Consider the following 138,922-nt stretch of genomic DNA (forward strand, 5'->3'; position numbering starts at 1 on the left):
ATAAGCGAATTATGTGTAAAAAAGATATTTTTATCCTTTTTTTTATTACTCTTTCCGTCTCACATTGGATGTTTGGGTTACTGTAAAAACGAGAATTTAAGATAAGTATAATTAGTAGATAATTAAGAATGTATTAGTGAAAATAATTATCCTATAATATAAATAATTATAAATTAAGATTAAAATAACTAATTACTTTAATTAAAATTAAAAAAATAAATTAAAAAGTTTAAAATCAGATTAAAGTGTGTAATCATTTTCAACAAAAGAAAAGTGACATGGAATGTGGAACAGACAGAAACGGCAACATGAACATGGTATGTGAGACGAAGGGAATATTATTTAATAAAGTACTAATATTCTAAAATTTATGTGTAAAAAATAAACGGTTACCTTAAGGTGGACAGAATACTCCATCCGTCCAGTAAAAAAAATATACATATTTTTATTTTAGATTATTTAATTATAAAGTAATCATTTTATTGAATATCCAATTTTTTCTACCAATATCTCTACTTTACCATCACATCATTATTTTTTACACAAAAAAGTAAGAACAAAAATGTCTTTACACTACTTTTAACAGCAATTAAAATACTATTATTTCTTAAACTTCACAATAAAAGTAAATGTTTACTTTGTAGTCGGACAGAAATAGTATGCGATATGTTCCGAATAGTATCCGACTGAACTTAATAACCTACAAACTAAATTAGTATGACAAGTTACACTAGACGAACTATATATAACATACAAGATTTTAAAGCATCGGAAGTAGTATATATTATTATTATTATTATTATTATTATTATTATGATGTAAGGATCATATTCATTAAATTAAAAATTAAGTATATTAATTGTAAATAATTCATAATTGTAAAATAAATAAATTTATTGTGGATAAAAGAAATGTATATTATCTGCTAACTGTAATATTCAATTGATTGAACACATGTTATTTGTAATTCAATAAATTTCTTATATAATAAAATATACTATCCATGCATAGATTAAAATAATCTCAAAAGTTTAAATAAGGTATTTGTAACGGGGAATTTAAATAAAATATAAGAGTATTTTATTATTAGATGGATATCATATTTATTAAATTAAAAAAGTAGATAAATTGGTTATTGACAATTATTTAATAGTTTCTTATGTGATTCAACATATTTATATATTTTTGGAGGTTAAGTTTATTATTATTATTATTATTATTATCAATACAATTTACTTTATCAATCTCGTAAAATTATTCACGTTCCGTCAGCATCTAAGGTCACATTTACATTTGCATTATTGTATTTAACATTAAAAATATTTTTATATTTGTATAATTTTTTGTACAAATATCATTCTATTAGTATTATAAGACACTAATGAAAATATTTTTACAATTTTTTTTTATAGTTTGTACTATGTTTGATATAATAATTAATATTTAAAGATTTATAAGCAAAAAATAAATGGCATCTTTAGAGCATAGCAAATGCATATCATTGAGAAAATAAAAAAAATACAAAAGACAGTTTGAAATGACAATATTTGACAGAATAAGTTAGTAAAAAATAAATTTCATAAAAAATTGAGAATAAATTTGATTGAAGATGAAAATACAAAATTATAATAAAACAAAAAATAAAGACAAAATAGTTAAAAAAAAATAAATTATCTCAAATAAATACTCATACAAGAACAAAATTAGTATATAAATTGAGAAAAAAAAATTCAGTGCATTTTGTATAATAGTATTAAAATAAATTCAATATATATATATGTATTAATTATTATTATTATTATTGATATAAATAAATATTGATATGCTATTTTAAATATATAAGATTATTTTTATTGTAATATAAAAAAAATACTTATTTTTTTCTAATATTTTTTAGATTTTTATTTTTATTTTTTTTATTTTTTTATGAGTATCTAAAATCTTTAAAAAAGAAAAATTCGAAACAAACGTCCCAAACAAACCAAAGCATAATGATCCGACCCATAAACCATGAATTAAATAAATATGGGCTGAATCAAAATACTACCTGGCCCATTACCTTTTCGGTTAGGTCCGGCCCGATCCATTTACGTATCGGGTTGTCTCTTTCATATGGTTTTCGAAATTGGAAGGGGTTAGGGTTTTGCGTTTATGGACGATTCCAGTTAGGGCGTTTTCGATAAATACAGTTGTGAAGTATTTTCGCTGTTCCAATCTCAATTTGGGAGCGTTTTTTGTTGTTTAGAATCATTCATTGGTACCGCCGGCGGCGGCTCTATAGGGACTGCGCCGGAGCCGGTGCTTTTATAGGGAGTAGTTGAGTTCGAGTGGAATTTTGTGTCCAATTAGGCGCGGGGACGATGGCGTATCAAGGAGGGAATATGAAGTCGACGTCGATAAATGGCGTCAAATTGTATACCGTTGCTAGTCAGAACCGTTCTACAGCGACATGGGCTCTTCCTCCTAAGAAACTTAGAGCACTGCGCAAAAATCCAGGTTTGGAAGTGTTTTAATTTAATTTTTTTTTTTTTGTTGGCGAATGATGGGATTTGTGAATGATGTGTTTGTTGATTCTTTTCAGATTATTTGCAGAGGTTGGAATTGATTCAGGATTTGAGGTTAGAAACTGCAACCACAAGGATTAAGGTGACCCCTGATGGGAAGTATGTTATAGCCTCAGGTGATTCAAATAGACTGATATTGTTTTGTGTTCAACAATTTTTGGTTTATTTGTTTTGATAGAAGTGTAATGGTTTGATAATTGTTTGAGTTCAGGAATTTATCCTCCACAAGTTAAAGTATACGAGCTGAGCGAATTGTCACTAAAGTTCGAGAGGCATTTGATTTCAGAAATTGTTAATTTCCAGGTTAATATCTTTTTCAGTCAACAATTCGATGTCTGATGGAATCAAGCAGAAATAGGCTAAAATTAAGCTCTTTTGTATCTTAATTACTGTATTTGTAGTATCGATTCTTTTTACCCCTGCTCGGGCTGAGCACGTTTTATCAGTAACATTTTTGTTTCTCTAACAATAGGTTTTGGATGATGATTATTCGAAGATGGCATTTCTTTGTGCCGATCGGTCTGTTTGTCTTCATGCAAAATATGGGAGTCACTACAGCTTGAGGATCCCAAGGTTTCTCTCTCTATCTCTCTTCGAATCTCCCTGCCCCTCATTTGCAAATAAACATTTATGTATTGCATTTAGAAAGTTTCAGTTATGGAGTTAAAGGGTTTTCTCGGAAGCTACTTTGGGCATATCTTTGTGTTTTCGGGAGATGCCAATTATAATTTTCTTTTACAAAAGTATTATACAATTAATTGGTTGGTATTATAGGGTATGATCGTGAGAATTAAATTTTGTGTTTAAGGTTTTGAGTTGTGTAAGCCTGAATTAAAATTTGAATTAATAATGGGGTTGACGAGTGAATAATTCAGGAATATATATACCTCGTATAAAAGAAAATTGTTTTGAAATAGGTTATGTGTGGTTAATTAGTTAGGTATTTGCTTACGTCTCTGATCTTGGCGGTTGGATGAAATTCGGCAAAGTGAGTTTTTAATTTCTTGCCATCAAGTCGTCACTAATTGATTGACTATGAGTATTGAACATTAATTACTTAAATATATAATTTCGCTGAAATTTTTTGGTGTTGGGTGGTCATGATAACACTTAAGGGTGTGTTTGTTTGGGGATTTGGATTTTGATTTGAGATTTGAATAGTCAAAATATTGAATTTAAATAGTTGTATGATATGATATAAATAGCTATTGATATGATGTTTTGAATGTAAAATTGATTTTAGTGTAATATAAAAAATGAAAAAAAAAAAGGTGTTTGATTTGAATTTTTGGGGAGAAAAAATATGATGAATAGTAAAAATTTGGTAAAGTTTGTCAAAAGAACACACCCTTAATGTGATCTTGTGCACTTCTTTTTAAACAGAATGGGGAGAGATATTGCATATGACAGCTGGTCTTGCGACATAATTTGTGCTGCTTCGTCTCCAGACCTATATAGGATAAATTTGGAGCAGGTTCGTCATACCGTGCTTTGCACTCTCTTTGTTTTCAAATACTGAACTTTTATCGATCAAATGTAAGTTGACAATGCTATTAATGTCTTTGACAGGGACGTTTTCTAGCTTCTCTCAGCACTCAATCACCTGCTCTGAATGTAGTTTCTCGAAGGTATGTAATGCTGGACTTTTATACGGTAGTTAGAGCCGTAAATGAGTCGAACTGATCCGAGCTTGTCATATTTGAGTTCGACTCGTGTTCATTTGTTAAAAGATACGAACTGAAATTTTTGTTTGAACTCGGCTTGTTTAACAATTTTTTGTTCGTGTTCGATTCACTTCGGTTCAGCTCGTTAAGAAATTTTTTATTAAATTTATTTAATTTTGTAAAAAATGTTAATGTAATTAATAATAATTATAATTTTATTAATAAATTTAAATAAAATATAATTAAATATAATATTTATAAAGATATATACTTATTAAATATAAAAATATTAATTTAATTTTTTAATAAATATTGTCAAACATTAGCGAACGAGCTTTTAGCGGACTTAAACGGACCGAACTGAGCTGAGTTCGCGAACTGTTTGTTTGTCTTACAGCTCTAATGGTAGTGTCTTTTTGTTTTATGTAACTAACTATATGACGTGATTGTTTGTGATTCAGCAAAGTCCATGGATTGGTTGCTGGTGGGGGCGAAGATGGAGCTGTGGAATGTTTTGATATGAGAACAAGGTCTTCGGTGGGTAGACTAGATGCTATTGCACCCTCTGGTCATGCTGATGGGGTAACGAGTTTGTTCATTCTCTGGTCGAGCATAAATTTTTTCGTGCAAGTTCTTTAATAGATATGAATTTTTTAATTGTATTGTGTTGATTGTAGGAGGTGACGGCAATTGAGTTTGATGGAGATGGAGGCTATCTCATGGCCGTTGGAAGCAGCAGAGGGAAGGTAAATATAATTTGCTATATCCATGATTGGAGTAAAATTCTTTCCTTTCAACCTTCTTCTGATTTATCACATTCAATGCATTATTGTGTCATATTGGATCGAGGCTTTGTTTTGTAGGATCACTTACAAATAAGTTTAAGGATATAGATTTAATTCCGTTGATCTATTTGACCATGAGGCTGTGGCTGACTTATTAATGAGTGGGGCAGAGTGATTGTGTTTCCGTTAAATAATTAGTAAATGACTTTAACAGCTAAATGAGAATCGGAAGATATGTTTTTTATTTTTTGATAATTATAATAGCAACTCATAAGAAATTGCAGCTATATAGATATTTATTTTGTTAAATATATATAATCTTGATAGATTCTTGTTATTTTTGTGTAAAATCCAACTTAAACTAGCATAACTCAATGTTCGATTATTTGTATTTATGGAATACATATAAATTTATCAATCTTTTAGCAATATACTATTCACCATTCAACATTCAACTATTGACATTTATTCAGTTTTATCAAAGGTCACATGAATGCTTCATCTTTAATGAGAAAGTGGCAAAGATCCAATGCCATGTTAAATATAACCATTGGAATCCATAATTTGAAATTATCGCAATGGATTGCTCTGAGTAACTATTCATTGGAAATTATGTTCATGTTTTGTATCTTTGCCTTTTAGACAATGAGATCTCCACAATCAAATTAATAATTGTATTCATCTGCAGGTTCTAATTTATGATCTCCGTTCCTCTAATCCTTTGCGAGTGAAAGATCACATGTGAGTTTTTTATATTTCCATGTAGTTTAACTATCCAAACAAAGGTTTGCTTTGTGTTTACTGTTTAGGTTATTTTTTGTATGACTCTATGGTTTTTAATTCGGTCCTTTTACCATTCTTTTGCAGGTATGGGAGCCCAATTCTGAACATTAAGTGGCATAAGACACTAAACTCCGAGCAGCCCAAATTAGTCACTACCGATCAACACATTGTTAGGATTTGGGACCCTCAGACGGTTAGAACTTTTTTTTACTTTACTACTGCTGTTTGTGCTTTACCGATCATCTTACTTTTCATTTTATTTTATTACATTTAATTGAATACTATAGAGCTATGCGAAAATTATCATTTTCCAGGATGCCTAATATAGTTTTGGTTACTTTTGATGCAATAATTTTCCAACTGATACATATTACTATCCTAAATAAATTTTATAACTATGTCCTTTCGTATCTGATTGCTTTCTTGTAGTTACAACCACTTATAAGTGGTTGCCTTTGCTGCCTATAGGACGGGGAAACGGCTTAAATTTTTATTTATGAACTTCCTTAGAATGTTTGGATTTTCAGTTCATTGTGTTTCATTCACCTCAGGGGGATGGAATGACTAGCATTGAACCGGCTGCCGGCAAAATTAACGACACGTGCATCTTCAAAGATAGTGGTTTGATTTTGTTGGCGTTGGAGAGCAGCCAAATACCTTCTTATTTCATTCCGGCACTGGGACCTGCCCCAAAGTGGTGTTCTTATTTAGAGAACATGACCGTAAGCTCTTGTTTTTATTTATTTATTATTATTTTATTTAATAATATGCATTGGCACGACAATTAGAAAAAAGGGCCTTGTTAACATTGTACCTGTTTATTTTATGGCTTTGCAGGAAGAGCTGGAGGAGGGTGGACAGACAACTATATACGACGATTACAAGTTCTTGACAAGAGAGGACCTTGCAAGATTGAATTTAACTAATTTAATCGGAACCGATAAGCTGAGGGCCTATATGCACGGTTTCTTTATTGATTACCGATTGTATAAAATGGTAATACTTTAAACCCGATAATGTAGTTTGAAGTGTTTCTGGATATTGTTTTGGACTTAATATGGCAATTTTTCTTCATTTCTGCAGGCTCAAAGTCGGGCTGAACCTTTCGCTTACGAGTCTTATATAGAAAAGCGAAAGCAGGAAAAAATGGAAGCCGAGCGTGCCTCCAGAATTACGGTCAGTGCTGTTTCATTTATTGTGTTCACAAACCATATTGTGTTCGACTGTTCTTTGCAAGGAACTTATGGTTGCTCGGTATTGTTTAAATTTTCTATCTTGTGGTAATGGAAATCGCTGTTTGTCCCTCGACGAAATTATTTGCTGAAGCAGGATGTTGTTTGGTATAAATTTTCCACACTTACCTTTTTGCCGTTGAACTAATGGATTGGATTATTTTGCTTTCTTGCAGATTAAAAGGAAGCTGCCCAAAGTTAATCGGACTTTGGCATCCCGGCTTCTTGAGGAGGAGGAAGAGCAAAATGATAACAAGGGTACAGATGACGGCGCCGAACCTCCGAAAAAGTCTGATGCTAAGAAAACAAAGAAGAAGAAAGCTCTCACTAGTGAAGTACTCAAAGATGATAGATTTACATCCATGTTTGAAAATAAGGTACTCCGAAATAACTTTCTTTGCTGTCGGTATTTATATTTTGAAACTTTGCACTTTCGTATTTGGCTGGAGGCTGGAGCTATTAATGAGTCGAATTGAGTCTGAGTTTTTCATGTTTGAGCTCGATTAGTGTTTGTTTGTTAAGAAATATGAGCGGAAATTTTTATTTAAACTGAGCTATTTAAACTTATTTTTTCTAATAATAATAATTATTATTTATTAATAAATCTATTTAGAAAATTAAAATCAAGTATAATATTATAAAGATATACATGCTTATTAAATATAAAAGAAATTAATATAATTTTTTAACAAGCATTATTGAATGCTAGTGGATAAGCTTGAGCTGATATGTGAACATAACGAGCTAAAATTTATATTTGTGTTCATTTCATTTAGCTTAGTGGACGAGTCTCGTGAGCTGAACTCGTGAATAGTTCGTTTGTTTTATAGCTCTATAATTTACAATTTGTTCTGGGAAATTATGTAGTGTTGTAATGATAAGATTTATGCAAACATATCTGATTTTTTGATTACCTATGTTAACTCAAATAATGGATTTTATTGCGCCCGTCTCTTACAGGACTTTGAGGTTGACGAATTCTCTCAAGAATACCGCGCACTGCACCCTATGGCGAAGAATCCTACTTTGCTCGAGGAACACTTCAAAACCGTCCCGGATGACGACGAGCTTGCTGCTAGCGACTCCGATGGATTTTCGGGAAGCGAACCATCCGACAACGAACACGAGCGAACAAACGACAAATCAAAGAACGCCCGCGCTCCCAGGTGCGTATATCTAATCGACATTTTGCCTCATTTTGACAACTGAAAAAAGGCGATGAATCAATAACAAGAAACTCTTACGTCCCCAGATTTTACGAAGTGAAAGACGATCGCCATGCTGATGCATTCTGGAACAGCAAATCCTTCGCGGAGGAAGAGTCGCTCCCGTTGGGGGAACGAGCTGCTCTGAGGAAATTGCGCGAAAATTCGAAGGATACGGTGAAACACGGGCAGGGCGGGTCTCGGGAAATCTCTTTTAATCCGAAAAGCTTTGCGAAACGCAAGGAGTACGACGATGACGGCAGCGATGGTAATGAACGTTCGGGAAAGAGGAGAGGCGTACAGTCGTTGAAGCTTCCCGGTATTTCGGGTCGAGGGCGAGGGCGAGGAGGTAGACGAGGCGGCTTTCGCGGACGCAGCCGGGGGCGTGGCCGCCGGTAGAAATCCGGTGACCGGAATAGTAATTTGAATGAGGTATTTTGTGAGATGAATTATTTTAGCTTATAGAGAATCTTAATATTGAATAGTAAAAATTTTGAGGAAAAATGTATTAGATGAGATTTTTGTAAAAGAAAATATTTGAGATTATGCTATATTATTATTATTCTAATGTAATATTTTCAAAAATTTATTTTGTAATGAGAATTATTATATTATATTCGTTCGTTTCTAAGGTATTTAACCGTAGTGTTGATTTTTTAATATTAATTATTATATCAAAATATAAGTATAAATTTTAAAAAATTACAGTAGTGTTTTATAATAATAATAGAATAATGATATTTGTAAAAAAAATATATATATAAAGATATTTTTAAGGGCAACTAACACATATCTCCTTAATTCTATATTCATATTCTTATTTACTCTTTATACATTAATTTTATCTTTTTTACTCTCTATTTTAACAAATTTATTTATTTTTTCACTCCCTATTCATGTAAAAACTCTATAGTGTCCTCGTTTAATTTCTTTATTATTTGTCTTCTTTTTTTTCAACTACACTGTAATTTTTATAATTTATTTCTACTTTTTGTTAATTTGAATATAAAATAAAAGATTACAACAACCAAAATAATAATTGACAAAAAATAATAATAATAATAAAATATATAACACAAAAGTACTCATAACTTTTACATTATAATTATATAAAATATTTATAAGAGAAATATTGATTTCAATTAAATATTAGTATGAGTAATATAATAAACAAGTTGAAAATAATGAATTTTTATTTGAAAAATATTTTTTTATTATAAAAATTAATGTATTGTAATAAATTCTGCAAAAATTATTGAGCCATAAGTAAATAGATTCTATGTATAAAAATTTATTTATATAAAATAAATAGATTTGTTCCATAGATTTATTTATCTAAGAGTTTTGAATTATATTTGGTAGATAAAAATATGAATAAAAAATTATTTAGAGGGTAAAATGAGTGAAAATATGTAATAACAATAAACAGAGAGTGATATAGAATAAATAAGGAGCTAAATGAAAAAATTATATAAATAGAAACTGATAAGAAAAATGATTTACAAATTGGATATTTTAGGAGAATTAACCCTATTTTTAATGTGAAGTAAAATAAAGTAAAAGATAAATGTGACCTTATAAGCAACGGAAAGAAAGAATATTTAAAAGAGAATATTTAAATATGATATAGTTATATTTTGTTGTTTTTTAAATGGTAAAGCTTTATACCCTTTCTAGCTTTGATTAGTGTCATACATATTTATAAAGAAAGTAGTACACATGAGATAATATATTTTAATATGATAAATAATATTTCCTCCGTGTACGTAGAAAGTATATATATTTTTATTTTAAAATGTTCAATTAGAAAGTAAACATTTTATTAAATATTTAATTTTTTTTTCACAAATACTCTTACTTTACATTATATCATTACTTTTACACAAAAAATAAGGGCAAAAATATCATTATACTATTTTTAACTACTCACTGTAATTAAAATATTATTATTTCTTAAATACCGCGCTAAAAGTAAATGTATACATTGTAAGTGGATGGAGGGAGTATATATTTTGATAGCATATTATATATTCCATCCGTTCCAATACAATAGTCCTATTTACCATTTTTGTCCGTCCCAAAACAATAGTCTCATTTCCATAAATAATCATATCACTATAAAACTACATTTATTTTTTCATTATTATTACACAATTGCCACTACTTTTTACATTAATACACTCACAAGGGCAAAAAAGTTTTTTACCCGTATTTTTTACCCAATACCAATATAATATCAATATACCTTAAATCTCATGTCAAACCCAGCCTATAGTTCTGGGACAGAGGAAGTAATTAACTATATAGCACAACATGATATATATCTCCCACAGCAAATGCTAATATAATATATAATATAACACATTATATAATTCAACGTAGTATAGTATATTGTGATTTCAGTACAATAAGGATATTATATATAATATACTCTCTCCGTCTTAATACAATAGTCTTGTTTATTATTTTTGTCCGTCCCAAAACAATAGACTTATTTTCATAAATAATCATATCACTATATAACTACTCATACTCTTTCATTATTATTATACAATTGCCACTACTTTTTACACTAATACACTCACAAGGACAAAAATATCTTTTACCTATACTTTCTACCAACTATCAATATAATATCAATATTCTTTAAATCTCGTCACCAACACAACCATGACTATACTTTTGGAACAGAGGGAGTAATACATTATATAATTTGATGTAGTACAATATATTGTGGTTTCAGTACGATAAAGAGATTATACAATATAGCACACTCATACAAAGCATGATTATTTTACTATAATTTTTTTTTTTTTTTAAAAAAAGGCAGTATTTCATTTAAAAAAATTAATAATGAATTGTTGATAAATTATTTAATTATTTTGAAAATACTATTTAAAATATATTAGTTATTTTATTTACATAAAATATGCATACAATCAAGATTAACTTTGAACGAAAAAGAATGTAAATATTTTATTCAATTTTTTACTAAAATATTATAAATTATCCTAAATATTAAAAGTAATGTTTATAATAAAAAAATTTAGACCAAATTGCAAAAAATATCTCACACTTATACCCTATTATCACTTTTATTCTGTATTTATCTCCATGGCAAAATATATCTCATATGTTTACAAAAGTCGTTATTTATGTCATTTTTTCGCGCGTGAAATTTACACCACGCGCCCTTACGCGCGGCCACGCGCGGTCAAATGATAAAAATAACGACTTTTGAAAACATGTGGGATATATTTTGCCAGAGAAATAAATACAGAATAAAAGTGATAACGAGGTATACATGTGGAATATTTTTTGTAATTTTCCCAAAAAATTTACTAGTATATATGGATGAGACAAAAAGCGTGTTTCCACGTGCACAGCTGGACGGAAAACGTGGTTCCCTTTGGAAAGTCGCCACGTCAGCATTATAAATACAAGAATTGCTTAAGCCATTCACGTGTTTTCCTAATCCAAACTTATACGCACACGTCCATATTTTTTATTACAACAATTAATCCTAACCTAATAAATAATTATCATTAATATTATATTTACTGTTTCTAAATTTATTTATTATTATATTATTGATTGACATAAAATAATAATCATATACTTCATACTCCTTCCGTCCACTAAATATAGTTTTAATTGAGTTGGGTATGAGATTTAAGAAATATTGAATATTATATTGGTAGTGGGTAAAAAATATGGATAAAAATTTTTTTTGCCCTTGCGAGTGTATTAGTGTAAAAGGTAGTGACAATTACGTAATAATAATGAAAGAGTAAGGGTAATTATACAGTGATATGGTTATTTATGGAAATAAGACTATTATTTTGGGACGGACAAAATTAGCAAACAGGACTATTGTATCGGGACGGAGGAAGTACTTCATATGTTCCGATGCTTAAAAATAAAATGATATCCTTCCTTAATTTGTAAGATTTTGATTTTAAGTATTGGTTTTGAACCGTAAACTTTTTGAATTGAAATAGTTGTTTGATGTGATATAAATATGTATTGATACGATGTTTTGAATGTAAAAGTTAATTTTAATGTAATATAATAAATAAAAAATAGGTATTTGATTTAATATTTTTAGAGGAAAAAAAATTAAAATAGTAAAATCGAAAATCAAATAGCACAAGTAAACACACATTATAAAAATAATAAGTATGTGTTATACATTAATTTTTTTTGAAAAATTGTTATTATTATTATTTTTAGCAAAAACATAAAATAAAAATTACACATTATATTAAAATATTCAATGTTCCAAAAATAAATAAGTCTATATTTCGATAACGATGGAAGTATATCTTAATATTTATCTTATATAATATATTAATTGTTCTACTTAAAAAAATATGATAGATGTCATCTCCTTTAATAAATAATACTCCCTCCGTCCCATGTAATATAGGTGTATTACTGTAAACACGAGAACTTAGGTAAAGTATAATTAGTAAGTAATTAAGAAGTGTATTAGTAAAAATAATTATAGATTAAAATTAAGATACATAAATAGTTTAATTAAAATTAAGAAAATTATAAAATTTAAAATTTAAAATGCGATTAAAGTGCATAATTATATTTCCAAAAATAGGAAAGACAAATTAAGTGGGACGGACGAAAATAGAAAATATGAACAAATTATGTGGGACGGAAGGAGTAATAATAATTTTAAAAAACACAAAATCCTAATGCACACACATTAGTATAAATACATATATATATATAGAAAGTAGTTCATCCATAGCTTCCCATATTCGAACAATCTCACTCTCACTCAAGAAATTTCTTGATTGGTTGTTTGCTTTATATTTAGTGTTGTAGAGAGAGAGAAGAGAGAGAAAGAGATGTTGGCTACTGCTACAGTATCATCATCAACGACAACAACAACATCATCGTATCCTCAATTTTGGTGGGCTTCGGAGGATCCGATAATCTTCGGACATAATCAGAATCAAAATCAAAATCAAAATCTTACTACAACCGCCAATTTGCAAATGTCTTATTTTGAGACACTACTTACCAGCTCTCCAACCTCTTCACCCTCCTTCGATACTATTAATAATAATAATATTCCCAATAATAATAATAATAATAATAATGAGCCCCTCTTGATGTTTGACGACGATGAGGATGACGAGGAGAATGACGACGAGAAGGCGAAGAAACTCAATCACAACGCTAGCGAGCGTGACCGTCGCCGGAGGATTAATTCTTTGTATTCTTCTCTTAGGTCTCTTCTTCCGCCTCAACATCATTCGGTATATAACTCTATTCTTTTTTCGATAAGTTCTTTTTTTTTTGGACTAGATCCTTTATCATTTTAGAACATAACTAGATTCTGTATCAGATTAGTTCATAACTAAAAGAATTTTGCAGAAATGGTCCTCAAATGTCGGAGATTATATGAATGATACGTGAAAAACATTTGAAAATTATTTTAGGACCATAACTAGACTTTGTATTGAATTAGTTTTATAACTAAAAAGCTTTGGCCGAAAAAATCTTGTCCACATGTCATCTACACAATCTAAGGATCATTTCTCCAATTTTTCTTTTTAGTTATGAAATCAATCCAATACAGAGTCTTAATTATAATTTTAAAATAATAAAGTCACAAGAAAAACTGAAAAAAAAAAAAAAAAATAGATAATACTCATTCCGGAGGGAGTAATATATATATATATATATATTTTTAATAATCATAAAAAATTGTATCATCGTATAATCATAATATTTTATTTATTTTTTCTTTGAAAAAATAACATACTCCTTCCGTCTCAAAAGTATAGTTTTATTGTGTTGGGCACGGAAATTAAGGAATATTAATATTATATCAGTAGTTGGTAAAAAATAAGGATAAATGACTTTTTTGCTCTTGTGAGTATATTAGTGTAAAAAGTAGTGGCAATTATGTAATAATAATGAAAAAGTAGGGATAATTTTATAGTGATATGGTTATTTATGGAAATGAGACTATTGTTTTGGGACGAACAAAAATGATAAACAAAACTATTTTATAGATAATAATCCTCTTGTCCCGTAATACCAATTTTCTTTTTATCATTTTTGTATATTCTATTTAAAAGTATATCTTCTTGTTACAGTAAAAGTAATCTATATATAAATATAAAAAATATTCAATTCATTTGTACTTGTAAAATAAAAAATATTAAAATCATTTTACAAACTTTTACTAATTAATAAAATACTATTTATTTCCCTAAAAAAAAAAATTGAATAGTTTGAGTTGAGACAAGAGACTATGTTAGAACCATATAGATATTCGTGAAACCAAATGATTCTAATTAATTCAGATTCGATTAAGATATTTATTGATTATATTGAACACAGAAAAAACTGAGCATTCCAGCAACAGTATCGAAAGTTCTGAAGTATATTCCAGAGCTGCAAAAACAAGTTGAGAATCTTATTCGACAGAAGGAAACCCTAATTTCAAGAATCTCCGGACATGAGACAAACCCTACTGCTGCAAGAAAAGTCCCAATTCAGCCATCGTCGTCTTCTTCATCGGCAGTGTCTGCAACTCAGATAAACCCTAATGAAATCATCGTGCAGACCTCAATGCCTAAGTCTGAAACAAACCCTTTTTCAGAGACTGTCAAGGGTTTCGAAGACTTAGGGTTTCTTCTCATCAATGCTTCTTCTTTCGAATCTTCTGCCAGCAATAGGGTTTTCTTCAATTTGCATCTTCAGGTATTATTTTTTTATTTTTAGTTTGGACAGTAATTTCAACCTGATATTTTGTGATATGAAATAATAAATTAGGAATGATAATAGAATTGGGGAAACCCGAGACCCAATCAGGATCCAGGGGTTGGGTCCAATTATTCGGAGGCATGGGTCGGGCATTGTGTACCCTAATCGGATCTAGGGTCTAAGATGGATCTGGACCCGACTGGGACCCGTTTAATATATTAATAAGAATATCAATCATATGTATCACAAAGATAATTTTTAACAATATAATTATATAAAAATATTTTTTTGAGTTTGATTTACTTATTTTTTTCCCAACACTTTTGAACAAAATACATAACTTTCAATAATATATGTTGGGTTTGCTCTTGGATTTAGGTCTAATTTTAAGTTAATTTTTTTTAATTATTATAAATATATTTCGGATTTGTTGAGTCCATTGAGTCTGATTGAATATAGTTCGGGTTGGATCCGGGTATAATCGGATCTCGGGTCACATCTCAAGTTTGACTGGACTCGATCCATTGTCATCCCTATAATACGTGGTAAATTATAATAATTGAATAGTAAAGGAAAAGAAATTAAATGAATGAATTTGAAATATTAGTAATTAAAATCTATCATTTGATTATATGAAATATTTGAAATCTCATAATATAACGTGTATTTGAAATATTATAATTGTATTCTTGGTAATTAATTTTCATTAATCCTTTAATTGAAGCCTACTAAAAATTAAAAAGTATTTAAATTATGGTTGGTGGTTTTTTTCTAAAAGAAATTGTTAGTAGAAAATTGCATATGACCTATACATGTATATATATGTAGATGTGATATTTTCCTATAATTAGACCGACTAAGAATCGTCGATGTGATATATATATATATATATTTACTTACCAAACAAATATAATTTTTTCGTTATATGCGTAAAATTTTAATTTTTTTTTTCTTTTGCGATTCGAATTTAACAGGCGCAAGAGAATCAAGTGATCGATGCCGAAATGTTGAAAGAGAAAGTCTTAGCTTTTTCTCACATCATTCAAGTTTAGAATTATTATTCAGCTCGATCGACTACGACGATGAAGAGGCCTCGATCCTTTTTGATAAAAAATCGAGTGTAATTTTTAATGACTTGATCATATAATTCTCCTAGAACATGTTTACTTTTGAGATAAACTATTAATCATGTATTAATAATAATATGATTAATAATTTATCTATAAAGTAAGTAAACAAACCCTTAAGGGCAGTTAAATTTAAATTAAAGACTTTTGGTTACTTTGCTTTTATTTTTTGATTTTTTTACTTTTTAGTTATTCTACTAAAAAATTCTTTTAAAAATTTTTACATTTAATTCCAACTTTGTATGTAAATTATTGTATCAAACACCATTATTATTTATTTCTAAAAATGTACTATATATATATATATAAACAAGATTAATCTGACAGGACAAATTATTGGTACGTTTCTTTTGCAAATTTTCTCCATTTATTATTTGAATTCCGTGTTTCTAAAAAAATATATTTTTTTCTCTCACAAAATATCCCATCAAATATTATTTTTATATCAAACTCAAACCAAATTTTTTTCAAACTAAAACACACACCCTATGAAAGACTTGAAAAACTATCTCAAATTGGCTTTTGTTGTTGCAATCATTATGTAAAATATTCCATGTATATATAAATTCTTGAGTACAAACATCTGATCAAAATAAGATAAATATATATATATTCATCAGTCTGATGCCACTATTTATTTTATTGTTAAATTTATACGCAATCTATTTATAGTAAACAAGTTTATTCATTCACAATTTTATTAACTTTTACTTTAACGAATAATAGTTAATTTGTTACTATATTTTCTATTTATTATACTCCCTCTGTCCTATATTTTCTATTTATTATACTCCCTCTGTCCCACATACCATGTCCATGCCGTTTCTGTCCGTCCCACGTACCATACCATGTCACTTTCCTTTTTTGGAAGATGATTACACACTTTAATCTCATTTTAAACTTTTTAATTTTTTTTTTTTAAATTTTAATTAAACTAATTAGTTATCTTAATCTTAATTTATAATTATTTATATTATCATATAATTATTTTCACTAATACATTCTTAATTATTTACTAATTACATTCCTCCTAAAATATGGTGTCTACAGTGTAGCAAACACGGTATGTGGGACGGATGGAGTATTATTTTTTAAATTAAATTTGGGCCTTTTTGTAGCTCGGCGCATTGGCCCACTAGTCATATTTAGCCCAAGCCATAAGCTACCCAATCCTAAAATATATTTAGCCTGGTCCGTTTTAAATTTGTGTTGAGTAGGTCTGGCCTAATTTTAATGGGCCTGGAAACCTAGGCCTAGGCCCAACTGAGTTTCAAACTACTCCCTCCGTCCCCAGATATCATATCCACGTTGCCGTTTCTGTCCGTCCTCAGATACCATGTCCACGTTGCCGTTTCTGTCCGTCCTCAGATACCATGTCCACGTTGCCGTTTCTGTCCGTCCCCAGATACCATGTCCACGTTGCCGTCTCTGTCCGTCCAACATACCATATCATTTTCTTTTTTTGAAAATGATTACACACTTTAATCTCATTTTAAATTTTTTAATTTTTTTTTTAATTTTAATTAAACTAATTAGTTATCTTAATCTTAATTTATAATTATTTATATTATAGGATAATTATTTTCACTAATACATTCTTAATTATTTACTAATTACGTTCCTCCTAAAATACCGTGTCTACAGTGTAGCAGACACGGTATCTGGAAAGGAGGGAGTACGTTGCACTGGACCAATTAATTAATTAATTTTACTTTAATTTGAATGATATTTTGTAGAATTTGTTTATTAAAAAATAAATTATATTAATTTAAATAAATAAAATTATGATAATATAATATTTTTATTAATGTTAGAATATTGAACATTAAATATATAATTAACCTTTTATTTTATTATACATTTAAGAAAAAAAAATTAAATTTAAATTATTTTAATAAATTACGTTGGGCCGGCACGGCCAATTTGTACAAATTCAGACACGGCCCAAATTTGCAACCGTGCTGGGCTAGCCTAACCTAAAAATATTTCAAATCTAAATTTTAGGTCCAAATTCTTACTTTTTATACTCCCTCCGTCCACAAATTAATATTTTACTTTCCTATTTGGACGTCCAATAACTATTGTCCTTTTTTTTTTTTTTTAAACACAAATTTTACATTTACCATTCATTCATTTATTACTTTCAACCTCTACCATACAATTAAGGACAAATTTGTCAATTCATAACAAAAATACAATCACCTAAAAAATCGTGCAAATATATTTTATGACAATAGAAATTGGACGGAGAGAGTATTATACTCAAATTCGATTTTTCGGATTGTATTTATTTTTTCCCTATTGTAAATATATTTAGTTGTAAAGATTCATTCATAATTGTGTCTCTTTAAAGTTTTTGAGAGATTTCAAGTTGGTTGTGTTTGTCGTTGGCCGGACTTCCATACGTGAAAACACCCGTTCATAAAATATAATACGCTCTTCGTCCGGTAAATTTATATAAGTTTTCTTGGACATTAACATTAAAAAATAATAATATTATAATGTTAAAATATGATATGTAAAACCTAAATTAGGGTACTACAAAAATTTTATTAAAAATAATGAGATAAGTATTAAATAGTAAAAAATTAATTATTATTTGTTAAAATATAAATAATAAAATATTGTTTTGGTTCCGTTCTATTCTAAATTGACATTATGCTTCTAATTTTATTTTCTTCAAAATATTATATAAGGTCTACTCAAAATCTATTCAAAATTTTTAATTTTTATTTATCAACAATAAACAAATATATTTATATATATATATATATTATATATTCAAAAAATTTCATTTATTTATAAAATTTATGTATATTAATTATAAATAAATATTTATACTTTTCTTTATTTATATAATAAAAAATTATTTTTTACAAAATAATATCTATATTATATATATTTTATTAAAATATAGTTATTAAAATAATTAATACATATTTAAGAAAATTAATTATATATATATTACCTCATTAATTACATATTAAGTAAATAAATTACTTCCGACTCAAAAATCCAACTGTTAACCAAATGCATCGAAAATTATGAATAAATAAAATTATTTACTATAAATATAAATTTAGAGGACAACCGGAATATATATATAATTTTAACTAATAAAAAAATATATAAAAAGTCATATCATAATATAATTACATAGTAAATAACTAACAAAATAATAATTTGTGGTGTTGCATAGACCTAAAATAGGCCTAAAACATAATCGAGTGTAACTTAAGGTGCGTTTGTTTTGTGAGATAATTTAAATTCATAAATCCTTTTATTTTAGTATAAAATCTACGTACAACAACTTTTATCGTTAAAAAGTAATAATGACTAATTGAAATTATTTTTGGATTTATCTTAACTTTTAGAAGCAAATGATATATAGTCACCGAATATTACAATTAATATTCCTATCTTTCATTTAAAAATGAAGTATTGTTTTCTCTTAAAAATATTATTATTTTATTAAAAAATTATACTGATTTTTTTTACTATAAAAAAAAATACATCGACACTAAAATTCATGCCAAGAAATATGAGCGCATATTGGAGAAAGACAAAATTTATGCTATAATATTTTTTTAGAAAAAAAAAATGTATATATTACATAGACAAACAAATCTTGTTTAGTGTTTTTGTTCGAAATATATTTTTTTATGCGAAATATAGATAATTGTGTAAGTAATATTTATTATTGAATATTTATTTTTTGTAAAATGGTAGAATATAGTATAGTATATATATTGAGAATCGTATGAAAAAAAATATATATATTGAAAAAAACAAACTCTAATTATTTGTTAAAACAAGAGTAATGAGATTATGAATAAATAAAATTATTTATTATAAATAAATTATATATACATAACGGATAATAAAAACAAAAATGACATAATTATCTCGAATAAAAAAGAATAATAAATAGTGGAAAGACAATTTAGGGCCTCCAAATCACATCATGAAAACTAGTATTATATATCTGTAACAAAAAACACGACATGATCCTTTATTACATTATGCTTGCTTAATTACACACTTACTTATTTTTGGAATGATCGATGTTTTGTTGGCCACAACCAACCAACAATTTTATGTCTCAACCCAAACACACCCTTAAGTGATATAAAGATGATGGGATATCATGATCTACGTACGTATATATGTTTTCGAGAATATTTGGAGTTTCGGATTTTGTGCAGGAATACTGACTCTGTTTACGCGGCGTTTTTGGATGAAATAATTTTTGTGCGTGGTATTAAAAATTGTGTAAAAAAATATAAAATATACTTCGTCAGTCTAAGAGAAAATTTTTCATTTATTTTTTGAATGTTGATATTTGAATATTAATTATTATATCAAACATTGTATAAATTAAGGAAAAATGAAAAAAAAAAAAAGACTTCTGTTAGGGGACGTTTGATTGAATTGCAGAAAGATGAGAGTAAATAATAAATTGAATAGAAAATGAGAATTAATTCTTTTGTCTGGTAAAATAGAGAATTTAGTTGAGAAATGTAAAAAAAAATACAGATATAATAATAAATGATTAACCGGATAATTTTTTTTTTAATGAATAAGAATTCATGAAAAATATTTTTTGTGATTTTTTTTTAAAAAAATTATAATTATATACAATATTTTTTAAGATTATATTTTAGTACAATTTCTTAAAAAAATCGTAAAAATTAAATAGTACAAATAATATCTAAAAATTTTAAAATATATATTGCAACATCATTTCTCTCTATTTCTCTTTATATGTGATAGAAATGAAAAAAGAAAAATGAAATTTATTTTCTCTGACTCAAACAACCAGAAAAAGCTATTTTCATTTCTCTATGCTCATTTTTCCGTACCAACACACCCTTAGTCTCTTATAATATTAATATAATGATCTTTTAAAAAAATTATATAAATATAAATATATTTTTAATATTAAAAAAAATGACCTCAAATGTAAAATAGGAAGTTTCTAATGGATGGAGGTAGTATTATTTTATGTTAAATATTTGATTTTTTGTAACGACTTTTTGTAATGAATATTTTTACTTTTTGACTTTTGTATAAAATATTTTGTATTTTATTATTATTATTTTTGAAAAATTGCAGTTAAAAAATAATATTGAGTTAATAATAAATTAATATTATTTGAAGTGATATTTTCTAAAAAAAAATAGTAATTTAATGTAATATTTGTTTCTTTTGAAAGATTTATTGTAAATAAATAACACCAAAAGTTATTTGAAATTTTATGTAAATAACTTTGTGTTTTTTTTTTTTTTTTTCTAAAGCACGTACCTTTACTATAAATCGAAGATAAGACAACGGGGCTGACGCTAATATTTGATTTGATATTTTAAATAAAATAGATAAATAATGTAAAATCGGATTCATACATAAAAAAGACATAGCCCATATGTATTTTAAAATAATTCGTTATGCAAATTTTCTTGCAAAATGCACCTTAGTATCAATTAGTATTTATACAAATTTCACGTAGCATATATATATATATATATCATTTGTACAATTTCCACTATCAAAATTGAATAATAAATTTTATAATAAAATATAATTAATTTAGTATATGAATATTATATATATATATATGAATAATTACATACATAGCAAGGAAGCTAAATATATTGATGGCCATCATAACTTGTTGGTTGGTTGGCTTCAAGTTCATTGCACTTAATTCATTCACCAAAATTAAAATTATCTCCCCAAATATATAAAAACATATATATATATATATATTATTGGAATTCAATATTGAATTTATTTTATTTTATTTTATTTTATTTTTTAAGGGAGTGGTTAAATATTGATCATGTTATTGAATAGAGTTATAATGTACAATTAGTCAATACTTATTTATAATAAAAAAAACCCAATGATATTACATAACAAAGTTACTTAATTCACATAATTTTTTTTATTTAAATTTGATACAAATTAAAATCCATATGTAAAAAAGCATAATAATAGTGAACATATGTAAATAAAATGATTATGATTACTTATAAAAATATATTGTTTTTTTCATAAAATATTAAATATATACAATTATTCAAATTAAAAATAAAAAATCAAATAAATCAGTTTCTTAGAATACAATTATGGTAATTACTTATAAAAATATATTGTTTTTTTCATAAAATATTAAATATATACAATTATTCAAACTAAAAATCAAAATTATATAAAAACAGATCAAAGTGTATGTTTATAGGAAACAAAAGAAATGTATACCAAAAAATTAGTTTTTAAGTTCCTCTATATGAAATATATGCATATATAATATAAATATATAACGGACTCCATTTATATTGGACTTTGGACGGGCACTTCTTTGTCAACTGTAACTATTAAATAATATTTTGATGGGTGTCTTTTTTTACAAAAATTAAAAAAAAATGCGTTTTTCAAAAAAATTAATATATCATATAATTCATTTTTTTTATATTATCTACGCATATTTCACAAAATATATTAATATTTTGTAAAAAAATAATACTCCCTTCGTCTCATAGTCTTAATTGGGTTGGATACGAAATTTAGGTTGGTAAAATGTTGGATAAAAGACTTTTTTGCTCTTGTGAGTGTATTAATGTAAAAAATAGTGGCAATTGTGTAATAAAAATGAAAAGTAGAAGTAGTTTTATGGTGATATGATTATTTATTGAAATAAGATTATTGTTTTGGGACGGACAAAATGGTAAATAAGACTATTGTATTGAGACGAATGATGTATATCTTTATTGGAAGTCATACGAAATGTATAATATAATTTCGATTTGAAATCACAGCCAAACACACTTTAAAGAAAAATAGTGATAACAAATTGTATTGTTTCCAAAAAAAATAAAAAATAAAAAATTGCAATATTATTATTATTATTATTATTATTATTATTAAATAAATAAATAAATATTTGGCCACATACTATTAGTGATCTGACTTGCAAAAGGTTATGTTGGTGTAGTAATTAATTACGATTTAAAAATTGCAAATCGAATGGATCAAAATTTCCCACGAAATTAAATTTGAATATTCCAACCAACATATAGACCAAAGTTTTAATTGCATTTATGATAAAATTGAAATAAAATTAAAAATCAGGCTATACATTAATTTAAATTTAAAGCGATGCATGAATTAGTGTTATTAATTTTATGTTCATTGTGCATAAAGTACACATTACTGCATCTCTATTTAATATATATATATATATATATAAATATTTAAAATAATTATTACTCCCTCCGTTCCGATTCTCATATCCACCTTTTTATTTATGTCCGTGTAACTTATTTTATTACTTTTTTTTTTTTTTGGAAAAAAATTATACACTTTAATTTTATTTTTTAAAAAATTTAATTTATAATTTTTTTAATTTTAATTATATTACTAAGTTATCTTTATCTTAATTTATAATATTTTTTTATTATATGATAATTATTTTCACTAATATATTTTTAATTATTTACTAATTATACCCCTGCTAAATTTTCGTGTCTACGGTAAACTGGATAAAATATCCGGGACGGAGAGAGTAGTTTTTAGATTAACATAGAAGACTACGTTGATAATATATATATATATATATAAAAGACGAATACTTATAATATGTCTGTGGTTTATAAAATATACATATTCTTCTTTATAATTTAAAAATTCCATAAGATTTTTTTATATTTTCAAAATATTAGTCCCTCCGTTCCAAAACTATAGTCTGGATTGTGTTCGACACGGGATTTAAGAAATATTGATATTGTATTGGTAATGGGTAAAAAGTACGGATAAAAGACTTTTTTGCCCTTGTCAGTGTATTAGTGTAAAAAGTAGTGGCAATTGTGTAATAATAATGAAAAAGTAAGAGTAGTTTTATAGTGGTAAACAAGACTATTGTAGTGGGACGAATGAGTATATAAAATTTTATATAAGAAATTATATGCAATATTTTCTAAAATACAAGAAAAAGTCATGCAATTTTTTTTAAAATAATTGTATAATATTTTTAAAAATACGAAGGGGTCTCGTACAGTTTTTAAATCATAAGAGAATATAGTGCAAACTTTTCAAACCATGCAATTTTTTTCTATGAAAAATTATTAAATTATTAATTTTTTATGAATGAAGAAAAAAAGGTATATATTATATTAATTTGTGTATATTGTATAATATATTTTTTAAAAATAATATTTGTAAAAAATTATACCACTTAAAAACACTAAAGTATGTTTGGTTTATGTTTGCGTTTAATTTTATATTTTCGTTTTTTTATTAATTAATTTTTTATTTAAATAATATTGTGATTTGATATTTTATTAAAAAAATTATATATGCCTGCTGAATAATGATAATTTTAATTTAAAATCAAACCAAATTAACTCCGAAATTACAATTTGTTAGAAATTTTGGGGGAAAATAACGAGATTCTTTTATTAATCATCAAAATAAGAGGTCTATATAAATAGACAATATAAAACATATTCGATAGTTCAAATCTAAGTAATTTAATCTATGAATATGACCAAATCTAAATATAAATTTACTAAATTTAAAATTAAATATCTAAAGTATTTCAACACAATGGATTAAATCGTATATTGAACTATAAACTAAGCCTAAGAAAATATACATATTTATATATTGTAAAATTATGTTATTAAGGGTTTGTTTGTTTCATATTTTGGTTAGAAGGAAATTTTTTTTTTTTTTTTTTTGAGGTATAATAAATTATGTATATATTATAAAAATATAAAAAAATATGTTGAGTATATTTTGTTGTAAGAACACACCATAAGCAGTTGAACTCTCTGAAAGTTATCAAAATTATTAATATTGTGTTTATATATTGCAATTTTTATATCGAATTTATTTTCTTTTGGTTTAATTAGAATTTTTTTGTTAAAATTTTGATTTAAATGGTATTTTAATTTATATTTTATAAAAAAAAATGATACAATATATTTTAATTGAAAACATGTAGTGTAATAAATGATAATAGTATTATTTATTTGAAATAAAAACACACACAAACTCATCATATTATATTATATTTTATCATATCAAATATTTATTTTATATTTTAAAATATTATAAAAATATTTATTTTCTATACAAAATATTATTCAATATTTATTTATCTTGCATGAAATACTCTTTGAAAATAAAAAATAAATTTAAATTTTTTTTCCTTTCATTCCCGTAAAATGTCCACTTTTTATTTTATAATTGTATTATTACCTATAAAATAATAATATATTAAAATGCATATGTAAAAAACAAATAAGTACATATAACTCAGAAAAAACGGATATGCTACTCTCTTCGTCCCATAACAAAGTATTCATTTTTTTATTTTAGTCCGTCCCATAACAAAATATTCATTTTATTTTTTAGTAATTGTACTATCTATACCTAACATTACAAATACCCTTACAACTTATAATATAGTACACAAATGTCATTACCTTTATATCACCCATACTAATAAAGTTATTTTAGTCATTTATACTTTATTTCTACTATATCCCAATATAATGCTAATATTTCCAAAACTACGTGCAAAAAACAAATAGATATTTACTTATGAGATAGAGAGAGTATATTTTATCAAAAATAGCCATTTGATCCAATAAATATATATATATATATAAACCCTAAAACTTTTAAATATATACATGTAAAAAATTATTTAAATATTTATTTCAATTCAAATTTTATAATACTTAGTATTATTTTCAAATTTAAATTTTCAATCAAATACAGTCACCGAAGGTACCTTGAATCTAACCAGTTACTTTCATACCATGTTGTTGTTTTTTAATTTATTAATTAAATAAATAAATAATGATATTAGCTTGCAAATAGGGGAGGGTAATTCGGTAATTTCAGGGCGGTTGGTAGTTACATTGGTCCTGCCCCGGAACACGACCACATAGCGCATCATATATGTTGTGTGCGCGTGTAATAATACCCCATCTTTTTGTCATGACAGATAGAATTTAAGGTTCTGTTTCTTTCTTTCTATTTTTGTCTATATATATAGCAGTGCCATTTGATTTTCGATTTTATTATTTTAATTTTTTTAAAAAAAAATATCAAATCAAATATCTATTTATTTATTTATTATATTATACTAAAATTAAATTTTATATTCAAAATATCACATAAGTACATATTTATATCATATCAAACAACTATTTCAATTTAAAATTATACTATTCAAAATCAAAATCTTACAAGTAAACACAAGTATTTCGGGAGATTTTGATACTTTTTCGAGTCCAATTTATAAGTAAAAAATTATTTTTGGGGTGAATTTTTTTTTTTTTGTTCATTAAATCTATTTTATTACTCTATTTGAAAAATAAAAAATATATATATTTACTTATTATTCTATCTGTTATTCAAATTTATTCTCACTTTTTTTTTTGTTATAGTCCGAACTTATTCTCGTTTTTATTTTTTTAGTAAAAATACCATTTTCCTATTTTTTATTATAAAAGAAAAAAAAATTCTATTTTTATTACTTTTTATAAAGTTTCTGTACAGTCAAATGAACATAATTTTACATGCCGGAGAAGGGAGTACTATTTAATCAATACTTACTACAAATGTCATCTATTTTATTAAATCCATTCTCTTTATTCTTTTTAATTAATAACTAAATTTTTAAAAATATTTTCAACTACTTTTTATACATTTTTTTCAATAAATATATATTTTTTTAATTCTCGTACCGAATTCAAATGAGCTAGATATGACATACGGAGGGAGTAGTAATTAATTAAAAGTAAGATAATTTTATTTTATTTTTTTATTGTTGTATATATATAATGATGTGATAGTAAAATTAAAGTATTTGTAAAAAAAATATATATATAATATTTTTAAAGGATTATTTTGTAATTGAACAATTAAAAATAAAATATATAATTGTGAGCGGTTGAAGAAAGTATTATTCAATTTTTAAAAAATATCTAATCATATATAACGTTGAAAAAATATATATATTTAAATGGAGCTCACAGTTTTGAAAATCTGGAAAATTTTTAAAACACAAAATTTAATTAAAATAAATTTTTAATGCTTTAATAGATACTTATTAAATACTCCCTCCGTTCCAGATATCATGTCACGTTGTCGTTTCTGTCCGTTCCACATATCATGTCATTTTCCTTTTTTGGAAAATGATTACACACTTTAATCTCATTTTAAATTTTTTAATTTTTTTTAAATTTTAATTAAACTAATTATTTATCTTAATCTTAATTTATAATTATTTATATTATAAGATAATTATTTTCACCAATATATTCTTAATTATTTACTAATTACACCCCTCCTAAAATAGCAGACACGGTATCTGGGATGGAGAGAGTATGATATTCTATATTAAAAATATTTAATATTTCTTTCGTCCATCCCAAATATTTACATTTATTTTTAATACATTGTTCAAGAAAGTATTCCTTTCATCCATCATAATTATGTCATATTTTATTTTTTTATCCAAAAAATTTATACATAATTCATTTATAGTAAACTATATTATGCACATACAATTTTATTATCTCTAATTTAACACATCATTTCTTTTTATTATTTTTTAAATATAATTTTTATAATACACTCATTTTACTTTCTACAAAAAAAATTATTTTTATAGGAGTATTAAAATATCAATATTTTTTAACATATGTGCTCAAATAAAATGGCATAATTATCCAAATGGAGAAAGTATTATATTTGAATAATAGTTAGTTGGTATTGTAATATTCTTTCTGTATGTAACTTTTTTTTTTTTTTATCTTTGTATATTAATTTGATATAATAATATTTGATTGAAATAAGTGTTTGTTCAAAAACATTTATAATAGGTAGTAAGGTCATACTAAAAAGTATAATGTATATTTTATATTTGGACAGACGAAAATAAAAAAAATATATTCATTTTGGATGGACAAATAAAATAAAATATTTTCAATGAAATATGAGTTCGGTTTAGATATAATTTTTTGAAATTTTCGAGCTTTAGAAAATTTTAAAATTTATAAAAAAAATAAATAAATAAATTAAATATTTAATGTAATTTTTATAATGGTACATGTATTGATATATATATTTTTTTAAAAATATTACTGTTAGTAAATAAGTATGTATATATATATGTAAAACTTACAAAAATATGTATAAACATAGTATATTTATTAAATTAAAAATTTGAAATAATATCAAAGAAATATTAAATATATTTTTATTAAAATATAAATGGAGTGTTATATAAATTTTCCTAATATTAATTTAAAATCATATTATAAACATTGCACCAAATTTAGCATATTTTTAAAATTACGGAAAACTCTCTTATGATTATATAAACTTTGTGTCTAACCCTTCGATAGTTCTTATTTAATGGTATTTGACCTGACCGCATAATTTACGAGACCATAAACAGGTTTTGTACAATTTAGAAAAAAAAAAATAATAATAATAATAGTAATAATAATAATAACTAATAAAAATATCTACTTCAACTATCCGGAAGTCCCGGGACTTGACAGACAGGGAGTCACGCCGGCAGTGTGACGGATTCGCACCAGGACCCCCAAATATAAAACCAGGACTGGAATGTCATTCAGGATCCTCACTCCCGGGAGCCCCCAATATAAAACAAGGACTGGAATGTTTAAAGCTACCTGAAAAGTCCAAATTGCCCTTACCTTTATATTTACAGGCGTCGTCTCTTCCAATTCACTCACTTTGAACTTCCCGTCGGCACTCTCAGTCTTCGCTTCTTCTCCATTTTCCCATAAACAATTCCGATTCCGTTTCCGATCTATTTCTGCACCGCAAAATACGTATACGCATATATGTGTACATACAGGTAATAGATACAGGCGTTGTGTGTATGTATTTCGGAAGGTATGTAATGCTTCGCGAAAATGGCGACCGGAATTGAGGAAAGGCTGTCGTTCAGAATCGATCGGACCGGCGATCGGAGGCGGAATTCTCCGCCGGAGTTTTTGAAGAGCTTGATGTCCGATTATCTCGGTTTCCGATCGCTGCTGGTGTTTATGGTGTTGTTGACGGTTTCGCTGCTGATTTTGCCGCCATTTCTGCCGCCTCTGCCTCCGCCGCCGCTGCTTCTGCTGCTCGTCCCCGTCGCTATTCTGGCGGTGCTGTTTCTCGTCGCCCTTGCGCCGCCGCAGCTGCCGAACGCCGCCTTCAATTAACGCGCCGGAGTAATTGAATGCGCCGCGGATTAGGTATGGAGAGTGATGAGATTCGATTTACTGTTGATTTATTTTTTTGTAGGCGCAGTTGGTATCGATTTAGAATTAGGTTTCCCAATTTTGAGATTGATTGGAAGTTTTCGTGTTTGAGGCTGTTTGATTGTTTTTTTTTTGGTTAAATTTTTATTTGATTAATGAAAATACGAATAAAGTTATATATTGGTTGTTAGGTTGTTAGTATATTTTTAATATATTGTTATTTGGACTCACTTATACATGCCATTAAAATATAATTTTTATTTTTTGCAAATATTTAAATATGAGTAAAATATTTGGTTGAACTAAGGGGGCGTTTGGTATAGAGAATGGAATTGCAGAGAAATAATAGCAGACAAGAATTGGAGAGAAATGGAATTGAGTAGAGAATGAGAATTAATTCTCTTGTTTGATAAAACAGAGAATTGATTTGAGAAATTTTTAAAAAAAAATGCAGATATATGAATGAACAAACAAAAATAAATGATTAACATAGAGTTTTAATGAATGAGAATTCATATGAAAAATATTATTGGTAAATTTTTTTTTTAAAAAAATTATAAATTATATACGATGTTTTTTAAGATTATATTTTAGTACAATTTCTTAAAATGTAGTAAAAATTAAATACTTTAAAAATAAATTAAGTTTGTTTTTTATAAAATTAAAATAATATAATTTTAAAAAAAATTATAAAAATTAAATAGTACAAAAAATTTTAAAAATTAAAAAATATATATACTGCAACATCATTTCTCTCTATTTCTCTGCATATTGAGAGAAATGAAAACAAAGAAATGAAAATAATTTATTTCTCAAGTTTCATTTCTCTTGACTCAAACAAACAAGAGAATTCTGGCCTTATTTCTCTGTACCAAACACAACCTAAGAGATTAGTATATAAATAAGGCAAAATAGCAAAAAATAAATCCACGTGATTTTACTAATTCGCTAAAATCTATTTGGAGTTTCCAAAACGTAGCACATTCTCCTGCTATTTTTTAATTTGTTTTTCTCTTATTTCTTTCTTCTTCTTTTTTCTTTCTTCTTTTCTTTTTTTTTTCTCCCTAATTTTATTTTCCATCTTCTTCTTTCTCCAAATTCTTTTATTTCTTTTATTCTTTTTTCTCAAATTTTTTTTTATTTCCCAATTATTTTTCACGCTGTAGCAGTTCTTTATTTCATCTTCTTTTTCAATTTTTTTTTTTATTCTTCTTCATCTCTAATTATGAAAAAGAATAAGAAGAGAAAGAAAACGACTTGACAACATTTTTTTTTCTTTTTTTTTTCTCTGATTTTTTTTTTCTGTTGAAACATAATTTGGATTTAGCGGTCTACCCAACCCAAAACCAAAGCAAAATGGCTGTTTTAATTGGCATGGTTTCTTTTGTGCTTATCCTAATTAATAACAAATAGGCTTAGGGTTTAAGGTGTTTTGAGTGCTTGTAAATACACAACTATGGTTCTTAGTCGAATGACATAATTATAAATCTATAGTATAATAAAATCTCTCCAATTTCTGTCTGTGGAAAACCTCTGTGTTCTTTATTTATTTTCTTTTTAATTTTCTCATAACAATTTCTCTTTGTCTTTTTTCTCAATTTTCTTTCTTCTCTATTTTTTCTCTTGAATTGTTGTTTATTCCCCAATTCTTTCTTACGCACACTAAGTTCTTTCTTTCTTTTTAGATTGATTTTTTAATTTTTGCTTTTGGTAAAATAGAAGAAGAAATCGACCGTGTGTAATAACTTATGCATTCTCGTCTCCATCTTCATTTCCGATCGATTAATTGTTTAACGGATTTAAAATGAAAAAAAAAAATTTAATTGGGGTTAAATTCTAAATGTACGCAGAAGGAAGAAGCGGCTGGATATATTTTAGTAATTTTATAAAGAAATATATCAGTTTATGGACCAAAAATATATTTCAGAGGCGTGATATGTAACCGCCATTAAATCCTAACGGATGAGATTTTTTTGCAACATTTGGAAAATTACAAGTAGGTTTTTTGGAATTTTAGAACCGGTTTTCAACAAATTCGAAAAACTATAGGGTTTTTGGCTATTTTGCCTGTAAATAAAGTAAACATTTATTTTTGGCACGATATTTAAAAATAATATTATTTTAATTGTAGTGAGTAGTTAAAAAGAATTTAATAGCATTTTTGCTCTTGTTTTTTTTTTTATGTAAAATTAATGATGTGATGTAAAGCAAATATGTTTTTTTAAAAAAGTAAAGTATTTAATAGAATATTTACTTTGTAATTAGACGTTTTCGTTTTTCTTTTTGTTGTCTTAAAACGTATTATTATCTAATTTAGTAATTGTATTATTTACCATAAGAATGATTTTGTTATTTTTACTACAAATTTATGTAAATAATAATACTAAAAAAATTTACGTATAAAAAATAAATGATATCTTTATAAGGTAATATTAAAATTGAATGGATAAAAAAAGAAGAAGATTATTTTAAAAGATTTATTAAAATATTAATAAAAAGTAATATAATAAAATAATAATAATAAATAAATTATTATTTATTAAAGTGAAAATAATAGTAGTAAAATTATAAGTAAATTTAAATTTAACGAGCGACTTGAGAAAGAAAATATATTTCTTTCATACCAAGCATTTATTAGGTCCGTTTAAATGAAAATAAATAAACAGTCAAAATGTAAGGGTAAATAAATAGTTTTTTGCATTCGGTATAGAAAAATAAGTATTTTATTAAAAAATAAAAAAAATAATTAAAAATATTTCTAAAATTTAATTAATAATTAAAGAAAATAAATAGTGAAGAAATATTAAAATTAGTGATATTTATTGGAATTACATAGGATGTGTTATTTTTTTTTGAAAAAAATTATATTTTTTAAAAAAATATTAATGTATTACATATATTTATTATTTTTATATTATCTATATAAATTTTTATACCAAATCATTTCGCAAAACAAACACATATATAGGGTTTGTTCACTTTGTATTTTTTTTTAATGGATGTGTTTTGGTGTCGGGTATAGAAAATTGTATTGATAATATGAAGAATTATACTGTGTTGAATTGTTGATTTTTGTAAATAAATAAAATATGAAGTGTATACTATTTATATTGTGTTAATGTGTATAGTGTATTTTTTTAATAATATTTATGAAAATTTTCTAGTAAAAAAAATATCATATATTCCCTCCGTTCCATTGAAAGGTTATCATTTTTTATTTTTGTCCGTCCCAAAATAAGGTTACCATTTCCTAATTTAGTAATTGTACTACCTCCCTAACATAATAAATACCCTTTCAACTTACAATATATTACACAAATGTCAATACTTTTATATTACACCATACTAATAGGGGATATTTTTGTCTTTTTACTACAATCCAATATAATATTAATATTAAAAAAATTACGTGCAAAAAACAAACGACACCCTTATAACGGAACGGAGGGAGTAATATAGTTTTTTACTTTGTTATATATAGTAATAAAGTAAAATTTATAGACAAACAAAAAAAATAATTTTGAGAGACAAAAACATACTCCTTCCGTCCCATGTAAACATTGTCATTTTTTATATTCGTCCGTCCCAAAATAAGGTTATCATTTCCTAATTTAGTAATTGTACTATTTATCTAACATAATAAATACCGTCCAACTTATAATATATTACACAAATATCATTACTTATATATTATACTATACTAATAGGGATATTTTTGTCTTTTTTTTACTACAATTTAATATAATACTAATATTAAAAAATTTATGTGCAAAAAGTAAACGCCACTCTTTTACCGGGACGTAAAGGGTATTACTTTTAAAATATTTTGTACTTTTTTAATAACTAACAACAAAAATATTTAACACAATCCAACTTAATTATCCTTTGGAAGAAAATTGTCTTTGTTTATTACTATAAGTTTTAAATATTGATGAAAAGAAATGGTAAATGTTAATATAATATATACTATTCTCTCTATCTCGTATAATTTGTATCTATTTTTTATTTTTGTTTGTTTTCCATAACTTGTTCTTTTTTAAAAAAAAAAATATAATTATGCACTTTAATCACATTTTAAATTTTAAATTTTATAATTTTAATTAAACTATTTACTTATTTTAATCTTAATATATAATTATTTTTACTAAATAATAATTATTTTTACTAATATACTTCTTAAGTATCTATTAATTATATTTTATCTAAATTCTCGTATCTACGGTAATAAGCCCAAAATATCTAGGACAGACGGAGTATTTATTTTAATAATATACTTTCTTTCGTCCCTTAATAATCTATTTATTTTTCTATTTTGGTTCGTCATATAATAAAATATCAATTTGTTTTAGTAACTGTAATATTTATATAACATTACAAATACTCTTTCGATTTCTAATATATTATATAAATTTCGTTACCTCTATATTATATCATACTAATAAGATAGTGTAGTCCTTTATTTTATTTCTAATACATCTCAATATAATACTAATATTTTTAAAATTTCGTGTCAAAAGCAAACAAATAAATAGATATGAGACGGATGAAATATTATATCATTATATGTAGCAAATAATATTATGATTTCAGCAAAATATATTACGATTTCTATATAATAGTAATTTGACCCTATTGCAACTATTAATATACTCCCTCCAGGGATTGACTAATACACTATTCAATTATATTAAATCTGTAAAATACTAATATACTTAAATTTATGTACAAAAGTTAAATGAGTATATTTGATTCAGACGAGGAGTAATATATAACAATAAACATATGCTATTTGGTGCGGATAAAAGACTAATTGTTTTTGTCTGTTTTTAATACTTCATCCGTTCAGGCTAATTATGTCACTTTACTTGGATATAAAGACTAATCATTTAGTAGAGAATAAAATATTATATAATAAAAATATATATTTATTATTACCATAAATTAGTTTTATAAAAAATAAAATTGAAGAGTTTTAAAGATAAATAAAAATATTTATTAATTAAGGAGAAATATAAATAAAAATATTGTAAGTGGATCATAGCGTAAGATGTTAGAAAATTCAATTGAAATGATTTATATTAGTTAAGTGCGCTTAAAATTGATAAATTTACTAAAAAATAGAAATGAGTTATCTTTGTAGGACGAATAAAAATGAAAAATAAGTCAGATGTGACGGAACGGAGAAAATATTTCATAAAAATATATATTATATTAAAAAGAATTGGCTTAAGGTAATATTCTAAAATAAAGTACAAAAAGTTGTATTGAAAATATAAAAAAAGATGAAAAATACTACTTTTAATTAAATATTTAATTTCTATAAAAAGACATAATATATATTATATTGAAAATCGCATAGTAAAATATTGTTTTAAGTCAACAATGCCACATAATAATACATATTATAAAGCACAAATAAATAAACCCATTAAAAAATTAATAATAATAATTTTATTATTACAATATATTACTCCATCCGTCCCAAATATAATATCTGCTACACTGTAGACATAGTGTTTTAGGAGATGTGTAATTAATAGATAATTAAGAATATATTAGTGAAAATAATTATCCTATAATATAAATAATTATAAATTAAGATTAAGATAACTAATTAGTTTAATTATAATTAAAATTAAAAAATTTAAAATGAGATTAAAATGTGTAATCATTTTCAAAAAAAAAAGAAAGTGACATGGTATGTGGGACGGACAGAAACGACAACATGAACATAGTATCTGGAACGAATGGAGTAATTAATTAATTATAATGATTAAGAAACAAATCCAATGTACTCCATATAAATACCATACTGTGGGCTACAGATACATCTGTATTTGGACGAGCGGCGGAAATGGCTTGCCGGCGCTGCGCCGCCGCCGTAATTTTATTAATTTAAAAAATTAAAAAAGAAAAAAATTACTCTGGAGATTTGATTCTTTACCTTCTTTAGTATTCCCAATGAATTTCTTTTACCTAGCTAGGGTATTTTATTGGGAATTTGGATATTGAGTTTAAAATTTGAAAATAAATAATTTTATATTATATAAATAGTATTAATACAATATTTTTTTAAAAAAAAATTAATATAATTTAAAAAATTATAAATTATGAAATTTTGAGGAAAGCGCAGGACAAATTAAACACCGTCCTAATTTTATTTTTTTTAAAAAAATATATTTTTTAAAATTAATTTTGCTGGATATTTTCAATTAAAATATATTATTTATCTAATAAATATTAATTTAATAAAAAATACAAATTAAATATCAATTCCAAATTTAAACCAAACACATTTATCTACCATATATATTAAACCTACACAAACACAACCCCTTATTAAAAGAAAAATAAAAAAAATAAAAACATACACACTTTTTTTTTTTTTACAAAATATAGAAAATAGTATAAAAGTATTTCATTTAAACCACTTTCACAAATTTCTAAATTTTTTTACAATTTCTAATAATTAATTTAAAAATCTTAGGTTTGTTTGGGTTTAAATCCAAAATTAAGTTATTCAGGTTTTATAAATATTATTTAATTTAAAATTCAAATAAAAATCAAACAAAACTTGCATATTATTTCAAATCAAAACAAATATTTTATGAAGTATTATTTTAAATTAAATTTCAAAGTGAAGCCAAACCCTATCTAAAATACTTTGTCCGCCCCGACAATAGATATATATTTTCTTTATACATAAATTAAAGAATAAAAATATGTTAATCAGAGTTGATTAGAGCGGACAAGAATATACATTGTTAAAAGAATTCGATTTGAATCTAGCAGAAAAAAGGAAAATCGTATTCTAAACAACTATTTTTGAGACTTGTCTCAAATGTTAACACGAGTCTTTCCATCGTGTTTTGTCATCACTCACGCGACTTTCAATGGGATAACTCATTTTCAAATTACTTTAGAAGAAGTACGCTTAACTCTAAAGTTCTTTAAAAAAGAATATGTAAGATATAAATAGTCTATTAAATCAATTTAATCTCTATTCAATCTTGGATAGTCTAGCATGGTCTAGCATTGACCCGTCTCCAGTGGTATCACATCCACCCCATTTAAGAATGCAACATCCATCTTGTATATGAAAGATCCATCAACTACTAAGCACAGTCCGATCAACAACTATGGACTATTGCATATTGGCTCTGAAATCAACTTTAATAGTAAAAAAAAAAAAATCTTAAAATTTTTTTTAAAAAAAACTATTTTTTAGTATGTATATTGTTTTTAAGGCTATATGAATGAATATATTTGTAATTTTAGAAGTTAAAAAATTGAGATATTGAAATTCATTCGCAGTTTGGGTGAGCGTAAGTCAAATACTGTTAAATAAGGACCGCCGATGGGGTTTGACGCAGACTTTATGAAACTATGATGACGCAGTTTGCAATTTTAGAAGCACATAAAATTTAGCGCAATTTCGTAAAATAATTTTGTACAATTTAACCTAATTTTAGACATTAATTGACAGTTGGGGTCCACTTGTACTGTTTCTTTAAGTCCGTTTTTCGAATTTTACTATTTAGATTCTGTGTTTCCCGAAAAAAATATATTTTCTCAACTCACAAAATATAATATCAAACATTATTTTCATACCAAACCCAAACCATTTTTTTTTCCAAACTCATCAAAAGAAACACACCCGTAATGAATAGTACTATTCATTTTACATTATTTTTAGTATAAAAATATATTAATATTTTTAAAAATATAATATTTAAATAAAAATTAAATTAATATTTTATTTCAATTAATTTCATAGCAGTCAAGCATTTTATTTGTATGTAAAATGGATAAGCATTTTGACGAATTTGTTATTTGTTATTTATATTTATATTTATATCAAAATTAAAATATTTTGATATCAGTGTAAAAATATTTATATTATAATAAAAAATAATACTCTTATCCCTTAACAAATTATTTATTTTTGTATTTTGGTATATTAATTGTATTATCCACCTAATATTACAAATAATCTTTTAATTTACAAATATATGAGACAAATGTCATTACTTTTCTATCATACAATACCTACTAAAGTTAGTTTAGTCTTTTTACTTTTATTTCTATTATATCTTAATATAATATTAATATTTTTAAAATTTTATGTAAAAAGCAAACAGATTGATAGATATGAGACAGATGAATTTTTTAATAAAAAATAAAAGAGCAATATTTATTAAATTATATGTCAAAAGTAACCATGAAACATTCCTAAATTTACATGGTATTGTTTGAATAATCCTCCATTCGTCCACAAACTAATGTCGTACTTTCTTATTTGGGACGTCTAATAATTATTGTCCTATTTTTTTTTTTAAACACAAATTTTACATTTTTACCCTTCATTCAATTATTACTTTTAATCTCTATCATACAATTAAGGGCAAACTTGTCGATCTATAACAAAAAGATAATCATCTAAAAAACCGTACAAATATACTTTAAGACAATAGAAATTGAAAAAAAAAAGTATAATAATTACAGATATTTTACATCATCAAAAAATAAAAATAAAATAAATCCAAAATGTGGTGTATGAACCTATGTGATTGTTTTGATTATCGTATTGATTGAGTCAAATCAATATTATACTTTAAGTTAATCAACGTATATTTATAAATATGAAATATGCATAAATTTGACGGACAAAGAGAATAATATACTCCCTCCGTCCCATAACAAAATATCTATTTTTTCATTTTAGTCCGTACCATAACAAAGTATCAATTTCTTTTTTTAGTAACTATATTATCTACCTAATATGACAAATACCCTTACAACTTACAATATATTACGCAAATGCTATTACCTTTATATCACACATACTAATAAGGTTATTTTAGTCATTTCTACTTTATTCCTATTAAATCTCAATATAATACTAATATTTCTAAAACTACGTGCAAAAAACAAATGGATATTTAATTTCGGGACTGAGGGAGTATAATACATATTATATTATATAACTATATAACGCAATATTTCCAATTTTAATACAATATCACAATAAGCAGATTGTAATATATAATTCTCACAATACATATTTTTATATAACACAGAATACATTGTATATATTGTAATAAAATATTAATTTAATATGCTAATTTGATCAAATCAATATAATTCTGATTTAACACGCTCCAACCTGTGACCGTACATCCGGATCAGTATAGACGAGGCTGCAAATCCTGTGCTGATTGCTGATTTGATAGGATCAGACCGGCATATATTTATATATATTTCAATATGTATTGTATTATAAAATAACATATATTGAATTATAATATAATATAATATATTATAAATATATTGAGATATGTATATATATAATCTATATTAATCACCTCCATAGTATATGTTAGATTCAGTCAAATCAGTACTATACTTATTTGATCGGATCAACATCTAATTCATGTCTCATAGACAAAGATTTATTTTATTTCATTGGGTAAATTATATAATACCCCCTTGTGTTTTAGTAAAAATGTATAAAACAACATGTGTTTTATTTATTGCGTGAAACCCCTTTTGCACGAAACACCTTTCTTGTCCAAAACTGATGTTTGGTTTTAAATAAATACTTAAATTACGCAAATTTTATACAAATAAAAATATAAAATATCTTAAATAATTTATTTAATAAAATAAATAAATAAATAATTGATTAATCCTTCATTTTATAATTTTTTAAGACAAATTGGTATCTAATTTTTATATAAAAAAAACTATAATATTAAATGATTGATCAACTAATTATTTATTTATTTTATTAAAAAAATTATTTAAAATATTTTATGTTTTTCATTTGTATAAAATTTGTGTAATTTATATATTTATTTAGAACCAAACATCAATTTAAATAAATAGAATGTTTCATGCAAATTTTACGTTAATACAAAAGAAATTTTTACATTTTTACTAAAGAGAGTATTATACTCCATAATTTACCATTAAAATACACATATCATAGACAAAGATTAATTTAATTTAACTTTTATTACCTCGGATCCATCAGATTTCTGCTGTCAGAAAATCCACATCCAAAAATTCCTTAATCAAAACATAATAATAATAATAATAATAATAATAAACATAATAATAATAATAATAATAATAATATAATGATAATAACAATAATCTTCAAGTCCGCCTATGTACAGCTTCAACCCCCACCAAAACATGCACATAACTTCCCTCAGACACACCCTGCCCTAAAAACACACATTCAACCCGAAATCCGACCTGATCCAACATCCGACGGCACATAGTCGAGTGCCGTTGTGTCCCGTCCCGTTCCTACGCCGACTGCAGCGTCGTAACCTGCCCGGCTGCCGTCTGCTCGTAGTCGGCGCACGCCTCCGGAGTATCTTCCTCGCTCGGAGGAACCAACTGCCAGAAAAGCGGCAAGTATTTGTCCCAGTTCGACAAAATCTCCGACCCTTTTCCGCTGCCTGTTTTTTCCTGCGCAACACAACGCCGATTATGAATCGAGCTTTTCCGAATCCGAAAAACGTAATCGAAAACGTAATTCGTGTACTTACGACATGGGCTTCGATCAAGTTCTTCAGCTGCATTTGTCCTACCGGCGCAACCACGCGCTGAATCTTAACAATCTCCTTGTTCACCTTCGTAAAATTTCATCGCAAATTATCAATTAATCGAAATACTAGAGAGAAAACGAAAAAAAATAAAAGTCGCAAACCTTGGGGATGAGAGTATCGTCCTCGTCGAGAATGTACGCCAAGCCACCGGTCATACCAGCGGCGACGTTACGACCGACCCTGATAGACGCAAACACGGCGTGATTCGGGAGTCGATAATCGATAAGATGTTGCGGTGGATTTAATAAGACGAGCTTACTTTCCGATGACGACGACGCAGCCACCGGTCATGTACTCGCAGCAGTGATCGCCGGTGCCTTCGACGACGGCTTCGGCAAGCGAGTTTCTCACGGCGAAGCGCTCCCCGGCTTTCCCTCTCACGAAGATTTGACCGCCCGTCGCTCCGTACAGGCACGTGTTCCCGACAATGGTCGCGTCTTCGGGAGTGAACGCCGGGTTCTCGACTGGGGTCACCACTAGTTCGCCTCCGGCCATACCCTATGACGAGACACACGATATAAAAATCGTATATTTAATCTCGATTCGATCGTCAATTTTATTAAAAAGTAATTGAATTTACGAAGAATTGGATCGACTAACCTTCCCGACATAGTCGTTAGATTCTCCGACCAATCGAATGTTCATCCCCGGAGTCAAGAAACACGCAAATGACTGACCGGCGCTTCCGGTGAATCTGCAAAGCGCGACGAGGGAAACGATAAATCGCTCGATGCGGCCATATCGAAATAAAAACGTCAGTAAATTTCTAGGATGCGTTGTCTTACGTTAAGTTGAGCTGTCCGGCAAATCCGGTGTCGCCGTATCTCTTTGCGATCACACCGGCAATTCGACCGCAAACTGCTCTGTCGACATTGTATATGTTTATGGTTTTGTCGACAACCGTCTCATTCTCGATTGCTTTGGCAATCTGTCCGGAAATTAAACGAGATCGAAAATCACGATAAGTCCGCAAAAGTTTTGAATTTGAACTATCAAGAATTACCTCCGGATCGGCAAGCAATGTGTCGTCGAGAACAGGGCCATTGCTGTGTACTTCCTGGTTCCGAATCACCGTGCTGCTCCATTTCGGGTATCCGGAGTTCTAGAACAGCGAATATTAACGATTTACGGGCATGATAATCATACTCATTTTGAAATCGATTTGAATATATATATATATACAGAATACTTACGGAGAGAATGTAACCAAGGTCGATGTGCTGAGTCTTCACCAGCGAAATATCGCGATGTTTTAGTAGCTCGGTGTGGCCGATTACGTCGTCAAGCTTTTCATAGCCGAGTTGCGCCAACATGCCTCTTACCTAGCAAAAGATTTCCATCTAAGGGTTAGTTGAAACGAAAATTTACGGCGCACAACTATAGGAAGATCGAGGCAAATGCAAAAAAAATGGCGGATACCTCTTCGGCGACATACAAAAAGTAATTGACGAGATCGCCGGGCACGCCGGGGAACCGGGCTCGTAGCTCTTCCCTCTGAAAAAACAATCGATTGTAAGATATTGTCGACATTGCGACAGGGAATTGGAATAGCGGTACAAGAATGTAACCTGACTGGCGACGCCGACGGGACAATTATTCGTGTGGCATATACGAGCCATGACGCACCCGGTGGCGATCATGGCAACGGAACCGAATCCGTATTCGTCGGCACCCATCGCCGCAGCCATGATTACATCGAATCCACTCTTGAAGCCGCCGTCGACTCTGAGAATGACCCTTTCCCGAAGCCCGTTTTCGATGAGCGTCTACACATGATTTCGGGTCTAATCAATCGATACAAACACATCGAACACGAAATTAATCTCATGTCGAACGACGAGAAGCGAACCTGATGCGTTTCCGTAAGCCCGAGCTCCCAAGGACCTCCGGCATGTTTAATTGAACTCACGGGGCTGGCACCGGTTCCACCGTCGTGTCCCGATATCTGTATGATATCGGCATTGCCCTTAGCGACGCCAGACGCCACCGTACCGATGCCCGCTTCCGCAACGAGCTTTACGGATACTTTAGCCTTGGGATTGACCTATTCGACGAAAGTTTCCGTTAATTCATAATTCCGAAAATACGGATATGACAGGCGATTCACCTGGTGAAGGTCGTAAATCAGCTGCGCAAGATCTTCGATCGAATAGATGTCGTGATGCGGAGGTGGAGATATAAGAGGGACGCCGGGCTTCGAGTTTCTTAACCTTGCAATGTACGCGCTAACTTTTTTTCCCGGCAACTGTCCGCCTTCTCCAGGCTTTGCACCTTGAGCGATCTTGATTTCGATTTGATCGGCATTAGCTAAGAATGTCGGGGTGACGCCAAAACGACCCGAAGCTACCTGATCGAGCAAAATCATAACCGTTTACAAAAAATTCGATGAACAGCTAAGAAAAGTGTAACGAAAATGGATTCCGACCTGCTTTATGGCACTCGTAGCCGTGTCGCCGTTTTGAAGGCCTTTAAGATGAGGAAGCGTCGGAGAGTACCCATCGACGACATCGGTAAGTGGATTCCATCGAATTGGATCCTAGGTGAAGGTTAAACAAAAGTATTACATTTCATCACAGCAATGGAAATCATCGATTTTGCTACAAATATATTACCTCGCCACCTTCTCCCGAATTAGACTTCCCGCCCAATCTGTTCATTGCTACGGCAATTGCTTCGTGAGTTTCTCTTGAGATAGCGCCGAGCGACATGCCACCAGTACAGAATCTCTCGACAATCGAAGAGGCAGGTTCAACTCTTCCAACTGGGATCGGAGAACGATCACTCTTCAGCTCAAGAAGATCTCGGAGAACCTGCAGATGGTAAACATGCATAAAAGTCGAAATAACGAACGTATAAAGTAGGCACAGATTAAATTAATTTTTGGTCTTTAAGAAAGATCGGGATTTCCATAAAAGCTACTCACATTCACAGGTCGGTTAGCCAAATGCTGCTGATAGATCGAATATGCACTTTCACTCTTTTGTCGCACGGCTTTGTGCAGCAGTTTTGACATCTCGGGATTGTTTCCATGATATTCACCTTCATAAAAAGCACGATGAAATCTAAAAGGAACCATAAAAACATACTATGCGCTCGAAAGGAAAATGTACCTCCAGGTCTAAATTGAATGAACCCAAAGTTTTCGAGTCTTTTTGCAGTGTCTTCAGAGAAGGCTTTAATCCAAAACGATAACGTCTCCCTTGCCAACTGAAAAATAAATTTATTCATTTTAGAACAGCTCAACAATGAAATCGTCGAGGCAAGTCTATATTACAAATACAGTAGTATAAAAGTTCACAAACAGATCAAACGTCTCTGAGCATGGAAGTCCACAAGAAAAAAGCCGAATGTTGCGCTCTAAATTGGTTACCTCGTCCATGGTCAATCCTCCAATGCTTGACCTACTCCCACAAAATGCAATGTCGACTATATCTTGACCCAGTCCGTAGATTTCGAATATCTGAGCCCCACAGTAACTGAAACAAAAATATGCATCCACTTCTTATCGCTGAGTATAAATGAAATGCATGCAATCGATGAAAACAAATTATTTAAGCTACTGATGAAAATGTTACTCAGAAATGGCAGCCTACCTGGACAGCAAAGAAATGCCCATTTTCGAGAGAATTTTCATAAGGCCAGCTTTAACAGCCTGAAATGAAGATAAATAAAAAATGAAAAAAAACATCGATCTCTTCAACAAACGTTAACAAGAAAAGGAACTAAAAGAACACACCAAGAGACCAACATCCAAAGGAAAAATTATGGTAGGTACTATATCAGCAATCATTGTTTTTTTTGGTAAAATTGTTCAGAACTGCCCCGTGGTTTCGAAATTGAGCGTAAAATCTCTCCATACTTTAAAAATTACATGGCGCCCCCTTGTACTTTAAAAAAATGTTGCATAAAACCCACCGCCATGAAACTTTCATTGTGTAATAAGGAAATGATTTCCTATCTATATTTTCTGCATGATGTTGATGTTTTATGCAACATTTTTGAAAATATAAGGAACGCCATGCAATCTTTTAAAGTAAATAGGGGATTTATGCCGAGTTTCGAAACTACAGGGGGTTTCATACAATGTATTTTAAATTATAGGGGAGAGTCATGCAATTTTTTAAAGTAAATGAGGGATTTACGCTGAGTTTCGAAACCACAAGGGAGTTATGAACAATTTTGCCTTCTTTTTTTTAATCGACATGACATAATATCATCTATAGTTGATCTCCTAGAATATTTGACAACTATTCACTTGATAATATTTGATCATAAAATTTGCCTCATCTCTTAGGTTATTTATTTTGTATAATTGCTCCAAGGAAAACCTCATTATGTAAACAGTTTATTCAATACAGGAAAGTACAGAGATAATAAGAAGACCTTGCAGAAATTCTTCTGAGCTTGTTCGATTGTAACTGTAGGCATTTTTCCACTCCTCATCATGTTCACAGTTTTATTACTCAACCGCCACTGGCGACAAGTCTCCAATGCCAGGTATGGGCATACAGCACTGGAAAGATGAAAATGAAGAGTAATCAGTCGATTCATATCTAAGGTATGCAGATATTACGGCAAATAAAGATGAACTTTCTCATAATGGTTCATCATAAGCTCAAAGCAGGAAATGCTGGTTGTGTGAACACTGTGTTACAGAACACTACTAATAATCACAACCATTCGAAGACTACTGCATTCAACTTAAGACACATAATCGAAAACCTATTTTAATACAATATTAAATGAAAAGTTTATTCAAAATATCACATCCACCACCTAATTTTCATTCAAAATTTTACGGTTTCCAAAACAACCAAAATCCCGTAACACTTCTAAAACACTAAACTGCCCGGGAAAAAGATATATGGGTATGTAATGGTGTCATCTGCAGCAGAAAATTCTGGGATTTAGGAATTTAAGTGAATCTCATAAAGGTATAAATCAAATGAGAGGTAATACAGACCTGGCACCATATCCAATCAAACATGCAAACTGATGAGTACTGAAGCACTGAGCTGTATCAGCTATGATGGAAGCTTGCATCCGGAGCCCATTCTCAATCAGGTGCTGGTGAACGGCACCAACAGCTAGAAGTATTGGAATGGCAGGCCGAGTAGCATCCTAAGGACAGTAAAAGGTTAAAAGGATGGATTTATTTATAATCTTACCATAAGCATAATATAGTAAAGTGACGGTGGAAACCCAAAGAGTTACATGATGAAGAAAATTTATTGCTAACAACGTAAAAAGCAGCTCACATATTCACTGTATAGAATGTGAAAACATGGCACACTGTTATAATCGTAAAAACTATGATAGTGAGGAAAAAATAGTTAAACTAGATGTTAATGAAGCCAAATTTCATTCACTTCAGAAGCTATTCATTTCAGTAATTTGGTAATTCTACATGAAAATAAAAATCTTACCAGCTCGTCAGCTCTGTCGGATAGAATGAGAAGCTGGGAACCATTTCTTACAGCTTCATCAGCGGCTTCACATAGCTTGGATAAGGTTTTCTCCAGAGAACCTTCAACTCCCATCCTGATGTTGAAAAATGTCGGCAAAACTTGGGGCTTCAAGAGTGGATCTTTTGTTAAAGACTCAAGCTCCTCTTCATTCAGCACGGGGTTTGACAAAATAATCTGTTTACACGAATAATGACTTACCACATTCCAAATAATAATTAACAAGATTTTAAAAAGGCCGCCACTCTTTAAATTTTAAAACGATCTCCTAACATAACCTATACCTGAGAGGCATTCTCAGGACCAACTCCTAGAATGTTTCCTCGCTTCCCAAGGTTAACTTCAAGGGACATGACTAAGCCTTCTCGAAGAGGATCAATAGCGGGATTTGTTACCTGGTTTAAACACGGATAAAGAACCATTTGTGATTAATATAAACTTCAAAAAGCCCAAATATTCATACTTTTAAGAGGCATATACCACTCCAAACAAGAGAAACAGAGGAACTAAATGTTACAGTACAATATTTGCTAAATGAAGCAACATGCTCGATATAAGAAGGTATTGGAAACAGGATATCATTACCATGTAGTTGGAGATCAATTATGTGCCACAGCAGATGAATAGTCACACGAATCACTATATCTATCGTAAATATTGGACCAAAAAACTTTCCAGGAAGTTCATGGAATTGGTGCAAACCTGAGCAAATCGTTGCTTGAAATAATCATATAACATATGAGGCCTTGCAGATAATACTGCCAAGGGGATATCGTCTCCCATGCAAAAAGTAGGCTCCTTCCCTTGAGAAGCCATTGATTCAATCACCATTTGAACATCTTCACTTGAATATCCAAATGCCCTATTGTTAAAGGAGCAATAAAATTGATATTCAGATATGGATTTTTTTATTTTATTTTTTGTCCATTCTTTACAATATCTACATGAAATATTGCATAGGCTCAGTTCAACTACAAGGGAAAAGATATGCAGAGGAAATGGGTTGACTATTTAATAATACCCTTTCTCATATACATTGTCCGATTAGTACAAACAACTAATGATACCAATCAACAAGTTGCACGAAAGAAATATATCTATTCTCGAGTATAGCAATAGAAGATTGATGAACATGATGAGCTAAGTTCTATATAAGTAATCCAGCAGTACATACATAAAAATTTCCAAAACACTTACTGTTGACGCTTTAGAATCGTTTCACTGTCCATGATGGTTGCAGACCAAAAGTTTGCAGCCTTTAAAGAGCGGAGATTTTCATTCACCCATTTCCCATAGGGATTTAATAGTGCAACTCGCCTTTTAACTTCAGTATTTTCAAACACCTACGGTATATTAATAAAAATTAGTGACCAGCAAAGAGACATAATTTTCTAAATAGTAATGCATAATTTGATTGCAAATTTCCTGTAAAGCACACATGTGACTTGTAAGTTGCAAAGGGAAACTGAAGCATCTTCCCCACAAGAAAGCTATGTCGTAAAAAGGATATCAAAACAAAAACAACAAAATATCATTGTTCCAGAGCCATGCAGCCCAAGCCATCTAGCTAGGGCACCTCCATAGGTTGAAGCAGAATAATAAGAGGAAGTCGTATAAATGCTAACTTTGTGCAAAAATAATGCCAGATTCCAGCTCAACAAGAGAGAAAGTGAAGTGCTGTTTATTCACCAAACTAGTAGGCAAAAAGGACCCAAAATGGGTTAACTATTTGGTAAATACCAAGTACTCTTTGAAATTAGTCACATTGTAAAAGAGTACACGAAATGCCTCTGTGATATCATACATTGCAAACAACAATTCATGGGAAATTGGGAATATTACAATATGAAGCAAGTTGGTAGGTAGGATGAGGAAGTCGATGATTAATTGTATTATATATCTAATCCAAGTTCTAGAGTTGATTGCTTATTGCCATACTGAGTAGGAATCAATTTCGGTTATGTATCTTTATTTATAAATAGAACTTAGTAGTAATAGGAGCTGAATCATCAAAAAGACTTTGTCACTTCAGCTGTGGCCGGGACAGGAACTATCCATATATGACACAAAGAGATTCCTGAATTTGCTTTTGTTTTTTAAATTTCTTCTACATAAGATTTTTGTATCATAACACAATAATATATCAACCATCATTTTGAAACCATCTACGTCAAAAATCAAAGGAAATACCTGTCCATTAGTTAAGTCAACTGCTATCATCATCCCAGGACCTAACCGCCCTTTCATTATAACTTTCGAGTCATCTGTTGGTAGAACGCCCACCTGAAAAGTTATGAAGGGGCCTTAATCAGTTTGTCATGTACATAGAAAGGTAAGACTATATAGTCTGGTCAACAGAAAAGTACTTTTTGCATCATAAAAATCTTCTAATACACGCTGGGACCATACAACCATGCATTCAGGTACTTATACAACAAATAATACATAAAAAAAAAAAAACAAAAAACAAAAAACGCTGTAGGACATAACTACAAAACTTTACAAAGGATATCAGTCATATAAAAAAAAAGTTACAAATTGATCTGAAAAATCAGAAAAAAAAAATGAAAACCAGAGAATATTTTAGAAGATTAAAGCAAGTGGGTAAACACCACTGGTTTTTCATGAGATATGAAGGCCATATTGCCTTGTTTACAAAGAAAAACAGAAGCTCTTGCTCTAATCAAGTAAAGAGGAAAATATTAGTCCTCGGATCAAAATAACAGTAGAACATCTACTTGATATATTTCAGAAGCATTAAGTATCGAAACAAGAACACTTTGCCATGGAAAAATAGCAGCAGTGCAAATATTGGTTATCATACTACGATTAGATATCAGATGCTTTCAACTTGGCAGTAAAAACACCGGAGCAATTTTCCCCTCAAGTGTGCAAATATAACTAAAATAATAATATAAACTATTAAAAAACAAAAGGAAGCAAACCTCGGAGGCAACATAGACAACATTATCCACTGTCCGCCAATATCTAGCAGGGCGAAGTCCATTTCGGTCAAGACATGCTCCAACTGTTTTCCCATCACTGACATAATGATGTCACAACATAAATAAGAATGTGGAGATTAAATTCGGGCAATTTACCAAACACACAGCCACAAAAACAAAGAAGAAATGAAGCAACCACAAAAGTATGAAGATATTCATAATCTGTAAGGTCTCATAAAAACCTGCTATCATGATAACTAGGCAATATCCACGACAAGCAGAATGGAAACTAATATAGGCCTAACATCATAACATAAAAACATACATTATTGTCGCACAGTAGAAATTTTACCTGAATAACAGTAAAGCAGGTCCATCCCAAGCTTCCATTTGGCCTTTGTAGTAATTATAAAAATCTGCAACCTAAAGCCAGTTCATTGTGAGTCTTATTTAATAGGCATCGTACATGACATAGAACACAAGCGAACTCTGAGTTTGTTGCTTCGATGTGGTAAAATTGAGGCAACAACAGAAACTGGGCAAGCAATCATGGTTGGAAATAAAACTAAATATGCAGTTGGGAGAACTGTAGAACTCTCAGAGAAGCTCTACGATGAAAAAGATAATATACCTCGGGATATTTGATCAATAATGTCGGGTGATTCTTGTACGCCTCTGGGACAAGAAGCATCAAGGCTTCCTCAGGTGTGCGCCCACTTCTTATTAACAACTGCATACATTTATACAAGGCATGGTATAGAGATTATGCATTTAGTTTTATCGTAAGAAAGTAAATAAAATGAAACAAGAACCACAGGCAAGCAATGCAATAATTGTCCCAAAACAGTGACAAAAGCATTTGGCCATACTTCTGCGGCACTATCAAGGTTTGCAGAGTCGGAAGCTTTAGGGTTTCCGAAAGGCCGAAGCTCATTTTCACGACCACGCCAGACGGGAGATTCTAATGAAGTCTCCCGAGACCGCATCCAGTTCAAATTCCCCTGCAAAACAATCTCAACTTCAATACACCACCATCTAAGGTATGCATAACAAAGATCATCAGCACAAAGTTATTACCTGTATTGTATTAATCTCTCCATTATGACCGAGAAACCTCATCGGTTGAGCTAGAGGCCATCTAGGACTAGTATTTGTACTATATCTACGGTGGTATATAGCAAAAGGGGATTTATAAACTTCATTTTGTAGATCATAATAAAACAGACCAAGAACCTCAGACCGAAGCATTCCCTTATAAACAATGGTTTGGTTGGATAACGAGCAAAAGTAGAGATCATTCCCCCATGATTCTGAACTTGCTGCTCTTTCAATCAACTTTCGACAGATGAAAAGTTCTCTTTCAATGTCAGCAATATTTTCTTCTTTTGCAATTTGAACAAAGACTTGCTGTATATTTGGCATAGCTTCTTTTGCATAGTAACCAACCACCGAACTATTTACAGGAACTGATCTCCAGCCAAGCACTTGAAGGCCCTCTCGATTAAATATATCCAAAATAACTGCATGAAGGAGATAATATGTGTTTGTAAATCTGGTTCAGAATACAGTTAGAAAACTCAACAAATACACGACTGTAAAATAAAAGCCTATTACTCAATTTAAAAAATAGAAGTGAAAAGGGATCCCTTGAGTAATTGCACTCATTGTTTTCAAATTCATTTCAAGCATTTAAGAAGTATTTACAACAAAATAAAATTTCAGATACTGTTGAGCTGATCATATATTAGTTCCTCACTCCTACTCGAAAGATCAACAATTGCCAATGTTTTGGCATACGTTTTTCCCATATCAACACTCTTTACGTCTCTAGTGAAAAACTTTTGTATTGATTGGAACAAAGGTGTTTTCTCACATTGGATGCTAATCGACATGAACAAAGTCTAGCTTATTTAAAACTATTCGCAATCGAGCCATCATTCTGTAACTCAATGTTCTGTTATTCAATCAAGAAATCCCTTAAAAATAACTGACCTGCTTGAGCCTGTTTCATCAGGTCCTCATCCTTCGGTAGAAAGATCATTCCAACACCAGTGTGCAACCGATCAAAAGCATTCATCCCCTGTTCGCCCGCCCACTTGTCGAACATATCCCATGGAATTGAAGTCATCACTCCGGAACCATCCCCAGAGTCATTATCAGCTCCACAACCACCACGATGTTCCATGCAACCCAGAGCTGCAAGTGCATCCTTAACAATTCCATGCGATGCTTTGTTGTCCAAATTGGCGATAAATCCAACTCCACAAGCCCCTCTCTCAGATAAAATGTCATCTAAGTGTGCAGCCTGAAATGAAATTTTACAAAAGTCAAACCACATCGTGCAGATGAAGAGTGAAATAGATAGGAAGTCACTTGACATTGAGGAAATAATTATTCTAAGATACAAACAAATTCAATAGCATGCATAATCAAGGTAAATCACCATTAATCTATTCAAGGGGCATCTTGCAAACATAACAGAAAGAAAATAAATCTTCAATATGGGTAACACTAATTCATTATGTAACATGCTACATATGCTAAGAAGTACAAGCTTTCAAAGGGTTAGTTCAATACTGAGAAGAGATAAATCTTCAAGCCTAAATATTCATTTATCCAAAACAGATAATAGAGATATCCCGACTAACTTAATGTGTTCTAACATATATTGGAATATATCAGCATCGGGAGTCAGCTTCTTAAGCCAGTTTGACTCAGACAAACCACTAAAGTCATTTAAACTCATCATCAACAAAAATTCAATCTAGTCTTGAAAATCATATATGCTCCAATCAATCTGTTATCATCTTGTATTTCGTACTCGCATTATTCCCGGGTGCTTAACTTTCTACTACAACATGCTGTCTGACTCCCTAATCCTCTGATGATTCAACCAAGATCTCTCGTCTTGACACTATGATCTAGATAAGTTCCACATGACCAATTGTGTTAGCTCATCTATAGACAATATATGCATCTTCAAACTTATGGTCTCCTCATATTTCAACTCCTTTCCATGAAATTCATCAAAACAACAATCTAAAGAATATGAAGCATGCAACTAATCGGAAAGCCGGGAAGCAAAAGAAAGAATACCAAAGTCAAAGTTTCAGCACTATATCATGTCACAGTCAATCAAGATTCATCAGGTAATGTACAAAGTCATCAACCTGTCGTCGAATCATCTTTAACTATCCAAACCTTGTTCCACAAAAGCGATTGCAGGCATTCAACCTCAAGGGTAAACAACCGAGACAAACAAACAACCTCAAAATTTTCAACAGAAGCATTGATACAGACAAAAATCAAACCATCCCTAACCCCACACACCATGGATAAACAGAGTAAATATACATATATATATATATAACACAATAGCCTCTCCGGAACCCAAACTTCCCCAAAAATCGAAGATAATCAACATCTGAATCCCCAAAAACACCAATTCGATCATCGAATCAAAAACCCACTGCGGAAATTTTCAATAAACATCACCTCTTGCACCGGAGCAGAAAACCGTGGGTCCGACCCACCGGCGGCACGGTGAACCTCAAGAACAGAGTTAATGGAGGAGGCGAAGTTGTTGTTCCTGGCTAGACCAAGAATATGATTCCTCTGAGCGTTCCTCGGACGATGATGGCCCCGAGTTTTCCTGAAATTCTTACTCCGACACAAGCCGACAAAATCAACGAAGACCAAGTCCCGGCGAGAACTCTCGGTGATGCTGGTACCGGCGAAGAGCTTGATGGACTGAGCAATCTGACTGGGCGAGTGCAGAGACATGTTTCAAAAGCAAGAAAAGGGTATGTACATAGAAGAAGAATTCAGGCTGAGCAGTAGAGAGTAGATGATGGTGTAGAATGTGTGGAAGGGTGAAAAGGGAATGGATAGAAGGGGGAAGAAAACGTGGGGAAGGAAGGTGAGTTCGGAAACTGAATTGATATGGAAATGGAATCAATGGCTACTGGAAAAGTGGCCACAGCACTGCCCTGACGCCTCAAATCTGCCGATAACGTTTTGTGGAATTGTGTGTCTGTCTCTGTCTTTCTGTGTCTGTTTCTTTCTTTCTTTGTTTCTTGGTTTTCTGTTGTTGATGTTGTTGTACGGATATCTCTTTCGATGTCTATCACGGTTAGAATTGATTATACATGCATGTATAGATACAGATAGATATAGAGTGAGAGAGGGAGAGAGAGAGTGAGGTTTGACCTTATGGAGAGACCAAAGGTCAATAAGGTGAAGGAATGGAGCGAGCTTGCTCCACGTCATCGATCACACGAGCTTAACTTGATCAAAAGAAACTTGTGTGTTCATACAACACCAACAAAAGAAAATACTCGGTTCCTATTTTCGAGTAGCAGCTTACAATTCTCGCATTATAAAAAAAATAATAATAAAAATAAAAAAAAAAAAAAAAATACTCTCCGTTCTCGTTAGAGTTGTTTTAAACCAATTAACAGCTCGACGAGAGATAAAGAAGTCGAGCTTGAACTCAAAATTTTTATTTGTATTTTTTTCGCAAATAACTCAATTAAGCTTGTTACTAATAATATATTTATATTATTTATATATTAATGTAATATATATTTTTTATATAAAAATTTACGTGTATTAGTTAAATTTAAATATTTTTATTATAAAAAATTATGAATAAAATTAAATATATTTGTTATATATTAAAATATTGTAAAATTTTACTGAGCCTATAACTGGATTTTAACGTTTGGACCCGTGGATAGATCCAAAAAGAAAATAAGCCTTCAAACACCCATAGGAGGAAAAGGTAAGTTAGTCAGTCGCTTGGTTGGTCGGTTGGTCAGTCGGTAGCTTGCCTGGTCGGCTGTCCAATCGGTAGCCTGTGCGGTCGGTTGGTCAGTCAGTAGCCCGTCCAGCTGACTAAGTTTGTCCGTAGTCTGTTTGATCGGCTGATTTGTCCACAGGTTGTCTGGTCGGCTGGTAGCATAAAATGCAACCAAAGAGCGGTTTTCAGACGGTTGCAATCGCAAGGGGGTTTTCGTTAGTTACAACCGACTGTGCACACGATCCGATAACTAACTTAGAGAGCATATAACAAGCAATTCGCGTTCAGCAAAAGACATCTTCAATGAGCATCAATTTCAGTGAAATTCGCTTTGGAGATCATTTTTTTTTTTTTTTAGTATCTTCTACTTTTATTTTTATTGCATTTTGTACAGTATCTAGGGATCTTCGATTTCGGATATTATTGTAGTCAAATTCGAATTTATTTCGGATTTTACTTTTCATTGTTGGTTGAAAACAACATCAACAATATTTAATTTATATATTAAAAAATATATAGAATAGGTACAAAAGTCAAGTCGAGCTCGAGTTCGAGCTTTACTAGCCAAGCTCGAGCTTGAATTTGAATCTAACGAGCCGAGCTCGAGCCATTATTTTGGTTCGAATTCTAAACAAACTAAGTACGTACCGTTAACAAGTTTGAGTTGAGATTGAACAACCGATTATCGATCTCGCTCGGCCTGCTTGACAGCTTTAGTTCTGATATGTTAGATGGTCGGATAGATAGATGAATTAAAGGTTTTGGATTGTATAAAAGTGGGATAAAAAAATAGATAACATACTATTTAAAAGATAAAATATGATATTTAGGGTAATTTAAGAATAAATGACTACCGTGAAAAATCTACAATGAACGATGACGAAGCATGCTGAAAAGACTTAAAAAAATGTTTGACAATTAGCTGTCAAATTATTCAATTAGTTGTTAGTTGTTAAGTGATTCGATCAGTTGGTTTACTAGCTGAATATATTAGTTGTTTGTATTAAAATGTTTTGTAAAATAGTTGTTTGATATTAGTTGTTTATATTTATAATGACAATTAAGAACATTTTGTATTTTTTTAAGAAAATACTCACTCGGTCAAATTTACTCTCACTTTCATTTTTAATTTGGCTGCTAAATTTACTCTATTACTAATTTTAACAAAGTCAACAAATATAATATTTAACTATTATTTTTCATTCAACATTTATTAACAAATATCACTACATTTATTTCATTCTATCTCCTTATTTCTTTAATTTTTAATTAAATTTTCAAGAATATTTTCAACTATTTTTTTACTTTTTTAATAAAATATTCATTTTTCTTAATTTCCGTATCGAATCCAAATATCCTAATTTTTGTGAACGGAGGGAGTAATTAGTTGCGTTTGTTCGGTGCGTAGAATTTTTTAAAATTTTTATTAATTACTTATCGAAAATTATGAAAATTTTATTAAAATATTTATTTTTTGTTAATTTTAAAATATTTTGTAAAAAAATTAATGTATTAAAATTATGTAGATAATATAAAAATAATAAACATGCATAGTGTATATATATATATTTTCTTTTTTGGAGAAATGGGTTGAATATCTTTTGAAAATAAACAAACCTTAACACTTACACAATATACACATCATATATACTTTAACCATTTAAAAAAAATAAAAATTAATAATTCAATACAATATATTATTTTTTATATTACCAACACAATTATTAATATTTAACATAAAAACCATATTCATTCATAAACACTGAAGAAACACACCCAAATATTAAAAACTTTGTATTAATAGAAATAACACATTAAATAATAATTTAATAAATACAGATATAAGTATACATAAAACAAACAATAAATTATTTAAAAAATTGGTTACATTACCTCAATTTATATATACATACATTATTACTTTTCCATAAAAAAAAAAAAAAAAATCTAAAACATTATTGACTTAAAAAACTAAAATAAAAAACAAAAAATTAAACTCCGGAAAATACTGGTCTAACAGAATTATTATAGAAAAATTGTAATTATTGTATAATAAAAAATTTAAATTCACAAACAAACCCAAATCAAATATATTTTTAATTATTAATGTATTTTTATTAATAATTATTATTATTATATTTTAATATTGTATATTACTTAAAAGAGAAACACTCAATACAATATGAAATACAATAATGTATTAGTACGTATATTATATAGTTAGCTGGCCACATCAACTAACTTTAAATAGCTAAATAATGAATTAGGTCAAATTACTTTTCAATAATTTTTAAATGTGCCAAGTGACAATAAAAAAAATTTTATTTGATATATATATTATGTGAAAAAATATATATTTGGTGTACAATAATACTTTTTTAAAAATATTAATATTGAGTTTATTCTTACTATGTTAAATTAAAATCAACAATATTTACTTATCACACTTTTCAATAAAAATATATTATTTTTCTCTCAAGAAAAAATCACGTCAAAATATTATTTAAATAAAAATTCAAATTAATATTTTATTTTAAATCGATTTTAAACCACAACTAAATAAAAATATGTATATAAATATAACCTAAAATATTGAATGTGATAGTTTTGTAAGGGAAATAATAAATTGAAAACTAAAGAAGAAATTTCAAAAATTACAAATTAAATAAAATCTGGACATTTTTTAAATATATGTTTGTTTGGTGAAATGGTTGGAAATTATATTTTTTTTTTCTGTGAAGTATAGAAAATTTGTTATAGAATATAAAAATAATAAATGTATGTAATGTATTATTTTTTTAAAAAAAAGTGTGTGTAAGAAAATTGAAAGAACAAAGTCGTGTCCTTTTATTAGGGTGTATTTGGTTACCTTCTTGAGTTGAAAGTTGAATCGAAAATGATTTATTTAATTTATAACATAATATATGTAATATTTATAAGATTTAAAATATATGTTTATGTTGTGACGGATTAGGGTTAACGATCGAATAACAAACAGAAAATGTAAAGAAGATACAGATTTACGTGGTTCATAAAAAACGAGTTGGCTACCTCCACGGACAGAAACAGAGAACAGATTTTATTTCAGGTTTTCATATATCTAAATTTAGGATATAATATCTAATATTCAAATCATATCTTAGGATATAATACCTAATATCAAAATCATATCTCTAACTTCAAGGCATATCAACAGTTTAATTATTTATACAATGTGAATATCAAATACTCATTCCGTCCCATAAGTAAGTATCCATTTGTTTTTTTCATGTAGTTTTAAAAATATTAGTATTATATTGGGATATAGTAGGAATAAAGTATAAATGACTAAAATAACCTTATTAGTATGTGTGATATAAAAGTAATGACATTTGTGTAATATATTGTAAGTTATAAGGGTATTTGTAATGTTAGGTAATATAGTACAGTTACTAAAAAAAAAAATGGATACTTTGTTATGGGACGGAGGGAGTACAATTTTATATAATACAATTAATTTAAAAAATACAACTATTTATTTATTATTCATATAAATAAGTTTTATAAATAAATGAGGAGTTTTCAATGTATATAAATATATTTATTTATTGAAAAAAAATTATTATTATTTTTTAAAAATAAAATTTAAGTGAATTTTATATGATGGAGTAATTTTTTCTAATAAATAAACCAAACATATTTTGAGGTCTAAAGTATATTCTCTGTGTTTTGATTTAATATATAAATAATAACACTTGTTATTTGATTAGATGTATTAAATTGTAAATAAGAAAAGATAATTCACACTAACACACTTCAAGTGGTCACAAAAAGTTGTGATTGTTATTTTTTACTACTATTATTTTAGTGACTGCCATTTGATATTTTATATGTCCATTCATGACCTCAATAATTTAATTATTGTCTTTGTCACACACACACACACATATATATATATATATAATAAAAATGAATTTGTTTGATTATTGGTTGGTTCAACTATTATACTCCCTCCAACCCAGAGGTAAAATATTTATTTGCTTTTTGCACGTAGTTATAAAAATATTAATATTATATTTAGATATAATAGCAATAAAATAGAAATGACTAAAATAATCTTATTAGTATGTGTGATACAAAAATAATGACGTTTGTGTAATATATTGTAAGTTGTAAGGGTATTTGTAATGTTAGGTAGATAGTACAGTTACTAAAAAATAAAATGAATACTTTTTTATAGGACGGACTAAAATAGAAAAATAAATACCTTGTTATGGGAGTAAGGGAGTATTTAATTCTTTTTATTTCAACTATTTTTTAAATATGAAAATTTTCTTATGAATACATTAAAATATTTATTTTTAAAAGATTAAAAGAGTGTTTGTTTGTGAGATTGTTGGAAAAAAAATTTTTTACATGAGAGTAAAAAATATAAGAATAATGAATATGTGAAGTGTATTATTTTTTTGGAACATCTGTGGAAAAAAAATAAACGAAAGGACAAAGTCTTTAAGCTTTCTTAGAGTACAAATTTTAAACTTTAAAATTATTTTTAATCAAACAAAATAGAGTACTCTTCCCGTTTATTGCGAATGAAAAAATGTACTCTCTCTATTTCTTAACAATCTATCAATTTTTTTTTTTTTTCCGTAAACTGTTTTTTTAATCTCGTAACTGGATCATTTATCATTTTAGTCTTGTAAGTGGAGCATGTCGCAAACTAGTCCCATAAGTGAAAAATTTTCGCTGTTTTAGTCCTCCGGCGCCGGAGACGCCCGCATGGCTCGCCGGAGGTGACGTGTCTCCCAGGTGTCCCGCCAGGTCAGCGACACCCGGCGGACACGTGGATTTATTATTATTATTTTTTTATTTTTTTAAATTTTTTTAATTGGATCAAATAAAAAAATAAATAAATAAATAAAATTTAGAATAAATTAAAAATAAGTTTAAAAAAAAATAAAAAATTCCACGTGTCCGCCAGGTCAGCGACACCTGGTGGACATGTCACATCCGGCGAGCCACGCGGGCATCTCCGGCCCCGGAGGACTAAAACAGCGAAATTTTTTCACTTATGGGACTAGTTTGCGACAGACTCCACCTACGGAACTAAAATGATAAGAGGGTCCAGTTACGAGACTAGTTTACCCATTTTTTTCTTTTTTTTTAGTAATTATATTGTCTACGTAACATTATAAATACCCTTTCAATTTACAATATATTACACAAATGTCATTATCTTGTATCATACAATACTAATAGAATTAATTTAGTCTTTTTATTTTTATTTCTACTACATCCCAATATAATACTAATATTTTTAAAACTCTATACAAAGAGTAAATGGATAAATAAATATGAGACAGAAGGAGTATATTATAATTCAATTTAAGCCCAAAAAATAAAAAATAAAACTCTTCTAAAGTTTTCATGTAATAAGCAAATTTTGCTTATCACAAGATCAATGATGAAGCAATGCCGACATCTTATGTATTCGTCTATCTATTGTGTAAAAAATATTAGTATGTCATAATTTACATATAAAATATAAATAGATACATTGATCAAGGACAAAAAATATTATATTATTTTATAATAAAATAAATGAATATATAAATTACGGTATGAGTTGTTATTATTATTATTTTATCTGTTGAGATTAATTATGCTATTTTATTTGAGTACAGAGATTTTAAAAAATAATTTATTTTGATATAAAAATAGAGCAAGTAAAAATAAAGTGATAGTATTATAGAAAATATATTAAAGCATGATAAATTAGTGATGTGATTAGGGGTGAGCATTCGGATTTTCGGTTTGGGGTTCGGAGTTTGCCAAATTCGAACCGATCCGAAAATCCGAAATTTAAAAAAAAATTAATACGAACCGAACCAAAATAACCGAAATCCGAAAATCTAAAATTCGAACTAAAAAATCCGAACCAAATCGAAAAATCCGAAATTCTAAATATTTTTAATTATTTATTTAATTTGTAAATTTCTTTTATATTTTATTATTATTTTATAATATTAAATATATATAATATATATAAGTAAATATATTCAAATATAATTAATAATTTTGAGTTTTTTTATATTAAAATATAATATTTTCTAATAAAATATTAAATATATATAATAAAAAAAATATATTAAAATGTTATATTTCGGATTAGTTCGGATTTTAAGTATACCTATCCGATTTGATCCGAAAATCCAAAAATTGTCAAAAATTCAATCCGAACCAATCCGAAAAATCCGAACCAAATTTTAAATTTCGGTTTCGTTTGGATCGAATTTTTAGATTTCGAATATTTTGCTAATCCCTAGATGTGATCATTAGAAAAAAATAATAAAAAATTAGTTACACCCTCCGTCCTAATACAGTAGTCTTGTTTACCATTTTTATCGGTTCCAAAACAATAGTCTCATTTTCATAAATAACTATATCACTGTAAAACAACCCTTACTTTTTCATTATTATTACACAATTACCACTAATTTTTACACTAATACACTCACAAGAACAAAAAAATCTTTTACCCATACTTTTTACCCACTATCGATATAATATTAATATTTCTTAAATTCCGTGTCAAACATAACCTAGATTATAATTTTGAGACGGAGAGAATATTATTTATTAAAATAAATATAATAAAATTGTGGGCAATATCTTTTCTACTATAAATAAAGTGTTTATAAGTTTAATAGACAGATAAAAAAAAAATATATATAACATAATTATACTGGAAATAGAATATTCTTTATAACTCATTCTGTTGTACGTATAATATTACACTTTATTTACATCCCACATTTGGTCATTTTCGAGTTTTTTTAAGAATTATATATTATAAAATATTCATTTAAAAATTTATAATTTATATATTTTTTAATTGTAATTATATTAATTAATTGTCTTAATTTTAAATATAAAATTATATGAATTATATTATAATTAATTTTCTTAATATATTTTAAATTATTTATTAACCATATACCTCCTAAATTTTCATATTTACAGTAATCATAACGTTATATCGGAAAAGGAGATTGTATTAATCAAAAAAGAATATCATTTTCCGTTTCCATTTGTCCCAAGATAAGTGTCTATTTTTCTAATTTATTAATTGTATTATCTATATCTAATATAATAAATACATTTATAATTTATATATAAATACAACTACTTTTATACTGTTATATAATATTAATAGAGAGAGTTATTATTATTATTATTATTATTATTTTTACTACATACTAATATAATATTATTAAAAAAACTATTTACAAAATGTAAACAATATTGAAAAACTATTATAAAATAAGGATGTGTTTGTTTGTCAAACTTTTCACCATTTTTATTATTCAATATTTTTTCACCTAGAAAATTAAATCAAATACATATTTTTTATTTTTTATACCCTTTATGACCCTTAACAATCTATCTATTTTTCTATTTTGGTCCGTCCCATAACAAAATATTCATTTTATTTTTTTTAGTAACTGTACTATCTATCTAACATTACAAATATCTTTCCAATTTACAATATATTACACAAATGTCATTACTTTTACATCATACAATACTAATAAGATTAATTTCTAAAACTTCGTGCAAAAAACAAGTTGATAGATAGATATGAGACCAAGGGAATATTATATTAAAAATTAATTTTACATTCAAAATATCACATCAATACTTATTTATATTACATCATACAACTATTTTAATTCAAAATTTTTAGTACTCACTCCGTCCCATTGAAAGATTGTCATTTTCTATTTTGGTCAATTCCAAAACTAGATTATCATTTCCTAATTTAATAATTGTACTACCTACCTAACATAATAAATACTTTTTCAACTTAGACTATATTACACAAATGTCATTACTTTTATATTACACTATACTAATAGGAGTATTTTTTGTCTTTTTACTAAAATCAAATATAATATTAATATTAAAAAATATACGTACAAAAAGTAAATGATAACCTTGCACCGGAATGAAAAGATTATTTAAATCCCAACTCAAAATTCAAATAACCAAAAAAACACGCCCTTAAATGAATTCTATATAAATGATGAGGTGAATATATAATTTAATGCAAATGGAGTGACAGCAACATATGAGATTCACCTCACTTCTGCCCAATGCTTTCGTAAGGCCATTGACTCCACCGGCAGCTGCCGGTTTCTATTATTTATTTACTTATTTTTAATTTAATTATCTTATTTGTTTACGGGCGATAGCCGGTGCTCAGCCGTTTGATCCGGTAATTGAGAATCAGACGTTAGAATATATTTATAGATACTGACATTTGATTTGTACTTTTGCATTAAAGTAGTGTTTAAAATTTTCAGTAGGTCCCGGGAGTTCAGCGCCAGGTTATATAATCCCTTTAATATGGCGGTGTTAATTATGAATCGATCCGTTTGTTTTTTTTTAGTTTGGGACAGGCCCGGGCCTGTCTGAAAATGAAGGCCTAAGAAAGGCCCGATTTCAAATCGGGCCAAGCCAGCCTAATCTTTTAGAAATTTTAGTTATAGTTATATTTTACATAATTGTTTATTGAAAAATAAATTCTCAATTTAAATTACTATTTTATAATTTTTATTTGTTTCATTTCAAAGTATGTTTATTATAAAAAAAATTATATATTAATATCAAAATATCTTTAATTTTTATTTAAATTACAAATATATTATTACATATACAATTATTAAGAACAAAATATCAAAATCTTAATAAAATAATATTATTTCTTAATCTACTACAACCCCAGAAAACCCTGTTGAATTGGGAGGGAGGAAGTACTATTAATCTAAATAAATTTAATTACGGTAAATAATATTTTTTTATTTATAATTATGAATTTAAGTATTACATATGTAAATAAAATTAAATTTTATTATATGTCTACTAAATCTATGTATTTTTATTTATTCATAAAATATATATATTATTTATAACAAGTAATTCTTACCCTTTAATTTATACTCTTCAACCTTTATATTTATTTTTAAAAAAATATCATAACTATTTATACACTTAGTTTATAAATTTTATTTTTTTTACATCATTAGCTCATTCATATATTTTCAAAATATTCATATTTTGTTTTTGATTAGAAAAATAAAAAAATTCATATTTTATCCCGCAAAGAATGATCTGATGGTCGACTCGTAAATGAAAAGTCATTGGCTCAAATCCTCGGAAATTTACCCAAAACGTGGAATCCAAATAAACATATATATTTGGTGGACTAATTTCTTTTTTGTTAAATCAAAACTGGCCCAACATGGCCCAATGGTTTTTCAAATGTGCTAAGGTTGGCCCGGCCCAAAATTCTTGGGTCTAAATTTTAATCCAAATCCTTTTTTATTGTGTTTGGATTATTTTTTTTTTGTCTGTATTTATTTATGCCAACTATACTCTTATCTCAATTTTTTTCGGGTAAATCATATAACATCCCCTTGTATTTTAGCAAAAATGTACAAAATACCCTATGTTTTATTTATTGTGTGAAATCCCTTGTGTTAATGGAAAATTTGCATGAAACACACTCCTTGTAAAAAACTGATGTTTGGTTCGAAATAAAGACCTAAATTATGTAAGTTTTATACAAATAAAAAATGTAAAATATCTTAAATAATTTTTTTGAATAAAATAAATAAATAAATAATTGATCAATCATTTATTTTTATAATTTTTATAAAAATCAGATAACAATGTCTCCAAAAACTATAAAATGAAAGATTAATAAATTATTTATTTATTTATTTAATGCAAAAAAATTATTTAAGATATTTTGCCTTTTTTATTTGTATAAACTTGCGTAATTTAGGTATTTATTTATAACTAAATATCAGTTTTAAACAAAAAGGGTGTTTCGTGCAAACTTTACATTAACAAGGGGGTTTCACGCAATAAATTAATATACAATATGTGATGATAAATTGATCTAAAATAGACTATAAATAGAAATACACTATTTATATGAGAGATACAAAATTTGTCTATTTAAGTGAGACAAAATATGTATATATAAAAAAGAAAACCATTTGTCTAAAATCAATCTAATTATTTTGTTATTTTGATCTGTGTGACGTCCACTACAAAAAAATAATATATTTGTAACGGAATTTCGTCCCTAAAGTTCACGTAGCTAACGTAATTTCGTTCATAATTCCGTCTCTAATGTCATTAGTAACGGAAAAAGTAGATTTAAAGACAAAAAAAAATTTTGTTACAAAAATAATTTTTTCTTGTAGTGGTCAATCTATTCATTTTATTTCGTAATTATAGACCCTTCAAATATTATAAAAAAAACTCTTACATCTTACCAAATATTACAACGGTGTCATCGTGATAATTTAGTTACATTTATAAGTCATTCATAAGGACAAAATTGTATATTCATTCCTCTATTGTACAACAAATATATAAATCCTCTAAAAGTTATATGCAAAAAATATTAATACCAAACAAAAAAAAATATTATTCCGTCCTTCCCACTTACCATGTTCATGTTGTCGTTTCTGTTCATCCCACATCTCATGTCACTTTCCTTTTTTGGAAAATGATTACCCATTTTAATCTTCTTTTAAATTTTCTAATTTAAATTTTTTAAATTTTTAATTAAACTAATTACTTATTTTAATCTTAATCTATAATAATTTATGTTATAAATTAATTATTTTTACTAATACATTCTTAATTATCTACTAATTATATTTATCCTAAATTTTCGTGTCTACAGTGACCAAGATGGGACGGAGGTAGTAATACTTTTGTAAAAACCAATGACCCATAAAAGCAAAATAAAAATCAAGATTCAACAATGAAAACAATTCATATAGTTAAATTATCTATAAAAAAGTTGGTAACAAAAACACCCCTACAAAAGTGTACATTTCAATTTCAATTTTGAATTTCCTACAACAAACAAATGGCTATATATATCCAAGTTGTAAGTATCCTACAAATAAAATAAAAAAAATAAAAAATAAAAAATTGAAAGAATGACTATATAGGGTGGTTCCAATGCTGTCACCCTACCTTACTCCATTGATGATCCAACGGTCAAGAATAGTCGACGACGCCGGCGCCTTCCCCGGCCGGTCTGAACATTACAACAAAGAATGAAAGGAAAAGACAACCTACGTCTATGTATCAAGTGTCTTCGGAAAAGGCCTTAAAAATGTAGTCGCGGAAGCGCTTCGAGTACATTTTAGGGTCGACGGCGGAAATGGAGTTCGGGTCGTATTGGATGGACTTATACGCGTGTTCAAGTTTCTTTGTGATGTCGTAGTCTTGAAGAATGTCTATGATCCCAAAAAACATTATCACGTCGTAGCATTCTCCCGTCGGCTCTCCCACTAGTTGGATCTCCCCGTCGGGAAGTTTCGCTCTCTCCGTCCTTTCCACTCTCGCCGGCATGTTGATCCCGAGTTTTATGCTCGACCACCTAAAGCTTTTTCGAAAAAGTTAGCAACAAAAATTTTCGAGACAAACATGAGAATTTATAGGTTATTCATTTTAACATTTGATTTTGTGCTAGGTTTAAACAGTTATTCGAGTGTGATATTTTGTGAGAAAAAATTAAATATTTTTATAACAATTGTGAGTGTTACGTAGTAAAAAACTGAAATCTAAGTTCTAAGTAAATGGAGTCTATGGCTCTGTCATTTGAGATTTTTTTTTTTTTTTTCCCGGGTTTCCATATAGTTTTTACGTTTTTCTCTGTAAAAATATACTCCTTTCGTTCAGGCTAATTATGCCACTTTGCTTTAATATGAAGATTAAAAAATAGTGATATTTTGATATAAAAATGGAGTGAGTATAAAGTAAAGAGAAACTATTATAAGAAATTTATTTAAGAGATGATAAAAAAAGGTGACGTGATAAGTAGAAAAAATGAGACAAATTGATTACTAGTACTAGTATAAAGATAATAAAATTGTAGGTAAATAAAATTGTTTAATATAAATGAATTAAATTTAACAAAAAAAATCGACATAATTATAGCGGAAAGAGGAAAAACTATTTTTTTTCACAAAATAATAATAAAAAAATTGAAACCAAACATGCTGACGAGAGTGGAAAGGGTTTTGCATTTAAATAATAGATAAAAAATAGTATATTTTTATATAAAATCGCAATAATTACGTAATAAAGACACTGAGACTAAACTCCAAGTAAAAGTAATTTATAAATTATCTTATCATCTTTTTTTTTTTTTTTTTTTTTACTAAATAATATTTACGATTTTTTTATAAAAATACACTCTCTCTTTGAAATAGTATACCCTATTTTACTAAGATATAAACATAATTTTAATCATTTTAGTTATTTAAATGGCTTGTATATAAATAGTCTAATATCTTCTTCACCGTCGCTCTAATGATTTTATATTTACGTTAACATTCACTTATGGCTGCGCTGATCCTATCAAATCAGTACTCGATCAGCACCATACTGACTTGATAGGATCAACAATTGATCTATGCCCTTCAGTTGTATTATGCGCAGATACAAAACAATTAGAATGACGAGAAGTGAGACACAACGAAACTCTTTTCATGTATAGTTTACCTTGTAGGGTCTATCAACAATTGATCTAAATCCGCGCGCGACAATCGTGTGACTGAGTCGGAATCCAAGGTACCGTCGTCACCTAAAATGGAAAAAAGTCGCATTTCAAAAACATGCGCCGAATCATAAGTTAAATATCAAATCCCCTGTTTCATATTAAAATGATTACCTCATCTGAAAAATAATACTCCCTCCGTCCAGTAGAAAGTATACATATTTCTATTTTGGGACGTCCAATTAAAAAGTAAATATTTCATTAAATACCTTATTATTTTCCACAAATACCCTTACTTTACATCACATCATTACTTTTACACCAAAAAGCAAGGGCAAAAATGTCATTACACTACCTTTAACTACCCACTGTAATTAAAATACTATTATTTCTTAAACACCGCGCCAAAAGTAATTGTATACTTTATGAGTGGAGGGAGTAATAAAAATAGAAAAGTAGTACTCCCTAAGTTGTTCTTAAAATTTATTTTCACATATGTTAAAATTAGTCCATTACTAATTTGGAAAAATCAATTTTTTCTATAATTGTGAATACATTTATTAGATTATCTTTTTATTATCATTAATTACTAACTAAATTAAAAAAATTCCTCAAACCACTTATTCACTTTTATCACTTTTTCAATTAAGTATTTTAATTTTTAAATATCCTTACCGGATCCAAATGTTCTAATGTTATGACAGACAAAAAAGAAAAATAAACTTATTTTTTCATGACACAGGAAGTTTTTTTTTTTTCACACGAATGTAAAAATGTTACCGAGGGTCGGCCTAAGAAATTACCGACGGGTGTTCGGGCGCCGGGGGGAGTTTCATCGATCGAGGCTTCAGTAAAATGAAGCCCGACGAGAAGGCTATAGTCCATGATACGTTCTTGTTCGAGGAACTCACAATCTTTGTCAACTTGTCTGCACGGACAAAAACAAGACCGTGTAAGAGAATGACATATTAATGGAAAAGAACAAGACAAAACCGGGGCACGGCATGTTCGAATCACCTTCGAAATTCTTGGTACCATGTTTTTTGCAGCCGGAAAACAAAGTTTAAGTCGAGATCCTTAAGCGTCGTGTTCGAATCTATCTCCGATTCCGGCTTGTCCGTAAGCCTCCCAAACGTCGACCCTTTCAAATCGTACCTCCTGTGGATCGTGTACTCGGTGCGAAATAGATTTCCCATTATAATGAAACGAACCTTAAAAAAACATGAACAGCGTAAAACCATATAAACAACAACGTTGTCGTATGTAATAAATAACTCGATCCTCACTCGATTGAGTTTACCTTTTGTCCGTTCAACTTTACGCAGTGCAAGCCATAGTATTTTGTCACTAAAGTGTTGTCGAACGCTCGGACATGGTTGTAGTACGCGCTCAACATCCTTAAAAGAACCTAACAAATAGTCGAGACGAAAATGAGCAAAACTTTTTACTCCCTCCGCCAACCTCTAAGGGTCACATTTACCTTTTGCGTCATTGTACTTAACATTAAAAATATTATTTTTGTACTAAAAGACACTAATGAAAGTATTTTTATATTTTTTTTTTTAATTTGTACTACGTTTTGATATAATAATTAATATTCAAATATTTACACACAAAAAATAAATGAGACCCTTAGAGCCGAACGGATGTAGTATTTATTACAAAAAAAAAAATCTCACCTTTGTCTCCGCTTTCTTCATCGTCTTGATCATATACCGATCGTCGTTCGTCAAGTAAAAGAAGCTCCCGCTTTTTCCGGGCGAAGAAAGTTCGCGCAAGGCATCGTTACCACATATCGAAAGCATGTAATCCGCCGGATCGACCTTAAACAGCATCCTCAGTGTCCTGTAATGAAACCTCGATTTTCAATTCGGTGAGTAAGAAAAATGTGATTGTGTTCGACGCCATTTCGTCGTGGAAATCTTACCGGAAAACTTTCGGGCAGTAATCTTTCCATTTGAACTCGCAAGATTGATGGGGAGGAGTGTATTTCGAGCCCTCAGTCGGGAACTTTGTCCAGTACTTCTCTTTAGGATCGAACGCCGACGGCTTCAAATCGAGCGACGGAGGGGGGCCGGGTCTTCCGACCGAATGCCTACGAACATAATGTAATAAGATAAGACAGCGTAATCTTGCCTTAACGATCGATCGAATTGTCTCCGGTAGAGCTGTTAAACGAATCGAGTAGCTCGCGAGCTAATATCGAGCCGAGCCGAGCTCGATTTTTTTTTTTATTATTATAAACGAGCTCGAGCTCGGCTCGCAAGTAACTAACTCAGTGATAATATATTTATATTATTTACTTCCTCTGTCCCTTTTGAAAGAGGATTTTCGCTAGTAATTCAATTGAACTCGTTAGTGATAATATATTTATATTATTTACTCCCTCAGTCCCTTTTGAAAGAGGATTTTGTAGTAAATTAAAAAATAATAGTATTTTATTAATTAGTAAAAATGTAAGAAGATTTGACATTTTTGCCGAAATGAATGGTATGTTTGTAATTTAAATAAAAGTTTAGGGTATTTTGTTATTAGTGTATGATTACTTTTATAAAAAAAAAAAAAAGAAAGAAAAAAAGGGAAATGAATATTTTGAAATAAAACAGAGAAAAATGATGAAAATGATACTTAAAAATAGGACAGAGAGAAAATATATTAATATAATATATATATAATATTTTTTATATCAAAATTTATATTTATTATTAAAATTTGAATATATTATTATATAAAAATTATGAATAAAATCAAATATATTTAATTTATATATTAACAAATATATATAATATGTATAAACTTCAAGCCGAACTCAGACCCACTATTTTAGTTTGAATTCTTAACGAGTCGAGCCGAGTCTGTACCGTTAATAAGTTCGAGTCGAGCTCAAACAACCGATACTCGAGCTTGCTCGGCTCGGCTCGTTTAGCGGCTCTAGTCTCCGGTAAGAAAAAAATTACCTGATTCCGAGCTGCAAGTTCAGCATAAGGTCGTAATTCCGGTGTCCTTTCGAAATAGTCTCGCCTTGTTTCTTGACGACCTTCGGTATCTTTATTGGCGTGCCACGAGAAATCGGTTCGGACCGGGTGCTAGAGGTGTCGTCGCCGTCGATCCCGTTCCGTTCGATGGAGTTGCTGCTCCACGAAGACGGCGCGGCGCAATCAGACAACCTCAACTCCTTGTCGACGCCTCCTTCGATCCTGCCGTCTACAGACAGCCGCCGCGGCCTGGCCATGTTGTCCGTCCCCTTCGTCGACCGCCAGACGGCGAGCCTCTTCTGCGACGGCCATATCGGGACTTTCTCGGCCGGACAAACCTTGCAATCCTTCAAATCATTGGTGAACACTTCTTGAGGATCCCATTCGAGGTTCCCTTCCATCGACCCCTTTGGGATGTACGTTCCGTTCTGCTCTGACGGCTCCGTGCTCCAATTCCCGACGTAAAAACTCCCGTCCAACCACCGGAACGTTCCTTGCCCCTTCGGGATGCCGTCCTCCCAATCACCCTCGTAGACGTTCCCATTGAGCCATTGCATTTGTCCGGCGCCCGTCATCTTGCCGTTCTTCCATTCGCCTGTGTAATACGTCCCGTTCTTCCATTGGTATTTCCCTTGGCCTTCCTGCAAATAGAGTAGACACGGTTCGATTACTTGCAAATATACAAGTATTTGATATTCGAACAGAATCAAACAAGTGCTTGAACCTGTGAACCATATTTAAAAATATATAAACTGAACTAAACCGAACTTAATATAATATAATTATTAATATAATAAATTCACTTCGGTTAATCGAAAAAATTATTAAAAACCGAAACTAAGTTGAACCAATCAAATATTCACTACGTCCCAAAACAATAGAAAAATTTGGAATTAGCACAAAATTTAAAGAATAATAATATTATATTAACAGTGGGGGTAAAAGTATTTTTAAAAGATCCAAATGCCCATACTTATTTTTGGACGAACGAAAATTACAAAATAGAATTATTATTTTGGAACGTAGAGAGTACCAAATACTCCATCTACCATTACCGTAGATATAAGAATTTAACTGTATAATTAGTAAGTAACTAAAAGTGTATCAGTAAAAATAACTATTACATAATAAAAATAATTATAGATTAACATGAACATAACTAAATAATTTAATTAAAATTAAAAAAATTAGCATAAGTTATGAAATTTAAAATCTGATTAGAGTATAAAATGATTTTTTTTATTTTTAAAAAGGGACAAATTATATGGACGGACCGAAATGAAAAAAAAGTGAATATTTTACGTAGGTTGAAGGGATATTCGAACCAAAATTTTCAATTAGGCTTAGTTAACAGAAAATTCGATTCGATTCAGCGATTCGGTTCGAATTTTTTGCCCACTCTTACCTGTAGGCCGCGGCTCCATTGGCCCTCGTAGACGTCGCCGTTCGTGTACTCCTTCATTCCTTGGCCGTGTTTTAGGTTCATTACCCACGAGCCTTTGTACACGCTCCCGTTAGCCTCCGTGTACGTCCCCTCGCCGTCCATGAAGCCACTTTTGAAATTCCCTTCGTACATCGCCCCTGACGGCCAGCTGAAAATTCCCCACCCGTTCGTCTTGCCTTTGCACCACTCGCCGACGTACATGCACCCGTCGGTCCACCAATACTTGCCTTGCCCGTGCGGGAAGTTGTCGACCCAAAAACCTGAGTAGTAGTCGCCGTTGGGGAGGAATTTCTCCGAATGGTACGACTCGCCGCTCGCGTGCACTTCCTCCTCGGCCTCTTGATCGTCGATTTCTTCCTCGGCGTTCTCCGTCCCGTATGACGTCCCGAATATCGTGTTGGCGCGCTTCTTCGCCGCCGCCTGCGTTTTCCGAACCGTCGCCTCCCAGGCCTTCATTTTTATACTGTAGATACGAAAATTTAGATAAAATATAATTAGTAAATAATTAAGAAGTGTACGAGCAAACATAATTATAGATTAAGATAATTAAATAATATAACTAAGATTAAAAAAATTCGAAAATAGAAAATAGGGGGAAATTATATGGGAGGGAGGGAGTACGATTTTTGGAGATAGAAATGGTAGAATCGATCAGGGCATTGGAAATCCAATCTGTTTTACTTATTGCAGCGTATGATCTCAGTCAGGCATTTCGTCGAACACCTTACGTTCGAACAAAAATCCTTTTCGTTTTTGAACAACTTCTGCTAATCTTCTTCCTTCCTAACAGTGCACGAAAATCAAAAGCTTGTCGTCGACATTTTTAGGAGATTTGCGAGATGATCATCGTCGTCATTGTCATCGTCGTCGATGTTCTGTCTGTCCCCTTTCTGCATCAACCAAGGAATGGCAAAGAAATTGGTCAAAATGTGGGACAGAAAATCTGCGTAAACTATAATAATCAGAGAACAATCGGTTTTCCGACAGCATGATCATAGAAAGGGGCCGTGGGATGTATGGTCGAAGAAAACTCTGTTCGTACGTCTCTAAAATTAGGATGAAGATAATGGCCACGTTTATGACATTTGGCCATTAAGGCGGATTTAAGCTCTGCAATTAATAATAATAATAATTTCTCACTTACAATTTTATAAAGCTCTTTAGAAAAAATAAAAATTCTTTAAAGTATTTTAGATTTGTAAAAATAAAATTATAGTTTAGTAAGTAAAAAATATTATTAAAATAATTAACCAATATTGCAATAAAAATATATTAATATATGTGTGACATGAAGTATTAATTTTTAAATACAAATAAAGAATAAAAAATACTCCCGCCTCTAAGGTCATATTTACTCTTGCGTCGTTATATTTAACATTAAAAATATTTTTATATTTCTATAATTTTTTGTACAAATGTCATTCTATTAGTATTATAAAATATTAATTGAAGTATTTTTGTAATTTTTATTTTTTAATTTGTACTACATTTTGATATAATAATTAACATTCAAAAGTATATGAGACTCTTAAAGTTGGGCGAAATAGTATTAAAATGAAAAACTATTCTCTTGGATATACCATATTTCAAATTTTAGTTTTTTTTTTTTTTTGTCCTATAAGTTATTTTTGTATTATTTTACTTTGAATGACCATTTTACCATTATAAGTTTATTTGTAATTAAATGATACTTTCTCCGCCCAATAATAAGCTTCTCATTTGATAAATTAGTATCTTATAAATATATAATGTAATAAAATAGTGTAATATTCAATTTATCATTGACATTAAAATAAAAGTGACGTGAAAAGTAAAAAATAAGAGTATTTTGTCATTTACTTAAAAATTATTTTTTCTAAAAAAATGAAAAATTAACTTGGACAAACAAAATGGTAAAAATAAAAAGTTTATTGACAGAAAAAATATTATGTAAATAAATATGATTGGAATGATATTTGTAAAGTGAAGTGAGCAGACATTTATTTTTAAAGAAATAAACCCATGGACAATCAAAATTAGAAAATGTTACTCTTTTTTATAGTCAGGAAAAATAATTTGACGTAATATTTTGTTAGATAACACAATATATTTTTATTATTTATTTATCTAATTATTTATATAAAAATTATTTAATAAAGGTCCGATTTTTTTTTTTTCACCCAGGCCTTCGAAACTCGAAAACGGGTCTGATTATAATCATACAATATGCTTAGATGCAAACAAACAAATTAACCACTCAGATCTGACAATATTTATCATTCCAATGATTTCAGAAGGCCGTATAAAACTCAACGATAGCTCCAGCTCCACACATAAATGAGGCCACATTTGGGGTAATTAATGTTTAGTTCGACGAAACTATTACATCAAATCTTGCTAAGCTTGGCAAGAAGATAGACGGTGGCGGAGGTTATTGCGGGAATGAAAACTTCGTTTGGGATCGACTTAGGACCCAAACGTTGCTTTATGGCCCAAGCGGCTATCGGCGCTCCATATATATACAACAATATTTCTATAGCCCCAAAGCTCGTGATTCCCGAGTCGAGAATTACCATTTGGACGATGTTTTGAAACTCGTTTTTCGTCAAGCGTTTTCCTTTGCCTTTGTGGTGTTTCTGAATAATCAATGTTCTTACTTCGATCATAAAAAATTTCAGCAAAAGATAATTCATGTGAATATATTGTTTTTAGTAAATAATTTACTCATATTTTTCAATAAAAATATACCGTATTTTTTTATAAAATATTTTTAAAAATAATAAAAATTATTTAAAAATACTTTTACAATTTCTCGAACTACTTTCACAATATACAATGACTAAAAATGCTCTTATTTCTAAATTATTAAAAGAATACAATGTTAGAATTTATTTGTTTTTTGTTTAAATATTATTCTGAAGTGATATTTTATTTTAAAAAAATTATATTCTTTTTATTGAAAATGGTATAGATCAAATAATTGCAAGTGTAATTAAAAATATATATACCATTATATTATATTCTATAGTCTATGATGTTTTTTTTTTTTTTAGATATTTCTAAATAAAGGTTGAATGTTAATTTATTTTCTTAATAATATAAACCAATTTCTTTTTAAAAAAAATAAAATTATTTCTCTAACCAAAATTTTCAATTTCAAACAATCAATCATATGGGTTATGTTCTTTTGTATTTTAGTTTTAATTTTTTTTTCATATATAATTATAATAATTTTTTATAAAAACATAAGTATTATTTTTCTTGCAAAATATTAAATGCAAAATAAAAAATTAAAACAAGAAAATAAAATCAAACTTGAAAACAATATACATGTCACCGCCCTAATAATTTAATACTCCCGAGTCTACATTTTGTGTCATTATATTTAATATTAAAAATATGTTTATATTTATATAATTTTTTGTACAAATGTCATTCTATTAATATTATAAGACATTATTGGAAGTATTTTTGCTATTTTTTTTTTAACTAGTAATATATTTTGATATAATAATTAATATTAAAAAATTAACATGCAAAAAGTAAATGTGACCTTTAAAATCGGACGAAAATAGTACTTTGTAACAAATTTAATAATGAAGATTTTATAAAGATAATTTAATAATTATATATATCAATATACATATTAATTTTTAGTAAGTTGAATGAATATTAATTTATTAATTTTTTATTATATACAAAAATACTATCTCCCTTTGATTCTAAGAACTTTTTTACTTTTTGCGTGATATTTGAATATTAATTATTATATCCTTTGATATTTGAATATTAATAATTATATCCAAACGTGGTATAAATTAAGCAAAAATTGAAAAAAAATACTTTGTTTTAACTTTGACTATAATGAACAAAAATAAATATGACAGTTAGATAGGGAAAAGTTCATATTAAAAAAATACGTTAAAATTAAATAAGTGTATTTTTGGAAAATTTATTATAGGTGTGTGTTTGTGCGAACTCATCACTCACATCATAGGCAGCTCTAACTGTGTCACTTCGCGGCACTCGAATCTGCGTGCTACCGATTGCTCTGTTTATTTCTCTGCCAAATTCATACCCAAATTTATGTAATTAATCGATTCCGCTAATCCAGAACATATTGAAATTAGCAAAGTAACTGTCAATTACTCACTCGACGGTCTGGCAAACGGCGTGATAGAAGTCCGCAGAGGTCCAATTTTCACCGTCGCCGGCGCCGGAAAAGTAGTCCTCGTAGCACCAGTCGATGATCGGTCCGATTTCCTTTTCCTTCTTCTGCTCGGCACCTGCGCACAATCAAATCAATCGAAGCCAGCAGGATTAATAATCGATTCGCTCGATCGATCGGATGAACTCAGATCTAGAAATTGAAGCAATTAAGGAAGGAGAAATGAGAATGAAGGTGAGGTAGAGAGGTTACGTACCGAGGAATTGCCCCATTCTTCAATTCGCTGCAGGAATAATTATATCAATTGTGTGTGGAATTCATTCTTCTCAGATTTAGGGTTTTATGGGAAGGGGAAGGGGAAGGGGAAGGGGAATTGAGAGAGATTGAAGGTTGGAATTTCTTTGTTCACAAGGAAAGAATATCATAAATGATCGAGTGAATATATATATATATATATATGAATGCATCCTTAGGAAGAAATGAGGGGATGGTTATCACTTATTAGTCGAGCAACCAAAAATAAGCATGATCCGAAAATTGCACTCGAATTTGATATGAAAAATATCGTACTCTTTTCGTTCCGAATAATTTGTTCTTTTTAGCTTAGACACGGAGTATTAAATATTGTGTAATTAATAGGTAAAATTATTATAAATTAAGATTAAAATAAGTAAATAGTTTAATTAATAAAAAAATTATAAATTGTGAATTTTAAAATTGATTAAAGTGTATAATTATATTTCCCAAAAAAAATAACAAATTATGTGAGACTAACGAAAATAGAAATAGTGAACAAATTAAGTGAAATCGAAGTAATATTTAGATTTAACAAAACAGGGCTGAAAAATTTTTGGTTGTGCCAGGCTCGATTTTGCTGGGCTTGGACATGGCCCGGTTCATACTTGTGCGGGCCCAAACACCGTCCAAATTTTTTCCGAACTCTTTTTTAGACGAGAACATAATTTTTTCGTGCCCGGTTTGAATTAAATTTTCAGACTGCGCTTATTTTTGCTAACTTGCTATAATCAACATCTATAGGGAGAATTCAGATAATATGTACACAATGAATTATTCTTGTTATAATAATTAAAAATAATTATAATATAATATAAATAATTAAATATTAAAATAAGTAATTATTGTAATTAAAATTAAAAAAATATAATGAACATACACGGAGATAATTAAAATAATATATGCAATAAAATTCATAATTTTTTTTATTAATACTTTAAAACAAACATTTAATATATATTTATATTCTAGTACACAATATACATTATTTTATTTAAATAATATATATTTTAAAATTATTTTATTATATAAGAAGAAGAAAAAAGAACTATTACATAAATATATTATCTATGATGGAATTCAAATCTTCTATTAAAATTTTAAAATAAATATTAAATATATAAATGCATTTTATATGTTTGGCCAAACCAGCTTGGACAGGTATAATCATTTATATACATATTATATATATATATATTAACACAATATATTAATATGTATTTTATTCATTTATAAAAAAATCAACAATTTAATATATATTATTATTTTTTATACTACACACTCAATTTTTTGTACTCCCTCCATCCCATAAAGAAGTATCAATTTGCTTTTTGCACGTAGTTTTAAAAATATTAGTATTATATTAGGATATAGTAGGAATAAAGTAGAAATGACTAAAATAATCTTATTAGTACGTGTAATATAAAGGTAATGACATTTGTGTAATATATTGTAAGGTGTAAGGGTATTTGTAATGTTAGGTAGATAGTACAGTTACTAAAAAAAATGAAATGAATACTTTGTTATGAGACGGATTAAAATAAAAAAATGGATATTTTGTTATGGGACTGAGAGAGTATTTAACATAAAAATAAATTTATTCAAAAACACAAAGTGAACACATCGGCTAATTTTACGAAGATATTAATAAAAACAAATAACTAATAAAGATGCATACACATTCACCACGTTTCAGTGTCATTATGGTCGATTTCGAACAGCGCTATTCACGCCGGTTTCTGTCAGAAAAAACGTGTTTTCCGGTCGCAAAATGGGACAAGTAGGAAAAACGTTGGTAAAGTTAAAAAGCGGCGTATAAAAAGGGCAAAGTCGCGACAATGGCTTAGTTGGGATGGTAATTAAGAAGGATTTAAATTTACAGTCTTCTTTTTTACTTTATGGTGAATTTGGTTATAAGTTGAAATTGTAGTTCAAAATTGAATTTTATTTGGTTATAATTTGAGTTGTAATAAATAATATAATTTAATAAAAATAAATTTTGAATGTTCTAAATTTATAGTTTAATAAAATATGTTCAAAATAGGTGTCATTTTTTTAAAAATAAATTTTCATATAATACGAACAATAATAATAAAAAATATATTTTATTTATACATAATTAACACAAGTATAATATGTTTAGTTGGTATTTTTTATTTTATTGTTTAGTTTAAATAGTAATTTGAATATGATATTTTATAAAAAAAAAAAATGTACTCTCTCCGTCCCAGAAAATATGGGACTATTACTGTAGATACGTGAGTTTAGGTAAAGTATAATTAGTAAGTAATTAAGAAATATATATTAAAATTAAGAAAATTATAAAATTTAAATTTAAAATGCGATTAAAGTGCATAATTATATTTTCAAAAATAGAAAGGATAAATTATGTAGGACGGACGAAAATAGAAAATAAGGACAAATTATGTGGGACGGAGGAAGTAATATTTAAAAATAAATGATGAAAATTAAATAATAAAAAAATAAATACCGAATAAACAAACTTTTAACAACAATTTAATATAACGAGAAAACAAAAACAAAGTTACCCAATGGCAAATCTATCCGAGGCAAACCCCAATTTTTTTAGTGTAAAAAGTATATTATTCTGTTTCGTAAGAAGAGTATCATGGGTTTTCTGCTAGTTGATATTTGAATATTAATTATTTTTATCAACACGTAGTACAAATCAAGAGAAAATTATAAAAATACTTCTATTAGTCTTTTATAATACAAATGCAATGACATTTGTGAAGTAAATTATACAAATATAAAAATATTTTTAATATTAAGTACAATGACGTAAAAGACAAATGATACTGATTTTATGGGACGAAGATAGTACTATATTTTTTAAAATTATTATACTCCCTCCGTCGCAGATACCATGTCCACGTTGCCGTTTCTGTCCGTCCCACATACCATGTCATTTTTCTTTTTTGGAAAATGATTACACACTTTAATCTCATTTTAAATTTTTTAATTTTATTTTTTTTTTTATTTTAATTAAACTAATTAGTTATCTTGATCTTAATTTATAATTATTTATATTATAGGATAATTATTTTCACTAATATATTCTTAATTATCTACTAATTATACTTCTCCTAAAATATTGTGTCTACAGTGTAGCAGACACGGTATATGAGACGGAGGGAGTATTAAATTTCTTTTTATCATAAATTTATCACTTTATAATTCGAAGGCTAGTTTCGCCACCAAACACATCCTATGTGTATTTGTTAAACAAAGATAGTTTATAAATTGTTTTTTTTTTAAAAATCATTGCAAAGAAAAAATATTATAAACATAATTATCTTTAAATTAGAAAATTATACACATTAATCTCTATTATCATTATATAACTATAATTTATAATTTGTTAAAAAATATATTAATGTGTGTTCTTTTTTCAAAAAATATTACACATATTTTTTTTTAAAAAAATTAATATATTATATATATTCATTATTTTTATATTACCTACACAAATATTGTTTGTATTGTTTTATTTTATCTTTATAATATATACATTACATTCAAATTATCATATTAAATATATAAATTATCGTATTCAAATTATATATATAATTTTAAAAATTAAAAAATTATTAATAAATGGCTATTGAAAATTTTCTTGTAGTATATATATTAAAAATCCAACTAACGAAAACAGTTCAACAAAATTTATTATTGCAGATAAGATTTCCTATCATATTTTTAAAAATAAATTTAATACTCACGTTATATATATAAAGTAGATTTAATATTACTTTATTTTTATTTTTGACACACTATTTTAGATAATATTATTTTGATATTTTTTTTTCTTACTTATTGTGTCAAATAGTTTTATAAATTATTTTTAAAATGATAAATAATGTTTAAATAAAAAATACAAAGTTTTGAGATAATGTAAATTAAAAAAAAAATTAATTTAGGCTCCGAAGAAGATTTTTTGAGATTTTAGAATTTTAAAAAATTTTAAATATTAAATTTTTGGTATACGATGTTATATATTATAAGAGAAAAAAATTATTTACTTGATTTTTTCTTAAAAATTGAATAATACTTTAACAAATATAAATCAATTTAATTAAATTCTAGTATAGTAATATCAACTCAAAACCTTTTTATTTATATTCATTTTTAATAAATAAATATTTTTATCTTTTATTTGAAACTCTCAATTTTTTAATTTATAAAATTAGTGTATGTTAATCATAAATAAATAAATATATTACCTTATTATATACAATTTTATTTCTACGATATAATATCTATATTATATTGATTTTATTAAAATATAATATTTAAATATATATTTTAAATTTATTTTAATTATATATATCAATTTTTATTTTAAAAATATCAACAACGACGCTCACGTGAAAAAAAAAAAAAAAGAAAAGAAATAAGTAATAAAATTATATCACTAATATATTATCGTTAACCTTAAATAAGGTATCACTTACCAAACACATTAATGGTTCCGAAACAAAACTATATTTATATTACCTTCGTCCACCAATAATTTTATTTTTCGATTTGTATTTGACGTCATTGTTTTTAACATTAAAAATATCTTTATATTTGTATAATTTTTTTTTACAAATGTAATTATGTTAGTATCATACTAGTATTACAAGACACTGATAAAAATATTTTTGTCATTTTTTTTTTTTATTATGCTTTAATATAATAATTAGTATTTAAATATTAACATTCAAAATATAAATGAAAAAAATTATCTATTGACGAAGGGAGTATAATATATATTAAATTCCAAAAATATTACTATCTCTTTCCGACTCTAAGGGTGTGTTTGTTTGGGGGTTTGAATTTTGAGTTGAGATTTGAATAGTAAAAAATTTTGAATTTGAATAGTTGTATGATGTGATATAGATAGGTGTTGATGTTATATTTTGAATGTAAAATTGATTTTTAGTATAATATAAAAAATGAAAAATAAGTGTTTGATTTGATATTTTTGGGGGGAAAAATTGGATGAACAGTGTAAATCCAATCCAATCCCCCAAACAAACACACCCTAAGTATTTAATTATTATATCAAAACATAGTACAAATTAAGAAAAATTTGCAAAAATACTTCAATTACTGTTTTATAATACTAATATAATGATATTTGGATAAAAAATTATACAAATATAAAAATATATTGAATATTTAGTACAATGAGATAAAAGATAAATGTTACCCTTATGCACACGGAAATGTAAAAAAAGCCTTATTTTTTCAAAATAGGAAAGTCGTAGGGTAAAATTAATTAAAATTTCCAAACGTTTTGTGGTATATATATATATATATATGCAAAATAAAAAAAAAATATCTCTCTCTATATATATAAACGAAAAAAGAAAAATTCCATATGTAAAACCAACGTGTCCCTCAAGGTACTATTCATAAATCTTGCTTCCAAATTTTCTTTCTTTTTCTTTCCCCATTCTTCAGATTGTTTTCGATGTTCTTCAGGTTTTGGTCGTAGTTTGTATCAGATTTCCATTTCTACAAATTTCTGAGCTGCTGATTGTATGAAACTTTGTCGAGATTTGTAGTTCGATTTTATGTTTTCGATTTGCGCCGAAGAAATAATTTTTTTCCGATCTAATTAGGATTTTGGTTTTGAGTTTTGGTTTCAGATTAATTTTTTTTTTTTTTTTCTTCAGAACATGGATAAAAATAATCTCGATCAATGGCGCGAGTTATTCCGGAGCACGGGTTCCGGCGTGTTAGAAGTTATCGAGAATGCCATTAAAGTTGCCGCCGTCGATTGTCACGACGAATTTAAGTTGAGAAGAGACGAAATAGCGCGGGCGATATACGCCGTGAAACCGATTATGGAAAGCCGGACGGAGAGCAAAGATTCGAATACTAATGATAATCATGTCGCGAAAAATTATGGTTGTGGAGATTCGGACAAGACCGCCACTGGCGACTCTTATCGGATCCAAGTTATAGAGATTAAAAAAATTGTCGATGCTAGTGACGATCAGGTCGATTTTTATTTTATTTTATTTTTTTAAGTATCTTAGTGTATTTTTTCGATCTTAATTGAGTTTGAAGGTTTGAAATTTTTTTTTATTTTTTTATATAATGTTTATGTGATATTTTGTGGGTGGGGGGAGGGGAATGTATTTTGTCCAAATAGTAAAAAATTGAGGAAAACTTGGAAAGAATTCTTGTTTTGATTTGATTATTATTATTATTATTTTTTTAACGACAACAGACGAATACGTTGTTGCTCGATTCATTGAAGAGGCTTCAATCGATTCCTATGACGATAGAGATTCTCAAGGTTGGCTCGCATTTACATTGTCTGATTTTGCTAGTTTATTGTAATAAATTTTAACTTGCTCGATTTTAGGCTACCGATATCGGAAGATCTGTCAACGCACTCCGAAAACGAGCATCGAAAGAAGTTCGAGACCTTGCGAAAGTAATTGTTAGGTATGCTTCTGTTTTAATTGTTCTCGAGTTTAATTGAAAATAATAATTTGATGTGATAATTTTGAAAAGAACTGACAAAATTGCTAGTAATTACGGCACCTTTCTTCTTCATGATTTAAAAATAGTGCGAAATTCTTGTATTTTTTAAAATATTATATAAAATTCCGTAAGTCTAACTCATTATGTGAAGAAATATGATGCAAAATTTTCAAACAAAATGTATTTTATAATTAATTTTGTCAAAAATCTAGTGAAAATATTGAATGAACAAATCAAGTCATTGTAATTTTATTACTATGATGTGGTTATCCTTTTTTTGTCACCAGAACGAGACTATATATAAAATCACATTGGTTGAAAATGCAGGGATTGGAGAAACGTTGTCGCACAATGGGTTTATTCTAAGGACGAAGTCGTAGGTAGTTTTCCGTGAGCTTCGCCCTCGTTGTCAATCTAGCTTGTTTTCTTGAATTTTCGAAACCAAATTTTTTCTTTCTTTTTTTTTTTTTTTTTTTTTTTTTCAGATTCCAACACAAACCAAGCGAATAGCACCAAGTCAAGTATAGAGAAAAATGACGGAAAGTTTGAGAAGCCTGTCAATCATGATACTCTTCCAAAAGGTGAACAGAAAAAAGACACACCGCCCAACAGCGATGCCGGGCAAATCAAGCCAACGCCTCCTATTACTAGTGATTCCGGTCCCAAGAGACCAAAACTAGTTATCAAATACAAAGGGCAAGTGCAAGGTAATCGAAAGCTCGAGAAAACACTTGGAAACGACACTGTTCAAAACAAGCCAATGCCTCCTCGACAAAATGTGAGCATCTCAAGAATATCAAAATATCCCTTTTTGTGTTTACATATTATTTATAGCTAAAAACGCTTCGCCGGATTTATTCCTCTTTCAGAAGATCATCAAAGTGAAGAACGTTGAGATGAATATTAAGGATGCCGAGAAGAAATTGCAAGAGCGCAAAGACAAGAAAGTTGAGATGAATATTAAGGATGCCGAGAAGAAATTGCAAGAGCGCTATCGCGCGATTGAGAATGGCTTGTATCTAAACTACTCTCATCAAAGATATATATAATTAATAATATGTATATATATATTTTTTCTTATTTTGACGAGCTTCTCTTGTGCAGAAAAGAAGCGAAGAAAAATCCAAGTCGTGGAAGTGCACGATCTACCTAACAAGAGTTCCCCGCCAAAGAATCAACGAAGGAAGCCTCGCAACCATATTCAAATTTGCTCTGATAGAAGGCCGTAGACTTTGTTATTGGTGATCGATTTGTGGAGCGGATCAAGTAAGGAAAAACAACAAGTATTATATATGTAGCATCGAGGGATCGTTCGTTATTATCATGCATCCTTAACTCCGTATATTTATTTATGTTGTGTCTAAGAACTCTCGACTATTTAAACTCTCAAATGTTCGTTTTCGGAGAGTTGTGTAGCTGAAAAATACTAAACAAGCGCACAGTAAGTTTTAACTTCAACTTTGATTTAAATAGTGTTTTCTATCTCTTTTCGTCTACCAAATTTACATTTGTTTTTATAGTTTGTTGTCCAAAATAAATAGTCCCTCAGTGACACCTCAACCCACAAGTTACGTAAAATCAGATGTGTCGGGATTGTAAACTAGTCCCACAAGTCATTCCAACTTCTGTCCTCACTCAGAGAAAACTTCTCAGGGGTCACCCACTATCAAATTACTCTAGGGCAAGTACATTTATTTCTAGAGTTTTTTCAGTAGGAATTTCAAAAAAGAACGTGCATATTATTAATATGAGTAGTCGGTTCAATCCATTTAACATCTAATCAACTTTGGATGGTTTAATATCGACTCATTCACACACGGGAGTTGGTCAAGCAACGACCCAATTCCAGGGGTACCACATCCTCCCCCATTTTAGAATGCACCCCAAGGATCGTTAACTATTAGGCCCCTCAACAGTTAGGTCAACAAATATGGGTTGTCGCAGGTCCGCTCTGATATCAATTGTGACACACCGACCTGCAAGCCATGCAAAGCCAGATGTGTCGGGATTGTATACTGACTTTATAGGTCAACACGAGTCATTCCAACGCGCTTCTGTTCTTACTCACGCGCACCTTAGGAACTTTCCAAAGGGTCATCAATCCTCAAATTACTATCGGACAAGCATGCTTAACTCTGGAATTTTTTCAGTAGGAATTTTGAAAAGGAATGTGTACATTGTTGACATAAATAGTCTATTCAATCCATTTAACCTCTAATCAACTTCGGATAACCTAATACCGGCTCATCTACACACAAGAGTTTGCCAAACAAAGGCCCAAATCCGGGGTAATAATATAAAATATGATTAAAGTGTATAATTATATTTTCTAAAAATAGGACAAATACATTGAGATGGACGAAAATAAAAATAGTGGACGAAAAAGGTGGAACAGATGAAGTTTTTATTACAATATAAGAATAAAAAAAATATTCTCCCTTAAACTCATTTCCTTCTTAATGACATTCTTTATAATATTATATAAGGTGTAAGAGCATTTTTTTTCTCTTAATCTTAAATAATGAAGTACAATTACTATAAAAAAAAATAAAACGAATAAATTAAGGGGCGGACAAATTACCATGGAAAAACAAATACATTAAGGGTGGACGGAACAAGTATATATTTTTTAATTTATACATTTAAAATGGCTAAATTTGAAGATATCACAAAGAACACGATCGAATGTTTTGAAACTTTGGGATTAAATTGGGAGTTTTTTTTTGGCTTTGATAGATTCTTTCACAGATTTTGGAGTTTTGATTACTTCTCTTGCTTGAACTTACTTCGAAAAATATTAATTTCGTCAATTTGTCAACTAATATTAGATTATTTTTATAACTTGGAGACTTTTAATTAAAAACGTTTCGAAGAATACGAAAAGTAATCTATAAAGAAAATCTAGAGACACTTATTCATGTTCAAATCTTTAAATAAATTTCGGTGTAATAAATAGTTTGGCGTTAACCCCTATTTATAAAGGAGGAATTATTTTCGGATGAGGCCACGTGGCGTATTTTGATTGGCCAACAGAAATACTTTATAACACTTTCTTCTTTTTTATTGAATGTCATTTTCTAATTTTGAGGAAAGTTGATTATGTTTTTTTTTTTTTCTTCAAATTTTTATATTATTTTATTTCTCCAAAATATTAATTACAATAATTCTTTTACTAACGAAATTTATTTAATTTATTGCGAAAATTACCATGATTCTATACATGTATATGAAATTTATATGATATCTTTTATTTTGAACATATTTTATATTAATGATCGATATTTATTATATAAAATCTAACATATGTATCATATAATTATATTATTGGAGTATTTAATTTTTTCTCAGAATATATAACATTTAATTTTAAGCAAATTTATTTATTTATTTATCTTTTTAATGCCAAAAAGTTATTTTAAAACACAAACTAAACAAACCCGGCCTATATATATGGTTGTTGTTACACTGGTGAATAATTATATTCGACATTGTGATGACAATACATTTGGAGTGTGTTCATTTAATATATTTTTTTAGATTTTTACTATTTATTAATTTTTTTAAAAAAAATATCAAATTAAATATTTATTCATTATTTTTTTATATTATATTAAAAATTAATTTTATATTCAAAATATTACATCCATACTTATTTATATCACTCCATATAATTATTTCAATTTAAAATTTTTACAAATTCAAATTCTAACTTAAAATTCGAACCCTCAAACAAACACACGCTTAATATGTGCAAACAACACATATATTATACATGCAAGAAATGAACTATCAGTACATAATACTCTCTTCGTCCTAAATAATTTGGGTTTATTACCGTAGATACAAGAATTTAGGTAATGTATACTTAGTAAGTAATTAATAAATGTATTTAGAAAAGTAATTATTGTATAGTAAAATTTAAGAATTAGGATTCTGTTTTATACTTAAAATTTTAAATAAATATTTAATACTCCCTCCGTCTCATAACTATAGTCTGGATTGTATTTGACACAAGATTTAAAGAATATTGATATTATATTAGTTGTGAGTAAAAAGTGCAAGTAAAAGACTTTTTTGTCCTTGTGAGTGTATTAGTGTAAAAAATAGTGACAATTGTGTAATAATAATGAAAAAGTAAGGGTAGTTTTATAGTGATATGATTATTTGTAAAAATGAGAATATTGTTTTGAGATGGATGAAAATGGTAAAGAGGACTATGGTATTGGGACGGAGGGAGTATAATTTATCTTATATAAATATATTAATTTTAATAATTATTATATATCCGGGTTCGGGTTCGGATTCGGGTCCGTGTCCGGGGTAAGACGGGTTTTTAGTGAATTTCATGTTTAAACCCGGACCCGGCCGGGTTTAAACTTTAATATTCACAACCCGCCCCGAAACATATGTTTTAGACTCAAACTCACCCAATTAAGTGCTGGTCCAGGGCGGATCCGGGGCTAACCCGCCTCATTTGACATCCTTAATTCCATTCGATTTCACCGTAAACCGCCGTAACTTTCTCCGTAGGACATTCACCCAGTTACGATCCGCTGTGATTTTTGTTGTCCATATTGGAAGAATAGAGGATGGAGAAGTATCATTATAGTTCAAGTGAGAGCTGTTTTTTAATTGTGCATTTAGTTTGAAGGATTGTATTATAATACTCAGATTATTTTAATAGATTATATAATCAATGAACTAATTAATATAACGTTTACTCTGCATGAATATTATATTTACTTTATTTGATTATATTGTATAATTATTTTTTCTTGCCCAAAATACTCATAACAATGTTATTATAAAGTATTGTAATATAATTTATTTTTTAAATTTTTCTTTCTAATTATGGCAATATAATATATAATATTATTAAAATTTATTGTCATGACATAATATGTATATACTCATTCGTTCCCTTAATAAACTATCTAATTTTTCATTTTGGTGTGTCCTAAGTATTCATTTTCTTTTTAAATAATTGTACTATATACCTAACATTAAAAATATTCTTACAACTTACAATATATTAAGCAAATGTCATTACTTTTATCTCACACAATACTAATAAAGTTATTTTAATCTTTTGTATTTTATTCCTACTATATAGCAATATACTCCTCACGTCCAATTGAAAGGTTACCATTTTCCATTTTCGTCGGTCCCAAAACAAGGTTACTATTTCCTAATTTAGTAATTGTACTACATACTTCACATAATAAATATTCTTTCAATTTACAATATATTACACAAATGTCATTACTTGTATATTACACCATACTAATAGGGGTATTTTTGTCTTTTTTTTACTATAATCCAATATAATACTAATATTCAAAAATCTACGTGCAAAAAGCAAACGCCACCCTTGTTGCGGGACAGAGGGAGTAATACTAATATATATAAAACTATGTGCATTTCAAAAAGTAAATGAATATCTAGTTATGTGACAGAATGAGTATACTTTTTGATATATTTTTTTTAATTTATTATATATATTTAATTTTGTCCTCAAAATTATAACTTAAGTTTTAATAGCATATTTTATAGCAGTTTTATCACTTTATGTTACTGATTAAAAAACTTTTAAAAATATATATATAACTTACATTTCAAATGAAATCAAAATATATTAAACAAAAATATTGTTATTATATTTATATAAATGTATTTGTTTGGAGGTTTTGATTTTGAGTTGAGATTTGAATAGTAAAAATTTTAAATTTGAATAGTTGTATGATGTGATATAAATAATTGTTGATGTGATGTTTTGAATGTAAAATTAATTTTTAGTATAATATAAAAAATAAAAAATAAGTGTTTGATTTGATGTTTTTGAAAAAAAAAATAAAATGAATAGTGAATTTAAAATCCAATCTCCCAAACAAACACTTATTGTTGTGCTTGTGTTACATAGGTAAAAAGAAACACGATTAGAGTGCGATTTATTTTTATTTATTTATCTATAGTACATTCGAAGAGTAATAAGTACATATTTATAATAAATATCACTATTTTTATTATATTATTTTTTAAATTTACATTAATTTTTAATTAAATTTTTAAAAATATTTTCAATTATTTTTTTATTTTTATCATTATTTTAATAAAATATTTTTTTTATATTCGTGTGGGACCCGAATTACAAAAACAAAAGTGGATCGCAGAGTATTAAATTCGGTTGAAAGTTTTTTCTGTGTACATTTTCGTATCGCGGCTGCAGATTTTTACGTCATTTAAAAAAAAAAAAAAAAAAAAAGGTGGATCAAAGGGTATATAACAGCAAAATCCTACGAAATTCAGTGTATCAACTTATGTTCCATATCATAGTTTTGATGGCGACTCTGCCCATCCCTTCACTGTTTTCTAACATACCATACCTTAATTTTTGTCGGGATATGCAGCGAATGTTTGCTTGTGTTTTTTGGAATTACGTGGAATTATAATTTGATATAATTTTTTTATTAAAAAAGTAATTCGGTCTTTCGCGTAGTGTTTAAAAAATAATAGTATTTAATTATAATATATAGTTAAAAGTAGTGTAATGACATTTTTGCCCTTACTTTTTTTGTGTAAAAGTTATGATGTGATATAAAATAAGGGTAATTGTGGAAGAAAAAAAAAGAGGTATTTAATGAAATATTTACTTTGTAATTGGACGTCCTAAAATAAAAATATGTATACTTTCTAGTTGGACGGAGAAAGTATTATACTTTCTTCATTTTACTTTATTTTTTTACTATTTCTAATTTTGTCCGTACAATTTTATCCGTCTTCTTTTTTTTAAAAAAAAAAATTATATACTTAATCATATTTTAAATTTTATAATTAATAATTTTTTCAAAATTTTAATTAAATAAATTGATTAGTCTAATTTTAATCTATAATTATATATTAATAATTATTTTTACTAATATATTTTTAAATTATTTACTAATTATACTCAATTAAATTTTTGTATCTATAAACTAGACATAAAAAGTGGGACGAAAAAAGTATATTTTATTATTTATTTTAATTGGGAATGTTTATTCGTAGAATTTGATTTTTGTTTTTACTATTTTAATTTTTTTTAAAAAAGATATCAAATCAAACGTTTTTTTATTTATTTATTATAGTATACTTATAAAAAATTTATATTTAAAATATCACATCAATATATATATTTATATCAAACCAACTAACTATTTCAACTTAAAATTTTATATATTCAAAATCAAAAATAAAAAATCAAAATCAAAATTTTACAAATAAATACACTTTTTATTATTTTTAATAATTAATTCTCAATTATTTCAATTCAAAATTTTATTATTAAAATTAAAAATTAAAAATCAAAATCAAAGCAGTGGTGGTGTTGCATTTTGATGGATAAGTGACACAAGACAAGACCTTTTAGAGGGATGCCTAACCAAATTAAATTTTCAGGTATCAGTCACAGACATTCTAAATATTCATTATTTATATTCTACTACTTCCTCAGTCTCGGATATTTTATCTGTTTTATTATAAATACGAAAATTTTAAAAGAATATAATTAATATATTAGTAAAAATATTTATTATATAATAAAATTAATTATAAATTAAAATTAAAATAATTTATTATTATAATTAAAATTTAAAAAAAATATAAATTAATTTTTTTTAAAATAAAATTAAAGTGTATAATTTTTTTCTAAAAAAAATAATAAAATAAATGGGACGAACGAAAATAGAAAAGTGGATATGAGATGTGGGACAAAGGAAATACTCCCTCCGTCCACATACAAAGTAAACATTTACTTTTGGCGCGGTGTTTAAGAAATAATAGTATTTTAATTATAGTGGGTAGTTATAATTTTTTTCTAAAAAAAATAATAAAATAAATGGGACGAACGAAAATAGAAAAATGAATATGAGATGTGGGACAAAGGAAATACTTCCTCCGTCCACACACAAAGTAAACATTTACTTTTGGCGCAGTGCTTAAGAAATAATAGTATTTTAATTATAGTAGGTAGTTAAAAATTGTAAAATAATATTTTTGCCCTTGTTTTTTTAATGTAAAAGTTACGATATGATGTAAAATAAGGGTATTTGTTGAAAAAAGTGAGGTATTTAATAAAATATATATTTTGTAATTGGACGTCCCAAAATTAAAATATGTATACTTTCTAACTTAATAGAGAGAGTATTATTCATCATCATGATTGCAAAGTATTATTTTAAAACATTAAATTAAATATTTATATTTTTAAATATATTTTAGTATCATCACATATTCTTATATTTTATTCTTTTGAATTTAAAATATTATTTAACCATTTTTTATCTATTTTATTCGGAAGTGTATAGTTAAATAATTAAATATTACTCCTTCCGTACAACTACAAGATATACACATTTTAATATTGGAATGTCCGATTGCAGAGTAAATATTTTATTAAATATCTCTTTTTTTTTTTACAAATATTTTTACTTTACATCACATCGTTAATTTTACACTAAAAAGTAAGGACAAAAATATCATTACACGTCTTTTAACTACCCATTATAATTAAAATACTATTATTTCTTAAATAACGCTCCAAAAGTAAATGTTTACTTTGTGTGTAGACGGAGAAAGTAATATTCTTTTAATTTTTACATAAATTATAAATATACAATTACATATACAATTCATTTATATATAAATCAAATGGAGTTAAAATATCAACATTATTTTACACATGGTCACTATTAATAAAATATTATTAGTATTGCCCATTCATAAAGTAAGGGTGTGTTTGTTTGAAGGATTTTGGTGGATTTTCACTATTTATCCAATTTTTTTCCCCCAAAAACATCAAATTAAATACTTATTTTTCATTTTTTATATTATACTAAAAATCAATTTTATATTCAAAACATCACATCAAACCCTATTTATATCACATCATACAACTATTCAAATTCAAAATTTTTACTATTCAAATCCCAACTCAAAATCCAAACCCCCAAACAAACACACCCTAAATATATTTTTATTTTGAAATATCTAATTACAAAGTAACAATTTTAAAAATATTTAATTTTTTCTTCTGCAAATATCTATGATTTATCATCACATCATTATCTCCGCACCAAAAAAAATAAAAAATATATTTTTATATTACGTATAGCTATCTACTATAAATAAAATAATATTATTTTTTAAATATTGCACCAAAAGTAAACATATACTACTACCTTTTAGCTATATTATCTTTTAATTACGATAAAATCCCAAAAGGTCCATTGTAAATTTTGGATCATATTTTTTTATTCAAATCAAAATTTTATCTTTTACTCCTTCAGTCCGATTAATAGGTAAATATTTATTTTTGATGACAAAATTTTATAAATAATAATATTTTAATTATAGTAGGTAATTAAAATTAAAGTTAAAATAATTTTGCCCCTTTTTCTTATATAAAAATAATCAAGTAATGGTTAAATAAGAATATTCATAAAAAAAATAAAATATTTAATAAAATAGTTATTTGACCATTCAAAATAAATATATATATATACACTTTTTTGTGCGCGGATGAAGTATATATATCTACTGCTTGTTGATAGATTTTTGTATTTAACAATTCATTTACACAAAACTCAATGTACTATTTTTATCTATTCCATTTAAAAATAATTTTTTTTAATTATAGTAGAAATAATTATATTTAAAAATATCAAAATATTTTTACATTTTATAAAAATATTTAATTTATTTTATATTTTTTAAAATAAAAATATTAAAAATATGTATTAAATATTTTGACTAATTAATAAAATATTATTATATTGAAAGAAAAAAAAGCGCCTACACCCACCATTTTTATTAAAAAAAATAATAGTGTTTCTTTTTATAAGTTCGGAAAAAAAAATTGATTTGGATTTAGTATAAAAATAATATTTGATGGAATATTTTGTGAAAGGAAAAAATATTTTTTTATATAAAAAATACAAAATTCAAATAGTAAAATTTGGAGAAACTCGGCTAAAGAAACACAAACTCTTCAAAATGACTATATAATCAAAACCACAGAAATCCAAACAAAAATATAGGAAGAAATAGACACTGGTGGGGTGGGCCGACCGATGGATTTCTTTTGGTATTTAATAAAATAATAATAATAATTATTTTTTTTTATCAGAAATAAAATATTCTCTTCCTCTATTTTAAATTGTCTATTTTATAATTATTTTATAATTTAATACAAAATTTTAGGTATTGAATAATTTAGTAATTAATTAAATAGTGTATTTTTAAAAATAATTATAATTTAATAAAAATAATTATAAATTTAAATTTAAATTTAATAAGAAATTATAATTATAAATTTTAAAATATATAATTATATTAAAAAAATAATAACAAGAGACTGCATATAAAAATAGAAAGATGAGACAAATTAATTTAAAAAGGAGTAAAAATTCTTTTTGTCACATTCAATATTATAATTATCAATTTTAGTTTCATTCGAAAAAATTTATCAATTTTGGTTCCAATAAAATGAAAATTTATCAATTTTAGCCCCAAAATAGGTGACCGAGACTAAAAACGGTCGTGTTGATTTGAACACGGCCGTGTTAGATGACTCAGAAGGTGACTAGTCGTCCCAGGCAGCCAACAAGGCCGTGTTGATTACCCTGCACTTTTGAACACAACCGTGTTGCTGCCCGTGTTCTGAACGCATCCATGTTTCTGCCCATGTTTTCAACACAATCATATTAGGCCATGTTCCTACTCATATTCTCAACACAACCATGTTGTAGGCCATGTTCACGATCATGTTTTCAATATAATTATATTGTAAGTCATATTTATTATTATTTTTACTTTTTGACTAAAATTATTTAATATAAATTGTAAAAAATATTTCGTTAAATTATAAATATATATATATCAAATATGGTCTAAAACATTGTTGTGTTGAAACATGAGCAGAAATATAGCTGTGTTCAGAACACGGGTAGCAACACGGCCGTGTTCAAAAGTGCAGGGTAATCAATGCGGCCGTGTTGGCTGCGCCCAATCACCTTCTGGGTCATTCAACATGGCCGTGTTCAAGCCAACACAGCCGTGTTCAGTCCCAATAAACTATTTTTGAATTAAATTTGATAAATTTTTATTTTAATGAGATTAAAATTAATAAATTTTTTGAATAAAATCAAAATTAATAATTATAATATTTGATGGTACCAAAAAATAATTTTTGCTCAATAAAAAAAAATGTACTAATTATTCTTCGTTCCGACAACAAGTGGGCTTTTGTCTGCAAATTCTTTTGATAAGCATACACATGTCCAAACATATTCTTCCTCCTATAAATTTCCTCTTTCATTCTCTAGAACCTCCTCGTCCATTCCCTCTCCCTCACTCACTCACATTTTAGGCGTTTCTCGAATTCTTCCTTCCTCGGCAATCGGACATGGACCGGAGCTCCAGACAGTCATCGGAATACCTCCTCGAAAACTCCGACGACGACGTCGAACTGAACGATGATCGAAAATCCGACAATGGCAGCAGCACCAGTGAAGACAGCGCCGCCGAAGACGACGACGATCGTTTCTCGTCTCTGCAATGGCCTCAGAGTTTCAAGTAAGATTTCACCCTAATCCTGCTGTTGTCCGATCGATTTTTTAATAATTTTTCTCGATTTCGTCTGGCGATGTAATAAATCGCGAATCGTGTGAATTGTGCTTGTGATTGTGATTTTCAGTTGTACTGGATTTCTTGTTTTTTATTAATTTGTTGTGTTTGTGAGCAGAGAGACGACGGATTCTTACACGATTTCTGCGTCGCCGTATTTTGGGAACTTAGGACACCGTAGTACGAGCGCTGCGTATTCGTTTTCGGACAGTAATTATCTGCAATCGGATGTAAGAACGAGTTTTCTGTCGAAAGAGGAGAGTGTTGAGGAGAAAGACAAGCAGACAGACGCCGCCGCCTCCGCCGCGCACTTGTCGTGGTTGCAGAAGGCTTCGTTTTCATTACATGAGCAAATTGCTGGTGAACTTCCCGTCGGCTATGGATGTAGCCTTTCTCAGACAATATTCAACGGTAACAAAAAATTTACTCTGTAGTTAAACTCACTGCCATTTTTTAACTCACTGTGAATTTGTGGTAGGCGAATTTTGAGGTCACGTTTGTTTGGGCTCAAGCTTCATTATTAATTTTTCTTTTTTTTCTTAAACTCAAATATGGATTATCAAATTAAATATTTGTCATTCAGATTTATATATATATATTTTCCTAAGAAATATTGTTATTTTCCCTTTTAGATTTTTTTTTAATTTTTTCTTTATTACTCATCCGGTCGCTCAAATTTATTTTTACTTTTTTTTTTTAATTGGTATTCAACTTTATTTTTATTTTTTTAAGTAAAAAAATACTATTTTTTTTATTTTTTTATTCAAAATAGTAAAAATTTTATTTTTATTTTATTTTTATTTTAAATCCGTGTCTGGTCGAATAAGTATACAATTGACTGATGAAGAAAGTATAGTTTTTTTTTTCTTTATTTATTTTTTAAAATTTATGTCCGGTCAATTGAGATGACGGTTGTAGTATTAAAAATTTATTTATATTAAATCAAATTTTATTGCAAAATCGAGCAAAATGCAATCCCAACCCCAACCAACTTGGTGATGCTTGGATGTATTGATTATGATATTTACACAAAAATAAATAAACTATCTCTGTTTTGACAAAAAAAAATAAAAAAAATAAATAAATAAAAATGCTCCTATTAGGTTGATGTAATATAAACATAACGATATTTCTATAATATATTTTAAATTGTGAGCGTATTTATTATGTTAGGTAGGTAGTACAATAATTAAATTAGGAAATGATACTCTTATTCTGGAGACAGATAAATATAAAAAATGATATTCTTCTGACGGCATAGAGGGAATATTTAATTTAATAATTGTATTTTCGTAATATATACTTTCAAATTTTGTTTTAAGTTCTTTCTTATTATGCAATCTTGCAATTCTATGTAAAAATACACCATTTTTCTCAAACAAGATAAAAGATAATAATATTCAAACTTTAATCAAAAACCAAATTCCAATATGAATTTCTTTTGATAATATATATATATATATATATATTTGGATGTTATATGTTAAAGGTAAAATGTAAAATAATGAATGGTAAAAAAAAAATAACAAAAACATTGGTGCTAGAATTTAACTTGGCTAGAAGTTATGTTTGTTTGGTTTTCTATTTTGTTATTGTTTTAAAAAGTTTAAAAAGATATTATTTTCTATTTTTGTTTATTTCAAAACAAATGTATCATTTCTTTATTTAGTAATCGTACTACTAATCTAACATAATAAATATCTTAATAATTTACAATATATTACACAAATATCATTATTTTATATTATATCATACTAATATAAACATTTTTGTCTTTCTCACTACAAATCAATATAATATTAATATTAAAAATCTACATGCAAAAAACAAATGATGCTCTTGTTGTCAGACGGAGGTAGTACTTTTTTTATGATTGTGTTTTGGATTTTTATATTTTTAAGGTGAAATAATTGTTAGACGTGTTACTTTTTTTTATGATTGTGTTTTGGATTTTTATATTTTTAAGGTGAAATAATTGTTAGATGTGTTTTTGGATAGTTAAAAAACACTACTGTGAAATTATTGTGCTTAAACGATAGGTATAAACGTAATGGCCGGCGTCGGGCTACTTTCGACGCCGTATACGGTGACGGAAGCCGGTTGGATTAGCTTGCTAGTGTTGGTACTCTTCGCTGTGATCTGTTGCTACACGGCGACACTTATGCGATACTGTTTCGAGAGCCGTGACGGGATCATGACTTACCCGGACATCGGACAAGCGGCATTTGGAAGATTCGGGCGCCTCGCCGTTTCGGTAATTTTTTTTTTTTTCCGAGTGATAAAAATGTGATTGTTTTGCTTTTCGATCTTTGAAAGTTTGTGGAAATCGAATAATTCATCGGTTTTTGGTGTGCCTTGTTGCAGATAATTTTGTATGCAGAGCTATATGTAAGTGCAAAATGAGGTGACTGAGAGGATAAGACGTCGGTGTTAAAGTGTCCAGACTCTAGACGGGTTCGTTAATTTTTTTTTTGTCAATGCAGTCGTATTGCGTCGAGTTCATCATTTTGGAAGGCGACAATCTCACGAGGATATTCCCGGGAACGAGCGTCAAATTCGGTGGCGTTAAGCTCGACTCGATCCACTTGTTTGGCATTCTCACGGCTGTTATTGTCCTCCCGACCGTTTGGTTGAGGGATCTTCGACTTATATCGTATCTTTCAGGTACGTGGAAAAGGGGTATCGATTTTCTCGACATGTTTATACATCATCGTCGTCGATAATCTTGTTCTCGTGATTTGTTTCGCAGCCGGAGGCGTTCTTGCAACGATCATCATCGTTATTTGCTTACCTTTGCTTGGGATCGTCGACGGTATCGGATTTAATCAAACGGGTCCGCTCGTGAAATGGAACGGGATCCCGTTTGCGATCGGCGTATACGGGTTTTGCTACTCGGGGCACTCCGTATTCCCGAATATTTACCAATCGATGACCGATAAATCGAGGTTCACCGAAGCTCTCGTAATATGGTGGGCCTTTTCGCATCTATAAACTCGCGACTAATTCGATCCTAAATATATTTGCGTCTATAAACTCACGACGGTTAATTCGATCCTAAAATTTGTATTCGTCTTCTTGCGCAGCTTTGCATTGTGCGTTCTCATATACGGAGGCGTCGCTGTCGTGGGTTTTCTCATGTTCGGAGAGTCGACACTGTCGCAAATAACGCTAAATATGCCTCCCGACTCGATCATTTCGAAAGTTGCTTTATGGACGACGGTACTCATCTTCGACTCATTACTATTGATATATTTTCTTTGTCGTAATCCTTTCGATGTGGAAATACTTACGTATTCGCTTCGATTGTTCTATCAGGTTGTTAATCCGTTCACTAAATATCCTTTCTTTATGTCTACTCGACCACTCGATTTTGCGTCGACGGTGTGTTTGTTTGGGGATTTAGATCTTGAGTTTGAATTTGAATAGTAAAAATTTTAAATTGGAATAATAGCATGTGATATAAATAGTGGTTGATGTGATATTTCTAATGTAAAATTAATTTTTAATATAATATAAGAAATAAAAAATATATATTTGATTTGATGTTTTCGGGGAGGATGGATTTAGTGAATAGTAAAAATACTACAAAATCCGCCAAACAAACGCAAATTTTGTTCGATTGTTCTATTAGGTCATTAATCCATTCACTAAATATCCTTTCTTTATGTCTACTCGACCACTCGATTTTGCGCGTGTTTGTTTGGAGATTTGGATTTTGAGCTAAGATTTAAATAATAAAAATTTTGAATTTGAATAGTTTATGATTGTAATATAAACAGGGTTTGATGTATTGTTTTGAATGTAAAATTGATTTTTAATATAATATAAAAAAATAAAAAATATGTATTTGATTTGATATATATATTTTTTTTGGAATTTAGTGAATAGTAGAAAACAAACACAAATTTTCTTGGTTTCTATTTTTTCTTTGTTTTGCTATCCTTAATGCCGCGCAAATATGCGTTGTTGATGAATCCGTTGGCGAGAAGTATCGAGGAGTTGGTGCCGCGGAGGATTTCCGATGAATATTGGTTTTATATACTTCTCCGGACAACGCTCGTCGTCTCTACCGTTTGCATCGCCTTTCTTCTTCCTTTTTTCGGTACGCCTCGTAACATTTTTATAAGTAATATTTTTATCATTTTGATCATTTCACCGAAACATTATGAACTATTTTCTTTTGTCCCAACTAAAAGTACTATTTTTAATATTTGCATATATCTGTAAAAAAAATATCTATTCTTTATTATAATAAAAGTAATTTATTAAAAAGTAGTCCTTTCGTCCAACAATTATATATTCATTTAAGTTTTAATGAATATAATATTATATTAATTGATTGGGATATAAAATAGTTTTAATAAATATAATATTATATAAATTGATTTTGATATAAAATAAAGGTTTTTTTTTTATCGAAATATAAAATATGGGTATTTCGAAAAATATATGAATGAGTTAATAAAATGATTTTTTTTAATAAATTGAGTGTGTAAATAGCTATGATATTTATCTAAATAAATATAATATTGAAAGGTATAAATTAAAGAGATATAAAATGCTATAAATGAAAAGTACATATATATATATATTTTCTGTAGATAGACGAAAGGAAAACATATATTCCATCTGTCCTGCTCTCTAAGAATTTTATTTACTTTTTACGTTATTGTACTTAACATTAAAAATATCTTTATATTTGTATATTTTTTTGCACAAATATCATTGTAATAGTATTATAAGACATTAATATAAGTATTTTTGTCATTTTCCCTTAATTTGTATTACGTTTTCATATAATAATTAATATTAAAAAATCAACACGCAAAAAGTAAATGAGACCCTTAGAGCCGGATGGAGATAGTATATATTTGGTGGATGAAGATAATATTATCTTTCTTTGTACTTGCAAGAAGAAAAAAAATATAAAATTATTTTATACAATTATATTCATCAATAAAATATTATTATTTTTTTATTTAACACAATAGATTATATATATCTATAGTTAAAAGAGTAAGATACTTTGATATATTAACATAAATAAATGTAAGATTGAATGTACTTGTAATTTATAGTAGATTCATATTTACGAAAAATATATATACATATTTTTTGTGTTTGGATGATCGAAAATAATAAAATGAATATCTTTCGAGCGGACAGAGGGAGTATCACTTTATGATAAAAATTGGGCATTTTTGTCGGATTTTCTCGAATAAAAGTTCATCGAAGACGAGAGTTTAAACTTTGTTATTTTCGTTTTTTTCCCTTTTATAGGTCTTGTGATGGCGTTGATCGGTTCGCTTCTTAGCATCCTCGTGGTAAGACAAATTCGTATCCTTGTATCGACGTGTGTTCTAGCAACCTTAACCTGCAGAAAGCTAATTCTTGCATCATCGGGGCGTTGTCCTTTTTCAGGCAGTTATAATACCTTCGTTATGTTTCATGAAGATATTGGGGAAGAAAGCGACGAAAACACAGGTGAGGTGATGACGACAACTATATTTTTTGGCGATTGGATTTTCGCGTCAATATTATCTTCTGCAGGATTCGACCCAAATAAAAAAAAAAAATTATCGTTGTTATTATTATTATTATTATTTGAAATTTATTTTTGCGACAGATGATCGCGTGCACGAGCATTGTCGGGGTGGGGGTCGTGAGCGCAGCTCTCGGGACGTATTCGTCACTCGCCGAAATAGCGAATCAATACTAATGAAGTGTGTTCTTGTGCTTTGATTCTTGTTATTGTTTGATAGAAACAACTTTGGAGTGTTTGTTGTCGTATTTGATGGACTTATTGTCTCTGATTTATATATATGGCGACGTTTATAGTGCTGAACATTGACATCGTATAAAATTACGAATTGGTAATATATAAGATATAAATTGATAATGCAAAGCGTATATTTAGTATTCCCTCTCTTCTTAAATAAATTTTATTAATCTTTTATTTTGATCAGTCTCATAATAAAATATTTAGATTTTTAAATAGTAAAAAGTTGAATTTAAATAGTAGTTTAATGTGATATAAATAGAGATTGATATGATATTTTGAATGTAAAATAAATTTGTAATATAATATAAAAAAAGAAAAATAATTCTTTGATATAATATTTTTGGAGAGAAAAAAGAATATTAATAGTAAAAACTTGTAGTAAAACTCACAAAATTTAGTTTTAGTAACTGTACTATCTCTTTAATATTAAAAATATCTTTACAATTTATAATATTACCTTTATACTCAGTATTGGATAAATGGTCTGCATTGTTATAGATAAGAAAATTTAAGTAAAATATATTTAAGTAAATAATTAAAAAATAAATAAGTAGGAATAACTATTCTATAATAAAAATAATTATAAATTAAAATTAAAATAATTAAATAATTTTATTAAAATTAAAAAAATTTATAGATTATGAAATTTAAAAAATGTAATTAAAAATATAATTATATTTTAAAAGAAAATTAAATTATGTTGTAACATATGCAATAGAAAATGTAGACTTTTATGTGGGACGGAGAGTATCATAAAATCCTAATAAAGTTATTTTTATCATTTGCTCTTAATTTATACGATATAATAGTATTATACTGATATTAAAAATTTTACGTACAAAATGTAATCGAATACTTTTTAAAGGACGGAGTAGTATACAAATATAATATTTCATATGTCAAAAAACAAATACTCTCATTTAAAAAATAGGTATTTCTTTGGTTTTAACAAAAGTTTATATTACTCCCTCCGTCCAACAAAGTATTCATTTTTCCATTTTAGTTCGTCCCATAACAAAGTATATATTTCTTTTTTTTAGTAACTATACTATCTACCTAACATTACAAATACCCTTACAACTTACAATATATTACAAATGTCATTACCTTTATATCACAACATACTAATAAGGTTATTTTAGTCATTTCTATTTTATTTTTACTATATTCCAATATAATACTAATATTTCTAAAATTACGTGCAAAAAGCAAATGGATATTTAGTTCCGGGACGGAGGAAGTATTTCGTAAAAAGTATGGATAAAAATTTTTTTACCTCATGATTGTTTTAATTTAAGTGTTAAAGTAATAATATTTGTTTAATAATAATAATAATGGGAGTAATTGTAATGATATGATTATTAATAAAAATAAAAAATGAATATAAATTGTAAAACATGACTATTGAATTGAAATTGAAAAATATCTTTTATATGTTTTATTTTATTTTATGATCTTGTTTTATTTTATTTTTTAAAATCATTTCACGAAATAAGTTTGCATAATTTTCTGGGCACGATTTTAAATATATATTTTATCATTTTATAAAGACAAAACTATCTATATCTATGTGGTTTGAAAACTCAACTTGGTCTTTCATTTTGTAGTTTAAAAACTTAGTATTCCTCTGTGTTTTAAGAATAAATAAAAATAAAATTGTTCTAAAATTAATTTTTTTAATTCAATAATTTATTTTAAAAATTAGTTTATCAAACAATTAAATTAATTTTTTCTTTTTAATTGTGAAATAGCTAAAAATAATTTAATAAACTAAAAATGAAAAAGTTCGTGTTTTATCTTTTCACATTGGTCAACCTACTTTCTAAAGCTGTGTGCGACCTTTGTCAAATTACAAATATACCCTCCCTCAACCGTAGTGGTCCGTACTGCGTTCGAGGGTACAATTTGGAATTGAAAGAATTCTCGTTATATTAAAAATTATTTATTTATATATAATTAAAATTCATCAGTTTAAATATAAAAAATTTATCAATTTTGATCCTAATATAATCAAAATTCATCGTTTTTTGTCTCAATATAAAAATTTTATCAATTTTAGTTTCAATATAACCAAAACTATCATTTTTTGTCCCAATATAATAAAAAATTATCTTTTTTTGATCTCATCGTCGATAAATTGACCGAAAATGCTGACGTGGATTTGCAAGATTGTGCAATTTCTTCAAATATAAATATAAGGTTTGATTTTTTTCACTTCAGCATTTTCCGTAGGTGGAAAAAAAAAACAGATAAAGTTTAATTATATTGGGATAAAAAATGATAGTTTTTGTTATATTGAGACTAAAAATTGATAAAAATTTTATATTGAGAAAAAAAATATGAGTTTTAGTTATATTATGATAAAAAATGATGAATTTTAGTTATATTGAGATCAAAATTAATAAAATTTTTATATTAGGACCAATTGATCAATTTTGATTATACCAGCACTAAAAATATTTTTTTTTTCCATTTATTTATTTATTTCGCATTTGTATAAAGGGCTTTCTGCTTCGATCACAATCACGATCACAGATTCACTGCGGACGCCAAATTGATTTCTACAAAAATTTTGCTCAATCTCAGCGAGAATTGCGTGAGAAGCGTCGCCCAATTGGAAGTATTCGAGGTCAAATTTCGGGAAGCTTCTGGAAATGGTGAATCGCTATATCTTCGTCGATCAAAGGGCGGCGGGCGTGCTTTGATTCGTGGGTGCCGTATTACAGATTTGGGTACTGATAGTTCGTTTGTTTGCCGGTGAATTTTCGGGAATAAATGTCGGAATTGGTGGCTCGAACTGGCCGGCATCAGCAGCGCTACGAGGATGGATATCGCCTTATTGCTGGGTACCCTTTTTGCATTTTCTAAATTTGTTGCAGAGAAAACATTTTGCTTAAGATTGCATGAATTTTTGGTGCTGTGTTTGGTGTTTAATGCTTCGAAATTGATAATGTGGGAGAATTTGGAGTTGTTCTTGTGATATCCTTTGCAAATTGCAAATTACTTCGTTTTTTTCACCCCTAATTGGGGGTGAATGAATTTGTCGATTCAGTAAGGGCAAATTGATGTTTGGGGCCATTTTTGTTGTATGAATGCTTAGTGGCTACTTTGATTCTGGTTAATTGAGGAAAAATGAGGGAATTTTTGGATGGAATTTTCGAAAATGCATAGGGTTTGTTGGGAATGTTGCAGAAGATGTGTATTGTTCAGGTGGTTTTGGGAGGTCTTTTCGAAAATTTGTCAGCAATTGATTGAAGCTCGGAGAAGAGACCGAAGTCGACGACCCTACTTCTATTCTGTGCTGTTATGGGGGTGTTTTTTTTCGGTTCTAGTTTGTGAATTTTTTAATTCTTAATTCAACAAGTGTGAGATAAAACTCCCATATCTTCGTACCCGAAAGGAAGAACATAAATGTGAGAGAATTTACTCTTTGTAACTTGTCAGGTCTTTGCGGAAGAGTATAAAATATCTGTTAACTTTTGGCCTACTATTAGGATTATGGAGATGCAAATTCTTTCAGCTTAGGGTTGAAGATGTGTTTCCGAATGTAAATGTGATTAATGATTGCTAGAATTTGGATTCTACAATCATTTTCTCTGACTGTTTGTTAAGTTATTTCGATTGATCGAATATGCCCCTATGTTGTTGGAGTGGAAATGCTCTCCACAAACCTTTATGCATCGAAATGTTCTTTGAATTGATGTTCTAAAAGGAGTATGAGCTTACTTATTTTTTAGTTCTAACCTGTAGTTATTTCCCAGGTGTGTTCCCTTTAGATTTAGGAATGTGAACGACGATGGAAATGGGACGTCTAACAAGATAGTTGAAGTACTAATGATCAATTCTACCAGTGGACCTGGTCTTCTGTTTCCAAAGGTGATACATGTTGATACGTCGCAGACGATATGAGCAGAGCACTTTCTAGTAATCGTTCTTTAATAATGTTGTCTCTTTTTAATGTTTTTATTCGTTCCTCATAAGTTATTATAGGCACCTTGCATTGTTGCTTTGGCAAACTATCCTAATGAAGACTTAAAACTCAAATCGTACATTTGTTTGTGTTCCATAATGAACCATACATGAAGGGGTTAAATGAACAGACTAAAAATGATTACCTATCCTTGTGCTTTCGACATTTTGTTAATTGTTGGCATAAGAATATTGTTGATATAGTCATTCATGAATCATGTACACGTCCATTGGTTTTCAAGGTTGTGCAAATATTTGTATTTGGGGGGTGTAGCATTAAATTAATCAATATGGTTGAAAACCAATGAAATCTTTGAGATCAATCCTTGCATTATTATGTCTCCTTGATCTCTTTTTACTGGTTCTTTTAATTTTTTATTTTTTTTTCTATTTTTATAATTTAACCCTTTTCTTTTGTATTATGATCGATTTTCTTTTGTATGTCTGATTGTGGTCTATAATCTTTGGAGGAATTGAAACTCTGATTATACACTACATGCAATTCAACGTGATGCAAGTGCCTGCAATAAAAATGTTAAGATGATTGAATTTTTGTAGTATTCCTAATAACATTAAAATGTAAATTCGAAGAAACTGTTAAGAAAGACAATATATACCTAAACATGAGAGTATATGTACTATTGAGCACGATATTGACATCTGGTTCAAATAGCATACTGAATTAAGTGAGATAAAAATAACCATGATGATGTCAATTCTAGATTGGCGATTTGTTAAAATTAAGGTCACTTAGTATTCTCCACACACGCATATTTATGTATTATTATGTGCCTTTTCAGATTGGAAAATTGGTTTCAAGATCAGCTTCATTGCTCATACTCTTTTGCTTTTGCCCCTTTTTTAGGGTGGATGGGAGAATGATGAAACAGCTGAGGAGGCAGCAGAAAGGGAAGCCATCGAAGAGGCTGGAGTTCGAGGGGATTTAGTGGTAAGCACAAGGTTTACTTCCTTTTTATGCATTGTTGTGTTTGTTCTTACTTGAATATTAATGTTCTAGTACAGTCACCAAAGTTTTTGTTATGTCATCTGTGACGAGGCATCAATTTGTCTGGCTGCTATGACAAGATCTGCTAGACTGTTTAATAAACAATCTGTTTAATGAGCACCTAATAAGTAAATTGGTCAAGTGTGATGTGAACTGAGGTAACGGTTTGTCAGGCGCCATGTGTTTACATTCCTCCTTGAGTGTTTTTTGTTGGTTCGTCCATTACCTTTAGCTACATTTACTTAAGATCAAGTGTGACTTGCAGTGAACTTAGGCAATGGTTTGTTAGATGGCGTACGTTTACATTCCCCCTTAGTTTTTTTACGGTGTTTCATCCATTGTCTCTAGGTACATTTACATAGAGATGTAATATAGATTTGAGCTTTGGTATTTAAAAATTGAATTACTTCTTCATCCAAAATAAATACCTTTTTTCACGTCTGTACCTTATTATATCTACAGGGGAAGTAGTAAATAGATGCCGAAGTTGCACATCTCAATTTTTTTTATTTTTTTAAAATTTCTACTTCCAACTTGAAAAGATTCAAAAGTGCAGAACACAAGAGCTCCAATTTTATTTAAAATCTTTCTTGTGTTTTGATGCATCATCTTTACACCGGCCACAGTATGGCTTCTATATATTTGGAGCTGGCAAAAAAAATAAAAATTTATCTATTGAATTTCTACACTTCTCTTCATTATTTGATTGAATCAATCTGTAAAGCACAGCATTACAATTAATGTATAGAGAGTATATATATATATATATATGTCATGAATGTGAGTGTATATGTGTATATGTATATACTTATCTTAATTCTAGTTTAAATTGAGTTAAAGATTAGGTAATAATTAAATTTTCAACATGTGTATATATATCTGGAAGACAAACATCTTACTTGAAGTATTGTACATTTGATGCCATGTATTGCAAGGGCATAAAATAACGTAAAAGTAGACCAACACTGGGCTTATTTTCACATCCCGTGAATATCTCTTTTGAAAGATTTCATTACATTCGCCCTCTTTAGTCCATAAAGCTTTTGTTTTAATAGTATTTCATCTTAACTGAGGGGACAAACCATATCGGTGACTGAGTCTTAGTCTTAACCAAATGGTATTGAAGGCACCCTAATGCTGGCGAGCTGATTAAACATGGTGTACTTCTTGTAATTATCATGGTCGAATAATGGTAGTTGTGTAATTATGATGATATACATTTTGTAAAGCATTTTCGATGAAATATGATTAAATGCATTACAGGGTTGTTTGCTTTTGGCTTAAATAGTAGTATGATGAATCAGAAAAAATTATTTATTTTTACACCGGAATCAGATTATTTCATGACCAGTTTACATAGTAAAAAATTTGAAAAAATAAAAAAAGAAGATTCAAAGAGAATATAGTCAGTCTCTTGGATATTAGGGGTGTGTTTGTTTGGGATTTGGACTATGAAATTTTGAATTGAACAGTTGTATAATGTGATATAAATAGGTGTTGATGTAATATTTTGAATGTAAAATTGAATTTTAGTATAATATAAAAAATTAAAAGCAGGTGTTTGATCTGATGTTTTTTGGGAAATTTTTTTTTATAAATAGTAAAATTTGTGTAAAATCCTATAAAATAACACATTCTTAAATTAGATCCTCATTCTCTTTGGGAACTTGGAGGATCATCTAAATCATAATTTTTATTACTTTTTATTTTTAAAAAAGATCTATTTGGTGTTGCATTGCGCAAATCTCATTCCATCATAATTTTCCATTGTCCCGACAACTGTTTCAGCATTTTTTAGGATACTATCCTTTCAAGAGCAAAACACTGCAGGACGAGTGCAGTCCAGAAGGGCTGTGCCGAGCTGCCATGTACGCATTGCACGTGAAGGAGGAACTCGACTCCTGGCCTGAAAAAAGCCTCCGGGAAAGGAGTTGGCTGACCGTTCCCGAAGCCATCGATTGCTGTAGGCATCTGTGGATGCGAGAAGCTTTGGAGAAAGGATTCTCCAAGTGGTTCGCCGAAGGTATGATCACCACTTTGCCCCACAAGGATTTTAATAATTCTTCGTGAATGATCCCTACTTTTGAGATGATTAATTTATTGCGGCGCTATATATTTTGCCTTGGGTCGGATAACAGAGTCGATTTAAGACTGACTAAAGATCCGCATTGTCGATTTCTTTTTAGGCTTTTATGCAGCTTAAGAATGACTCCTTTTGTCGGTCTTTTTAGCCGTTGTGTACCTCCGGATGTCGAAGAAAAGTTTTGAGGTACTTGAAAAGTCATTGATAATTGTTCATCCTTTCTGGAATGATTGTTGTTAATCTTCATTTGGGTTTCGAGTTAGATTGTTTTTTTCTTCTTAGTTGGAAAAGCCTGCACAATTATTCTTTATGGTTTAAAAGTTATATTTCACTCTCTCTCGTGTTTTTATTATTATTTTTTTAAAAAAAAAAAAAAGTTGTGCAATAATTTTAAAAGAAAAGCCACACTTGACAAGCTTTGGGTAAGTGACTCAATTGAAAAGTGTTCTTCTGTTAGCATTACAAGGTACTACTTGAAGTATTTTTGCAATTTTTTCTTAATTTGTATTAAGTTGTCATATAATAATTAATATTCAAATCAACACGCAAAAGGTAAATGAAACTCTCAGAGTGGACGGAAGGTAAGCATATATATATTGTTGAATTTAATTAAGAATATTGGATAAAACTTTTTTGTGTAAGAAAGTCTGGAAGATTAACATGTTCCTTAGGGTGTGTTTGTTCGGTGTTTGAATTTTGAGTTGAGATTTGAATAGTAAAAATTTTGAATTTGAATAGTTATATGATGTGATATAAATAGGTGTTGATGTGATGTTTTGAATGTAAAATTGATTTTTAGTATAATATAAAAAATGAAAAATAAGTGTTTGATTTGATGTTTTTGGAGAAAAAAAAATTGGATGAATAATGCAAATCCAATCCAATCCCCCAAACAAACACACTAATAATATTCATATTACCATAAATAATTTATACTCCCTCTTTCCGCTTGAATGTATTTTTTGTAGTATATTAAAAAATAATATTCCTTCCGTCTCAATACAGTAATCTTATTTATCATTTTTGTTCGTTTCAAAACAATAGTCTTATTTTCATAAATATTCATATTACCGTAAAATTATCCGTAATGAAATATTTATAATTTATATATAATGATATATTTGTACTAGTGTGATTAGTTTTATTGCTGAGTAGGATCGACAAAAATTGTATTACTCAATAGATACAAATAAATCTAGTAATATATAAAAATAAATTAAAAAAATAATTAAATATAGGACAAAAGTTAATAACTAAAGTTGTGTTTGTTTTTAAAATAGTTTAAAAAATAAAATAATATTATATATGATAGTATATCACTTTATGTTATATAGTACTCTGTCGTCTAAAAAGAGTTGGTCTTTGTTTTTATATTTTTGTCCGTTATAAAATAATTATCTTGTTTTCTTATTTAGTAACCGGTTCCTATTTTATAACAAAATTATTATATTTTTGTATACTACCCTTAATTATTACTCTAACTTGCTTTTTAAAATCTTTAAAAAAACAAGGGGTATATATATATATATATAAAGGAAAAAAAATCTCTATACTATGTGCTATTTATTAAAATAGCATATTTATATAATCTGTGGGATCAATAAGTTGACATTTTTCCTTATTTTTACGAAACAAAAGAAAACAATGCTTTTAAGTGAAACAAATAAAAAAAGCAGTATTTCATGTTGTCGACTCTCAACACAATATCGACCTATATATATTGTATATAATATTTTTAAGAAAATATATATTTAATACGATGCTTATTTAAAATTATAAATAATAGTAAAACATCCAAAAAAAAACATAAATAGTGCGAGAACTTTATTTCAAAACACCTACTTCTTGTTATAAATGCAGAATAGAAACGACCAAAATACACTCCCGCCTAAATAAAAATTTAAATACCCGACCCGATCCGATCCAACCGAGCCGACAAGAACTCACACCGGATTCGATTAAAGTCTATCTTAAGTCCATATAGAAGCGCGGCAAAACAGGCAAACCGCGTTCCATTTCCTATTTCACAGAATGTACAGCCGCGAGCGAACAAGACTACACTAAATCGACAAGATTTCCAACTAATTCTCGTTCTTAATGCGCGCCTTTATTATCCCGGGAAGGGGGGGTGAGGCCGGAAGCATACCTGAGGTGTTGGGCCGAACAGGACGAGATAATTGAGGGAGATGAACATTTGACATGCTCGAGCCTTCGCCGCCATTTGTAGGAATATTTTGCGCTGATTCGTCGCTGACTTGAGTTTTCCCGCGGCTGTTCATTGCTTTGAGAACATAGTTGTCGTCGTGTAGTTCGAAAGGAGTGCTGAAAGGAAATTAACATTACTAAGCAGGTATAGCTCCCAATAAAAATATACTACCTCCGTCCGTCACTAAACTTCTCATTTACATTTGATGTCATTATTTTTAACATTAAAAATATTCTTATAATTGTAAAACACTAATAGAAGTATTTTTATTATTTTCTCTTAATTTGTACTAAGTTTGATATAATAATTAATATTCAAAAATCAACATGCAAAAAGTAAATGAGAAGCTTACTCTTGGACGGATGGAGTATTATTTAAATAGAAATTCAAATAAAAAACAAACAAACAAACATAAGGTTTTGCCAAATGCCTCTTTATATACGAAAAATGCGTTACCTATTGAAATCGAAATGCACAAGCTGCATATCTTCGGATATTTCCACCTCCACCGTGGCGTGAGGACGAGTCTGCAGTTAAGAACAAGGAATCATTGAATAAACAAAATACAAAACACAAAAACGCATCCAAAATGCCTAAGTTTAGGGCAAGTTCGATAGAATCTATTGCAGCGGCAGAAGCAACGTGGCGACCATAACAAAAAAACACAATTAAAAACCAAGGGGTTGTTCTTATACCATTTTAAACCAAAATCAACACTATTCATTTGACACAGTTTTCAATAAAATACAGTATTTCCAATTACAAACACATCAAAATAATATTTTAACAAAAACTCAAATCTAACACTTTATTTCAAATAAATTTCAAACCACAACCAAACAAACCCCAAAATGTTGCCAAAGAATTCGGTGATCAGCAGAACAACAAACTCCACTTTTTTTTTTCGGTCGATTCCACATGATAAATCAAGTAAATTTTCATATTAAAAATACGAAACAACTGTTTTTGCCTTTCATCTAACCATCTGTTATTCTGTAAATAAAGCTATAGCACGCCTATGAATCCAGATTCAACTCACAGTCGAACTGTATTCAAGGGTAAGGTTCGGCAAAGAGCTTTAAGCATAGAAGATGGGAGTCTAACTCGTAACTGCTCTTAAAATTAACATTAATACTTCATGGCACAGGCATCTACTATCACAAGCTAATAGGGTTCCAACAAAATAAATTATGTTGCAGAATCGCTAGCCCGGTAAACGAGCATGTTGAAATATCAGCATACCAAACAATTCTACCTGCACAAGGATAAAAGGCAATGCCACTCCACCACTTGGAACATTTCCTGAACTGTATAGTTTCTCGTTGCGGCTCATGAGGTTTTGAAGGCCAACATACTGAAAGAAAACATAAAACATGAAAGAGTGAATCAATAAGTTAGACGCGAAGCTGCTAACGAGACGAACAGACGCCGAGCTTTTCATGTTTGAGCTCATGTTTGTTTGTTAAGAGATACAAACTAAAATTTTTTGAATTCAGCTCGTTAAGCAACTGTTTTGTTCTATATCAGCTCAAATTGGCTCGTTGAGTTATTATTTTTATTTAATTTAAATTAAATTAATCATATCTATTATTTATTAATAAATTTGTGTAAAAACTAAAAATGTGTACACAAAAATATTTTTTTTGCTGGCAAAATTCTCAATATATATAATATTTATATTCTATTTTTTCACAAAAATCAACAATTCAACACGATTACCCGTTCCTCACATCAAAATAACACCTCAAACTAGAACACTAAATAAACACACTCTAGAATATATATAATATTATAAGAACATAAATATTTATTAAATATAATTTTTCAATATACTATCAAACATACACAAATAAGTTCGAGTTCGTTCATGAACATGACGAGCTAAAATTTGTATTCATGTTCAGCTTGTTTAGCATAACAAATGAGCTCTTAACGACCAAACCGAGCTGATTCACAAACATTTTGTTTCTTTCACAACTCTAGTTAGATGTAATATGAACTACATATTTATCGCAGGGGTAAACTCCTAGCTTAAATCTAAAAATACACAAGTTTCTTACTTGCTCCTCGAGTTCTTGAAGATATGCTGCTTTCTTTTCAATTCTACTTCGGAGTCCAAGGCGCTCGGTCTTCAATCAATTATATACAAAGCAATCATTTCAATAAATAATAATTGAAACATCAATAAATATGCTTCTTTCGGCAGTGTAGAGAGCTAACCTTTAGTTCTTCGATGTCATTCTGGCTAGTCCTTGGTAGACCTTTCCACTGTATTTCCTTTTTGTCTTTAGAGATTATGTCCATTGCCATTAGCACATTCAAAGCATCGTATACCCTTCGACGTATGTTTTTCTCATCGTATTGTTGCTGAAATAGATAATGGAATCCAAAGCTTATAGCTTCAAAATTGAGTTTCACAGCTACAAGCACAAGAATGAAAGATTAAAAAGCCATTAACCTGATCGGGGGTTGCCGGATTATTGCTGGGGTCCGCAAACTCAGCAACCAGTTCATCTGCCACCTACAAAAACAAAAAATTATAAACTTTAGTTGATAATGAAGTGATGCATCAAACATAGTAAATTGGATAATACACTAAGATGTAATGGCGTTATAGCTGAAATGCAATCGTATTTCAAATGTTCTGCAGCACAAATTAGAATAAAATTTTATTCCGTTCTCCCAAGCATACTCCAATTTGCTGCCATTGATGAAAATAATAGTTGTTGCGCAGAAAACAAAAGAGATTACAAATGTGCAGTGGAACAGCGCCAGAGCAAAGGTACACGTGTGGTACAATGAACTGTCAAACAAACTAGTAAACGATTTAATCCAATGATCAAACGCAAATGCGCTCAAGAGGTATCAGAAATGTTCAGTGACATTGTTGACAGTGAAAAGAATCCCGCGTGTACGACAATAAAAATTCACATGTAAAAATAAAAATCTAACCAACATATTGCTTCAGGCCATTTCGAGTGCCATAAACATTTGTGGCTTTGATAATATTATCCACACTTCTGTGGACAAACAGATCTGGGGCAAAACGATCGAAACTTATGCAGCACCAATTGCATAGTCAAAATCTTCCACAAATCCCATATTACACCAAAATATCAAAATAAACAATCTGGTGCCTATTACATCATCTGTTATAGAGCATAGGAGAATTAATGATAATACATGAGTTTAGCGACAATATTTGAGATGCACGAACAATATCGTAGCTGCGGTAGGAGAGCAACAAGAAAAAGACCAAATCTCGGTTTACATATGCGTTCAAATCAAATTTAGCACTATTCGTCAATTGTATATTTTTTCAAAAACATCACATCAAATACCTATTTTTCACTTAAAATATTACATAAAAAAGACTTATTTTCTCTACAAACATCAAATCCACGACCTATTTACATCACATCAAATACCTAATTTTTATTCAACTTCTACTAATCCCAAAACTCCAAAACAGATCTAAACATAACCTAGAGATATGTGGAGAGGGAGAAAATCGTATCAAGAAAACTTATGATGGTTGCAAGCAATCTAACCTCATTATAAGTGGTTCTCCCCTTGCTTTCCACTTTCTCGCAAACTATCCACACAAAAAAGTGAAATATTAGTTATGATATAATGCATTATAAGATCGGTCCAGCCAAACTGCAAATAAAAACTATAAAGTGATAACAAATTATGAGTAGTTTTTCATGACATGTAAGGCCAAACTCCAAAATGCCATTCAGTTTGTTTACTATATATAAAAGTATTCGCAAAACTTAGGAAGCAATGGAAGCAAGAGAAAAGAATGCCGGACAGGTCCATCCTTAAGCAAACATTATTTATCCAGTCAACCGTAATTGAGTCAAGAATACAAATGGAAAGAGGACCTTATGGGGGTTATAGTACAGCCTTAAAAAACATGGTAACTATACATAGTTTCATGTACTTCCCACGTTCCAAAACATTAGTTACAACACCAAATCTACATGAAAAAATCAACATGACAGCATTTTCTTGAAGTGTTTAGTTAAAAAATTATACACAAGCCTTCCTACCCTTCACCCTTGACTTCGAACCATTCACACTCAATGTTTGAAATTTTTAAGAAATTCTTATCCAACACCAAATATAATTGGGGTGTCGACCTAGTGTATCAACACACAGAACATAGCATTTGTCGTTGAATCAAAAAATGAAAAATGAAGACATTATTTGTTAAAGTGCATCCAAAGATACGTTGGTGGAAGCTAAAGTTTTTTGGAATGCTTTTTGAGTTTTCAAGGTGCATTTTCTTTAATTTTTGCACTTGAGAGAAGCAAAACTTGCTTAAATGATAATATAGCCTGTCAGGAGAGTATACTCACATCTCGGACAAATGCAGAACACAATTAATGCAAGCGACCATTTCAGAAAAATGCATCATTAACAAACACTTCTAACTGCACATAAATAAGCACAATACCAGAACTACTAGAGTTGAGAAACACAGCCACCTTTCATGCTAAATTGACGGAGTCCTCGACCACTTTTATCACCTCCAACAGCTCGTTGACCTCTCTTCTTTTTCCTGAAGTAGACGACGATTATAGAGAGGAAGAAACAAACACTTATCAAACACTAAAGGAGCATTAAAAACTCAAATCGTGTGGTAAATGGACAAATCAGTGAAGAATGAGCCAAACTTTTCTCATTCAACCACTCTAACTAGCAGCACATAATCACATTGGCAATTTCACAACAAATTTCACATACATTTTCAGGTTACAACAACCACAAATGACTTCACAACGAATCGCCACTTATTATGTAACACCATCCTAGATTTCCTTCTTGTTGATCTTACTCTGCAATATTTCGATACCATTGTGCTAAATCTTCAAAGGAAACAAGTATCATATTCAGAAATCCACATATATAAATGCACTTAGCAAACTCCAAACCGAATAAAATTTGTTCGGCTCTAGAAACAACTCACTATTTCCTTGCAAATAATCTCATCTACCAAAGCTACCACAAACACGAAAACAACAACTACAAAAAGCAAGGCTTATGAAAAAGCTCACCCAGCAGGACCCTGTGAACCAGCTTCATCCCCATGGCTATCAGGATTGTTCGACGACCTAACAAATGTTTTATCGCTGGCCGGAGTCGCCATGGCAACCTCATTGCGGCTGGAGGGAGACCCCACACTACCACTAGTCGACATCGATTGGCCTGAAAGAGTGGTGCCCCAGGACCGGGTCACACCTCCACCCCCACCCCCACCCCTACCCCCACCTTTAGTGATGGAATTCGTTGATGGATTCTTTTCCCCATCCTCTAGATTACTACTATTGTTATTGTTGCTGCTGTTCACCATTTCTCCAGAAATTTACACCAATTCAATTCCTATAAAGACAAATTTTCAGGAATTTAACCAAAACCTAGGCTACAAATTCAGCTAAAATCGAACCCAATTCTCAGAACTGAATAGAAAAGGACTCAAAAACTAAAATCAGCACCACGAATTTCTTCAAATAAAGGAATTCACCAAAATCAACATCAATCCTAAACCCTAAACCTAAAAAATTAAAAAGATTACCAACTCAAAACCAAAGGGGGAAAAGGTTCCTTTTATGAGACGAATCGAATTAGAATTGGCATTTATAAAACAACGAAACCGCAATTAACATCCAGACAAAAACAATTAATCAACCCCAGTGAAGTGCAACAACAATGGCAACAAATAACTCGGAATCAGCAGTCAAATTTAGTGCAGTGGGGCGTTGTCTTCTTTTCTCTTTTTTTGACAAAATATGAATAAATAAAAATAAATTGACCGACTGGAGAAGACTAGAGAACAAAAGGAGTGACGGATGGTAGAATCGTCTGGGATTGGGATGCGGATTACATGCGAGAGAGAAGAGAGGGTTTGGAGGGGGGGTGAGGTAGGGGGGTAGGGGTAGGGGTTTGGGGGTGGGTTCTTGATCTGGTAGGCAGAGGAGAAGAGAAGAGAAGGGTTACATACAACTTAGAAACGTGGTTAAGAAGAGCAACAAAAAACAAATGGCAACGATGAGGAGGGAAAGAGGGGTTTTGATTTTATTATTATTATTATTATTAAATAAATAAATAAAACTTACGTACACCTCTTTCTCTATATATATATATATATATATATTTCAATACAATTTGCTAGGGTTGTCTTTTTTTACTTTTATATTTTTTTTTAAAGAAAAAATTAATTTTGGTCCCAATATAATCAAAATTTATTAATTTTAGTTTTAATATAAAAAACTTATCAATTTTGATCCCTAACTAAAATTTATCAATTTTGGTCCCAATATAAAAAAACTCATCAATTTTAGTTAAAAAACTAACGGAAATTGCTGACGTGGACATGACGGAGATGACGTGGCAGTTGACCTGAAAAGTACACGGCTATATACAATTATATATGGCCACGACCATGTACAATTAAAACTATATTTGTAGGGTGAAGCTCAAATCCGGTAGACTGTAAAGCAGTTGCACACAATATTATTTACATATTCTTTATCAGAGTACTCTATATTTCTAATATTACAACATTTTTACTTGAACAATTAATTGAACATCCTAATTGCTCTAGTTAGGTCAATTTAGGTATTAAATAAAAACTGATTTTATAATTTTTTATCTAAAAATTTTAATAACATTAATTTTATGAGTTATATTTAAAAATAAGAATCAACCCAAAATATAAAAACCTAATTTATTAAATATTAACCAAAAAAAATTATAATTAAAATAATATAATATTAGCAACAAACAAATATGCTCCTGAGCAGGTAACAATATATGTAATTAGTATGAAAATATGATAGATATATTATTATAAAAATCTAGCTTTAATTTAAGAATCTTGGTGTGTTTGTTGTTTGAGAGTTTGGATTTTGAGTTGGGATTTGAATAGTAAAAATTTTGAATTTAAATAGTTGTATGATGTGATATAAACAGGTGTTGATGTGATGTTTTGAAAGTAAAATTGATTTTTAGTATAATATAAAAAATGAAAAATAAGTGTTTGATTTGATGTTTTTGGAAAGAAAAAATGGAATGAATAGTAGAAATTAAATCCAATTCCCCAAACAAACACACTCGGTAGAAAATTAGATCACAATTATTTACAAATTTTTATCTTTTATATAACACACCTAAAATAATATTTCTTACCACATATTGTTACAATAATCTATATTATACTTTTAATAATTAATATATTTTCTATATAATACACTTAATTTACAAATATTGAGGACGGCCTCCAATAATTAAAAGAACAAAAAAAAAAAATCAAATAAAAATAAACATAAATTAATATACCCTCGGTCGCCACATGCGGCTAGGGATGTCAACGGGGCGGATTCGGGACGGATTTTGCAGGCCCTGAGACCCGCCCAGCTAAAAAATATTAGGCTCCGAGATTCGCCCCGCCCCGCTTCCACTCGGCCCCAGGACCCGCCCCGCCCCGAACCCTCCGGGTTCGGAGCCAACCCGACAAACCCGTTTTTTTTTAAATATATAATCATAAATATTTTTTCAACAATGGAATACTAAAATAAATAGCATTAAAAGCACACAAAAAAATCTAAAAACAATCAATATTTGATTCATAAAAATAAGATAAATAAATAAATAATATATTTTTATTATATAAATATACATATATTAGGTATAATAATTTTAAAAAATTATTTAGAACAGACGACTAATTGAATTTTATATTTAAAATTATTTAAGTAAATAAATAATATTTTTTTATTATATAAATGTACATATATATTAGTTATAATTTTAAAAAATATCCGAGTTCGAGTCCGGATTGGGGCGGATTTTACTAAAAACCCCGTAACCTGCCCCGAACCTGGCCGGATTTAAAATTTTTAAATCCACAACCCGCCCCGAAACATATTATTTAGACCCGAACATGCCCCATTAAGAACGGGTCCGGGGGCGGGTCCGGGGCTAACCCGCCCCATTTGACATCCCTACCCGCGGCACCAAATTCCTACGCTCGTTTTGCATCTGCAAAAACCTCCCGACCCGTTGTCACCTAGAAGTCGCCACATTCAACCAACCCCATGCCATCGCCTGTTGATTCAAACTGCATTGCCGTAATTCATTTTATTTCTCACTCGATTCGCACTTCTTTCTTAAGTTCTTTTCATTATCTACAATCTCCATAGCAGAGCATTAGCGGCGGGAAACACTGTAGATCCCGAGGCGTCGGCTAAGCCCAAAGCCACGAAAAGCAACCACATTCAATTTTCACGTGTGCCTATGAAAGTTATTGACATCAATATCAAGAAGCTTCTTTGCTCATATTCAATAACTTTAGGATTATTTAATTTCCACGCTCATAGCCATGAGTTTTACATATATAGAAGGTCTTTAAAATAAGTTTGACTTGTAAAGTACCTCAAAGCATCTGGGACGAAGAAACTTTTCGTTCTTAATATGAAAAACCCTCCTCGGCACATATGAAAATTTGATATGGTGGATTTAGCCGATGCCTCGGGATCTATCATGATTTTCCCTCTTGGATGCTCTGTTGTGGAGATTATAAATAATGAGAGGAACGGAAAAAATAAGTGAAGAATCGGGTCAGAAATGAAATGAGTCACGGTATGTTCGAATCAATGGGCAATGGTGTGGGGGCAATCGAATCCGGCAACTTCTTGGTGACGGTGCATTAAGAGGTTTTATTATTATTTATTATTATTATTATTAGAGGTAGTCTCAATATTTTTAAATTAAGTATTATATGAAAAGTTGAGTAAAATAATTATTGAAAATATAATATGAATCATCGTAACAAAATATGGTAAAAATTATTATTTTAAGTATGTTATTTAAAATATATCTTCGTAAATAATTGTGATTTAATTTTTTTAAGATAAATCCTTAAATTGAGGCTGAATTTTTATAATCAAATATATTATTTTAATAATTTATCATTATCTAGTCCTACTAATTACATAATATTTGAATATTTATCAAGTGTTTTTTTTTTTTTGTGTTTCAAACACAATTTTTTACTATTAAGTTTCTCATTATTTTCAATAAATAGTCCTCTTTTATCTCCTAAAAATATATTTATTTTTCTATATTTTTTCTAGTGTTAATTTATAATTTTATATTTATGAGAATACTACTATTAGGATCAGCAAATCTGATCTTGATTTTTAAAGGGTTTGAAGTGAAACAAAAATAAGAAACTTATAAATTTATACTATAATAATATTTTTTACCTACAATAAAATATAAATAATTAATAAATATTTTCTTCTAGCTATTTTATATACAAAATTATAAATACTAGCATCAACATTAATTTTGTGTTTAATATTTCCTTTTTAATACATAAAAAAATAATAATAATCTTCAAAAAAAACTAACTCCATAATTTTAGAGTAAATGAAAAAAATAAAAATTAATCAGTAAATTATATGATTTAACTGAATCAAACGTATATATAAGCATAAGTTATAGTCAGTGTCTCGTGCATTACTTTTTTTCACATCAATATTCAAAATATTTCTCTTTTAACACTCGTTATAGTTTCATTATTTTCACATATTACCTTTACAATTTTATAAAATTCATAATAATTATCTTTATTTTTATATGTTATTATTATCTAATAATATATAAATAATACTAGTATTTATTATATAATACTTCGTCCATCTCACATACTATGTGCATTTTTTCATTTTTCATTTGTCCCACTTATTTTGTCATTCATTTTAAAAGAATTATACACTTTAATTTCATTTTAAAATTTTAAATTTATATATATTTTTTTAATTTTAATTATATAAATTAATTATTTTAATTTTAATCTATAATTATTTTTATTATACGATAATTATTTTTCTAATATATTCTTAATTATTTACTAATTATACTCCTAAATTCTCGTGTCTCCTTTACTGTAGACACGGAAGTGGGACGGAGGAAGTATTATACTTGAATTTAAAATTAGTAATTTATATAAACCGTTAAAATTTAGTATATAATTTTTTATATTATTAGATATTAAAATTAATATTATTCAAATTATGAAATTACTGATATTTGAAATTGTGAACTATTGAAATAAATTTGGATTAATAAATTGCCCAAATAATTTTTTGTTTTCAATAATTTTGTTAAAGTGCTAATTGAAAAGAGATTGAATATAATTTTTTGTAAAATAATTTAAATATTGAAATTAAATATATATATATATAATTAATTGAAAAATATGTAAGTGAAACATAATCTTTTAAAATAAATTTGAATTTGTATTTGTATAGATGAATTATTGGTAAATTTAGAATTTTAAAATTTTAAATTTGAAGTTATAATTAATAAAATAATTATTTACTTATTATTTTTGTAGATGTAATGAGTTATCGATAAATGTAATATATGAGCTATTTATCTATAGAATAAACAGATCTCGTTATAATAAAAATCGATCAGGTAAATAAATAATTAAGAAGTGTAACAGATATTCTAATAAAGATAGATAACAGTATATCTAAAACATAATATATTTTGTTATAACACAACATTATTATTATATAATGTACTATATAAATATATAAATATGGGCAAACTGTTTTTTAGCCTCGTAACGGACCCCTTATCATTTTAGTCTCATAAGTGAAGTATGTCGCAAACTAATTCCATAAGTGAAAATTTTTCGTTGTTTTAGTCCTCTGGCGCCGGAGACGGCCGCGTGGCTAGCCGGAGGCTACGTGTCCGTGGCTAGCCGGAGGCTACGTGTCCGCCAGGTCAATGATACTTGGCGGACATGTGAATTTTATTTTTTATTTTTATTATTATTTTTTAAAAAAATTATTTTTAATTTTATTTGTTTTTTTTTATTTTTTTATTTGGTCCAATTAAAAAAAATTAAAAATTTTAAAAAAATAAAAAAATAAAATAAAATCCATGTATTCGCCAAGTGTCGCTGACCTGGCGGGACACCTGACGGACACGTAGCTTCCGGCGAGCCACACGGGCGTCTCCGGCGCCGTATAACTAAAGCAACGAAAATTTTCCACTTATGAGACTAATTTGCTATAGGCTCCACTTACGGGACTAAAATAATAAGGAGTCTGGAATTAAAAAAAATACTTTACCATATATATATATATGCTTTTATATATATATATATATTCGATTGGGTCAAATCTCAACTAGTTGGGTGTGTTTGTTCGAATAAGTTAAAATTTAAATAATAAAAATTTTAAATTAAAATAATTGTATAATGTTATATAAACAGGTATTAACATAAAATTTATTTTTTAGTATACTAAAAATTAGATATTTAATTTAATATTTTTTTTAAAAAAAAAATTGGATAAATAATAAAAATCTACAAAATAACATACCCTCCCCGGTTGAAGATGTACAATCTCCATTTTGCACTAATCTACATTATGCTCTAAAAATAGAAATTCATATACTTACCAAAAATAAACATGAATTTGACTTATAATTAACAAATTTATCGAATAGTGTTTACATTAATTTTTTTAATATATTTTTTAAAAAAATTAATATATTACATGTATTTATTATTTTTACATTATCTATACAATTATTAATATCTCACATTAAAAAAAAAAAAAAAAAAAACTCTTCAAATCAAAAAACAAAACAAACACACCCTTATTAGTTTTTATTTTAATATAAAAAGTATTTCAATATTATATTTTATGAAAAAATAATGTATATTTATTGACGAAAAAAAATTTGTTTGATTTATACTTTAAATGAACTTTTCTTCTATTTAATATGTAAAGTTTTAATAATTTATGCGTGTTGATATTTGAATATTAATTATTATACTTAAACATAGTGCAAATTAAGGGAAAAAAATTGAATAATACTTATATTAATGTCTTATAATATTAATATAATGATACTTGTACAAAAATTATATAAATATAAGAATATTTTTAATGTTAAATATAATTACATAAATATAATCAACGTATTGTTTTAAATTATACATATGTTTGTTTAAACTATTTATGAAGTAAATGGTTATTATTAAATATATATATATATTACTTTTTGCATTCCACTCGAATGTATCCTTTTGAAATTTTGTAAAGATTTAAAAATAATATTATTTTATTAATTATTAAAAATGTGCAAAATAATTTTGACATTGTTATCTTTTTATACTTTATGTATAAATTAATTATATATTTATAATTTATGTAAAAATTAGATGATATTTTAATATTATTTTACTATAATAAGAAATTGATACTTTTAAATAAAAATAATAATAACAATAATAATAATAAAGTACTTTTAGGATGTGTTTGTTTGGGGATTGGATTTTCAATCCACTATTTATCCATTTCCCCCCTCCAAAAAAAAAAAAATCAAATCAAAACACTTATTTTTTATTTTTTATATTATACTAAAAATCAATTTTACATTCAAAACATCACATCAACACCTATTTATATCATATCATACAATTATTTAAATTTAAAATTTTTATTATTCAAATCTCAACTTAAAATCCAAACTCCAACATACACGGTTGATGGGGGATACATGTTAGAGGTCTTCTAATATGTGGTAAAAAATAAAAAATAAAATAAAAAATATATATAAATTAAAAATTGTAAACAATCTTAAACATACATTATGGTTTGTTTGATGTTTGTTTAAATTGATTTTTTTTTTATATTTTAATATGTATTTTATAAAAATAAATAATATATTTTTATTAATAACAAAAAAAAATCTATAATGTGAAAATAATATATAGGTTTATGTATGCTTGTGATTATTTTCTTATTTAACTTCTAAAAATTTTAAATAAATTATTATATTAAATACTTAGTTTTATTTTCAAATATTATATTAAAAATGATTTCATCTTAAAAACTAAATATAATTGTTTATTAGTATTTTAAAAGCAATGAAATTTTTGTTGTTAACTATTGAAAAATGGAAAAATAATAAAATATTAAGGAAAATTGCGATTTTTTTTGAATGAGTTTTTATTATTGTAAATATTTAGTGAAAAGAAAAAATATAGTATTTTTTATTACAAAAATATAATTAATTTTTATTATAATGAATAGTATAATATATAAAACAATAATAATAATAAATTTTAATCATATAATTTTAAAGGTGATATATTTTCGGTTTGATTGATTTTATTATAAGTTTGTAAGTTTGATTTAAATAGTATATATATATATATGATGTTCTTTAAAAAATAATTTTTATTTATTTATTTTTTATTTTTATAGAGAATCTTGTGGATTGAATAATGTTAATGTGGATTTAATATACAAACCATACTTGTCATTTACATTACTATTTACATGTAATTTTGCATTTTATTTCTTTTCTACTATACAATTCTTCAAAATCAATAAAAATATACTACTTATTTAAATAAATACTCAATTCTAAAACTCAAAACCAAATAAAAGAAAAAAAAAACAATTATTTTGGTGTTTTTTAATAGTAATTTTTCAAAATGTTAGGATTTATATGATTTAATATAAATATATGAGTGTGTTCTTTTTGCAAAAAAAAAACATACATATTTCCAAAAAAATATATATACAATACACACATTTTTTATAACATTATAAACACATTTATTATTTTTATATTACATACACAATTTTCTATACTTGACGTGAAAAAATATTTCTTCAAATAATTTGATAAAACAATCACACCCTATATATTTAATGAGATGTTTGAATAAAAGTTTTTTTTTTAATGTAATATATTAAACAAAAAAATATTTAACATTTTGAGAAAAATAAAATAAGCCCTCCGTCCACTTAGAAGGTTGACATTTGCTTTTTGCATGCTGATCTTTAAATATTAATTATCATATCAAAATTTAGTATAAATCAAGAGAAAATGACAAAAATATATTTATTAGTGTCTTATAATACAAATATAATGATATTTATATAAAAAACTATACAAATATAAATATATTTTTAATGTTAAATACAATGACGCAAAAGATAAATGTAAATTTATTAAGTTGATGTAGGGAGTATTATAAATGAATAAGAAAAATGGATAAGAAAAAACAAGACCAAAACCAAATTAGTTTTTAGGGTAAACTGTATTTTTAGTCCATAACTTGACCCCCTTATCATTTTAGTCCTGTAAGTGGAGCTTGTCGCAAACTAGTCCCATAAGTGAAAATTTTTCGCTGTTTTAGTCTTCCGGCGCCGGAGACGCCCACGTGGCTCGCCGGAGGTGACGTGTCCGCCAAGTGTCGCTGACCTGGCGGACACGTGGATTTTTTTTTTTTTTTCATTTTTTTAAATTTTTTTTAAAAATTATTTTTAAATTATTTATTTATTTATTTATTTGGTCCAATTATAAAAAAATTAAAAAAAATTTTTTAAAAAAATAAATCTACGTATCTGTCAGGTGTCGCTGACCTGGCGGGACACCAAGTGGACACGTCACATCCGGCGAGCCACGCGGGCGTCTCCAGCGTCGGAGGACTAAAACAGCAAAATTTTTTCACTTATGAGACTAATTTGCGACAGGCTCCACTTACGAGACTAAAATGATAAGGGGGTCAGTTACGGCACAAAAAAACAGTTTACCCTAGTTTTTAATATTTTTTTAGATTCAATTCCATCGATTCCATGTCAATCTTGATCTAACCTAATGGGAAAAGTAATATATATATATATTAATTTTAAAAAATAATACAATTAACATTAAAATTATTAGGATAAACTGTTTTTTTAGTCCCGGACCCCATACGGAGCCTGTCGAAAACTAGTTTCATATGTGAAAATTTTTTGTTGTTTTAGTCCTCTGGCGCCGGAGACCCCCGCGTGGCTTGCCGGAAGCCACGTGTCCGCCAGGTCAGCGACACCTGCCAGACACGTGAATTTTATTTTATTTTATATTTTTTATAAAAAAAAAAAATTTCAATTGGACGAAATAAAAAAATTAAAAAAGACAAATAAAATTAAAAATCAATTTTTTTAAAAAAAAAACAAAAATAAAATAATAATAAAATCCACGTGTTCGCCAGGTGTCGCTAACCAGGCGGATACATGTAGCCTCCGGTGAGCCACGCGGGCGTCTCCGACGCCGGAGGATTAAAACAACGAAAGTTTTTCACTTATGAAACTAGTTTGCGTCAGGCTCCACTTACGAGACTAAAATAACAAAATTGTCCAGTTACGGGACTAAAAAAAACATTTTACCCAAATTATTAAATAAGAAAACGAAATCAATATAAAAATTATTTTACCTTTAAAATAGTTTTCGCCATTTCGCTATTATCTTATCACTATCGATAACAATAATAAAAATAATTAGAACGAGCAACTAGAAACCATAAACTACATTGCATTAATGAGGCAAAGGTCAACGCTCTTGCAACAAAAATTTCTAATTATAGGATTTTTACTAAACCAAATGAAACCTATTCCTTTCGTACCGTTTTTAATAAAAATATATATATATATATATATATTATTGGGTACATTAAAATATTATTTAAAAAAAATAAATTAAAATATTTTATTTCAAATCAATTTTAAACTACAACTAAATCAATATTTATCAATTATATAATATTACTAACTCTTTTAATTTTCGCTGATTCCACCTATACTTATCTACAACTGTTTTCTAGCGTATAAATAGTAGTGTCGATAACCTTAAATTTTCACGTATTCTCGCACATAAGACATTCCTCTTTTGCAAGAAAATGAAGTCCATAGCTTTTATTTTCCTCACTGCCCTCGTGGCTCTTTTCGTCGTTTCACTTGTAATTGCGAATGATGCAGACGCTCAGAACGAAATAAACAGTTAGTATTTAATGAATTCGTAATCTTGTAAGAGTGTGTTTGTTTTGTGTTCTGATATATATTTTTTTTACATAAGATATGAAAAATTATGTAGATAATATAAAAATAAAAAAATATACGTAATATATTAATTTTTCTAGAAAATTTTTGTTAAAAGAACATAGCCTAAATGTTTTAAATTGATATATGGCTATCTTTGCACGTCACGTGCTTATTTACCTTAAATATATATATAATGTTAAAATATTGTTTTTTTATGATACATATGAAGTAAGAAATGTTGCTGGAGAAAAGACATCGTATGGCAGCGAATATGATGCCAAATATAGCGGCGGTAATGGATGGGGTGGTCAGGGCGGGTGGGGTGGTCAAGGTGGTGGATGGGGTGGTCAGGGCGGGTGGGGTGGTCAAGGTGGTGGATGGGGCGGTCGTGGAGGCGGTGGTTGGGGTGGTCGTGGAGGCGGTGGATGGGGTGGCGGCCAGTGCTATTGGGGTTGTTGCGGAGGTTATTATTACGGTCGTTGTCGCAATTGTTGTCGTTCTACTCAAGAAGCGCTGGCTTATCAACAAAATGTCGTTAATCCATAATCGTAGTATGAATAGTAAAATGTTTGTATTATAGCTCGATATATAGAAAAATAAATACGAGTGTTTGCTGAAATAAGATATTAAGCTTATCTGGAGCTTAATATTTTAGATAGTTATTTGCTGTAATATGAATATGAATACGTACGTTTTGTTTTTTAGTTATGAAAATTATGTTAAGATAAATGTTTTTTTATGTTTATTTTAGCTTAGTTTAATTTGATTTACTTTAATTTGTGTTGTAGATCTATTTTAATTAATATTACAATACAAATAATAATAATAAAACATATATATAGGGTAAACTGATTTTTAGTCCCGTAATTGGACCCCTTTATTATTTTAGTCCTGTAAGTGGAGCCTGTCGCAAAGTAGTTCCATAAGTGAAAAATTTTCGCTCTTTTAGTCCTCCGGCGCCGGAGACACCCGCGTGGCTCGTCGGAGGTGACGTGTCCGCCAGGTGTCCAGCCAGGTCAGCGACACCTGGCGGACAAGAAGATTTATTTTATTTTATTTTTCATTTTTTTTTATTTTTTTAAATTTTTTTTAATTGGACCAAATAAAAAAATAAAAAAATACAAATAAAATTAAAAATAAATTAAAATAAGTTTTAAAAAATGAAAAAAAATATATAAAAAATCCACTTGTCTGCCAGGTCAGCGACACTTGGCGGACACGTCACCTCCGGCGAGCCACGCGGGCATCTCCGGCACTGGAGGATTAAAACAGTGAAAAATTTTCACTTATGGGACTAGTTTGTGACAGACTCCACTTACGGGACTAAAATGATAAGGGGTTCAGTTACGGGACTAAAAAAAACAGTTTACCCATATATATATATATATTATCAATTACTCCAAAATTTGGGATATGGATAGGGAGAAAATATATTAATGTTAGACATGTATAAAGATACAAATATTTAGGTTTGATTTATATGTTGGATTTATTTTTGTTGATAGTAGTTGATAATATATTTTAAATTATTAACATATTGATTTTTCTTTAAACTTGCTAATATATAATATATCTTTGTGCATATTTATATATTTTCCTATTCAGTTGTCATACAGTAATATACACTTATTTCAATAGATATATTTTACAATGAATTAAATGAATTTATTATCATATATATGCATATTATTATTATTATTATTACAACAATTGTATTACAAAATTATTATTGAAACCATATATATGCAATTTTTTTTTTCATATTACAATTGTATCTGCGAGTTCCCATGTCATAAAAAAAAAATCATATTATTGTAATCTTATATAATAATACAATAATATATTACAATAAAAATACTTTTCAATTTAACTATAAAAGATAATAGAGAAAGACATGACATACATTCTATTCTTATAATAGTAATTTTCATATTATTATTATTATTATTATCATTATTTATGGTGCTCAAATTTTCAAATCTTATTTTATTTTTCTTCCTTATCTTGCTTTGTGTGGTAAGTTTTTTTTTTTTTTTCACAAATATAATTAGGAGGTTTTTGATATTTTAAATTATATTTATAATTATAAAAACCTGGATAACAATTATGTTTATACAATATTTTAATTAAAAAAAAACAAATAAATAGACTATAAAAAAAAAATTAGTTTTTCTTTTTTTGTTTTTAATGAATATTTAAAAGGATGTTGAAAATATAAATAAGGGAGCCTTCGCAATATGGATATCCATAAGAAAAATGATGATTTATTTTTTATTTTTTTTTTCACAGAGAAAACTGTTGAAAAAATTTTATATCACAAGAATAGCATATAATTATTGAAAAATAAATTTCGATATCAAAAAATAATTTATTGAAATATATTATTTTATTTCTAACATAAACGACAATGATGACAATGCCAGCCGAGGTAAATGGAAAGACATGCTCGGAGAGGAGCCGACTTTACAGGGTAATTCCATGTAATCAAGACCATTGCGACGCAGCTTGCAAGAAAGACAATTACGATTTAGGAAAATGCGAGGTCACTTTCTATGGCCGCGGCGGGTTACCCACTTGCCAATGTTATAAGCCGTGTAAGTAGTTCGAACAAAAAATCGAAGATATATACATGAACTATGAGTTTGCGTGTTTATAATAATGATTTTGTCGATCTGTGAGAGCCGATTGTAATAAAATTTGATGAGTATCGGTAATAATATACTTAGTATGTTATTGTTGTTGTTATAATACAGTTGACCATTGTAATATTATTACAACCTAAGTGTTACAATATGTAGTCAATGAATCAAATTTATTTGAAGCTAAATTCACCGTATTCGGATCCAGAACGGATCACAACATGGTTGAATTTAAATCAAACCTTCATTTTAATTACAATCTTAGTTTTAAAATTATTTTACTAAGAAAGTTTAAAGTACATATAATAAATATTTTTTAAAATATTTAATGTTTATATATTTTTATATTTTTAAATAATTATAAAAACATATTTTAGATGAATTATATATATATATATTAAATAATGCGAATAGAAAAAAAAAACATACTCTAGAATGTGTGGTGACATGATTATGTTTAGAACATGTCGTGAACATCAACATGAAATGGATAGAGATACAAATACGACTGTTCAAAAATGGCGTTAAATGTGAGCATGGTTATAGTTGTGTTTAGAATATCGTTTTAAATACGGTTATATTCATAATATAGTCGTGAACCAGAGCTTAAACACTGATGAAAAGGCTTAACCAATATTCTCGAATTAGAAATGAAAACTCAAACAAACATGTCTAAACCAGGCCCTGCACGTCCTGAAAATTTTTGAATTTTTTTTTTTTTTTTTTTTTTTATGCCCAAGCACGATTTTTTCGTGCTAATTTCGGATTGAATTTTCGAATCGTGCCTAATTTTGTCAACTTTATTACCCATATAGCATATGTTGACCGTGGTCAAATCATCACAATTCTGACTCGAACGAATCAACATAAGATCTGCAACCTTAATACGTTAAAATACATATTGTAACCATTAATTGTGTTCAAAATAATAAAATATGTGATTTTTCGACTTCAACAAAACCTTTAGCCTCCTTGGCGCAATAATCATGAATCCGTTGCCGGAGCTTTGTATTGCACGGAAAATTCCTTGATGCGAATTAATTCATAAGTCGGAAAGTCTTCCTTTTAATTTGGTTTTTGGGTAATTTTAACATAAAAAGAGAAAAAATAAAAATGGGAGATTGTTTGGTAATTAACTTTTTTGAATTATTTGATCAATTAAAAAGTTAATTATAGTTTTAATGTATCAAAATTGATCACAAATTTTTAATTGAACCAAAATTAAGTATTTTAATTTAGCATATGATTAAAAAAATAATTTTTTTCTATGTATGTTTGGAGAATTTCAAATATAGAATGTAACCTCTAATTTTTTTAAAATTTTTTTTGTTTATATTACATTTTTTTTTATTTGGTATCGTTCATTATTTAAAAAAATCACATTAAATATACTTATTTTCTTCCAAAACATATTAAGGGATGTTTGAAAAATAATTTTTTGAAGAACTTTTATTGAATAGATTTTGTTAATTGATCCGTCAAAAAGTTAATTTCACGATTTGAAAAATTAATTTTTTGAAATAACTTATTAACCTAAAAAGCTAATTTCTAAAATATTGTGCATCTCATTTCACAATGAGTGTTTCATTTTATTTTTTATTTTTCATTACTTGACCTTACAAATAAATCATTTCTTTTGCACTTATTAATATATTTTTCCGCCGCAATATTTATTACTTATGTTAATATATATTTTGAATTAACTTTTATAAATTTATTTATATATACTATATATTGTTTGTCACATAATTTTTTTTATTACTGATAAATATATTAGAATAAATTGATTTAAAATTACAAATAATATAAAAATTAATTAAAAAGTAATTTAATAAAAAATATATATACAAATTTTCTATAAAATATTTAAAAAAATATTTAATAAAATTTTCATAATTTTCAATATTTAATAATACAAATTTTAGAAAATTCTATATAATAAAAAACAAAACTAAATATTTTTAAAAATTTTAAAATATTTTTAATTATCATTTTACGTGTATAAATAGCTAATAAATCGTTATTTCATCAAATAATTTAATACAAATCGATAATTCACATAATAACTAATTATCAAACACATGCCAAATCAAGTACTACCTCAGTTTCTAAAAGTTATATTTATTTTTTGTATTTTAATTTTTAAATATTAATTATTATATAAATAAGAAAAAAAATTATAAAAATATTTTCATTAATATTTTATAATACTAATGATGTAATGAAGATCGTATAAATATAAAAACAACAAAGAAATATGATCCTCCGAACTAAAACAGAAACCCCTCCAAACACCTCCAATGCATTTATTCAATTTTTTGCGGTCGGTCTTTCATTCGAACCATGCGCGCAATTTCGAGCCCTTCTTTCCTTATCCACCACCGCCCCTCCGCCGTCCTCCGCTGTCTCCGTCACCACGGCCTTCCTTTCTTGTCTTCCTCTTTTGTAAAACTCAAACCGGAGTCCACTCTGACTTCATATGCCGAAGTGGACAGCAATACTCGACTTGGTAGATCCGGTTCGCTTGCTTCCCCTCCGCCTCAATCGGATGCCGCCGCGCAGAAAATAGATGTCAATCCGCCCAAGGGAACCCGAGACTTCCCTCCCGAAGAAATGCGCCTCCGCAATTGGCTATTTCAGAACTTCCGTGAGGTCAAAATCGATAGAATTTTTTTTTTTCTTGGTTAAAGCTTCAGGAATATATATACACTATCATGAATTCTTTGTGTGATGTGATTTGCTTAAAGATGTTTATCATGTATCTGTAAATATAAAATTCGAAATCTCAAGGTGTTCGTGGATTGTTGGTTGTGTTAGGTTTCACTTTCATTTGGCTTTGAAGAGGTGGACTTTCCAGTGCTTGAGTCAGAGGCTCTGTTTATCAGAAAAGCTGGGGAGGAGATTAGGGAGCAGGTTTGCCTTGTTTTTTTAGTTAGAATTTTGTTGGTAATTTGCTGTGTTCATCATTTAATTGTTAGCTTAAAGTGAAAATTTTCTTCGAATGTTGGAGCATCGAGCTATCAGATTGACAGGTAACCAGACAGAATTGTACTTTCGAAATTATGCTTGTGGGGAGCTTGACACGTTACAAATTGGTGCACTTATATTACATAAGTTGATATCATTAGAGTTTTTCACCTTAAGGATGAACCATGTTTGGTTCGTGAAATGGAAGTAGAGAAATGGGAATAAATACATTTTTCTTGTTTGTTTTGACATGAGAATTGAAGATAGAGAATAAATTATTCTCATTCTCTATTCTACTTTCAATTCTGAACTATATTAAATTTGTGAGAGTTTAAAAATGAAAAAACAAACAATCAAACAAATACTTATCTATGTTTCATTCTGCCCAGAACCCTTTTCAATTTATTATCCCCTAAATCTTTTCCTGCGTAGCCATTACCCGTCCGTCATGATTTGATGGTTCTGCAAACTGATAGTTGAATTTTACAATGGACTTTCTTTTAAACAATGCATTTTTAAATTATTAATTGTATCTTATATATATTGTTTGAATTAATGATAATTGATCCTCCGTTAAATTTTTCTGCTAAATTCTCTATTCTATTAAAAATAAGAATCAATTTACATTTTCCACATTAATTTTTTGTTTTTCTCTGCAATTTCATTCACTATACCAAACACACCTTAATTGATATCCAATACTTTAAGCTCCACAGAGATTTTTTTTTACTTCCAATAGAGACAATGCCCTAGAGAATGTATTGTACATCTTAATATGACAGGATTGCCAGATTGCTTATGATGTTTCTTGTTTCTTATATGGGTGAAGCTTTATTGCTTTGAGGATCGAGGGAATCGTAGAGTGGCATTAAGGCCAGAACTCACACCTTCTCTGGCAAGGCTAGTGATACAGAAAGGGTATGTTTATGCCACTCAAATATGTGTGTGCCTTTGTATTCAATAATAATGCATGTTTAGTTACCCCAAGGTTTTCTTTGTGCAAATACTTGCTATCTCTATGAGTTATTTATAAATTGTTTATGATTCTTATCCAGGTACGGACACCAGTTTTGATCTCCATGTTTTTTTCTGTTCAGAAAATCTCTATCCCTTCCACTAAAATGGTTTGCAATTGGACAGTGCTGGCGGTATGAGCGAATGACGAGAGGACGGCGTCGTGAGCACTACCAATGGAACATGGATATTATTGGTGTGCCTAATGTTACAGTAAGTGAACTACTTCTATAAATCCATTTCACGCTTAATAAACAAGTACCCTTTGAAGTTTGAATATAGTCATATAGCACACTGTTTCTATCAGCAGCTTAGGGCTCCCATGTATATTACTATAATTTTCATTTTGATGTTTCTCATGATTGTCCTAATTGCTCTATTGAACCTTAAACTTACTTTGTGTTAGGTATACTATAAGTTCTCCTTTGTACTATTATGCTTCCATACATGTTTTCTCTGGACAGTTATGAACCTAAATTGAAATTCCGAATGCAACTTCCAAACTGTGAATAAAGCCGGATGTATGAACTCTAGTTATTCATTGTTCACTATGTGAAATTTTTTGTGTGAAATAGTTGCATAAGTACACCCAAACTATGTATTTTGCATGATCAGAATCAATTTTCCTATTGAACCTCTTATTGTCTATTCTTTCAGGCTGAGGCAGAGTTGCTTTCATCCATTATCTGCTTTTTCAAGGGAATTGGCATTACAGCTGTGGATGTTGGATTTAAAGTTTCTAGTAGAAAGGTATGAAGGTTTATCGGTTATGGACTGACATTTAAAATGATTGAGCTCAGTTGTAATTCTTTTTGGCTTTCTCTGTTTCGTAATTATTGTAGAAGCTCAATAACTGTTAAAACATATACTGAAGCTTAATTTTTACTTTGAGTTTCCAAATTTTGGTGTCAACTTTTTGCATTTATTGAAATCAGACAACACTCAGTTGGCAATGAACACAAGTGTGGATGCTGATTCCTGGTTAAGTCAAACTAGTCATACTTCAAAGCTTTGAGCTTTCGTTTATGTTTTAATTGATTATAGATTCTTGGTTCAAAAAACAGAGGTGGACATGGAGTTTTCCAACATTATCTTGCTTGTCTCATGTATTTTATGATGGAAGTGCAATAACATAACATTGCATTCCTTTAATTGTTACTGTTATATTTAACAGGTTTTGCAAGAAGTATTGAGACGCTATTCAATACCGGAAAACTTATTTGGCCGAGTTTGTGTAATAATAGACAAGGTTAGTTTGCTAGTGATTTGTATCAATATTTGTCAACCATGTCTTGTCTATGGCTTATGCTACATTTAGGTTTGTGACTATACTTGCATTTTGTAAGTTTAGTCTCTTGGATCAAGAGAATAGAAAGTAAGGGAATTTTTTGAAAACTACAATTATGTTTGGAATAATGATACTTTATGTAATGGGCAGCTAGTGTATTAAAAACAGAAGAAAGTGAAAAAGAGAAGAAGAGAAGAATGTTTTGCTTTTTTAAAAAATGAAAAAAAAAATTGAGAAAGAGGGTCTGCTGTAGAGTAAGTTCTACTGATGCTTGAATTAACTTATCTAATATAGTATGTCTTGTTTGACATGTTTTTAAATTGGGATGCTATGTCAGCTTAAACTGAATTTTATAACTTAGATGTTTCTTTTTGTTACTAGTGCTCGAATGTCGATTTTCCCTTTATGTTTCTTATTAAAATAAAATATTTTAACAGCTGGAAAAGATTCCCTTAGATGAGATCAAGAAAGAGTTGAGGTCTGCTGAATTGTCTGAAGAAGCAGCTGAAGAGCTATTGGAGATCATTTCAATTAAAACGTTGACGAAGTTAGAAGGTTAGTCTGATTGACTTTTTTCTTTTTCTTTTCTTTTCTTTTCTTTTTCTTTTTTTTTTTTTTTTTTTTTTTGTGGCATCTATAACAATTTATTTATCTGGTCCATTCATCTTGCTAAAATCAAAGATTTAAACAAAATTGATATTAGCCTTGAAACTCCTCTCTCAGAAGTTCTGCTTCAGATTGTTGTTGCTTTGTAACTGTTGTTGACACCCGTAGACTCCCGTAAAAGATAAATAAATAATGTGTATCCCTATTACTCTCATACGCATTTTAGAGGTTCTCTGCTACTTGGTCTTGAAGAAAACGAGTAACTTCCTATTACTCACATTAGCATTTTAGAGGTTCTCGCATTGGGAATGAAGTTTGCTGCATGTGCTGTTTGGAATATTTTAAATGTTAGTTGATGTATTCATATTTATAACAGAATATGAAGCCTGTTTACGGATGCATCGTGATTAAATTTCTTTGAGGTCATGTTGGTTCATGCTAAACAAACATGTATGTAGTCGTTCATTATTGCACATGTCAAGGTTCATTTAAGTTATTTTTTCAATCCTGCTTGGATTAAATATGTTTTCATTTTCTTTTAAATCCCTAAATACTATTGGTCTTCTTAATATATTATAAATTGTGCAGAGAAGCTTGGGGATTCCGTTGAGGCGATAGCTGACCTGAAACAACTGTTTTCACTGGCTGAAAAATATGGCTACTCTGAGTGGATCCAATTTGATGCATCTATTGTGCGCGGCTTAGCCTACTACACTGGAATTGTTTTTGAGGTAATTTCATGTCTCATCTTATGTTTCCCATCTAAATGAAGACTGGTCTCTTCACGCTCAATTATTTATAGATAAGTAATAAAAGAACTGTATCCATATTAGGTTTTTGTTTGTGGGTTTGGAGTTGGGTTTAGGGTTTGAAATAGTAAAATTTTAAATTAGAATAATTGTTTGATTCTATATTGATAGATGTTGATGTGATGTTTTAAATGTAAAATTAATTTTTAGTGTTATATAAAAAGAAAAAATGAGTCAATAGTAAAGTCCAGGTCAGAAACCTACAAACAAGCAGAGGCCTTAGATAGTTGGATTCTTCGAGTTGAATAAACCATCTATTGAATATATACACAAAGCTGCAAGTGATTTATTAAAGAAATACTCCAGCATTATCTAAGTTCATTGCTCCTAAGATTTACATTGTACCTGATTTTAATGTTGAATTTACATTTTATTTGCTGTTAGGTTTTATAATAAATACTTCCTCCGTCTCAGGATGACCCTTTTGGTTAGAGATACGGTATTTTAGGTAGTATAAATTAGTAAGTTCTTAATAATAAGTTTGATATTATTTTATTATTTTTTATATGAATAGTGTTGTTGGTTATATCTCAATAAAATATATGCATTATGCATATCATTTTGTAGATAATAAAATTTTATATAATACATATTTATTTATTTATAATTAACTTAAAATTAATTTTATAAAAATGGAGAAGTTTTAAAATAGATAAAAATATCTGTTTATTGATAAGAGAGATAGAAATAAAGAGGTTTTGAGTGGTTCATAGTGTATGAAGTTAGAAATTTAATTACATTAATTTATGTTTCTTTAAGTATGTTTGAAATGAATAAATTTAGTAAAATAGAAATGAGTCGTTTTTTTATGGAACTGAAAAAAAGGAAAAAGAGGTCATCTTCAACGGGACGGAGGGAGTACAATTCTTCCGGAAGGCTATGCCTGAAGCCTTTAGTTCATTACTCCCTAAAAAAAAAGACATCAATTCTAACGAGAAACCGGCCGTAATATCATTTAGTTCCTTGAGTTCCAAACTACTCAAATGTGAGTTGCCTTTAACCAAATACATCAGGGATTTGATCGAGAAGGAAAGCTGAGAGCCATCTGCGGTGGTGGCAGATATGATAAATTACTCTCTACTTTCGGAGGTGAAGATATCCCCGCCTGTGGCTTTGGATTTGGCGATGCAGTTATTGTGGAAGTAAGTGGAACCTTTTACACATCCTTCTTTGTAGATTCATCTTTACCAATTCACTCATGTCGACCCGTCATTTTCCTTTCGTAATTTCATATACAGCTTCTAAAGGAGAGGGGCCTTCTACCAGATCTCAGCCCGCAGGTACAGAACATCGTCTGCTCCCTCGATCAGGATCTGCAAGGCGCAGCATGTTCAGTTGCTGCTAAGCTTAGAGAAAAGAACCAAACCGTCGACTTGGTTTTGGAAACAAAACCACTTAAGTGGTACATTATTTTGTTTACATAGAATGTAGAAAATTGCATCAAATTGACGGCTTTTTTTAATTTTTGTCGATAATTTACAGGGTATTCAAAAGAGCGGCAAAAATAAATGCCGAGAGGCTGATACTAGTGGGAAGTGCAGAATGGCAAAAGGGTATGGTTGGTGTCAAAATTCTCTCTTCAGGTCAGCAATATGAGATCAAATTTGATGATTTAGAATAATAATAATATTATTATTATTAATTATAATTATACTTGAACACCTATAATTGTTTTCTTGGAGATTATTTGGGATATAGGAGTATGAATATTGTTCCTTTATTTTTTTTGTTTTGTTTGAACTTAGGATTGGGAGGTGAGTTTAGAGTTGAAAAATAATGAAAATTTGAATTGGTGTAGTATTTGATGTGATATAAATTTTAATATGATGTATTGGATGAAATATAATGGGTGTGTTTGTTTAGTGAAATTGTTTGAAAAGATATTTTTTTATATGAGGTATAGTGAATCGTGTAAGTAATAGTTCTTCCGTCTCAAAACAATAGTTTCATTTTGCCATTTTTGTTTCAATTTTAGTAACTAATTCATCATCTTTTTACAAAATTATCTCTTCCTCCGTCCCGGAATAAGGGTGGCGTTTGCTTTTTGCACGTAGATTTTTGAATATTAGTATTATAATTGCTTGTAGTGAAAAGGACGAAAATATTCCTATTAGTATTGTGTAATATAAAAGTAATGATATTTGTGTAATATAGTGTAAGTTGGAAGGGTATTTATTATGTTAGATAGGTAGTACAATTACTAAATTAGAAAATGGTAACCTTGTTTTGGGACGGACGAAAATGGAAAATGGCAACCTTTCAATGGGACGGAGGGAGTATATTTTTTCACACTAATTACATAAAGTATGGTATGGGCATTTTGATCTTTTAAAAACATTCATACACAACGATCAATATATAGTACTATTATTCCTTAATTCATGTACTCATTCCAAATGCCCCTATTGTTTTGAGGCGAATGTAGTATAAAAACAATGAATGTGTGCAATATATTAATTTTTATTTTATTTTATGGAATGTGGTTTTTGAGAATGGTGGGAGAACATAAATTTTGATACAATATAAAAATAATATTTTTGATTTGATAGTCTTAATGGGAGAAAAATATGACGAGTAATTGGAGCTCGACTCCAATCCCACGTCGAAGGACCTGTTTCTTTGATGCCTCGATTTGGTTTTATACTATTTATTAAATTTTTTCTCATAAAATTATTATATAAAAACAATTACCAACTTTTTTTCTCTTAACATCTTAACATCAAATTTCAATTTTATTTATAATTTTACTATTTTCAAATTCAAACTATAAAGAATTTTGTGGAGTTTGAATTTTATTTTATTTTTTCCTATTTTTTTAGAACTGGTTTGGTATGGATGTGATGTTTTGTAGAAATAATATATTTTTAAGAAGAATTTGAAATGTTTTGCATAGTAAAGAAAGCACACACTAATTTCTTCAAGACTAGGGGCTTAGGTATTTTATTTGTTTAGTTGGTTGTGTTTTCAAGTGAAAGTGGTAAGATAAGAATATATTTGTGAGATAAATATATGACAGGGACAGCGATGCAATTATTGATTTCTTTTAGAGTTGATGAGTTGATTCATATCAGGTTTGTGTCAGGTTGAATAATCTGACTCGTTTATTATCGTGTCGGGTTTGTGTTGACCCATTTATTATCGTATCGGGTTCGGGTTGACTGTGTTGACCTGTTGTATACATAATCAAGTCGAATTTTTTTATTCAAATTAAATAATTTTTTATTGTGTTAGTCGTGTTATGTTAGTTTTTATTAGTTTGAGCCTAAATTAGGTTGAATTATTTAAGATTGAACTTAAGTTTAAATTAATTTATGAGAAAATTATTAAATTATGATTATTTTACATATATAATAAATATATTAATCAATATTAATATATTATCATCTAGTTGTCGTGTCGTGTTTGAGTTGAGAGCTTCAACCCTAACTCGACCCGTTTATTATCGTGTTGGATTCGTGTCAACTCGTATATATAATCGAATTGAAATCTTTGATTCAATCTCAATTATTTTGTGTCGGGTCAATTTTTGTCAGCTCTAATTTCTTTAGGGTAAATTAAACTAGTCTTCGTATAAATGTGCTTTATAAGTTAGGGCGTGGATCATGCTGCCTAGTTTCAGTTTGGTGTTTTATCTGCTCCCTGTCCAATTCAAAGAGTTTTCTTTATTTTTTTATTTATTTATTTTTTTTAATTTTATAGTAGATTAAATGATAATATTTCATTAGTTAATGAAAGTGTAAAATATTTTAATAATTTTGTTATTTAAGTAATGATATATTTGCAATTTATGTAAAAATTAAAGCATCTTCAACAGAACATCATTAATGAGGTTGGGTTGGTGGATTTAATCCTGCACCATTTTTTTGGCGTTGCCTTATTTTTATATTTTTTTATTTTTTGAATTTTTTCATTTTAGTTTTTAATTTTTTTTTATTTTTCTAAATTTTTAAAAAAATTATTGTAAATTATAAATATAAAAGGTTGTTTAAAATAATAAGAAAAATAGAATATTTGAAAAATATTGGTGAAAAATAGAGTTATTGTTGGAGTAGAAATACTGTAGCAATGACATTTTAGTATTAGTGTATAATTATTTTTTTATTTAGAAAATTGGTATTTTAAGTTGGATAAAAGAAAATGGTAAAAATAGTAGTATGTGATGAATGAAGTGTTAACTCTCTTTTTATTAGAGAATTAATAATAAAATAATGGAGTAAATAGAAAAAGTAATAGTAAATTGGTTAAAATAGAGATAAAAAAGTTGTAGTTGAATAAAATTGTTTATTGTAAATAAAGGTTAGGGGATGATAAAGAAGAAAAAAAATAAAAATGTAGAATCAATCAGGGTTTTGTTGATTTGCGAAAAAATATGTACACATTTTTTTTAAAAAAAATAATATATTGCAAGTTCATTATTTTTATATTATTTATACAATTTTTATACCTCACATAAAAAATATTCTTTCAAACCAAAACATAAACAAACTATGAGTACTTTTTAATATAAGATTATTTATTTCTTAAATGAAAACAACCCAAATTATAATTCATTATATTTGTTTGGCTTTGTTTACTTTTTTTTTTTTTTTTCCAATGTTCATCGTAAAAAAAATTACTTCCTCCATTCAGATACTATGTCTGCTACACCGTAGATACAGGAGTGTAATTAGTAAATAATTAAGAATGTATTAGTAAAAATAATTATCTATAATATAAATAATTATAAATTAAGATTAAGATAACTAATTAGTTTAATTAAAATTAAAAAAAATAAAATTAAAAAGTTTTAAATGAAATTAAAGTGTATAATTATTTTTCAAAATAGGAAAGTGACATAGTATGTGGGACGTACAGAACCGGCAACATCGGCAACATGAACATGATATTTGGGACGGAGGGAGTACAATTTTATAAAAATATGCTCATAGCATGAATTTTAATATAATGTGTATTTTTTACTTTTGTATAGTAAGAAAAATTAAAAAAAAAAAGAAAAGAAAAGAAAAGAAAAATATAGTTAAAAATAAAATTAGTAGTATAATTTTTTTCCGAAAAAAAAAAAAGAAATAAGTATTTTTTTTATGACACATAAATAAGAAAAATGGACATATATATATATTAATGATAAGAGGGAGTATATATTTTGGTATTAAATTGAAAATAATATTCCATCCGTCTCAAATAAATAGTCTTGTAACTTTTGGGACGAAATTTTAAAAATATTAATATTATATTGATAATTGGTTAAAAGTATTTTTTTTTTCTTATAAATATGTATTTGGATTTAAGTGTAAAAAATACTGTGGCAATTGTATAATAATTTCTGTGTTGACTTAATAAATTTACATTGTATTTAATATATTTATAAAACACTGGTGATAATATTAAAGTGAGATAGATAAAAAATAATAATAATAACTTAGGAATGGCATGAGAATTTACTAAACAATTGATAAAATGGTGATGAGGTAAGTTAAAAAAATAAGTAGCAAATTGATTATTATTTATTAAAATAAATTTATGAATAAATAAAATGATTTATGATATAATAAAATAGATATAAATTTAGCGGACTGATACCAAAATAAAAATAGTAATATAATTTTAACGGACAAAATTGATAAAAAAATATAATTAAAATGAATGATTTTTTTTTAAAAAAAAATAATAAGTAAACCCGATCTATTTTTTATGACAACAGACAATGAAAATGAGTTTTTTTTCCTTTTTCTTTTTCAACAAATTATTCGGATTTGTTTGTTTAGTATTTTGATTTAAGGTTATTTTTTATTTAAAATATAAAAAATTGTGTTGATA

The 138,922-nt window shown here is 28.4% G+C and overlaps 11 protein-coding genes across 14 annotated transcripts; 7 read left to right on the top strand and 4 right to left on the bottom strand.

The window, feature by feature from the left end:
• The first annotated feature begins 2,136 nt into the window (after positions 1 to 2,136).
• LOC127256742 (uncharacterized) lies at positions 2,137 to 8,830 on the top strand. Its single transcript, XM_051282891.1, has 16 exons — positions 2,137 to 2,496; positions 2,582 to 2,680; positions 2,776 to 2,867; positions 3,037 to 3,137; positions 3,948 to 4,038; positions 4,134 to 4,192; positions 4,690 to 4,810; positions 4,906 to 4,974; positions 5,702 to 5,754; positions 5,881 to 5,989; positions 6,348 to 6,518; positions 6,634 to 6,792; positions 6,880 to 6,972; positions 7,205 to 7,405; positions 7,989 to 8,194; positions 8,281 to 8,830. Exons 1-16 carry the CDS (start codon positions 2,361 to 2,363, stop codon positions 8,630 to 8,632), a joined length of 2,112 nt encoding a protein of 703 aa, XP_051138848.1. The 5' UTR covers positions 2,137 to 2,360; the 3' UTR covers positions 8,633 to 8,830.
• A 4,186-nt stretch (positions 8,831 to 13,016) lies between these two features.
• Positions 13,017 to 16,242, top strand: LOC127256705 (transcription factor ORG3-like). Its single transcript, XM_051282853.1, has 3 exons — positions 13,017 to 13,512; positions 14,606 to 14,968; positions 15,946 to 16,242. Exons 1-3 carry the CDS (start codon positions 13,099 to 13,101, stop codon positions 16,021 to 16,023), a joined length of 855 nt encoding a protein of 284 aa, XP_051138810.1. The 5' UTR covers positions 13,017 to 13,098; the 3' UTR covers positions 16,024 to 16,242.
• A 23,253-nt stretch (positions 16,243 to 39,495) lies between these two features.
• LOC127256579 (ferredoxin-dependent glutamate synthase, chloroplastic-like) lies at positions 39,496 to 52,532 on the bottom strand. The gene is made up of 32 exons (XM_051282662.1): positions 51,921 to 52,532; positions 50,418 to 50,730; positions 49,503 to 49,945; positions 49,295 to 49,426; positions 49,057 to 49,155; positions 48,778 to 48,848; positions 48,426 to 48,522; positions 47,671 to 47,763; positions 46,678 to 46,823; positions 46,183 to 46,342; positions 45,765 to 45,875; positions 45,442 to 45,657; positions 44,979 to 45,136; positions 44,399 to 44,528; positions 43,609 to 43,667; positions 43,386 to 43,491; positions 43,126 to 43,222; positions 42,939 to 43,054; positions 42,628 to 42,825; positions 42,441 to 42,551; positions 42,123 to 42,362; positions 41,865 to 42,059; positions 41,584 to 41,781; positions 41,435 to 41,509; positions 41,209 to 41,337; positions 41,019 to 41,117; positions 40,801 to 40,943; positions 40,616 to 40,709; positions 40,275 to 40,513; positions 40,117 to 40,195; positions 39,956 to 40,039; positions 39,496 to 39,875 (listed from the first exon to the last, which is right to left on the bottom strand). The coding sequence occupies exons 1-32, from the start codon at positions 52,206 to 52,208 to the stop codon at positions 39,711 to 39,713; spliced, it is 4,884 nt and encodes a 1,627-aa protein (XP_051138619.1). The 5' UTR covers positions 52,209 to 52,532; the 3' UTR covers positions 39,496 to 39,710.
• An 11,520-nt stretch (positions 52,533 to 64,052) lies between these two features.
• Positions 64,053 to 71,287, bottom strand: LOC127256759 (phosphatidylinositol 4-phosphate 5-kinase 6). 2 transcript variants are annotated; one of them, XM_051282933.1, is made up of 10 exons: positions 70,841 to 71,287; positions 70,181 to 70,682; positions 68,758 to 69,416; positions 67,728 to 67,895; positions 67,480 to 67,645; positions 67,101 to 67,208; positions 66,818 to 67,011; positions 66,604 to 66,728; positions 65,806 to 65,887; positions 64,053 to 64,678 (listed from the first exon to the last, which is right to left on the bottom strand). In XM_051282933.1, exons 2-10 carry the CDS (start codon positions 70,673 to 70,675, stop codon positions 64,384 to 64,386), a joined length of 2,292 nt encoding a protein of 763 aa, XP_051138890.1. In that variant the 5' UTR covers positions 70,676 to 70,682; positions 70,841 to 71,287; the 3' UTR covers positions 64,053 to 64,383. The 2 variants fall into 2 exon arrangements, with proteins under 2 accessions (XP_051138890.1, XP_051138889.1); XM_051282932.1 differs by having other exon boundaries at positions 64,053 to 64,684.
• Positions 71,288 to 72,406: 1,119 nt separating this feature from the next.
• LOC127256760 (uncharacterized) lies at positions 72,407 to 74,789 on the bottom strand. The gene is made up of 4 exons (XM_051282934.1): positions 74,623 to 74,789; positions 74,352 to 74,484; positions 74,189 to 74,261; positions 72,407 to 72,834 (listed from the first exon to the last, which is right to left on the bottom strand). Exons 1-4 carry the CDS (start codon positions 74,636 to 74,638, stop codon positions 72,586 to 72,588), a joined length of 471 nt encoding a protein of 156 aa, XP_051138891.1. The 5' UTR covers positions 74,639 to 74,789; the 3' UTR covers positions 72,407 to 72,585.
• Positions 74,790 to 80,350: 5,561 nt separating this feature from the next.
• On the top strand, positions 80,351 to 82,591 carry LOC127256605 (probable mediator of RNA polymerase II transcription subunit 26b). The gene is made up of 7 exons (XM_051282716.1): positions 80,351 to 80,674; positions 80,908 to 80,976; positions 81,046 to 81,128; positions 81,495 to 81,547; positions 81,653 to 81,945; positions 82,037 to 82,182; positions 82,272 to 82,591. Exons 1-7 carry the CDS (start codon positions 80,351 to 80,353, stop codon positions 82,318 to 82,320), a joined length of 1,017 nt encoding a protein of 338 aa, XP_051138673.1. The 3' UTR covers positions 82,321 to 82,591.
• Positions 82,592 to 92,505: 9,914 nt separating this feature from the next.
• On the top strand, positions 92,506 to 98,670 carry LOC127256794 (amino acid transporter AVT1A). Of its 2 annotated transcripts, none has more exons than XM_051282994.1 (12): positions 92,506 to 92,774; positions 92,944 to 93,236; positions 94,865 to 95,079; positions 95,190 to 95,213; positions 95,309 to 95,489; positions 95,575 to 95,794; positions 95,909 to 96,044; positions 96,141 to 96,158; positions 96,780 to 96,927; positions 98,106 to 98,149; positions 98,247 to 98,314; positions 98,452 to 98,670. In XM_051282994.1, the coding sequence occupies exons 1-12, from the start codon at positions 92,605 to 92,607 to the stop codon at positions 98,453 to 98,455; spliced, it is 1,521 nt and encodes a 506-aa protein (XP_051138951.1). In that variant the 5' UTR covers positions 92,506 to 92,604; the 3' UTR covers positions 98,456 to 98,670. The 2 variants fall into 2 exon arrangements, with proteins under 2 accessions (XP_051138951.1, XP_051138950.1); XM_051282993.1 differs by having other exon boundaries at positions 92,507 to 92,774; positions 98,247 to 98,309.
• Positions 98,671 to 101,134: 2,464 nt separating this feature from the next.
• Positions 101,135 to 105,999, top strand: LOC127256540 (nudix hydrolase 16, mitochondrial). Of its 2 annotated transcripts, XM_051282592.1 has the most exons (5): positions 101,135 to 101,453; positions 102,369 to 102,483; positions 103,442 to 103,525; positions 105,371 to 105,605; positions 105,769 to 105,999. In XM_051282592.1, the coding sequence occupies exons 1-5, from the start codon at positions 101,383 to 101,385 to the stop codon at positions 105,783 to 105,785; spliced, it is 522 nt and encodes a 173-aa protein (XP_051138549.1). In that variant the 5' UTR covers positions 101,135 to 101,382; the 3' UTR covers positions 105,786 to 105,999. The 2 variants fall into 2 exon arrangements, with proteins under 2 accessions (XP_051138549.1, XP_051138548.1); XM_051282591.1 differs by having other exon boundaries at positions 105,371 to 105,999.
• A 1,467-nt stretch (positions 106,000 to 107,466) lies between these two features.
• Positions 107,467 to 113,827, bottom strand: LOC127256712 (transcription factor-like protein DPB). Its single transcript, XM_051282859.1, has 9 exons — positions 112,935 to 113,827; positions 112,365 to 112,438; positions 111,423 to 111,466; positions 110,330 to 110,392; positions 110,092 to 110,238; positions 109,932 to 110,000; positions 109,127 to 109,225; positions 108,328 to 108,398; positions 107,467 to 107,987 (listed from the first exon to the last, which is right to left on the bottom strand). The coding sequence occupies exons 1-9, from the start codon at positions 113,228 to 113,230 to the stop codon at positions 107,747 to 107,749; spliced, it is 1,104 nt and encodes a 367-aa protein (XP_051138816.1). The 5' UTR covers positions 113,231 to 113,827; the 3' UTR covers positions 107,467 to 107,746.
• Positions 113,828 to 123,586: 9,759 nt separating this feature from the next.
• Positions 123,587 to 124,511, top strand: LOC127256695 (uncharacterized). The gene is made up of 2 exons (XM_051282832.1): positions 123,587 to 123,740; positions 124,012 to 124,511. Exons 1-2 carry the CDS (start codon positions 123,641 to 123,643, stop codon positions 124,326 to 124,328), a joined length of 417 nt encoding a protein of 138 aa, XP_051138789.1. The 5' UTR covers positions 123,587 to 123,640; the 3' UTR covers positions 124,329 to 124,511.
• Positions 124,512 to 128,703: 4,192 nt separating this feature from the next.
• Positions 128,704 to 134,998, top strand: LOC127256752 (histidine--tRNA ligase, chloroplastic/mitochondrial). The gene is made up of 11 exons (XM_051282919.1): positions 128,704 to 129,073; positions 129,239 to 129,334; positions 130,218 to 130,306; positions 130,486 to 130,615; positions 131,060 to 131,152; positions 131,577 to 131,651; positions 132,128 to 132,245; positions 132,885 to 133,027; positions 134,119 to 134,247; positions 134,344 to 134,507; positions 134,588 to 134,998. Exons 1-11 carry the CDS (start codon positions 128,765 to 128,767, stop codon positions 134,724 to 134,726), a joined length of 1,485 nt encoding a protein of 494 aa, XP_051138876.1. The 5' UTR covers positions 128,704 to 128,764; the 3' UTR covers positions 134,727 to 134,998.
• Positions 134,999 to 138,922: the final 3,924 nt, after the last annotated feature.

This window comes from Andrographis paniculata, unplaced genomic scaffold (assembly GCF_009805555.1).
Source record: "Andrographis paniculata isolate CXL003 unplaced genomic scaffold, ASM980555v1 Contig56END, whole genome shotgun sequence".
NCBI classification, from domain to species: Eukaryota; Viridiplantae; Streptophyta; class Magnoliopsida; order Lamiales; family Acanthaceae; genus Andrographis; species Andrographis paniculata.

Coding starts and splice junctions, on each gene's coding strand:
- LOC127256742 (XM_051282891.1), top strand. CDS start 2,361: ATGGCGTATCAAGGAGGGAATATGAAGTCGACGTCGATAAATGGCGTC. Junction 3,138..3,947: donor TACAGCTTGAGGATCCCAAG/GTTTCTCTCTCT, acceptor CTTTTTAAACAG/AATGGGGAGAGATATTGCAT. Junction 6,973..7,204: donor AGCGTGCCTCCAGAATTACG/GTCAGTGCTGTT, acceptor GCTTTCTTGCAG/ATTAAAAGGAAGCTGCCCAA.
- LOC127256705 (XM_051282853.1), top strand. CDS start 13,099: ATGTTGGCTACTGCTACAGTATCATCATCAACGACAACAACAACATCA. Junction 13,513..14,605: donor TTCCGCCTCAACATCATTCG/GTATATAACTCT, acceptor TATTGAACACAG/AAAAAACTGAGCATTCCAGC. Junction 14,969..15,945: donor TCTTCAATTTGCATCTTCAG/GTATTATTTTTT, acceptor CGAATTTAACAG/GCGCAAGAGAATCAAGTGAT.
- LOC127256579 (XM_051282662.1), bottom strand. CDS start 52,208: ATGTCTCTGCACTCGCCCAGTCAGATTGCTCAGTCCATCAAGCTCTTC. Junction 43,668..44,398: donor CTCAGAAGAATTTCTGCAAG/GTCTTCTTATTA, acceptor TCTTCATTTCAG/GCTGTTAAAGCTGGCCTTAT. Junction 41,782..41,864: donor GGCTTACGGAAACGCATCAG/GTTCGCTTCTCG, acceptor AATCATGTGTAG/ACGCTCATCGAAAACGGGCT.
- LOC127256759 (XM_051282932.1), bottom strand. CDS start 70,675: ATGAAGGCCTGGGAGGCGACGGTTCGGAAAACGCAGGCGGCGGCGAAG. Junction 67,896..68,757: donor AACTTGCAGCTCGGAATCAG/GTAATTTTTTTC, acceptor TTATGTTCGTAG/GCATTCGGTCGGAAGACCCG. Junction 64,685..65,805: donor TTGTTGATAGACCCTACAAG/GTAAACTATACA, acceptor TTTTCGAAAAAG/CTTTAGGTGGTCGAGCATAA.
- LOC127256760 (XM_051282934.1), bottom strand. Junction 74,262..74,351: donor GCCGTTTGCCAGACCGTCGA/GTGAGTAATTGA, acceptor TGAATTTGGCAG/AGAAATAAACAGAGCAATCG. Junction 72,835..74,188: donor CAGTTAGAGCTGCCTATGAT/GTGAGTGATGAG, acceptor TTGATTATTCAG/AAACACCACAAAGGCAAAGG.
- LOC127256605 (XM_051282716.1), top strand. CDS start 80,351: ATGGATAAAAATAATCTCGATCAATGGCGCGAGTTATTCCGGAGCACG. Junction 80,977..81,045: donor TGACGATAGAGATTCTCAAG/GTTGGCTCGCAT, acceptor GCTCGATTTTAG/GCTACCGATATCGGAAGATC. Junction 81,946..82,036: donor CAATGCCTCCTCGACAAAAT/GTGAGCATCTCA, acceptor TTCCTCTTTCAG/AAGATCATCAAAGTGAAGAA.
- LOC127256794 (XM_051282993.1), top strand. CDS start 92,605: ATGGACCGGAGCTCCAGACAGTCATCGGAATACCTCCTCGAAAACTCC. Junction 95,214..95,308: donor TTTTGTATGCAGAGCTATAT/GTAAGTGCAAAA, acceptor TTGTCAATGCAG/TCGTATTGCGTCGAGTTCAT. Junction 98,150..98,246: donor CGCTTCTTAGCATCCTCGTG/GTAAGACAAATT, acceptor GTCCTTTTTCAG/GCAGTTATAATACCTTCGTT.
- LOC127256540 (XM_051282591.1), top strand. CDS start 101,383: ATGTCGGAATTGGTGGCTCGAACTGGCCGGCATCAGCAGCGCTACGAG. Junction 101,454..102,368: donor GGATATCGCCTTATTGCTGG/GTACCCTTTTTG, acceptor GTTATTTCCCAG/GTGTGTTCCCTTTAGATTTA. Junction 102,484..103,441: donor CTGGTCTTCTGTTTCCAAAG/GTGATACATGTT, acceptor CCCCTTTTTTAG/GGTGGATGGGAGAATGATGA.
- LOC127256712 (XM_051282859.1), bottom strand. CDS start 113,230: ATGGTGAACAGCAGCAACAATAACAATAGTAGTAATCTAGAGGATGGG. Junction 111,467..112,364: donor CCGTCAATTTAGCATGAAAG/GTGGCTGTGTTT, acceptor TTGTGTGGATAG/TTTGCGAGAAAGTGGAAAGC. Junction 110,393..111,422: donor GGAGAACCACTTATAATGAG/GTTAGATTGCTT, acceptor TTGTTTTTGTAG/GTGGCAGATGAACTGGTTGC.
- LOC127256695 (XM_051282832.1), top strand. CDS start 123,641: ATGAAGTCCATAGCTTTTATTTTCCTCACTGCCCTCGTGGCTCTTTTC. Junction 123,741..124,011: donor CGCTCAGAACGAAATAAACA/GTTAGTATTTAA, acceptor ATACATATGAAG/TAAGAAATGTTGCTGGAGAA.
- LOC127256752 (XM_051282919.1), top strand. CDS start 128,765: ATGCGCGCAATTTCGAGCCCTTCTTTCCTTATCCACCACCGCCCCTCC. Junction 129,074..129,238: donor TATTTCAGAACTTCCGTGAG/GTCAAAATCGAT, acceptor TGGTTGTGTTAG/GTTTCACTTTCATTTGGCTT. Junction 130,616..131,059: donor TTGGTGTGCCTAATGTTACA/GTAAGTGAACTA, acceptor CTATTCTTTCAG/GCTGAGGCAGAGTTGCTTTC.